Source organism: Argentina silus (assembly GCF_951799395.1).
Source record: "Argentina silus genome assembly, chromosome: 4".
In the NCBI taxonomy this organism is placed as follows: domain Eukaryota; kingdom Metazoa; phylum Chordata; class Actinopteri; order Argentiniformes; family Argentinidae; genus Argentina; species Argentina silus.
The window spans coordinates 4,875,440-4,990,244 of NC_139658.1; the positions used below are offsets into that span (position 1 = coordinate 4,875,440).

The following is a 114,805-nucleotide window of genomic DNA, read 5'->3' on the forward strand; positions in this document are numbered from 1 at the left end:
CTCTCTCTCTCTTTCTCTCTCTCTCTCTCTCTCTCCCTTCCCCGTCTCTCTCTCTCTCTTCCTCTCATCCTCTTTTCAAATTTGTTGACCACAACAAATGTCTGACCACAGACACAATGCCAGTATATGGACTCAGCTTTTGGTCAAATGTACCACAATTTGTATCTACATCTGTGTACTGTACAAGCCAAGTATGTTAGAACTAGACATTATGATATGGAGTAGGTGAATGCAGACTGTGGCTGTGCATGAGCTAAAGACTTGTCTAATAATAGTGTGGGGAAACTAGTCTATTAATCATTTGTAGCATTACTAAATGAATTGTTGTGTGTAATTTAGTATACGTACCACTATAAAATGGAAGGTGATTGAAACATTAGTGGAATGTAATGAAACTTGTAGTGAAAAGTTTCATAATGAAACTTCACACACTGGTGTTTTAAATGGCATGTCTTGACAGCTGAAGACCTCTGACTGTATGGTGACTCATCTTATTATAGAATCCACTAAATGTAGAGAAGAAAAAGGTAGAGGGGCAGTGACCCTGTGATTGTAGGCTATCCATATCAATGGACAGGGACTCATTCAGCAATGCCAACATAACTTCTGAAGACTAACAGAGTGCAACAGCATTGAACAGCCCTGACTGCATGGGAATGGAGCAACACAGATCCAGGCTGCATGACCAAGACAGCCAAAGCTTCTTGAAATCATGTGAGTTTACATGGCTTTACTCACAGGAAGTTGTGCAATTGAAATATAACTACATGTCTTTTCAAGAATGCATAACATTATGAATAGGCTGAGGTGTCAGAATAGCACATTATCGGAGACATATCGAATTTAGTGAGAGGGAATATATATTGTATTTTATTGGTTATGATTACAGTAGCAGAGGTTTATAATAATTTAGGTTTTAATTGATATATATATATATTTTTATCAAATTCAAATACAAGCATGTTGTGCATAGCCCAGCCTAAATATCACATAAACAATTGCTGCACATCAACTTGCCCGAGAGCGCATAGTTATACGGTTGGTTGGTCAGTGCACAACAACGCACGAGCTGCACTGCCTGTGACAATGTCAGAATTCAAGGATAGCCAAGGCGCGTCTGTTTTGAAGTTGATCGGATGAACTTTGCGGAGAGGGACGACCCTTCATTGGAGGCGTTTTGCTACACTAGAACACTGAGGCAAGAATTGTATGATTGTAGATTAAAATTGTCCATGTGCGAAATCTGTGAACAGCAGTGTGTTTATGACATTGCTAGGGTTTATGAGAATACATTTGAAGCTTTTACAATAAACCCATAGTAAAGTAATCTTTCCATGACATTTTAAACATTTGAACATTTATTAGGTTATTACAGCTATCAGCTCTCTTGGTGTCGCCGTTTTAAAGCCGGTTGGCTAGTGGTACGCGGAACTTCGAGCGCAATGAGGTAAAGAACCTCAAGGAATTTGCCAGTCTTGCCAATCTGAACTCGATTTCAGGACCAAGGACAGATCCAAATCTGCCTCACCTGGCAGACACTCGAAGTTACCTGCCTCCGGACAAAATGTCTCAGTAGGCTAGAAGTTCTTTCTCAATTATTTTTTGCCTAAAAACTGTTCTCAACTTTTGGAAAAGGGGACTTTCTGTAATTTTGCTGGGGTTGCGGGCGTAAGAACCTCCAGAATCTTGATAAGACTACGGCAAGGGTTTAAACACGAACAGGTAAGAAATGAACTCACTCATTTAGAGCGCGTTGATCTTTTCACTTACATTTTTTTTAACAATAATTTGTAGCATCAGCTGGCGCATTGTTCACGCGCACATTGATGCTTCTCTTTCTACTGGTCTATCTAATACATACATATATACATACATGCATGCATACATACATACATACATACATACATACATACATACATACATACATATATCTGCTATGAAGATATAGCCTATAATATCTATAATATCGTGCCGAAAAAAAGAGCAGCATCCGTCTTATCATAAGAATAGACTTCATCAATAGCGACGTCAATGCTTTTACACTAGTCCATTTAAATACAGGTGTTGAATTTCCGAGTTGAACTGCATTCAATGTAGCTTAAATACTTTATCAAACCTCCATGATATGAATATAGGTTCACTTGATTGTAAAACAGCCTGGCAGGAGTCTACCTGCCACTCCCACTTTAACTGGGTGAAACGTTCAATCCAAATACGAAGTGCAAGAAATTATGTAGCACAATTTATGAATCGGATGTTCTGGATTTTTTCACCTATGCTTAATTTATTCTTTTGGTAGGCTAATAGTCATGCGACGTGATAAAATTATAATAGAAAGTTTCAAAGAATAATCATGCCTATATGCTATATGATATCCAGGAGTGAGGTTATGATATTTCAAGCGAGAGTGGCCATTTAATTTCTCGAAGAATTGACCATGTTGTGAAGTCAAGCTGTTGTGGGGTTTATCAAATAGCTAGATGCTCATTCTATCATGATTTTATCATGCTGATTCTGTCACGTTTTATGGTTGCAATTTGTAAATAAACAGGTGATTTTTTTTTCATTATTCATATTCTCAATTACACTGTACATAGGCTACTCAGCATGTATTCACACTAAATACAAAGTTCTAGACTATTTTAATAGGACCTTATTTGTCTCTAAATCACAGAGACATGAAGAAAACACTATATTTCACATCCCATAACAAATTTTCTTTAAAATGTTCCTGGTTTGAAATGCCATGCCTGGACTGTATACACCCCATTATCATAAAGCTTTGATGTGGTGAATCAATATGTTGAGCCCTCTAAAAAACATGTTCGCACATCACTATTCCTGACATTTCAGAAATCCCTGCAACATTATTCTTCATTGTCCATCAAAACTGCCGTTAGCAAGGCACGGTGTATGCAGGGTTTAGATGGCAATATGCAGTATTTGTGACAATACTCTCATCTTATTGAATCTTGATTATATTGATTGATTATATATTTTCTCTTGAAAAACTGTATTATGAATTCACACATTTTGTGTTACAATCTATGTCTGTGCTAATTACCGGACAAATAGCCCTATTCATCTCACAAGAGATGAGTTAAAATCCTCTTATCACCCCATCAATTGTGGATCCTTGTTGGATGACCCTATAATGAATTCTATTTGGATTTGGCCCAAAACCCCCTATGTGAATGTTACACTCAATCACCAAGACACAATGGAAGCTTTTGAAACACACTATCTGTTTTAAATATGCTTCCGTTTAGTGAGAGCACCTCTTGATATTTTCACAAAAGAGCATCGGCTGGCCTCTGATTCTCCCCTTGTGGGAACTACTTGCAATTTGAAGTCCCTATAAGAGTTTGATTCAGCTGGAACTCTTTTAGTTCATCTGAAGCCCATTGAGGCATTATCTTACTGTCTGGTGATGAAGAGTCCATAGCAACCCACAAATGAGTGCTGGTAGAAGAGCTTGTGGTAAATGTGTTGGCCTAAGCAAGAAGAGAGGGAATTTACCGGCATTTGTGTGTTTGTGTGTATATGTGTGTGTGTGTGTGTCTGTGTGTGTTTGTGTACAAGGTGGGCAGGTTGATGTGTCTGTATGAGTTTGTGTGTGTCTTTGAGATGGTATATAGATACAGTAGGAGGATGTGTAATAGTAAAACACAAATTCAGATGAAAACAGTTACCGGAAACGCCTTGCATCCCCACCTCAGCTGAGCCACTTGCCTTGAGCTCTAAAATGAGGTTTGCGTGAGTGTGTATGTTCGCGTGTGTGTGTGCATGCATGAGTGCATGAGTGTATGCGTGTGTGTGTGTGCTTGTGGGCGTGCAGCATCAAGAGTGACAGACACAATCAGACCTAGGAATGTGATGAGGTTGTGTTTGGATTCAGTGTTGCTAAATATATAATAAATTGGAGCACTGAATGATACTATTGATTTGGAGTGGTGATGTAGAGGGTCTGTATAAATCATGATTATTACACAGTCATAGATACATTTGACCTTAATTAACTGCCTTGGGGAAGGCAGGTTCTCCCCTCACAAATTAAGTATCATTCCCATTCTTGCCCTCAAGGTAGGTATTGCTACTGTTCCCTCACGGAACTACAGTGAACCTTGTTATGTGTTATATCCACCGTACATTGGCAGGACGCTGTTTGTTTAATTAAATCTCCTCATCAAAATCTTTTGACAAGTTGGAAATCAAAGCCACTATGGATTGAGCATAATCGGTAAACATCTGACATATTCACTCAGCGAAGGCTGTATTTGAGAAGTGCCCAAAGCAGCTGGGCTGTCCGTCTGAGGGTTTAGGTGCCGTCTGGCTCCACCATGCTGTTGTGTAATGGTGCTCAGCTCCATCAAGGACGGGGTCAATCCAGCCACAGATGACTCAGGCACCTCACACCCGGATCAAGGCAGCGTCCAACACAGCATGGGGGCCTCTACACACACTTTCATTATAAAGGTGAAACACTGTACAACAAACTCCAAACTCCCAGTCTAGATCAGATTAACGAAACCACGCAATACACATTCACTGTATACTGTATTTGGAGAGAGAGGCACATTGCATTGAAGGTGGATATGTTATGTTATTTGAGTGTTATGAGACTTTCTCCATGCAAGGCTGGAGTGGGTATGCAATAGCTGAGGGTTCAAAGCGGAGCGAGACACACTGTCTTCTCTTTTTGAACTCCTCCTTCACAGGGAATAATTGTGTGGAGACAGCTGGGGAGGGAGCGGTTCTCTTGGCAGCCGAGCGCGATCGTGACGGTCGATTCCGCCGCGAGACAGATTTAATGATGTGATCAAGGTTTTCTAGAAGATACCTTAGAACTAAAAGAAGGCTGAGCATTGACAGTCATCTGCTGAACATCATGTCAAATGAGCCCCCACGCGCTCCCGTTTCGTCAGTTAAAGGTGCAATCTGCAATTCAAACAACAACAAAGCGGGCTCCCCGCCACTTTTTTGGCTGAGGGACAGCTGAGGGATAAGGCTGGAGAAATGTAACCACTCTCAATTTCATAGACAATGGATGCAAGGACTGACCATTCATGAGATTATCATTATAGTATTAACCATGTTTTGAAGCTATACAGTGTTTGTTTATAATGGCATTGTTTTCAAACAATGGGGTAAAACAAGTTTATATGTTGGATTCTGATGGGGTAAGTGGAACTAAGCTCATGAGGCATTTAAAAAAGTTATACGTTTAAAAGTCCAAAAATGTATGTACCAATCACAGATTGCCCCTTTAAGTAAGATAAGTAGGGTACCTTGGTGGGAGATGTTTTCATAACATCAAAGATATAATTTGATTTCCACCTCCAAACTTCCTGCTTCTATATGTTTTTTTGTCTCTGTACACACCTGGCAACTTGGGAGAGTTTTGTGATAGGTTGTGATAGGTGCTGAGCCAGACCTTAGACCATGTTTTGGCCTAGTTTGTGTTGCCCCGCCTCATTGGCTGGCATTGACTGGTCCATTAACTCACACCGTTACCCAGGCTCTGCAAAAGGAGAGCCCCCCGCTGCGCCCATCTGGTCCAGTAGACAGCAGAGAGGAATGATTACATTATTTACGTCAATTAAACATTTTGAGTCACCTGGTTATCTTGTCTCCTTGGTGGAGAATGCTTTGAGATAGAGAGGCAGGAAGAGGGATCTGGCACATATACACACACCAGGTCACACCATGGCAATCCAAGCTCTGCTAAACACCTGCTGCTCTTCTACTCAAAACAACAGGTCCAGGTCTGATTTGTACATTGACTGGTCTAAGGAGCTTTGAAAGAGATGAATACATCATTTACAAGCTTCTCCATAAGAGCAATGACTGATTAGAAAAACTCAGTTAACTCTCCTACCAATCTGTAGTGATATGGTAGCATATGAGGGTTTTGGCCATTATCAGTGTCCCCGCACTATTTTGATTGGTTGAGTGGATCACTGTCTTTCAAATTGTGAACAGTTTGTCTTGTTTTCCCTTGGAGTGAAAGAAGAGGTTTCAATGCACCATATGGTCTCTGTTTCCCACAGCCTACGGTAATGTCGCAGTAGACTTTCTGTGGAGGCAGATTCAGCAATCACTGCACTTGTTCCTCTTCATTTACTCTCTTGTGTATTCTAAGCCTGCTCCCAGGGTGTCACAGAACCCTTTCCCTGCTCTCACCTGTAATAGCATAGTCACACACACACACACACACACACACACACACACACACACACACACACACACACACACTAGTTGTGCAGAAGGTGGTCTTCGTAATGGATCCCATTATACTATGGAAATGAATTTCTGCTTTTTTGGAGCCTTTGTTCACGATTGCACGATTGGCCACATTTCTTCCTTTGTAGCCTGATGAGGGTATCACTGGTGCTGGTAAATTTCTCAAAACAAAGCGAATTCACAAAAAAATGTGTGTCTGTACCCTTCTACAACATGCCAGTTCAATCGAAAAAGAGATTTGGCTCGAATCCGAACATATCCGAACAACACCTTTTAACTGATGTTTGTGTTTTTTTGACTTGAGTGATATTGTTACTGGTCTGAATGTCTTTGAATTGTTCCCATCTGATCAACTTCTCCAGCTGACTATCTTCTCTATTTCTCCAATAACCACTGGTATTAATTACTGTTAACGCTAACCCTAACACATGAGACGCTGAAAAGGTCATGACAAGAAGGAGGTGCACTGTAGGTCTATCAGAAGACATAGAGGGAGCCACAGGAAGTGAGGAAGTACTTAAAGCATGTTATAGTTTGTGGCTAACTCTACTGGTTTATTGACAACCCAGCCACATCCTTGAATAACAAGTAGCATTTGCTAGTGTGAATTTCCAGTCAGAGATGGGGTGGTATGTGACTTACCCTGCCCCAGATGCTGTATTATGGCCAACTACCCCAACAAGCTCTCAAATAATCGATCATGCTTGATATGGAATGTTGGTTGTGAAAATAATTGGAGAGGGTTTTGTATTTCAGACTACTATGCTATTGACCTCATTCGATTGGCCGTATGTTGGTAGTTTGTTGTCGATACAAATCCTGCAACCTGCTATTGTCTTTCTTTGCTCTCCGCACATCACAAGTGTACCTATACTGAATCATGAGTTAGTCTGTTGAATGTATGTTGTCACATGTCACAATTAGGATATACAGTATTCTGTCCTGTTCCCATTACAGACTTCAGCTGACAAACCTAGATTTCCAATGAAACAGACTCCTAATATGTAAGATACATGACCTCAACTTGGAATTTATGTCACACTGCCCACTACTCTAGCCCCCCATCTACAATATTTTTTTGCCCACCATGTTTCCATGGCAACTCCAGTTAGTGAAGAGAGCCCTACCAAGTATGTGAGGCATCTCTCAGCAAGACGAGCTGATGAGTCTTGGTGTGGTTCACACCTTAAATGTTTGATTTGGTATTTCATTATTTAATCATTTTACATCTATCTTATGAGGTGCAACTGCACTGGCTAGTGAATCTGACAGCAACAACCAGTTTTTATTCATGTAACATTCTTTGGGTCACTTTTTATTCATGAAGTGAGCCCACTATGGTTATTCCACTGCCACACTTTGCAGGTTGTCTTACTAAACTAGTAACTTCCTTAGAGAGATTAACGTTTCTGCTGACAGAAATCTACAACAGTGTCACTATTGAATAATAACAAATAGACGTGAGTTCCCTCTGCAGTGCAGAGGATACATCTGGTTTGTGTGGAGTGGAGAGTGCTCGCTCTGTTGGAACACTTTTTTCTTATGTCGGTGTTTATTATTCATTGTTACTGACTGTAATCTCCCACTGATGTAATTAGTTTTACCAACTCATGCCAAGTGAGTTTTCTGGATGCACTTGACAGAGGCAGGACAGTAGATGTATTGTTCAGTCAAAAGATGTATTGCCACAATGCACTGATGTGTATGTGCTGTGTAGGGAAGTCAGTCCACTGATAAGAGGAATGTTAGAGTATAGATGTATGTGAGTGGATGTGAGGTCTTTGATATGTTGCAATGTGGGCTTGTTTGACGGTTTCGGTGGTGTTTACAGACTGTGAAACCGTCAAAAAAAGTTTTGAATGTGTATGTATTACAAACAAGTGAGTCAATTTGAGTCTAGGAACTGGGGACCACTGCCAAAGGAGCCCTGAATCCAGTGTCAGTAAGCATGTATTCGAATCCACACAGAGTCACTCAGAAAGCTCTGGTTCTTTCCCCAAACCTTTGACAGTCTGGTGTACCGATTCAGCCGCTGAAGGCTCAGTCACAGGGACGTATTCAGTCCCTTTCACAGGGCCTGAGCACTCTCCTCTCTTGACTATCATTGACCACAAAAGAGGCCAAGGAGAAGTGGAACTATAACGTCATACTCTCTCAGTAGGGTGGTTTTATGTTTTCTGGTGCCTGAATGGACTCAACTGAATAGATTACTGTATGTATAATAAAATAACCCTGCATTATCCTTGCTATGTTGTTGAATGTTTCTGTCTCTCAAATAGAGACAGGCTCCATTCAGTGTGTGTGTGTGTGTGTGTGTGTGTGTGTGTGTGTGTGTGTGTGTGTGTGTGTGTGTGTGTGTGTGTGTGTGTGTGTGTGTGTGTGTGTTGATAGCAAGTTGGCTACACATCTGAAGCCAGGCTATCTGCTTCTACTACAGATACACTGAAACAGTCCATATACTTTTTAAAGGGAACACCAAATATCACATTTTATGATATGTGACTGGACTCATTTTGATGAAGAGCATAAAATACATGGAAAAGGTTGAAATAGGAATCAGTAGAATGCTCACTGACAATTATGAAAGACAGGTTTCCAAGATCATTGAGTTTCAATCTTTTAGGCATATGTGGACCACATAAAACAGCAAAACTAGCATGTATCATGATGAGACATTTGGTGAAAAGAGGAAGGGCAGGAGATAATTTCAGACGAAGAGTGAGTATGTGACTTTGTGTCTCTCAGTGAGTGAGAGAGAGTGGTGGGGGGGGTAGAGAATATTTGGACCATATAGAGGATTCCATCGTTTCAGAGCTAGAGGGCAGTAGACTGGACTAACAGGGAATTCAAAATTCAGATGACTAAAAAAGCTGTTCACCTCAACGCGTAATCTAGCCCCTCTCATATTCCATCCATCCTCTCTGTTTCTGGCCTTTCCTTAATCCACTGTACAATCCAGAAGAAGGCCCACTCATTAACTCGGGAGCTGGCAGGCTGATTGTGTGCCACCAGTCTCTGGGGATAAAGTGTTTCTTGAGGAATGTGTTTAGAGTCACGGCTGCCCTCAGCGAGGATAAGATGGAGAGCTCTTACAGAATAGGCAAGAAGCAACCTTTCCCTGTGGCTGAGAGATGGATGGGAAAATGCAGCCATCTATTGCCTTTTGAAAATATATCAGAGCCACTGGGAAAAGTTTGGATGTTAAGCCCCATGAGACGTATTATGAATTTGTATAGGGATTTATTAGTGTTTCATGTACTCTGTTTTGTTTTCAGTTTATAGTACAGCTCCTAGCCTACAGTACAGTATGTGTCAAACTATTGATCTTTTGCCTTTAAAGTCTTAACCAGAGTGAGTCTAATAGTCTGACTAAGGCTCTCAATCTTCGAGACTTAGGGTTAGGGTTAGGGTTTGATTAACTAACCAATAACTCCTCTCCCTCTCCCAGCAGCTGGCTCAAATAATAATAGTAACAGTAGTAAGCTGTAGTAATAATGTATTTTTTTCTGTCTTTTTTTAGTCTTTTTTATCTTGATTTAACATTTTAACATTTTGTGTCTATGGCATTGTGAAAACATAAAAAGTAATTTCAATGTAAATCCCAAATGCTTAACAACAGATGACATCATCTGTCTGGGTAAAAATAACACAGCTGACACTTTAACAAGAATTGTGAAGGTTCATTGTTCCTCCTTCTCTCCACCACTTACAGGAAATGACAAAGATGCCACAACTGTCGAGAGACAACATTACAGTGAGCCACGTGCAGACCCTCTAAAACCCTCTGGTGCAACACTACTCTATCCACCCCTTCCCTGATACCCCTTCCCTGGTACCTGATCAGACCATGCCTCCCACAGGGCTCTGCTGCCCCAGGCTTTGGGCCACTGCTGCCCCTTGGTGGTCTCTCCACCTGTTGCTGTTTGACCTGGTGATCCCAGGGGTCCTGCCCACCCCCAGGATCCCTCCTGTAGCTAAAAGGGAGATCACCATTGAAGGTGACCTGGTGATTGGCGGCCTCTTCCCCGTGCACGAGAAGGGTGAGGGACCCGAGGACTGTGGGAAGATCAACGAGCAGAGAGGTATCCAGAGACTGGAGGCCATGTTGTTAGCCTTGGATGAGATCAACGCTGATGATCGCCTCCTTCCTGGACTCAGACTGGGCGCTCATATCCTGGACACCTGCTCTAAGGACACCTATGCTCTGGAGCAGTCCCTGGAGTTCGTACGGGCTTCCCTCACTAAAGTGCATGAGCCAGGCTTCATCTGCCCTGACGGCTCCAACCCCATCCAGGACGATGTTCCTCTGGCCATCTCTGGTGTCATCGGAGGCTCCTATAGTGACGTGTCCATCCAGGTACCTTCACACCTTCACACCCCTAAGAGTCTATGGTTATCCTCTATGCAATTTAGAAGTATGCAGAACTTGACTGTTAACACTATGCTTGTTTAATTTGAATTCAATTAAATAATGAAATTATTAATTCAATGTTGATACGTTGAAATGTGAAGTGTTGCTACTGCCAGTGACGTACATTGGCTTGCTGATTTATAAGGACTTAGATCATTTTGGGGTTTAAGTTCTTTTCGTGCCCGCCTAACTGTATGGTCAATTTGTATGCTATTTATCAAATTCTGAAACATGTTTTTTCGTATAAACCCATCGATGTTACTAAGAGAAGCCGTGTCTTTGATAAAGTGATGCCAGCATCAGAAGCAGCACAGAGTGATCCAATGGCACTCTGATGAATCCAAGCCCGCTCTCATTAATTGGTCCCAACTGAGTTGTTGTCATGTTCCTGTTTCATCGTTTAATTCCACATAAAGTAATTCCTTCTGCAACTGTGTGTGTGTGTGTGTGTGTGTGTGTGTGTGTGTGTGTATGTGTGTGTGTGTGTGTGTGTGTGTGTGTGTGTGTGTGTGTGTGTGTGTGTGTGTGTGTGTGGGCAGGTTCATGTGTGCATGTCTTTGTGATGGTGTCTAGATAGGAGGATGTGGAAAAAGGGAAAAATAAACCAGACGAAAACAGTTACCGGAAACACTTTGCATCACCACCTCCGCTGAGCCAAAGGAACTTGCCTTGAGCTCCAGCGTGAGGTTTGCTTGGGCTGGTATAATTATCCACCTGGGATACGCTTGTTTGAAGCATCGACGTTCACATGGACCTCTGTCACTTTGTCAGCATGATCATTTCCACCACACGGTGAAAACTGACCTTTTGCACACCTATGAAGAGGAGCCCAAGGCAGCACGGCCAATCATACTTAATTAACGCCTGTTCTCCATTCAGAGAGCATAATTACCATGATGCACTAGATGTAAGGGAGAGGAGGCACACGTGAATAATTAAACGGCAGGGCGTTACAGACAGATAGATAGATAGATAGGTACTTGATCCCCGAGGGGAAATTAAGGCGTTACAGCAGCTCACATCACAAACAACAACAAAATAAAGTGACAATAGAATAATAGAATAAAATAAAATAGACATCAGTGGGAGATGTTGGGTAATGATTATGTTAACGGGAGCTATAGTAGTGATAGTGAGGAAGGAGGAAGTGATGCTGATGAAGTGATCCATAGAATGTGCCCTGGATGGAGTGTTGAAGCATGTGTGTGTCCCTCCATTAGTACCAGTTAAGACATGTGAAACCAGAATATGGTCACACTCTAGATGAGGTATAACTTTATGCAGTGTTTACAAAGCTTTTTTTTGTCAAACACTGACATATCTTCTTGAGTGAATTATAATATATTCACTTCTGTCATGCTTCTTTACAATTTACTGAAATGATAGATGATAATATACTATTATATTATATTGAATGTGTAACTCTAGCCCCAACCTGAACTCCAACCCTAACCCTTACTCTAGCCCTAACCCTAACTCCTGGCCTAACCCTATCTCCAGCCCTAACCCTAGCTCCAGTCCTAAACCTATAGCTCCAACCCTCACCCTTACTCCACTCATACACACACACACACACACACACACACACACACACACACACACACACACACACACACACACACACACACACACACACACACACACACACACACACACAAACGCTAAATAGAGATAGTCTGTAACTCTTTTTGAGAGACTGTAACATCGGACAACACAGTAGGGACAGGCAGGGTTTCTTTTATAATACCATCCAGTTGAATCGATTCAGGCATCAGAAAACATAAGACCACCCTACTGAGAGAGTATGACGTTATAGATCCACTTCTCCTTGGCGTCTTTTGTGGTCAATGATAGTCAGAAGAGGAGAGCACTTAGGCCCTGTGAAAGGGACTGAATACATCCCTGTGACTGAGCCTTCAACGTCTGAATCGCTACACCAGACTGTCAAAGGTTTTCAGGAAAGAACCATACAGTAGCTTTTTTTTACATTCTTACTGACACTGGGCTCAGGGCTCCTTCGGCAGTAGCCCCCAGTTCCTAGACCCTCATTGACTCACTCCTTTGTTAGTTTTAAGGAGCCCATGGTGGTATGTGTCAGAATAGGCTGCAGTTTACGCAGTACCACCATAGCTCAGAGTTTAGTGTTAGAAAGGAAGGGCACTGGGGGCCAATGACGCTCCTGGAGTGCTTCAGAGGAGCTGATTTTCCCATCTGTGGGGTGCAACAGGGGCATGCCAAATCTTGGCAGGGACCTGTCCACTTGACTAGAAGGAAGACGCTGCCCCAGCCTGTCACAGGGGCCATGAGCTGGAATGGGGGGGTTGAGCTGGCCGTCTGGTGGCCATATAGCTCATAGGCATCAAAACCATTCACAGCACAGAAATATACAGGAGACTCAGACAACACATGGCACTGCATATAAAGTTAGTTTCATATTGGATATTCATCAGATATTAGGCTCTTCAAATCCCAACAGCTCTTTAACAGTGCGTTCAACTGACCTATAATTGAGCTTATTATGATAGAAAAAACTTGTACGATATTGTACGACTTTTCTTTTGTTTGTATAAATGTTTACATTTCAAAAGCACTTTAGCCAAAAAATACAGAGATCTAAAACCAACTTCATTCAAACCAGAGACACACTGGTAAGGTAGAACAGCTTTTGCTTTTCCAAAAAAAGGCTTCTATGAATTTAGATAAATTGTTCTTTTCTTTAAAATTCAATAGCATTTAAACTGCATGATAGAAATATCTAAAACAACTTAATTCAAACCAGAGACACTCTGGCAAGGTTGCAAAGCCTTTATTAAAAAAAGGCTTCTATGAATGTACAGTATATTAATTTGTATTTTCTTTAAGATTCAATAGCATTTAAACCACATGATAGAATAATCTAAAACAACTTAATTTAAACCAGAGATACACTGGCAAGGTTGCAAAGCCTTTACTTTTGTAAAAAAAAAAAAGAAAAGTTTTTGTTTTTCATTTATATGTATTTTTCTTTTATTTAAAATTCAGTAGCATTCAAACCGCATGACAGAATAATCTTAAACCAACTTAATTCAAACTAGAGACACACTGGCAAGGTTGCACAGTCTTTATGACATGTTCCCTTCCAGCACTTTTTAAGCAATTTAGGATGATTGTCAACCACGCCAGCCCAGTGAAAGCTACACATGGTAGCAGGGAAAACAGGAGAGCTCCTCTAGCCCTGCTGTCACCAGGGCAGCTCCTCTAGCCATGGTTGTCTGAGATGTGAATAGTCCTCAGCCTCAGGACTCATCAGTTTAGGCCCGCGGCTCCAGCTCAGTGTCTCTGACCCTTCATAGCCATTGGGTCATTTCACTCAGATTCACCACCCTGACTAGAGACTAAGAGAAACCAAGTGGAAGTCAATCAGGCCTACTGCTGTCATCCAGACCACTCACAGACAGACAGAGAGAGACAAGAATAAAAAATATCTACAGAAGCCAATATTGTTTAAAGTAAAGGCTGTGCAACATTGCTAGTGTGTCTCTGGTTTAAATGACGTTGTTTTTAGATATCTGTATTGTATGGCTAAAGTGCTATTGACATTTTTTTCAAAAGAAGAAGAAAAAAGGTTGAGCAACAATTTTAGGCCAATTGAATACACCATTCAAGAGCTATTGAGATTTGAAGAGCTGAATGTCTGACGAATATACACTATGAAACTAACTTTACCATGGTAAGGGACCGAACTCTGTACAGTATCCATCCCATTTATGAGATGTATTTCTCACACATGGAAATGCTTTATCACCATCTGGTATGCTATGGGGGGTGAACCATTACCGATGACTAAATGACTTTTGGTGCCAAATGGTGATGTACAAGTTTTATAATTTATTGAAAATTATGCACTTTATATACTGCAGATTGTGTTGCTTACTATAGCCAGAAGTGGATTCAGACCCCTTCACCTTTTCCACATTTTGTTGTGTTATAGACTCAATTTAAAATGGATTAAATTAAAAGAATTTGCCATCAATCCAAACACAATACCCCAGAATGACAAAGTGAAAACACGTTTTTTGAAATTTCAGTAAATTTATTACAATTGAAATACAGAAATACCTTATGTACATACGTATTTAGACACTTTGCAATTAGCTAAAATGCAAAAATGTCATCAACAAATCACTCAATAAGTTGAATTGAGTCCATCTTAATGCAAGGATAATAGTTCATGTAATTTTGGAATTAATATCTTTGTTTTTATAGGGTCTCTGATTTGCATAGAAATCAATTACACACTGTGTAGATTAGGATGTCACTACCGACTCAGCAAATTTCATAATTTTTTCTTGATCCTGACAAACTCCCCAGTCCCTGCCGGTGACAAACATACCCATAACTTGATGCAGCTACCACTATTCTTCACATGAGAGAACACATTTCCAGCCACTTTCTTTATCACTTGAATGCCATATATCACTTGAATTCATTGTTGCAAACACAATTATGGATATGAGATAGATTATTTTCCATTAAGGGATTCTTTTTGGCCACTTGGTTATAGACCAATTTTGTAGAGTGACTGAGATGATCTTGTCCCATCGACCCTAACCCTAACCCTTTTTCTGGACTCAATTCATCTTATTGAGTGATTTGTTGATGACATTTTTGCATTTTAGCAAATGACTGTCATAGCAAAGGGTATGAATACTTATGTACATGAGGTATTTCTGTATTTCAATTTTAATAAATGTACTGAGAATTCTAAAAACCTGTTTTCGCTTTGTCATTCTGAGGTATTGTGTGTGGATTGATGGCAAATTCTTTTAATTTAATCCATTTTAAATTGAGTCTATAACACAATAAAATGTGGAAAAAGTGAAGGGGTCTGAATACTTTCCGAAGGCACTGTCTGTGTTGTCTGTTGGGGCTATTACAGCATGTGCAGCACATACTCATATCCATACCTGTAACTACATGACTGCCAAATGGACTGAGGGAGTTTGTTTACTGGTTGGAGAATTGTTGCCTGGAATTGTTGCATGACTTGACTTTGTATTCAGAGAACTATTTGTGATCTCCTCTCAAACTCCTCACTCCCAGGGAATATTCCAGCATCTCTCTCTCGGACACCTTCAATTCCCCAGATCCCCATGATCATTTTCAAATCAATCACATACGGTTTCAGTCTGTTTTATCATGGAATGTTCTGACGCTTTTCTGAGGTACTGCCTCATCTCCAGCCCTAAACAATGTCCTCCCAGCCCGACAGTGACACACCAGTTCTCCAACAACACTCACCTATGTAATGCTCTGTCACAGATGGTGTCTTTTAATTAGAGAAAAACTAAACACACTGCAGCATGGCCACTAGGCATCAGGACACATATTGTTCAAGGTTATATGTGTTTGGGTAAGGTCCACTGTGATTTCAGGATTGTGGATCGTTATTTCGTTATTTCGGGGAGGCTTATGCTGGAGGTATATCAGTGTATTTTGTGCAGTAATAGTTTATGATGATATGTGTTGATGAAGACATGTGACACTGAATGGAATGGAAGATGGATGTCTCACTGTGTTAGTGTTGGAGCTTCATGCAGAGTGTGCAGAGTAAGAAAGAAAAGCTTCTCTTTTGGTGTGAACTTCAAAAGGGTCTTGTTTATCATGTGTGGTATCATAGCCAGCACCCCTCCCACCTTCTCCCTCCTGAACCTGTTATTTTTAAACTGGAAGTTTTAGCACATTTGCAACGCAGCGCTGCTCACTAATTAGCACAGCAGAATGTCGTTTAGAACTGAGGCAAAGCAGTGTGAGAAAAGGGAGGTCGGACAGAGTCAGGACCTACACACACACGCAGGAGACGCGTTAATAATGCCAGCCAGTCAATATCCATGTGCACCCCCCTCCCCCCCTCCCCCCTCCCCCCTCCCCCCCCCCTTTCATCTCCTCTTCTCAGAGAACTGTTGTTTTCTTTTTATTTCCTTCCCTCGCAAGGTGACATGGAATAAATTATCATATTTTTGTTCAGAACCTGTGGGTGTGCGCATTGTGAATGTAGTTGTATGCATTAATATGCGTGACAGGATTATATCCTCTGGTCTCAACTATGATGTGAAAATGGTTAGACTCGTTTCAGACTTAGGCCTTCTTTACACATCCATTTCTGGAAAATAGAAAGCAGCTTTACAAAGCTTTCTAAGCAGAGGATGGAGAAGAAGAATTCTAAGTATCGTTGCGTAAATTCTAACACTGAACAAAGATTCCACTAGAGTCAAGAGTATAGTAAAGCAATCTTCTTCTTTATTGAGCACAGAGAAAATGTCTGACCGCCAGAGGAGTTCCAAACTTGACTAGTTTCATTTATACTTTTATACAGTTCCTCAGCAGGAGAATCAGTCATGGGATACAGCAGTCATAAGACACAGCAGTTTTCTGATATGTCAACCCAAGTTCTTTAAAGCATAACAACAACATAATTCGTGACCACAAATGGTGGACATTGTTGGCCATAAAAAGTTTAAGGACGGAAGCACACCGTCCTCATCTCAATGGTCACATGGTTACATTTCTGATGACAAACATTACTCAGTCCTGCAGATCAACACATCACCTACATTCCCGGTTACACTCCCAGTTACACTCCCGGTTACACTCCCAGTTACACTCCCTGCACCTGTCTATGAGTAATTGGAGCCCCTCATTTAATCTCATTCATTTGACATCATCCACACTGGCCCATATTCACAGAAACATATTCATACACGCAATTCACTCTTTTACGATGACGACTCTATTCTATCAAACTAGACAATCTCATTTACTCCTATTAATTAATTAATGTTCACTGCTATTCAACCACTTTCTATGATACTAGAGACCGGCTAAATCTTCCCAGTAATTAACGGTCTCAGAGGTGTGATTGGATTTCAGTTTGCATTTAATGGTGTATGAGTATGAGAGGGTGATGGGAGTTGGAACCTAAACATCAGGATGAGAAAGGCCCCGGTGCTCTTGTCAAGCGCTACATCTTCTCAGCTCAATCATTTCAGGAACAGAAAACTCTTGGGCAAGTCTTTATCCACTGCTGTGCACATGGATTTCTCTTCCTGAGACCACCAGGTCAATATAGCCTCATCGACAGACAGACACCACGCATTCTCAGTCAATACAAACTGCCTGGAGGTCATTAGTCATAGGTGTGTACCTGCACTGGACTGTTTCTGAACACAAACCAGGATAGGTTGAGCATCCTGTTGTTGGACACAGTACAGTATAGTAAATTCCATAGAGATTATCTCATTTTTAGAGAGTACCGATCTTCAAAGTTTATGTAATCTCATTATCAATCAAAGATTGTCATATCTAAGTGACAGCATCCAAATAAATAATAATAATATACAACGACTACCTGCATTTGATATGTAACAGTATTCATATGCTGTTATGGTCCCATGGTAAAAGGATATATTGAGAGGCTGTTCTGTCATATTCTAGATCTTTCGCTGCATGTCATATTCTGGATCTTTGGCTCCATCCTATTTTCATGCTTGGCAGGACCTCTGGGACATACAGATGGGCTTTCCATGTTGAAAAAAACATGACAGACGCATGAATAAGAGCCGGGCCGCCTGTGCTCAGCCTGCCTCATCCTTATCCTCCCCGCCTCTACTTCACAGCGGGAACACTTCACTGGCCTCTCATGTACAAGCTTCTTTTGATGCATCCTTCCCATGCCCTCTGTATCTGGTAAACAAACACTATCTCTACAAATTACCTCATTGTCAATTCTGGATGTATTAACCCATTATAAACCAGTAGGTTGAGCTTAAAATGTGACCTGGTAGTTTGGGAATTATATTTTGAATGTCATCTGCAACACACAGGAACGGATTCCCAGACACAGTTTGAGCCACTTCTTGGACTAAATCACCTTTTCAATGGAGACTCTCCTTTGAAAATGCCTAGGCATAATCTGTGTCTGGGAAACTGTTGAAAGCTGTTCTAGTTACTGCTTCAGGGACTAATGCTCAGCAACAGCAGTAGCAAATACATATACATATTCAAAACATGTGTTTATTAATCATTTATTTAGGCAAGGGAAGTTCTACTGAGACCAAGGTCTCTTTTTCAGAGGTGCCTGCTTACAAACATGAAACAGATCATAAAAGTACATTCAGAATTACAAAAATAATACAAAATCATGAATTACATATCAATTACGAAGTCAATTTACCCCAAAAAACGTGTACATTCCTCAGATGACAAATCCTTTATCATGGTCTTAAACTGATCAAGTGACACAAGTGAATGTAATTTAAGTACGTTTTGAAGGTTGTCAATGACTGGAGGTTACTCGGAGTGTGCTGATGAAATAGGTCTCTGTATTATTGCTCTCTTACAAAAACATTTACTTTTGCATGCATACAATACAGTATGTCTGTCTCCAGCTCTGCTGTCTCCATCATGGAGCCAAGGTCATACTGCATTCTAAACTGTTCCTCATTCAAACAGTCCATCTGAATGATATCATCAGAATAGACTAGTGAGAACATCAACTTAATTAGGTTAATCAGCTAAAGGCTTGATCGAAGTCTTAATGAATTAGGGGAATAAGTATGTGAGTAATGCTGTGGCATTTATCAATATGAGAAATCTATACAATTATAGACAGTGAGCATCTAAACACTGATTTCTTGGCATCCCTTCTGCTTTTGGCTTACCTTTGTTTTTAAGACTGAAATAGTGACAAACATCCATCGATACTGTAACTGAAAATATGTTCATATACATTTTCCTATCATTATTCGTGATAAGCTACTGTAGTATGGCATGTCTCTGGTAGTCTGGAGACAGAGGTGTTTCTATTTGACCCTTGAAGGCATAGAGAGACTGCAGTAAGGGAAACACAGACGCTGCTGTCACACACTCCAGTGGTATCCTGATATGTTTGACAGTCTTTCAGGTTCCTTTTGGTGAGCCAACTAGCAGTTCACCGTATGTCTGAGAGGGCTGGTGGGACCCATGCATGTGTGACTGGCTCAGTGTAAAAGGCTACATGCAGTGGCATTATGTTTTTATGGCATCATACCAACAATGTGCATAAGAAAGTAACAAACGGGGTTGTACACATTTAACAAAACATCACAGTAACATTAATTTTCATGTTAGTTTTTGTTCTTATCCTGCATGCATGTACTGCATGCCCTACTGTATAACACAATCATAAAAGTTGCACTAACTAGTCCTAAATGTATGTTAACATTCTAATAGCACAGTTATTGATATAACAAGTGATACGATATGTGCAAACTTGGACATCAAACAGCAACTGCAACAAATGTACGGTTTCTAATGTGCTGATGGTATAGGTCAATCAGGCCTTACCATTCAGTAGAATGACTAACCAATGCAATGCTCCTAATGGATTTATATTTGATATGTGCAGACCCTTTGCTCAATATTCAGGATGGGAAATGTAATTGAGTAATCCTTTTGTTGAGAGGAGCATTGTGGACGGTTGTCTAAATGCATCATATTTACTCTTCTTCACCTCAAGGGGCAGTAGTGAGCCTGTGCTCTCTACAGGCTTTTGTGTATGGGGCCTTTTAAATTGAGCTGTCGGAGTGAGTTAAGCACATGACTGTTCTGAGATCAGGGTTAATGCCAGTCAGCTCATAGAGAACCTCTGGGGAAACACACACTGCAGTCACCATGCTGACCGGTCCATTTCCTGTCCCTTGTCTCTGATCTCTGGTCTCTCTTCAATGCTTCCAGTTAATTTATGCAGCAGGGTCCTTCGGATAAAATACCCCAGATATTTTGAGGTTAAAATTGCATGTTCAGCTGTGCAGTATCCTCATCTGAAAACAAAAATGTTGTAAGAATGTTGATAATATGGCAGTGAACAGAAAAGTACTTTCATTTAGCATCCAGGCTGTGGCTCAGTTGGTAGAGCTAGCAATGGTGCCAGCAATGCTAAGGCTGTAGGTTTGATTCTTGCTGGGACCATATATACTGTCCATGTGTCCTTATTGATGAAGAGGGCACATGACAATAAATATCACATTACATCATATGCAACCCAGCCACACATGTTTTCTGCAGACTTCATCAGTGTTGTGAAGGACACAAAGCCAGATTCTCTTCAGCTATTACACCTGCCACATAGAGAGTGTCCTGACATTCTCATCTCTGGCCTCGTATAGCTGACTGTCATACAAGAACATCCTTGGGGGACAGCGAACTCAAATCTGCAGTCGGCAGTGTAGAGGGCTTCAGGGGATGAGAAACAGGTCAGGAACAAGGCCAACAGAATCATAGTGGACCCCACACACAACCTTGCTCACTGCTTTGAGCTGGTGCCCTCTGGGAGAAGATACAAGGTCCCACTCTGTAGCAAAAACAGGAGCAGGACCAGCTTTATTCCTACAGCCATCAGGCTGGTGAACAGTGGGTCATAGGGTCATGGGTCAGAAGGGAAAATGGGTTAGATGCATGGCATACTGTATGCCAGGGAATAGTGTGTGTTTACTTTCCTGTGTTGTTGTGTTGTACTGATTTTGTGTGTTGATTTTGTGATTTTTTGTATTTGTATGCTGACTTCACAACATGAATTTCCACGCAAACGGACAATAAAGCTATCGTATCGTATTGTATCATATCGTATCATGAGTTGGGAGGGTTAGGGTGGAGAGAGAATGGGAATCTGAACAGGTTTTAATGTGATAGAGGAAGAATTGAATTAGATCCATGTAAATTCCATTGTTTGGGGAGCCTCCGGGCATTCTGGGATGCCAGAGGGAGAAGGTAGTGTTAGAGCACACATGGGTACACAGTAATCTCTGTCCCACCCATCAGCCCTGGGGCAGGATTGGACAGCAACGTGCTGAATCACAGCTTGTTTTCACTTTCTCAAATATAACTTGGTGCAATGAAGTAAGACAATAACAACAACAACAACAACAGCAACAACAACAACAACAACAACATATTCAGACTTTTAGCCAATTAAACAAACACATATTCAATGATTAGAAGGAATCAGATTTGGAACAGGACTAACCATGTTAACTGCTCATTCAATATAATCCTCTCCAAGTGTTGAATCACAACATAATTATATCCCTCATTAGACTTAACAACATCCGCTTTTACTCCCACAGGAAAATCAATAGATGTTGTCTCAGTTAGATGGGCATAATTACCTTATGGTGGGAAATATTGATTATAGATTCCAACACACACCTCAGAGTGACACCTTAAGCTGTCGAAAACAAGCTTGTATATTTCTTATCAGTATGTTGTTGTTGTTGTTGTTGTTTGAAAGTGGCGTGATGCCCCACAATCTCCAATGCCAGTCTCACCCCCAAGCGTTCCCAAAAACAGCAGCAGTGTGTTTGAGAGGATCCCCTTGAGTTGCACAGAGGTAGAAATAGCCAACTTTGGACTGGGGATGCAGAACATATAGATTAGTGATACCTAAAACCATGTTGTTCTGTTGTTTTGTTAGTTGAATTGTAGTTTATGCGTTACCTGAGTTATTACACAGCCTTTAGCGTAGTACGAGATAGTGGTTCATGGCTGGGACTAACAGATCTTTCTCCCTGCTCACTGTACAGGTGGCCAACCTCCTCCGCCTCTTCCAGATCCCTCAGATCAGCTATGCCTCCACTAGCGCCAAGCTCAGCGACAAGAGTCGCTATGACTACTTTGCCCGCACCGTACCCCCTGACTTCTACCAGGCCAAAGCCATAGCTGAGATCCTACGCTACTTCAACTGGACCTACGTGTCCACGGTGGCATCAGAGGGGGACTACGGAGAGACAGGCATCGACGCCTTCCAGCAGGAGGCCCGTGCCCGCCAGATCTGCATCGCCACCTCAGCCAAGGTGAGCCGTTCCATGAGCCGTGTGAGCTATGACAATGTGATTCGCTCCCTGCAGCAGAAGTCCAACGCCAAGGTGGTCATCCTCTTCACACGCAGCGAGGATGCCCGGGAGCTGCTTGTGGCGGCCGCACGCATGAATGCCACATTCATCTGGGTGGCCAGCGACGGCTGGGGGGCACAGGAGAGTGTGGTGCGGGGCAGCGAGACCGCAGCGGAAGGGGCCTTCACCATCGAGCTGGCCTCCTACCCCATCAGGGAGTTTGCAGACTACTTCACCAAGCTGAACCCATACAGTAACATGCGTAACCCATGGTTTAGGGAGTTCTGGGAGCACCGCTTTGCCTGCAGTCTCACAGAGCCTGGTTGTTATGAACACAGCCTGAGGGACGGCCTGTTTGAGCAGGAGTCCAAGATCATGTTTGTGGTGAATGCTGTTTACGCCATGGCCCATGCCCTGCACAACATGAGGCAAGCTGTCTGCCCCAACTCCACCAAGATCTGTGATGCTATGAAACCAGGCAACGGCAAGAGATTCTACAGGGAGTTCATCCTCAAGACCAAGTTTGAAGGTGAGTGAAGCAGTTCACATCAATCTTTTCAGCTGGATTTGATGTAGAATGGAGCTGTATGTTTTTCACTCAGTGTCATCAGAAAAACTCCCCCAATGAAGTAGTACTTTCTAATTCCTTGTTTAAAATGTAATAACACTGAATATAAGCACATACTGTTAATCAAGCAGCTTAGAATTCTACCGTTTTAAGTCAATACCCTCAGTGTGTCCTAGAATCTAAATATAATTGAGAATTGTATCATACATATTGGTAAATTGGGCTAATTTGAAATAAACACAGATTTCAACTGAGCATGAGATTGGATTTTCAGTTCATGTTATTTCTCATTTGACTTGAAAAAGGTTTTGTGATGATTTAATTTGCAATGATACAACATTAATTAACATCTACAATATCACTTACAAATGTGGACTAAATTAGACCACTGAGAGTTAAGCAGCAATGATTTTGGAAATATCCCTTTTGAATGGATTCTTTCATGAACAAAAATGAAAAGAACAAAACATTTTTTTTTGAAAACATCAGGATTTGGTGAGGGAAACATTTATGACTGGTTTATGACCAGTGAGAAGCAGTGAGAAGAAGATTAATAACATCTCTCTCTTCTTTTAATTAAATGCATTTTGCTACTTTGTATAATCTTTAATGTCTAATCTGATAACTGAATTTCTAATTGAAAGGAAGGGTGTTGTTCAACATTCTAGTATTTCTATTTCCCATCAGCTCCTTTTAGACCTGCAGACACCGAAGACATGGTCCGCTTTGACACTTACGGTGACAGCCTGGGACGCTACAAGATCTTCCACTACCACAAAGAGGATGGCAAGTTCATCTACCAAAAGGTGGGCTACTGGGCCCAGGGCCTGACCCTCAACACCAGCCAGGTGCCCTGGCGCGGCCACGGCCCGCCCACCTCCCAGTGCAGTGACCCCTGCAGGAAGAACGAGGTGAAGAGCATGCAGCCTGGAGACGTGTGCTGCTGGATCTGCATCCCCTGCCAGTCCTTCCAGTACCTGCTGGATGAGTTCACCTGTGCTGAATGCAGCTTCGGCGAGTGGCCCCTGGCCAACCTGACGGGCTGCTATGACCTGCCTGAGGAGTACATCCGCTGGGAGGATGCCTGGGCCATTGGCCCCGTCACCATCTCCTGCCTGGGCATGCTGTGTACCCTCTCTGTGGTGGGTCTGTTCTTCAAGCACAACGACACCCCCGTGGTGAAGGCCAGTGGGCGAGAGCTCTCCTACATCCTCCTCCTGGGCGTGCTGATGTGCTACAGCATAACATTCATCTACATCGCTAAGCCCTCTGTGGCCGTGTGCACTCTGCGTCGACTGGGCCTGGGCACCTCCTTCGCCGTGTGCTACTCAGCTCTCCTCACCAAGACCAACCGCATCGCGCGCATCTTTAGCGGGGTGAAGGACGGAGCCCAGCGGCCGCGTTTCATTAGCCCCGGCTCCCAGGTCGCCATCTGTGGGGCGCTGATCTCCTGCCAGCTGTTGGTGGCTGTGGTGTGGCTCCTGGTGGAGCTGCCGGGCGTGAGGAAGGAAGTGAGCCCTGAGAGGAGAGACATAGTGACCCTCAAGTGCAACAGCAAGGACTCCAGCATGCTGGCTTCCCTGGCTTACAACTGCATCCTCATCATCCTCTGTACCGTCTACGCCTTCAAGACCCGCAAGTGCCCCGAGAACTTCAACGAGGCCAAGTTCATTGGATTCACCATGTACACCACCTGTATCATCTGGCTGGCCTTCCAGCCCATATTCTACGTCACGGCCAGCGACTACAGGGTGAGTGTGATAATATGTACTGGTTGTGGTTGGTGTTTTGTTCCCTAGAGAGAGAAATCATTGTTAAAAAAGGTCCTTGAATGTGTCTTACGCATACCTGCTGAAATAGGTGGCATATGCAAATTCCGTTTGATCACCTTCCTCCACGTCCCATAAAAGGAGTGGATTTCCTTTCATGTGGCTTACAGTTCCTTTAAAGACAAGAACAGAGACACTGGAGAAATATCAAAACCAGGACTGATTATATGGACTTTTAAATGCAGTCTTAATAGGCACACAATTATACAGTAGTCACATAGACTGTGGTGAGTAAAGTATCTCCAAACGAGATACTTTATTTAAAACTTCAATATTACCATTAGAATATCTGATCTTGTGATATAATGATCTTCTGTTGAAATGTCCCTTGAGCATTTAGATTGGAAGCCACATGTTCCCAGCATACTCCTTCAATATGTAAAGGGTTTGATAGTGTAGATCTCAACAAGAGCTCATTATGTACAATTACAGATTGAAGGGAGATATTTTCACAGAAAGCCATCAACCACAGATTTGTTTAGATTTACAGTTTATATCCCCTCCCCACCCAGAAACACACACACACACACACAAACACACACACACACACACACACACACACACACACACACACACACACACACACACACACACACACACAAGCAATGTCACATGTGTTAAACTTTTTTTAGCATTAGTTAATGGTACAGCTGAAGAACAACAAGTAAAAAGAGGCATTGAGGCCCCTGGCAGAATGAGTGCCAGCCTCTTCAGGACTGTCAAAAGAAATTGGTAATTGTAGCTGCACAGTAATCACACAACTATGTTTTCACCCTTAAAAGCTGTCTTGGCATTTGTAGCCTTAGCCTTCACACGAAAGGCTTCATAATGCCATAACATTCTCTCAGTCCTCACTTGAAGAGCCCTACAGTATACAACCCCCTATCCTGGATACAAGAATGACTATGACCTTCAATATCCTTATAAAAACATATGCACGCATAGTATCTATGGAGTCTTTGTTGCCATATATGACAATACGACAATGTGTAAGACAATGTGTAGATAAAACTGACAAAACATTTGAGTCCAGGTTCATGTTTAGTGTCTCTGGGCCTTATGGCCTGATTACCTTGCTCTGTCTCTGGGCTACTGCCACTCCAGTTGGTCTGGTTGTGCAGCTGGGCTGTGGACCTAGAGTTCAACCAGAGGAGGGAGGTCTCACAGTGGCCTTGCAGCATGACCTTCCCCAGGCTATCTCCTCTCATGTCTGTGATAATCAACCTAGCAGCAAACACACGAGGAAAAAGCAGACCAACACTTGAGTGGTAATTAAAGAGGCAAGAGACTGGATAAAAAGATGATCGGTTTTCATATTGGAACGGTGATAGACAGAATAATTAAAGTAGGAAAAGGTTTGGCAGAAACATAAACCTAGATGCTTCCTGCTGTGTTTGTGTGCCATTAATAGTGATAGCAGTGGGCTCAGGTTCCGCATTTTAAATATGGTTTTGATAACAAAAAACTAAATCAGAGAAAAGTTTCTAGCATGAAAGGCAAGCAATGTTGTTCACTGAATCGTGGTGAACCTAGGGTCTCACAGATTGGAGTGAAATATTCCAGGGATTCCAACAAACTTGAAGTAAGATGGATTTTTGTTTTTGTTCTACCTCTATCTCGTGCTTTCTCTTTCTCCCTTGAAGTTGAAGGCTATTGATCTAATAGCCATTGGTTTGTTACATTCTCTGTGTGTAAGTGTAGATAACATATTCCGTGCTCTGCACATACTGTATGTTTATCCTTGCATCCCTGTATGTTAAAATCTGATTCTCTATGAGGTCAGTGATGGGCCACAGCTCTTGGGAGTTCACACTGGGGTCTGTGAAGAAGACCAAACCAGTGTCACACTGATATAGTGTTATCATCAGGGTGAACTGGAGTTCAATGAAAACAAAAAGGTGTTAAGCAAGACAGTAAAAGGTTAATATTAAAGTCTAATGTATGTGGTTATTTACTGCTCAATGCTAAATCATGACAGTAACTCCTACACATTGCAGTTTCTAGCCTTAGCAATGGTTATTTGTTATTGAATTTCAAAACTGCTAAAAGCATTTATGTTTTGTTCATTCTGGTTAAGTATTGTATTTGTGTTTGACACTGATTTCACACCACACAGTAGCAGTGCCAACTTGTGCCTCCAAACAGCCAGTGGGCTGGGAGAGCAGCAGCAGTGGCAGCAGTCAACCCAGATTAATGATTTGGTCATGACAAACTAGACCAAGCTCTTCCAGGACAGCCAGCAGTGCTATAGTCAGACAGACTCCCTGCACTCACAAGCACAAGCACACACACACACACACACACACACACACACACACACACACACACACACACACACACACACACACACACACACACACACACACACACACACACACACACACACACACACACACACACACACACACACACACACACACACACACACACACACACACACACACACAATATCTTTATTGATTGCCATAACAAGGACTATTGGAACACTCTCTCCCAACATGTAATGATTTTTTATTACAATGGTTTAATGTCATTGTGTAAAATCAAAACATGGGGCATCAAAACATGGCCAGACTCCTGTCCATCAACAAATACAACACATTCAGGACATTCATGAACAGTTTAATTAGTATGGCATTCCACAGACGCTGAAGAGAGAATGGTTGGCAGACAAATAAAGACCTCAGCTGTGTCAGTAAAATATGGGTAGCAGCTTTGCCAACCACTCAGTGTGTCTCCTCCTCTTCCTCTCTCCCCTCAGGTGCAAACCACCACAATGTGCATCTCTGTCAGCCTGAGTGGCACCGTGGTGCTGGGCTGCCTTTTCGCTCCCAAGGTCCACATCATCCTATTCCAGCCCCAGAAGAACGTGACTACTCTCCGAATCACGGCCAACCGCTTTGGAGCCACAGTGTCTGCCTCCGCCCCCAGCTCCAGCTACTCAAAAGGTAATCCCCACCTCTAACAGCATAATGTGAAGCGAATTCACTCATTATTAGGTTTAACATCATGTAAAACACGCATCTTTATTCATGGTTTCAGTGGTAAAGGTTTGCGTGGTGTTTGACATAATACAGTTTAATGAACATATGGACACCTATCCGACAAAGGCAGATCCCTTGGTTCAGTCCTTTGGCATGGTTAAAAACAGTAAACATACACTGACAACATAGTACATACATCCTGGCCATAGTGTAACATTGACAGTGCAAAAAAAGTTGAGAACCCAAGAACCCCTTTGCTCACTTTTCTTTCTCTATTCTTCTCTAGCATCAGCCTCTAGCTACGTACCAGCAGTGTGTAATGGCCGCGAGGTGGTGGACTCAACTACATCTTCTTTGTGAGAAAGGTTGATCATCCCTCCTCCAAACAGAAGCCACCGTTCCACAATCAATCCTACAAGGCTGCTTATGACAGAATGCCCATGTCATGGAATGTGATTGAGAGATAACTCTCTACCTGGGTTGAGGGGGGCAAGGGTGCGTTTGTGAGAGCTAAATTGTGTGACTATACATACGTATTGTTCGCCTGTAAAGCATATTTGTATAGATTTTAACATTGCGTGGTTTCTTTGTTTTTCAGATAGACATGTCGTTGAATGCACTGCACCTTGTTGTCAGAGAAGTCTTGTGAATGGGGTGGTTGTGAAGCGATCATCGTGTCATGCTAAAGGGTGTTCTTATCTTGTCCTTACAGTGCTGTAAATACGATATCCAAATGTTTATTTCTCTTTGACTAGAGTATTAATACAAAAACATGTTTTCAATTCAATTTACCCCTTCTTTTTAAACAAAATGCAATGACATGAGATTAACAATCGTGAAAGTGATTAGGCTACTATACAATATAAAGGACAATGTTTTAATGTAGACTTCGGTGAACCAGTTTGTGCTTTCTTGTAATTTATGTAAATAAAAATGTGTTTCTTTTTTAATTATTAAAACATGAAATGTCAGTGTGTACATTGTTCAGTAACTCTTCAGGCAGTTGGTTACAACATAACAGGATGTGTTAAAGCCTGAAGTCATTGCCTGTATGGGCACTATACATGTACATTAGTCTACACATGGCAACATCACTCAGTAGGTTTCAGATGACTAACAGATGCAGCATCAGCCTACACACATCTTCTCAAACAGAGCCCATATTAGATCTTTATCTCTCTCAAATCTGAGTGAAGACGAGGACTGAGAAATAGGCAGTAAACTGCCGGGTGACCAGTTTAGTACATTCCAAGTCTCTCAAGGTGTATGGAAAAACCCAATAGGAGTAGCAGTGGCCACCTCACTGAGCAGTGGTTTGTGCAGGCACATTAATCCCAGGAGACACTGAAGTCTTAAAAGGCACTTTTCACCTCAATGTGCCAGGCCAATCTTTCAAAGGAACCGTGTTTTTTTTCAAAACAATTTGATGCCTTTACGGATTTATAAGCTGTTAAAAGCATTTATTTTTCTATCACCGAATCTCAAGGGAACCCCCTACAGCCCACAAGCTGAGCATCCAACAGCAGAGGCAGACACCAACTGCACACACAGAGTTGAAGTCAGATCACAAATACGACATCAGTTCAGTATTATTAATAGACAGTATACAAAAAGCATTTGTGTAAAGAATTTAATTTACAAAACAATACTAAATTGCATACACAGCCCATATCATCCACCAATCCACTATTCCCCGTTCTTGTCCTCTTCTTCCTCAGGACTTTTTCTTTTAAGAGGAATAATGTAGAGTCCGTTCTTTGCCTCCTTTTGTCTCCACCATCGACCAAGCCTGACAACAAACATGACCGAAACTTTGTCAACAAAATCAAAGGTGTGTACGACACAAAGCATGTGAAACTTAAGACTCCAGTCACTTCGAATAAGAAAACAACAAGAAAACAGGCATTGGGGGTGTTATCCCTATTACAAATCATTAGAAAAGAATGGCCCAGGGAAATGTATGAGTGAAATAACAGTGCCACCTAGTGAGCTCCCTTAATTTCTGCAACTACTTACATACAGAGTGTTACGGTCAACACTGAACAGACATAATTAACTGCGAGTACAGTGCATCTCTGTCTGAGAGAGCAGGTAGTCCTGGTACAATACCTGTGTTCCTGTCCCACTCCTGCCACCAGGAACTGACCAGAGCTGGAGAACTTTAGACTGTTGACAAACCCCGTCTATGGAGACGGATGGATGGATAGATGAATAGAGAGAAGGAGACAAGACCAATGCATTAGTTCACAACACTCACACAACTCTACCCACATCCAATACAGATTCATCCACAGAGGGGCAATAGGGGTCAGACTAAAGACCAGGTAAGTTGGACCCCCGTGGTCACTTTCTACAGATACTGTATAAATGAGCATGAATAAAAGCATCAGTTAATGCTAAGGTAGCATGCCATGGAGTCTACAGACTGGGGCTTACCACAGGGATGCTGAAGAGTGGCTGCAGACCTCTGAACCCCTGACCACACTTCCACAGCTGGACCTTAGAATTGTGGGAACCTATGGAGGCAAACAAAATAGTCTGTTTCGTGCGAGTACAGCTGTACCTCACAGAAGGATTCACTGATTGGTAGTCTTATTGCACAGTGCTTATTATTCACAACAACTCTCACAATAACAATTTAAGGTGTGTGTGTGTGTGTGTGTGTGTGTGTGTGTGGAGGACTCTCACAGCTAGAAGCACCTGAGGCAACAGTGTCTGAGTTCTGCATCGCTGCAACGGCCGCCACCCAGTAAGGCTGCTCCAGCCCTTCGCTGCCATGGCAACCATGGGACTGCTTCACAGTGCTCAGGGGCTTCTTCTTGTTGACGCTCCACAGGGAAACAGAGCTGACAGGGGGGGGGGGGGGGGGAAGATAAAGAGCGAGTGTTAGTACAAGTGCCCTTGCCCTGGTCAAAACTCTACAATAATAATACCTGTCAAAGAACAACTGGTTCTCTCTTACCCATCATCAGCCCCTGTTATCATATGCTCCTCGTTAATGAGCTGGATGCAGTCGATGGAGCCCCTGAAAGAGATGAACAGGACGAACAGTTACAATAAAGGACAGGCTACTGAGAACATGGACACAATGTGCAGGACTAGCTGTGCTCGCTCTCACACAGAGCACAAAAGGCGAAGGACAAAAATTAGCATTGTTGAAAGCCATAATCAAAACGGTCACTGTGACTGAAGGGGGGAACACATATTCTAATCAAATCCTTCATCAGCCAGGTTCGGTTTAGGTTCATCATCACTGCTCTTTGCTCTGGGTACCAATCAGCCGAAAGGCATCAGGCTTTTCAAATAGATAAAAAAATAAAAAAATAAAATAAAAAAAAGAGGTTGCACATTGGGACCGATTCTTAGAGAGACAGAGAGGCATGAAGAGTGAGCAAGAGTGCAAGACTAGTGTTAGAATAAGAGGGGAATAAACCGTGTGAGACTGATGGAAAGAGGGCAGGGGACTCACTCATGGCCGTGGAACACAAGCTGGGACTCCTCTGCTATCTTCCACACCCTCACAGTACGGTCCCTCCCTCCTGCGGTCACACAACGCTCCCGGCTCCCGCCGTCCAGCCCCGTAATCACATCCTGGTGCCCAAACCTGAGGGAGACACACACAAGGTCAATCTCACAAACATCCACACACACACCCCCAACCCCGCACACACACACACCATCTGTCACCCAGCATTACTCACAGTGTTTCCACATAGGCGTTCTCGTCGACATTCCACACCTTGATTGAGCGGTCGTGAGATGCGCTATACAGGTCATGGCTGCCCTTCCTGAAGGACAGACCCTGAGAGGAAGAGATTAGTTCAGTAAGATACGCAAGAGGATCCCTGGCTTAGACCGGAACACGGACCGGAAGGAAAGGGGACGCATGCCAAGAGGGGACGGCGAGAGAGCTTACCGACACAGGGCCTCTGTGTCCTGTGAACTTGTACAGGTGTTTACACGTTGCTGCCTCCCAAATCATGATCAATTTATTCATGTCTCCAGTGGCCTGAAAACCAAAAAAATGATTCAAAACAAAAAGGAACGTGGCATGAAACATGAAAGCATTTGCTCATACCTACAGAACTGGGATGGCTTCCCAACCACACTGTGCTAATCAGTACAGGGAATGCTCACCAGGTACTTCCCGTCTGACGATATGGCCATACACAGGACAGTGGCTGTGTGTCCGACATGGCGATCCTCAGTTCCTTTCCTCCCACCAGCTATCGTATGCAGTTTCTTCCCACTCTCAACATCCCCTGCAGTTACAGGAGAAAATGAGTGAATTCCTGAATTTGACAAAAAGCTAACTTTGACTGTGTGCAGTTCAGTTAGTATGCCGTCTGACAGAGACTGACATTCCTAACAATCTATTTCTGTCATTTGGGAGTAAAGAAATACATTTAGGGAAGACTCACATTTGATGACAGAGCAGTCTTTGGCAGCAGAGAAGATGTGTTTGTCATCAGGAGAGATGACCAGGCAGGTGACTGGCAGTTTGTGTCCTCTTAACAAACGAATCTCAGAGGCATCTGGTGGTAGGAGCTGGGAACCATGACAACAATCATCAGGGACAAATGAGGATGACAGCTCAATATAGCTCAATAAAAACATAAAAATCTTTGGTGAACATACTGGATATGCACTTGGAAGGCATACATGGGAGACAGCAATACATGAAAACTCACATCTTTTGCGATCATTCGTTGGAGCTTTCCTTTCTGTTCAAGCTGAGGAAAAGAAATGTTCATGCTGAAATAAATACAATTTAGTATAACCACTGAATCACATTATGACAACATATATCATTAAATCGACACAATGGCGCTGTCATAGCACACATACCACATCCTCTTCAAGTCTTCCAGCAATCAGGTCTGTCTCAAAGGACTCCTCCTCTGTCTTCTTCTCTTCTGATCGACATGAAGGGAGTACAAGAGGCTTAAGCATCAGATTCTGATCATGCACTGCATGTTATATGTTCACTCTTATGTTGATTTTATAAACATCTTGTTCTGTTCCACTCCAAGATACATCGCTTGGAAGATGAGACATGGGTTTCTTACCCTCATCCCTCAATTGGTCAAGGTAGAGTTTGGCTAATCGCAGCTTCTTCTCCTGTGGAGTCTCATCATACTCTTCTTCAATGTTGGCCCTCCTTCTCTTGTGCACTGTGGAACTAATTGTATGTGAAATAAGGGTTAATGAAATATATTGCTATATGCTATAACTATATCTCTCTACAAAATAGTTGAGCCGAGATACATTGTCAGTACAGCGCATCACCATCACATGACTTAAAACTTTGAGCACCTTTCTGGCTCAGAGTCGCTGGAGATCTCCTCGTTGTTCCTGGACGTGAATTTCTTGGCTCGTCCTTTGTTTCCCGTGTCACCATCATTCTGAACCACCAAACCACATTTAGAATGGGGTCAAAATATTCGCAATGTTAATACAATATGTTATCTGTGATCTCAAAGCTTGCTAGCTCATGGACAGGCTAGATGCTACTTACCTTTCGTTTTGGCACAGCTGAATTCCCATCTTTCTGGGAAAACTTTGGGTTTCCTCTTTTCTTTAGGAAAAAAGACGACATGGCGGAAAACAACGGCGATGGCTGGCCTAAAAAAAACTATTTCAAAGGATCAATAAACAGAATTTTACAGTAGCTTGCTATACATTTCGTCCACGCAAGTCAACATTGAACCCACATGGTTTTTCCTCTTTTCGGTCAACCGAACTATGGGTAAAGGAGGTGTTGATTGGCTAATATCCACGCATCCGTTTGTCCCGCCCATTAGAAAAGTGTTTGTGCCCCGCCTTTTAAGAAAATGCAGGTCTCTCAGTGGGCCATCGAGCTGGTAGGAACTATAATCGAAATGTCATTGGCTGGACAAGTTAAAGTTAAGTTGATCAGGAAACATGTACAGGGGCAAAATCTTTCCCCAGATGTTCTGATCCTAACAACACAGTTCCTTGCTAAATCCTATTCAACCAAAAAGTCATTATAAAGAGGAAATAACATCTTCACATAAAAGTACATTAAGCACACATCAATGCTACAGAAATCTGAGTGTGTGCAGTTTTTAAAGATATGGTTTTATCTCTGACATCTAGGTCACATTTGAAAATGTATCTGACACCAGATTGTACACTGCAGTACTGCAGTACTACTTCCTCTTTAGGTACTAGGTAGTATTTCCATGTACTGTCGATACGCGTGGCTACAGAACGTTTTCAACAGCGATATTGAAGGTGCGTAATGTTCGTGAGCTAACTAATGAGTTTAAATCTACCCATGTAACCAATAATTACTTCAATTAATCAGACCTCGATATTGCCCCATTGCTGCCTCCGTTTTTATCACTGCCAGAAACTGCAGAATGCAGTATCAATGCAATATATATTTGTTGCAATTTAGCTTTCTGTATTGACTCCTGACCTGAAAAGTTGATAGAGGAAGTAAAGTTGTGCACAGTAGTATTATAATATTTAATGTATTATATTCACCTAAATTATGGACCTGAAAGAAAATGAGTTTTATTGTGTGCAGTAAATGATGTCAGTGTGGATGTATTTTTCAGGGAGTGTGCCCATCTCACCTCAGGTACTATGCCAGGAAAGAGGGCAGCAACTGCATCAATACAAGAACAGGTGAAAATGATGAAGATGGGCATAGAGACTGTGGAGGACATTGATCCTGTAGAGGAGAAGTACAGGATATCAGAGGATATGTATCCATCTATTGAGGTGAGGTTTTTGTCTTGATCTGTTCTTATTTCTTAGAATGTATATGACTGCCATATCCTATTTTATGAACTTAACCACTGACTTCCTTATGTCTTTCTCAGAGTGAACCCATTGGCTTTGAGGGAGAAGAGGTTCAAAGTCCTGGAATGAGAACAGACACTATAAGTCTATTAATGAAAATCGACCAACTTCAATCAGAACTAAAATATGAACGCAGATGTAGAATCTTGGCCGAGAGGGAACTGAAACAGATGAAAGGTACATCTTGTACTTTATATAACACTTCTATTATTAAATCAGTTGTCTTTCATATCCTCATAGTATTTGAATACTAATTCAACTGTATGTCAACCCTGATATCCAATAAAATAGATAGTCTTTACTCTATGCTAAAACTAATATGCTAGTAATAATAATTGATGTATATGATACACCACTGTCACTTTTACATTTACTCATTGATCTAACACAGAGATATTTAAATAAGTAGGTTAAGCTAGGTGATTCCTGAAAAGTTATTTGTCTATCTGTAATACTCTGGTAGAGATGAATGACCTGATGACCCAGATGAGACACACAGCCCATGATCTGAGGACTGTTCTGGACCACGCCCGGCAGTCCAGCGGGGATGTCCCTCAGGGCAGTGGAGAGGAGAGCATCCCTTATATCACTGAACCAGTGGATCTGGCAGTGGAGGTGAGGTCATTTCCATCATGCCATTTACATATTTCAGTTCCATAGACATAGTCAATTTAAAATGGATTAAATTCAAATAATTTGCCTTCAATCCACACACAATATCCCAGAATGACAAAGCGAATTTCAGTAAATTTATTAAAATTAAAATACAGAAATACCTCATGTGTATAAGTATTCAGACCCTGTGCTATGACACTCTTAAAATTAACTAAAATGCAAAAATGTCATCAACAAATCACTCAATAAGTTGAATTGAGTCCATCTTAATGCAAGGATAATAGTTCATGTAATTTTGGAATGAATATCTTTGTTTTTATAGGGTCTCTGATTTTCATAGGAATAAATTACACACTGTGTGGATCAGGTTGTCATTCCAAACTGAGCAAATGGAGAGGAACAAAACTGCTCAGGAATGCGACCCTGAGGCCTGGGGAGACTTACAAAAATCTACAAAGTTGAATGGTGGAGAGGAAAAAGCACAGTTGATGGGACAACATCATCTCAGTCACTTGGTCTATAACCAAGTGGCCAGAAAGAATCCCTTAATAGAAAATAATCTCATATCCATAATTGTGTTTGCAACAATGAATTCAAGTGAAACAGCTAAGAAAGTGGCTGGAAATGTCTTTATTTGGTTTTACTACAAAGCATTAAGTTTGCAATGTAGTTTCTGCACCATCTCTCGTGTGAAGAATAGTGTTAGCTGCATCAAGTTATGGGTATGTTTGTCACCGGCAGAGACTGGGGAGTTTGCCAGGATCAAGAGAAAATTATGAAATTTGCTGAGTTGGTAGTGACATCCTCATCTACACAGTGTGTAATTGATTCCTCTGCAAATCAGAGACCCTATAAAAACAAAGATATTAATTCCAAAATTACATTAACTATCCTTGCATTAAGATGGACTCAATTCAACTTCGAGTAATTTGTTGTGATTGGTTTGTTGCATTTTAGCTAATTTTAAGAGTGTCATAGCAAAGGGTCTGAATACTTATGTACATGAGGTATTTCTGTATTTCAATTTTAATAAATTTACAAAAAAAGTGTTTTCGCTTTGTCATTCTGGGGTATTGTGTGTGGATTGATGGCAAATTCTTTTAATTTAATCCATTTTAAATTGAGTCTATAACACAACAAAATTTGGAAAAAGTGAAGGGGTCTGAATATTTTTTCCGAAGGCACTGTAAGTGGCCAAATACTTTCAATAACTTACACTGTAATAACTAACACCTTTTATTTTGATGTTGACTTTCAGGAGGACGATGATACTTATCTGCATCTGCCTGGAGGCCTGAGAGTCCAGAGGATCCTGTATGAGAGGGTCTCAGAGATCACAGACTTCAAGAAGTACATCTCAGCCCTGCTGATGGTGCTTTTTGACAGGGAAACTCTGGCCACCCACACCCTGCAAGGCAGGAGGTGCAACATTAATAAAGAGGATACCCAAAAGCCTCCACTCAACCCTGATGTCTTAAGGAGTGTCCAAGGTACAGTCTCTCATATCTTCCTAGTCTGTATGTAGGCTACAATATTTTGTACAATATATGCTTTCTCAATGTGCACATGTATATCCACTGGAACCAGAAGCACTTATTTTAATTTCAATTTCAAATTGTTGTATGAAGACAAGTAATGTGTTTCAATGGCCCTTTTTTCCAGAACACGTAAAGATAAAGTTTGGAGTGGATTCCAGTGTGATTCGATCTGCCATCAGAACAAAATTGAATAACGAAGACAAACTGTTTAAGAAAAGACTGGGATATCGTTAAAGCTGCAGTCAAAATCAAAGACCTTCTCTCAGATTCTAGGATTGGATCACACAATATAATGCCTAGTCTTGTCCTGTACAGTTGGACACCGTTGTATAATAGCAGATGTAGACATGGTACTTGCTATGTAACTTGACTCATCTGACTTACAGAGTTAATCAACTACAGTATATCATTAAATCAGTCTATTGTCGCCTAATAAGTTTGAGGTTTGTATGAAAGATATTCTATACTATGGTCTCCTGCACATTGTTTGCTTCTCTGGTGCATTCTGTTTCATGTTGTATTCCTTTTGTGCAATATTTTACCAATAAGTGCTGTCTTGAATAATTTTGCAGATGCAAAGTAACTACTTGAGTTCCTTCACTCTACTGTAACATTGGTTCTTATTATTGGGAGTGCTGATTTGTATAGCACATCAATTAAATGACACAAATGACCTCCTCTGTTTTTATTTAATTGTAAAAACAATTATTTGCAGTTGTTTTAATTGTTAAGCATTGCACTGACATAATTAAACATTGCTAGTACTTCCTCATGTGAATGTAACACAACATTGGTTCTTATTATTGGGAGTGCTGATTTGTATAGCACATCAATTAAATGACACAAATGACCTCCTCTGTTTTTATTTAATTGTAAAAACAATTATTTGCAGTTGTTTTAATTGTTAAGCACTGCACTGACATAATTAAACATTGCTAGTACTTCCTCCTGTGAATGTAACACAATTCTTCTTCCAGCAGATGTCAGTGTGACTGTTATGTTCTGTAATTTAGGTGAGACATGCAACCCTTCCATCAACTGTATGAAGCTGGTATTACATTGAGTCAGGAAGCGAATTGTCTTTGTCTCAGTTTGTATGATCTAAAAGTAGATGATTTGTAGATGTGTAGATTTCTAATCGATTTACTCACATAGCAGCCTTAACGGCACACGTGCTAGCCAAATAAATGACTTAACCACACATTTCACTCTACATCTCTCTGAACAGTGAATCATTGAATTGCAGCAATGTTAACATACAAAATGCTTTTTACACAAGAATATGAAAATAAACATGTTGTTTATTTTGTTGAAGATAATCTTAGAGTGTCTGTTCTTTTGAGAGAAGTTTATAGATTCTGCATTTCTTCAGTTTTTAAACTGAACATGAATATAACATGAGTGGCCGGTGAGTGTATATGAAGTCAGTCAGTCCCAGGGGTGGCCTGTAGGGACAGGAGGACAGAGAAGTGTGTGTGTGTGAAGGCAGAGGCAAAGCATACAGTACAATGTGTGACAGTCACAGCCATATACTGAGAGATGAAAGAGAGCAAGGGAGAGTGGGCTGGACATAGGGTGGGTGGGGTTTCACAGAGCATCTTCACCAATGAACCTCTCCTGAGCAATGTGCTACTAACAGTGACCAGTGGCTAACTCCTCCCCCTCATTCAGCCAGCTGTGTCTCTGTGGACCCACTTCACATCACCTATTAATCCTCTGACAGCATCGCCTGTTTACCAGTCCAACCCAGGGGTCCTTCCAAGAGACAGATCTTCAATAGTATGAACAAGGATCTCCACGAACAGGGTACTGTACCCACATAGTCTGAGCTGTCCCTGGGGAACTGAGAGAGATCTTCAGAGGTTCACCTGTTGTTCAGCATCTGCTGGGGCTGACCCAAACAACAGCACCTAACTGCTGGCTTGGACACATAGAACACATAGAAGAGTTCCTCAGAAACTCAGAGGAAAGAGAAGTGGAGGGGGATCTAAGGGCCTTTATGAAGGATTTATGATAAACATCCATGCAAAACTGATGTCAGGTGAGTTATAATTTTATCAGTGTGATTTCCATTGTGTTGGAGAGACAACATTTACAAACTGAATATGGTTCCTATTCTCTGCACTGAATAAAGTATGTACATAATTGGAGTTGTAATGTAGGTTAATGTCTTCTACTGTACATCGTGATTTAGAAGAAGTACAATTCAAGAAACACGTTTTTTTTTCTTGCACCTCTTCTCAAAACCATGTTTGTTGTAAAACGCTTTAGACATTTTTCAAACTTGTTTTGTCCACTGTAGGCCTATGTACATATTTGCCATTACCAGGTAAGCACATCATATGTTCCATCATGGTATAGTATAAAGCCAGGCAAGAGTTCCATTGGTCCTACAACTGTATTTTCTTGTAGGTTCCTCTTAAACAGATCATCTTGACATAATTTGAGTGTATTTAGTTATAAATCATTCATAATTTTGCCCCGTTTTCAACATTTAGTCAAAAAGTCAAAAGGTACACGTAACTACTGAATTGACGTACTGGGAGAGAAGTTACCTTTTGGTGTACATGGTGCACATTTGAGGATGTGATTTGATAATACCTATTATGGAATTTTATTTTTTGGCATGTCATTTTCTAAATATTTAATATGATTAAATAAGTGGCGGTATTATTTTTGCTGGAGCTCAGTGTGTTGTGTTTAGTCAGTCAATAAGAACATTCTGGAGGGGTGTCTGTGGCACATTACTGAGGATGTCTCAGATTGAGAGGTGTTATTCGTAGCAGATGTTTTCATTTTGCTCAAATGATGCTGTCTTACTCATCCAAGAACAGGGGTTTTGGAAGATCCTCTAGCTCTCCCAGATTCCTTGGTAAGGCAGTCAAGAGAATCATTCTTCTTTAATAAATTTAAATAAGACTCAAGCATAATGCTCCTGTATGTGTGATGTAATGATCTGCCTGTTATTCAAATGACCACATGATCAAAAGTCAAAACACACACATACGTTATATTGTGTTCTCTTACTCAACAGGCAAAGTATATAATCCAAAATATTTTTTACTGTGAATTATTCACTTACTTTGTTACTGTGACTGTAATAATATTCAACTGGAGGCTATTGCATGTTTAAACTTAGACGCCTAACTCAGGCCTTTAGGACAGGGCATATGCTAGATGGAACACGATGAAAAGGAGGACATCCTTACATAACACACATGAGAATGTACATGCAGCAGTCCTTCCTAAGAATAAATCTCATTACAAACATGGCATGCCAATCACTGCCTACCAGAGGAGATTACAGAAGGGAAAGCATCAGTAGATCACTGGCAGCAAGCACATGAATTTAGGACACAGCATTCATAGTCATAGATGTTGGGAACCTGATCATGATCTAAGCAGTGATTCAACAGATTTGTGTATGTGAGACAAACAGCACTACATGAAAGATGTTATTTCCTTTGGTTGTCACTCTTATTTCTTATCTTCATAGCTCACAAAGGGGAGAATGTGAGCATGTGTGTGGCAATAAAGTTGCTTTAAAGTCACACACAACTGATATCCCTGTCCCTCTGACATTTAACACACCTTGAAAATATTTAGATGCAGCCACCTCTTAAGTTACATGCAACACACACACACACACACACACACACACACACACACACACACACACACACACACACACACATACACACACACACACACACACACACACACATAAGTAAATGTGAGTGGGTGCCTATGTTGTGTCACAAATGCAGAATATTCATTGTATTGATGTTTTTGACAGTGTCCTGGCAGAGGACGAGTACAGCTTTTGTACAACGCTAGGATCAGGTCTCTCCTGGTAAGAGGTTGTGTCTTTGATGGTGCTATGCAGGGTGACACTGAGCACATACTAATCAATGCTGCCAGTTCCCTGCAGCTGGGCTAAAACAAGCAAGCTCATTATCTTTCATTTCAAAAGGTTAGGGAAGGATGGAGGAGGGAGAGACGGTGTCCTCCATGAATTATTCCTATTGATCAGGTCCCTGTCCTCTTAAGAGAGAGAGAGAGCAAAAGAACATCCTTCTCTGATAAACATTCCCACCAGTGAACACCAACGTTATGGGAAATGTTATAGATTTTTTTCATACCTTTACTGTAGATTGAGGGCATCAGTCATTTGCTTTTGAAAAGCTGAGTGAGTGAAATTAGTCATCATCTGTATCTCTCTTAATGGTTGTGGGCATTACAGGGTTGGTTATGCTTCCACTTGCCATTTCAGAAATATGTATTAAAATGGTTATGTATTCAGATTGGTTAATTGAATTTGCATACAGTATCAATAAGGTGTGATGCCATTAGTCATGTTTGCAGTTGCAGTTGGAGAGATTTCTTCCCAGTCTCCATTTACAAGCAAGCAGTAGGTCATGCTTTTATAAGTATTATAGTATATTTATGTTATTTATTAGTAGTACAGGTTCTTTATGTACATGTGTATGGTAGCAACTCAACATCAGGAAGAGTTTTTGTGCAAAATGAAAAATAAAAGTTTGTAAATGCTAGAAAAACATAATTGCCATAGGCTATTATCAAATATACGAGTAGCTGTTATTATCCTGTGAGAGTGTTAAGTATATTTGTCTCTCCCAGAGGGACATTTCAATCATTAAGATAGGATAGGGCTCACCAGTGCTTATAGTATGTAGATTGAATCTGACTTTAAGATGCCGTTGCCCCTTTTAATAGTGAACGATGGTGCATATAATTATATATATGTGCATATATATTTTCTCTTGTTTTTGCTGTGTATTTAAAGATAAAATACAAACATACTCTAGATTATCTCTTAAATACATAACTGTCCCAAAAGCACTTTATGTAGTTTTTCTTTTTTTCAACAGGGACAAGGAGTATAACGTGACTCTTGAGCAGCAGGATTCCTCTGGCTCATCAGTGAAGGATGGGGGAGTCTGGAATGCCGATGTTTACTCCGAAACTTTCATTGTGAATTATGGAGGAGTCTGGTTCACCTCTGACCCCTGAGGCCAATGACACCATCACCCTGTGGGCGCCCAACCCCTCCGCTCCCAGCAGGCAGCTGGGCATCCTCCCTAATGCCCAGTCCCGCTTTAAGGACCTGTCAGGGATCTTCTTCATGGTGACTCTGAATGTGGTGGCTCTCCTGGCCAACACAGCTGTGCTGATAGTGGTTGTCAAGGCCCCTCACCTCAGGAAGTTTGCCTTTGTGTGCCACCTGTGTGCAGTGGACCTGCTGTGTGCTGTGCTGCTCATGCCTCTGGGCATTGTGTCCAGCTCGCCATACTTCGGTGGCGTGGTGTTCACTGTGCTGGAGTGCCAGGTCTACGTCTTCCTCAATGTGTTCCTCATCGCCGCCTCCATCTTCACCATCACCGCCATCAGTGTGGAGCGTTACTACTACATCGTCCACCCCATGCGCTACGAGGTGAAGATGACCCTGAAGCTGGCAGCTGGAGTCATGGTGCTGGTGTGGGTGGCCTCTGCTCTTCTGGGATTGGCTACTGTGTTTGGATGGCCGGCCTACGCTAGCCTGAGCTCTATCAGCGCCGCCCACTGCTCCCTACACTGGAGCCACAGTGGCCACAGACGGGTCTTCTCCATCCTCTTCAGTGTGGCCTGTTTCTGCCTGCCCGCCACCGTCATCTTTGCTGTCTACTGTAACGTGTACAAGGTGGCCCGTGTAGCCGCCCGCCAGCATGGCCCACTGCCCTCATGGACCGCCAGCCACCCCAAACACCGCTCAGACTCCATAAACAGTCAGACCACCATCATCACCACCCGCAACGTCCCCCGCAGGATGGCCCGGGACAGAGCCTTCGGAGGGAGCAAGGCTGCCCTCACTCTGATGGTCATCGTGGGCCAGTTCCTGCTCTGCTGGCTGCCTTACTTCGCTTTCCACCTCCACCTGACCCTGGACGCCACGCCCAAGGTCCCACCTGATTTAGAGGAGGCTGTCACCTGGCTAGCCTACTCCTCCTTTGCTGTCAACCCTTTCTTCTACGGGCTGCTGAACAGGCAAATCAGAGAGGAATTGTGTAAACTGCGGCGCTGTTATTCCGCCCGGCCTGTGGAGCTAGCTGTGTCCAGCCACGAGGGCTCAGCCCACGAGAACTTCCTGCAGTTCCTGCAACGGACCAGCTGCACGGTGGAGACCCGTGCCAGCTTTGCCACGTCCACCAGTCCCAGGAACACTCTGGACCAGACAGCGCAGACAGGCTTCAGGATACCAGGGCAGATCCCAGAGGAGTTCAGTTAGATGATCCTGTCATCCACCAGCCCTGCTACAGTATGACTTTAACTATGACTAGCCAAGATCTGAGTGTATTTTTCCTGCTATTTGTCATTCATCAAGAGATAGTCAAAAAAATGATTTCATTATGACTTGCTCTGTCCAGACAATTAGTTACAGTATCATCATATTGATTATAAATACATGGTTGATGCTTGCTCCACTACTGCTACAACTAAAACTAATACAGTGACTAATGCTACTACTACCATGACTACTACTGCAGTATTCCCACCACCTCTATTACTACTGTACGTACTGTATTTACCAGCTACTACCACTACTACTCCAATACTTTCTACTATCAGTTCTATGTTTGAGTTTAGAGACAACAAAGATTAATCATTTATTAGTCTTAATGCTACTGTACCACACTATTTAACAACTTAGATTGTTTCCCCTGCCATCAACAACAGCAGTTGTTCATGCTGTGAGGGTGACAGGAGTGATTTATATTTAACTACTGTATATCCCAAAGTGATAATTGGACTGTTTGGTTCTCATTACGAGGTATAATTGTATTATGCTTTGCTAAATATGTTTGTACAAACAATTCTTCACCATTACACAATACAAAGTTATAATAATCTATTTATGTTAGGCCAAATTGCATACAATATATTTTACATATGATGTCAGAGACTTTGGACCCTAAAATGGTGAATGTGTCTGTGAATTCACTGTAGACGGTTTGCAAGACATTATTATACTGTTATGTAAATCAGAAAAAGATAGCTGGGTAATCAGATACAACAAATTTGTCTTACAATTTAATCAGATCAGATAAAAGTTAATTATTTTTTAAATAAAATGAAAGTGTGTCATGTGTATTCAATGTTCAGTCTTGTGTCTGGACTGAAACAGAGCTGCATTGTTGTATTATTTGATTGAAAAAAAGAAAGGAAAAAAGAAAGGTCTAATATTGGCAGTGAGACAAAAGGTCTGTTTTGTTATTCCCAATATTACTCAGTATTACACTCAACGTATTGTGTTGAGATATGAAAGCATTGTGTTATTATTCTACATAGCCCAATGTCTTATTTCATGACCAGGACGAATATAAAATGCGATACTGAAAATGCGATGCAGGGCGATTTGTGCCAGTGTTCTACTTAGTTTTAGGATGATTGAGGTTATTTGTGAATTTATAAATATAAATATGTCCTTATTTCTCTGCGTCTACGACTCTACAACGCTCTCGCATCAGAGAAAAATAGACTCGAAGCAAAACTACGCTGCTTCAAGCGAGCCTCGCTTCGCAGACGTGCTGCTTTCGCATGCTGTCTAGCACGTATCAGAGATCACTGTGAGTTGTTAAACTGCGCTTGACGTTACGGAGACGTTACGGTGCCGTGTAGCTGTGCCTGGTGGTGTAGCTGTGACCTAAGGCTGAGCTCAGTTAACATATGGTTATGTAAGACTCATAACAGGTCAAAGTGGTCATCTCTAATACCCATTTAATTTGCACACAACACTGACAGATTAAAAACTAACTATTTATATTGTAGTATAACAAAATACATCATATTAATGGACATGTAGTGCAGCAGACTACTTAATACTACGTAATATCGGATATAGACATTGGTTGCGGTCACATAAAAAATAACATGCTGTGTTTTTTTTATCCTGTATCCTGTATCGCACTGCCTAGATTTAAATGAAAATGTGAATCCGAAAACAAATAAATATAAACATTTCTTGAGGCTGCATTATAAAATCATAAAAGCGCGATAATAAAGTGCCATTTATGATTCTTAGATGTTGGTGTGCAAATACATTGAAATTACTATCACCTCCACACTAACATTTACAGAGATGAAGTACGGTATCTAAGTAAATAATGACAGCCGTATTCAGGAAGCTCACCACTGGAGCACACTTAGCCTCTGTCTGGCTCCTCTGAAGCAGCTAGACAACCTCGCTCATTGATGATGACGCTATTTAAGAAACAGTGACACCTCGATGCATTGGAGATTGGCACACACACACACACACACACACACACACACACACACACACACACACACACACACACACACACACACACACACACACACACACACACACATAGGAATTAATGCTACATTTCAGGATTACAGTGTGCTGGCATAAAATGAGACACAACTTTTATAAATCTGGATTAGAGGTCCCTTTGCACACACACACACACACACACACACACACACACACACACACACACACACACACACACACACACACACACACACACACACACACACACACATGCTTTGAAATCTCCGACTGTATGATCCCTGTCCATCTGGAATTTACATTAGCTGAAAATAATTCAAAATACTTGAATAGATGTCATATTATGCACTATGGAGAGAATATTTAAATCCAGATTTCTCTTGCAACTAAGCTTACTGTTATATCTTCTGATATGGTTTCAGAACTTTTAATGCATTATCTAATGTACCAAAATGTACTTTGTTGACCCCATGTTCCTGCAGAATGGATTCATCAGGACTGAAATCATAACTGCAACTGAACAGTATCCCCCTCCTTTCTTCCTATTGCCTTCAAATTGCTGGAAATTGAAAATGGAAAATTATGGACTGGACACAATACCATTTTTTAAAAGAGGCAGTGAAGGAGAGTCAGTGAAGGAGAGGCAGTGAAGGAGATGAACATACAGTTCAAAGACCTAAGTTGAGTCCTACACTGGGGCCTTAATGAATATATATGAGCAATCTTCACAATGAAACGCTAATTAAAGTGAACAGGCTCACAATCTGAGGCCTTACATCACACAACGGAACCAACCTGCTTTTTCAAAGCCAGACAATCACATCAATGATCCATCTCTTTCTCAGGGGATTCACAGTAGATCAAACAAGAGAACACTCCTGTGGGAACAAGGTCATAGGTCATGCAGGTCATGATATAAAGGTCTCCTTCAGCCTCTGTTGTGCTGGATAGGTCTGGTGTGTGCGTGTCTGCATTGAATGCTTTGAAAACAGGGACAAATTCTATTTCTCCTTCTGCTGTCTGTCTTTAACCTGATGATAAGATGTACAGTAACAGCCTCAAAGCAATAATGAGAGAAACAGACCAGAGGAATCAAAGAGAGAAGAGAGGAGCTCATGGTGTGATTAACGAGTCTGTCTGAGAGAGCACGCAGGCAGGAAGACAGGCACGCTTAAACGCACACACACACACACGCACACGCACACGCACACGCACACGCACACGCACACGCACACACACACACACACACACACACACACACACACACACACACACACACACATACACATACTTGTAAACTGAGTAGATGTCCAGTACTGCAGACCAGTGAAAATGGAAGTCATGTTAGGGTTGTTGGAAGTCACAGGTTAAACAAGGTAAAGGGCAAAAGTCAAGGATGCTCTAACAGATATGTTACAGGTGCAGCAATGAAATGTCAGACGTCGGACACCCAGTTGGACATTATGACATGAGATTAGAAACATTGAATACAGAGCCTGACCTGGTGTGCTGAAACCATGGAAACAGATGGACTAACAGGTGCGGAATAGGAACACAATGACATCACTCATATCCCACTTAAGCTGCTGTGATGACTAGCGTAGAGACGGAGCGAAGCCACACCACAAACAGTCACGGCTCAGGCAGTGTGTAAAACACAGCTACGATATGAGCCCTTCTCATCTTCTCCCCCTATCTCCCTCACATGAATATGACTGGTGATGTTCCAGGTCATGCCTATTCACCCCTGGAAATAAACCAACAGGTGGAGAGTCAGGTGTGTGTGAGAGCCAGAGGGCTGGAGGGAGAGTTGGTGTAGCAGAGGATCTGACAGATACTATGTCTTCTGTTTGATTTTGAGTTGACACACACACACACACACCACACACACACACACACACACACACACACACACACACACACACACACACACACACACACACACACACACACACACAACCCCCCCCCTCCACCCACCCACCCCTTGATCTGTGGACACGGACACAAACAAACGTCCACCATCTGGTGAGGTGTGCAGTCCATTAGCATAGCTCTGTCTCCAGCCTGCACAGACACACAGGAAACTTTCAGTCATCATCACACCATGTTCTCTCTCTCTGTCCTCATCTGCCGGGTAGAAATCATCATTCACTCAGGACACCACTCAGCATATACCGGTAGCTCTCATGTACTTATGCTTGACACTGTATAGTTGATGATGTTAGAAATACGTCCCAAGCAAACATGAGCAAATGTTCAGGTTATGGAGCGGTGACATTGTCTTAAAACATCAAACAAGATCTTTTTGTACAGTATATCTGTGCATGTCAATGGCAGCAGTGGCAACAGTCATTTCTCATTAAGAGACTGGTGATGAGTGTGAGATTAGACCAGACAAAAAGCAAACATCTACAGTATGAACACATTGCATTGGTTGGAAAGGTAATTGAGAGGACACATTTTCACAGCCTAAGTCTGCTGACAGTCATTGCTCCCCTGGCCTGTTAATAGCAGTGTAAGGATGATTTGTTAATGGGTCCAAAGGTTAAAAGAGAAGAAAGGATTTTCCTAAAAGCATGTTGTGAAATCCAACGCAATCTGAGGGAGTAGAGTCAGAGACCACTTTCCACATTATCCTGCCCCAGAGGAGCTCGGCGTGACGACATCCATCTTCCCCATGCTTCCGGCCACTGACGGCTACTATTGATGACACGGCCAGGACCAGGGCACCGTTCCAGACCCTGCTGCCTTACAGCTGACTGATGGACAACTTCCTGGCACATTAACTGTACACATTAGTTTTTCTCTTCGTGGTTGAGTTCGTGGTTGAGCTTTCCTTAAACTTGAGAGATGCTTACTTCAGATGCTTAGCAACAGAAAAGGTTTAGGACCATGTTGTCTTATCTTCATCACGGATCATTAGATCCTTACATAACTTCCACGGCATGTATAGCAACCATGGGCATGTGGACAAGCACTGGCATGTTTCGAGCACTTACTGCTGTCCATACAGCACACCTTGAACATGTTGTAAAGTGCAATGAGCGTGTCGGACAAGACATGTACTATAACACACGCTACTTCACAACATATTTCACACACATAGTCTATGTCAGTGGGAGGTCTGAGGCTTCAATGAGTAAGAAGCTGTGTCCAGCGGTGGTTACTAGGCCAATGTTTACAGCAGGAGTGAGTAGGGTATTAACAGGCAGGGCAGATTATGTTTCAGCTGTGGTGAGGAGAGGAAAGTAGAGGAGAGCTGCTTCTATAAAGATAGATCATGTTCCCAGGAGACCAGAAGGGGGTACTCGCTGGCTGTGGTCTACAGGATCAACAGTTGTCCTCTTTATCTGCTTACATTTGGACACACTGCACTTCCTTCCTGTGGGATCCGGGCCAGTAAAATGATGACTCCCAGAATGCACTGCAGTCTCGCCACCACCTGGCTCAGGACAACACAATGTGGATTTGTGCATGTACTGTATTTGCAGAAGTCATATGAATCAATATGACACCAATAACATACCTTTTTGTACACACTTTTGTGTTGTACATATACTGTATTTCTTCTTCCTCCTTTTTCTTTTCAAAGGAGGAATGTAACCTTTTTACACTTTTGGTCGGAAATGATATGTCATCTAATTTTCAATCTGTGTTGTCATGGTCCTCCAGTCGTCTCCAATGGATCAGTTGAGCTGATCTGTCCATGCTCCCAGCAGGGTGTGTGTGTCCAGTGAGAGTCCTCTCTCTGATATTTATATCTTGGGGAGGGAAGTGTCTCTCCCTGGGCATAGGGAAGTGATCCACACACCAAAGCAAGCTGGTTGGACATTCCAGCCAGGGCACTCTGCCACTCTCACTTTCCCAATATAACCCACTGCAGCGCCTGGCTGAGGGGCCTGATTGGTCACCCTTCGTCTCAGAGTATGACAGCATGACTGTGTGTGTGTGTGTGTGTGCGTTGGGTAGGGTGAGTGGGACTCTGAGTTTGCTACTCTCCCTTTGTTTGAATGGACACCATGATGAAAGGGGTAGATCCTGAGGAAACTGAGATTAACCTAGATGATTCTGAGTACTCTGAGGACCTTGATGATGTTGAGATCCCAGTGCCCCTTTGGAAAGCTCCCCTGGGGGAAGAGGAGGAAGAGGAGGACGCTACAGCCACATTAGTGGATGTTAGTGACACTAAGCCCCTGCTGAACGAGAGAGACCCCAGAGGAGTCAACAACAGCTTGCAGGTATATCACACAAAGCATCAACTCAGGAGATAACTGCTGAACTGACTGTTTACATTGTCTGAGGAAGTTGTACCTTACTGAATTACTGTGTTCTCTGAGTTGACAACAGAAACAAGTATGTTGGGTGCTGTGGGGTCAAATATGAGATATAATGATGCAATCTATCTATTAATTTCATCAAGCAAATCAAACAGATAAAAAGGGAAATATGTTTTACTGTAATAACCTGCTGTTTTGTGTTGTTGTACTGCCCTCCTGTGGGAATATTGTTGACTGCAGTTTATTCATGTCAACATGTGAGGTCAACAACTTGTCTAATACCAGAAAACAAACAAACCAACAAACAAACAAACAAAACTGCTGCTGGTTAAAAGTAGTTGGACACGTACTGTAAGGGATGTCACATGTGTGAGTTGACCCTGAGACAATGACCAGTCAGAGTGTCTCTATGACTGCAGGTGACCTTTGAGGATGTGATAGCTGAGCCAGTGTCATTACGCAGCGGAGACAGGATATGGATCTGGAGCCACGCCCTGTTTGAAGTCACCAGGGTGTGGATCTATAGAATAGTCACTGTCTTGCTGGCTGTCCCTGTGTCTATCATCTCAGGAGTCCTCTTTGCTATCTTCAGCTTCCTCCACATCTGGTATGTATCAAAATCAGACTACAGTGGTCCTGATCAGTGGAGGCTGGTAGAAGTAGAAATCTAAAGACTTTGGTAATGCATGGAACGAAATAATAAATGGTATATCATTCCTTATTCCATTCCATGAATTACAATGAGCCCATCCTCCAATTTCCAATTTTCTTCCCTTTGTCCTTATACTAGGTTCTGTTCTATTTTTAAATATGTATAATGTGATGTTTTAGCAAATTTCCATCCTAAAATGGACAATGAAGTCCTATTCCGTTCTATTCTATTCCATTGCATTCTATTCTATTTTGTTTCTTCACTTACATGTATTCTATCTCTCCATCACAGGATGGTTAGCCCATGTATCCGCTATGCACTGATCGGTACAGGTTGGCTGCAGACCCTGTGGACCATCGTTCTGGACATTGCTGTGCGTCCATTTGCCACTAGTGCTGGAAGGTGCTGCGGAGGCATGAGTGTTCGTCTGGAAGAGAACCGAGACGAACCTCTCACACATGCGACAAACTAGGATTGGGATTATCCAGACCCCAGGGAATACCCTCAGATATTAGGGGAGGGAGGAAGCCTTTGTGAGATGCTTTCGCAGCAAAGAGAAGACCAGGGGTCATCAGCCTTCTGGTGGATCACAGGAGCTTACAACTGAACTGAGATCAGTGCATTTAAAAAAAAGAATGCAATAACCTTCTATATAACCTCCAACAGGGTGAATGGTTTCTTATCTGAGAAGTGCAGTTATGAAATTAGTAATGATATGAGTAATGAAATGGCCTTAAATGGAGTAATGGCCTGAGTAAAGGCCAAACTCTAATTATCTAGCATACTGGAACTGTGCTTCAAAGTGCACTTTTCTTGTTGGTTGATAGTGTCTGGTGGCTCTCATACAATACAGTTTATGACGAACACATCCAGTATTATTTCACATTTTCAGTGAATTAAAAAAAAAGAATTACATTTCCTTTCCTTATTTTCACTTACTTCTACAGATCTTTGACCGTAGATCGTTAATAAGCTTCAAGTGGGTTAAAGGGCTCTTGCTGTTCAGAGGTGGTATTATCCAAATGTTTGATTTACTCATTCTCATCGCACCCTGCAGTACATGTAATTGTATGGTGACCTGATTAGGTAACAGTACACTCAGCTTTTCTCATGCAAACATGAAAGAACCCCTTACCTCATAGACACTGTTTGGAGTGGTCTCAGAGAGCACTGACAACCCATTGTGTGTGTGAAATATAGTTATATCTTATGGTTTCACATTAATAAGAAGAGAACATCATCCTAAAAACCACAGAGAGTTGAGGTGTACTCGATTCATCATGTCCCTAATCCATATGTTTGCATGAGAAAAGCTGTTTATTCCTTGGAATGAATAAATCATATTACTTTCATCATTTTGTTGTGTTTTTTTGTTTGTTGTAACCCAATGGCCAATAAAACAGTGGAAACTGCAGTAATTGAGTTGTTATTTTGTTGTAATCAAATGGCATTATATAGATATAGATTGGGGGGAGGGGGTTCTATCTACTATATAAACACACAGGCTGAACTCTATAATGCATTTTGTTTGTTTGTTGTTTATCACCACAGCACATTCACTAATTTAGGCGTGAGAGCAATTTTGGATTAAATCATACTCAGATCTCAGTTTTCCATCAGAAAAATAGACTGCTCATGCACTGTCAAACTTGGCAGTGCAAGTCTCTTACAGTAAAGCCAAGAATCACCTATACAAGTGTCTATACATCATCTGTCCATATCGGAGTATTGCTCTAAGTGTGAGCACAGTATAGTAATGGGGGAAGTGGAGTGGCTTCACAAACAGTACCGTAAAGTAATTAGTGCAGAGTGACCTGTCAGGACTATGTGAAATGCAACACAAGTATGCTCCACTCTTCATGAAATGCTTAGGATCCCAGTGTGAGTTAGGGCATGAGGGTGGAGAATCGGACTGGAAGAGGTGTGTGTGTATGTGTGTGTGTGTGTGTGTGTGTGTGTCTGTGTGTGTGTGTGTGTGTGTGTGTGTGTGTGTGTGTGTATGTGTGTGTGTGTGTGTGTGTGTGTGTGTGCGTGTGTGTGTATGTGGCTGTGTGTGTGTGTGTGTGTGTGTGTGTATGTGTATGTGTATGTGTGCGTGTGTGTGCGTGTACATTTGATAGGACAACTCAGAGCTATCAGCGCTGGGAGATGCCTGCTGGGATTCTAGGGCTGACGTCACTATGAGTCAGGACACAGGCACTCCCTGTTCCACTCCTCATTGCATCTCTGACCACAGCAGCTCCAGGCCAGCTCACACTGTACCTGTCGTTGACTTCCCTCTCTCCCCTTCCAGCACCCCAACCCTGCTCCATAGCTCTCCCCCCTCTCCTCCAGCCCCTGACCAGGACCATGGCTGAGACCAACAACAGCATGGAGCAGAACATCCAGTGGGACAGCCACACCAAGGAGATAGACCTCATCAACAGGGACCCTAAGCAGATCAATGAGGATGTGGTGAAGGTATAGTTGGGCTTTAAAATAAGTTAGTGAACTTCAGCATAGTAACAGAGCAGCTAGGGATGGTTTATCTGACACAGTATCCTTTGTGTTGTTGTGATTGTGTTCCTTAAAAAATGTTCCCTTAAATAGCTATAGCTTACTCTAAGGTTATTGGCCTCACTGATGAAGAACAGAATGGACATTGTATGTTTTGTATATCTTATGTTATGTACTGTATATACTGAAAATGAATTAAAAATAAATAAAAGAAGAAAATACATCTTAAAAAATGATTCCCTGAAGTAGCCACCCTGTACCACTGCACTAGCTCAGCTAAAGATACTAAGTCTATTTCTGGGATGGGAAAAGGGTGTGACATAGAGTAGGATTTGATTTGGCACTTATGTTCATCTGTATCCATGACTGTAGTCTACTCATGATATCAAATGGACCATGCATTTCCTCAATATAATCAGAGAATAACATACTGGCTATAATGATGAGAATGCCTGTTGGTTCATATCAGGAGAGTTTTAGACCAGTCTCGTAAAAGAGTAATTTATACACACAATTTCAAACATTTGCTTGTGACAGGCAGAGGTTCACATAACATGTTCAGGCTATACAAACGTCAGATAGTTTTGCTCAAAGACAATACAGATGTTGAAGGCCTCTTTGTTTCCCCCTACAGGTAGACTTTGAGGACATCATCGCTGAGCCTGAGGGCACACACAGTTTGGACGGGGTGTGGAAGCTCAGCTATACCACCTTTACCGTGTCCAAGTACTGGTGCTACCGAATCCTGTCAGCCATCTTGGGTATCCCCGTGGCACTGATCTGGGGCTTCCTGTTTGCCTGCCTATCCTTCTGCCACATCTGGGCCGTCATGCCCTGTGTCAAGAGCTGTCTGATCGAGTCCCAGTGTCTCAGCCGTATCTACACACTGGCCGTGCACACCTTCTGTGACCCGTTTTTCGAGGCTGTGGGGAAGATATTCAGCAGTGTGCGAGTGGTTCTACACAAGGAGGTGTAGGGGTAAATGTCGTGGAAATCTAGGGTTTACCACTTTAGTAATTGATGAGATTTTAGAGATTGGTGAGTCTTTGCATAGCATGGCACTCTGTCTTTAACCAACAAAGAGCCCCGAGACAGAGTTTCAGACAGTCTTTATACCTTCAAAACCTCCTTCTCCCCAGGGCGGGTTTTTCACATGTTATTATCTATACTGTGGCCTTGTGGCCCAAGGGATGATCTCAGACAATAGGGTCTTGTGGCAAAATTCCTATATTGTAACTATTAGGAACAGTTAGAGCTTGGTACGGTCTGTATGTAATGTTGCAGCTCATTAGTAGCTTCCAGAGACATGTCGTAAATATTAGTAGCTATTAATGCATATGATCTAAGACAGGTTGTAAATATATACTTCACTTTTGTCAGTTAGGGTCATAAATATACTTCTACTTTTATTAGGTTTATTATTTCTACTCATACCATAGGCAGTGATGAGGAAAGAAAAGGGGTAACTCACAGGAAACTAGTCAGGTTACAAGTAAAATAGACAAACATCCCTTATCTGCTGAATGTTTGAACAGACAAGCATTCACTATATAATTAAAATCCTTACATCACCCGTCGCTTAAAGGATTAATACTCTTAACAACATTATTAGCACATACTGGTATTACAGATATAGTGTTACTAGTATTACAGATATATTGATTACATTGATTTTACCATTACAGTAAAGCATGGAATGTGTGGTCTACCCTACCCTACCTGGTCAAGGACTCTGGGTCTGGCCCTACGGAATCTGAATCCATTAACACCTACTTTTACAAACAGAGTTTGTGAAGGAGATGCTCATTACTGGGCTGAACTACTGTAAGTACTACTAGTAAAGTACACTCCAGTGGAGGCTGGTGGAGGTAGAAATCGGAGGACGGGCTCATTGTAATGCATGGAATGGAATGAGGAATGGTATCAAACACATGTTTGATACCATTCTTTGTTCCATTCCATGCATTACAATGAGCCCGTTCTCCGATTTCTACCTCCACCAGCCACCGCTGGTACACTCACCTACTGCACCATAGGTTAGTTCCTCCATGGTCTATGGACTGATAGAAACAGCACTAATCTGTGAGACCGCCATGGAGGGCTCATGATTGATCAATTTGTTTTCATACATAGAATGTTATTTTTGAATAGTTCACTTTCTTCTTGCCTTAGTTTATTACTTTTTTGAGTTGAAAATTATCTTTTTAATCACCTTTTCACACTGTCTTGGTAATTGACGCTTGAATAAATGACTTAGTTATTGTTCTGCCTCGCTCTAATGTCCTTGGTTCTCATCTTGATTTATCCACATGGGCAGAATCTGCCTGCCTATGTGAAAGATATGGAAAATGTACTATAAGAATTCACAGTATTTACAGCTAGACCGATCTACACAAACACATCACAGTGGTGCCAGACATATCTCTATGTGTCTGTGTGAGTGATATGGAAGTTTAATCTTTAGGAATTCACTCAGAGAACCTGATGACCAATAGCGAGAAGAAGCCAAGTACGTAAGATTCAACCCACTTAACATATCAACAAAGGATAAGGAATACTCTGATCCATATAGAAACACAAATGTCATCCATATGTCCTCCATACAGTATGCTAATGATAAACAAGGTGTCATCACTTCAACCATGGATCTAGTGTATATATAGCAAGGTTATTCTAGAGCAGAAAAGATATCAGATTCAAACATTAACATTAACATACAAACATTATTGACCACTAGGGGGGGACTATATGGTAATTTTGCTGTGCTGGGTTTGAACCTGTTGTTTATGGTTTCACGGTGGGTAACTCCACCTTAAATTGTGTTCCGTTGTCAGATAGTTTTGATGGCTTACTTACATGTTACCATTGCATTCCAAGTGTTTTCATGCATTTTTAAGAATATTTGAACATTAATTATTTAATTCGGAACATTAATTGATGTTATCGCACAAAAAAACAACACAAAAATGAATCAAAATGTTTGACTTGAAGGATATGATATTACAGATGCAATCAATAATATGTCATCTGCAAGCAACAGCAACGTCTTACAGATGAATAAATGAAAAATAAAACATATGCATATTTTGAATACATAATTAGATTCATACAGTGCGTGGGAATATCAAAAAATCTGTTATAATATTTACAAAAATGTGATGAACAAGGGTATAACATGATTGACAATCATTACTAAAGAAGTAATTCATCATAATTGCAAAAGCTGAGTAATAAAACATGTTCATGGTATCATCAATAACCGTATTTAGCCATCGTGAAACTGCTTTGGAGGTCCAAGTGTCGTAAGGGGAAGCCACGTGACACTGGCACCCAGTGTACTTGAGACATAGAAAACCTATAGCTTATGTTACTACTGGCACCTTATTAATTTCTAAACTTGCTTACACGATTTGGTTTGGACAAGGTTCCACTATTTACATACAAAAACAGACAGAAGTCAATTGAGTCGTCACAAATTGTTTATTTGTTTACTTTGAACACTTATTGATACATTCATTCTATTAATATTCATAGAAATAACTGATATAGTAGAGAAAGCTACAATTTGTCCCCAATGGACTACATACTGCACTGTTTAGCGAAGGAATCTTAATGGAATTGTTTTCTGAATATATCATAAAGACTGTATGGTTTAAATCAGAACTGTCATTCTGAAGGGTTGGTTCACTCAAAATACAAACGTATTAGATGTTACACCTACTAAATAATACCAAAAATGCTATTCAAATGTTCGGGTCAACAAACAACAACCCAGATAAGTGAAAGATCAAGAACCTTTTTTATTTAAGGTAAACCATCCCTTATAATCCGCACATACACACAATAACATGTGTTGATCACCCAAATGATGCTAAATAGATAGATTCATTAGTGTTGGAGCATACCTGATAGCTTATGTGCACATCTTTACAAAACTATGACAAAGATAAGTTACACTTAAAGCGTTTTTTAAAAGCCTGTCATTGGTTTGAAGGTCATTGGTGATCTCAGAATAAATCAATGACAATGCAATATCCTTGCCTGAGCAGCTAGATCACAGAGAGACCAGGCTTCACATGTAACATTATTCTGTTTTTCATTCTGCCGTAATCGTGAAAGGTCAAGCTGGTATGAACCAGCTCTGTGGCTACTGCGAAAGCAATATGAGGTGGTTACAAGGGAAGAGGAAAGAAGAGAAAAAATTGCAGCAAAATATCAAATACTCACAGACATAAAACTTCACAAAAAAGGCATACACCATCAAATGTTTGATTGTTATGCTGTGACTGACAGCCTGGTGATCAAAAGCATAATCCTGAAAATGAAATGAAACAGGGACAAAATCCTCCCCTAGAAGATTGATATTTCAGAGTGATCTCAATATAGTGAGTAATAAAGTGCAAGGTAGTCTTGTGTGACTCTTTAAGATCTCCTTTTGGGGAACTACTCAAGAGGAATAGAAATGTGAGATACAGGATAGGGTGACAAATACTAGTTTATGTCATATAGAGAGGTCTCTGTGGGGGTGGAAATGGTATAAGGTATCACAGTTCCAGGATCTGAAATACTAAGAAATATGTGTGGTGTGGGGAATGATGGTGGAGGTCTGCATGAGGGGTTGAGGCAGTGTCTTAGCCATTGCTTGTCCTCATATAATGTAGAGGCCTCTTTTAGAGATAGACGGTATTTTGGCGACCCAAACTCCTGGTCTCTTTTAGGGGTAGATGCTATCTGGGCCTTCCACCCAGTCCACACCCTCATGTTCTGAAGGTCTCTTTCATGGGTAGATGGTATCATGGCCACCCCAGGCCTTTCCCTCAAGTGCCTGAGGTCTCTTTCAGTAGAATCATGACCACCCCCACTCCTGGCCACTTAATCCGAGGGTCTCAGGAACTCAGGTGCTTTTAGTGAAAAGGGTATCTATCTTCCCCAGTCCACACCCTTCTGTGTTGAAGGTCTCTTTTAGGGGTAGATGGTGTTATGGCCCCCACCAGTCCACAACATTATGTACTTGTTCACTGGAGAAGGGAATATGGCCTACCCCAGTCCTGTCCCTCATAGGCTGAAGCTCACTTTTCGTGGAGGGCTATCTAACCTCTCCTGGTCCTGGCCCTCACGTGCTGAAAGTCTCTTTTTCGTGGATGAGGTATACTGTATCTGGCCTCCCTCACATGCTTACGGTCTCTTTTAGGGGTAGATGGTATCATGGCCTCCCCCAGGTGAGGGTGGGGGTCGTATGGCCTCCAAGAGTCCTAACCCTCATGTGCTGGAGGTCTGAGTGACGCTCCTCTGGCTGCTGGTATTCTTAATGACATAGGTGTTGCGGCTGGGCTGGCGCTCACAGCCACACAGGGAGGCTTTCAGATACTGGTTAGAACAGCATGAGAAGCACTGCATCAGGTCATGGAACAGGTGCCCCGCAAACAACATGTAGATCCACGGATTACAGCAGCTGTTCAGGCTGGCTAGCAACATGGCAATGATGAAGGCCATGTCTGAAATAAATAAGAGGAGAGTAGACATTACTGGAATGGGAATACTTACAACTTACACAGCTATTAATAAAACAACAGCAACAAGACAAAAAAACAGAGTCGAAAATGTTTTGCCTTCCCATGTCAACCTTTCCAAATGGATACTGTGCCAGTTGTAGATTCTTTGAATTGTTTGATGTTTGAATGAGTAAGGCAATTTTTCATCAAAGTGCTACACTTTGGCAGGCAATCATGCACCATCCTGCTATTCAAAAAAAGGAAACAGTTAGAGGAAATTCTCAGAACAATCTTCTGCCATTCTTCTCTGTGCAGCTGGGGCTTTATTCAATCAAACCTGAATCAGGTTTTCTGGTTAGTGAAAAACATCATTCTTCACTGCAATAATACAATTTTGATTTGATGTACTCAACAAAAGTGTTTACAGAGTGAGACAAAAGAGACTCAACAGCACACACTAATTTAAAAGTGGTATGTCCTGGAATGTTATATTTGGCCATCCCAGAAGAGTTGTAAGAGAATAAGTCACTCATTTCAGTGGATTCAGAGTTCAGTGGATTCATTCCAATATATTTTTCAAGACAACATATCAAAGATTGACACACTTGCTCAGCATGAGGTGCAAGATGAAACATTTGTGCGAGTCTAGTGTTGCATAAAATAAAGAAAAACGTAGTAAACAGAAAAATAAATCAAGGCAAGTGACTGCTGGTTCCTTTTTTTATCGTAGCTCCATTTGTAGCCCCAAGTAGTTGTTCATAGTTTGTTTTTACTCCATTGCTACAATATATAGTACAGGCAGTGGCACAGAGACAGAGACAGAGACAGAGACAGAGACAGAGACAGAGACAGAGAGAGAGAGAGAGAGAGAGACAGAGAAAGAGACAGAGACAGAGACAGAGACAGAGAGAGAGACAGAGAAAGAGACAGAGACAGAGACAGAGACAGAGAGAGAGAGAGAGACAGAGAAAGAGACAGAGACAGAGACAGAGAGAGAGACAGAGAAAGAGACAGAGACAGAGACAGAGACAGAGAGAGAGACAGAGAAAGAGACAGAGACAGAGACAGAGAGAGAGACAGAGAAAGAGACAGAGACAGAGACAGAGACAGAGAGAGAGAGAGAGAGACAGAGAAAGAGACAGAGACAGAGACAGAGACAGAGACAGAGAGACAGAGACAGAGATAGAGACAGAGACAGAGAGACAGAGACAGAGAGAGAGACAGAGAAAGAGACAGAGACAGAGATAGAGAGACAGAGAGACAGAGACAGAGACAGAGACAGAGAGACAGAGACAGAGACAGAGACAGAGAGAAAAGAAGAGAGACATACAATTACAGCTTTCCATCTCACTGTTCATTTTGCAATAACAGAAGGCAAGTTAAGTGTAATGTCTCGTTAAGTCAATGTCTTGACTTTTTCATGTTATTCTTTTATTGTTTCCTGTTTATTTGTGTGTTCCTCACCTTGTCTCTCGTTTAAGACACTTCACCACCTGCCCTTGTGTGTTTCCCACCTGTGTGATTGTCTACCCTGCCCTGATTGACTTCACCTGCTCCTCATCATCCATCTCTGTGTATTTAGTCTGTGTGTTCCCTGTCTCTGTGCCAGTTTGTCTTTGTACCTTCGTGTCATATGTCCCAGCATTTCCTTGTGATAAGTATTCCTGGTTTTTGATCTCTAAGTGTGTTTCTGACTTTGCCTTTTTGCCTACCCCTTTTCAGATTATCTGTCTGCCTTTTTGAACTGCCTACCTGTGTACCAAACCCTGCTTTGCCTACCCCCTTCCTGGATTATCTGCCTACCCATTGACTGCCTACCTGTGTACCGAACCTTTTTGAAAGTAAAGACTATTCTATTGGATTTAAGTTTTTGTCTTCGAGTCGTGCATTTGAGACCTCTGCCAAAGTACAACAGTCATTACATTAAGTACATTTCTGTATGGTTTGGGAGGAGGGTGTGCAACCTTTAAACTACATTACATTAATCCCTACCAGCGATCGGACATTTTACTAAATTAGTTTCAAATTAACCAAATTGACATTGGTTTGAGATTTAACCTCCTCCATCTCTCTTTCCTCCGTATGCAACTGCCCGTCTCAAAGGTGGCTGGTCTGCTTTATAAACAAACCAATCACAGGTAGTCGTATGGCATGAGACGTCTTATATAACCAGGGGATGAAGGAAACCCCCACCACCGCTTCAGAGCAGAGATGGATCAAAAAGGGTTGAGGATCAAAAAGGAAAATATGTTTGGAATCGCAGTCTTAGCATCAAACTATCTACTTTAAAGCTATTGCATGCAGTAATGTTTAAATAAAAACATCCTTAAGTATTAGGTATTGAGCCTACAGACATAGTGAGTGTTAGTTCAGCAAGTAAGTTTAGTAAGTAATATGTATTTTTTAATTAAAATGTTAATGTTGGAAGAAGTTCAGGTGAATATCTTGGAGGCACTCATATTTTCAGCCGCAATATTTGGTCCAAAAAATTAATAAAGTTAATTTACATTAATCATCACCAGAGCACTCTCAAACCTTTTAGTTTGTACTCTGAAGCATGAATGGTGAGGTCTACACGTGTAGATAGAATAATTGTTTCCATCTCAGAGAGAGAGAGAGAGAGATGTGCTCTCAACAGTCTGATAAGTGCTTAAGTGCTTATTAGCAGCCTGATTAAGTTGGTTACACAACTAATCATGTGCTAATTATGCATACCCATCTTTAAGACCGTTGGTACTGTATGTGCACTGAATATTGTGTTCTCTGCTAATATGAAACATGTTGGACCTCTACTTGACTGGAGATAATGGACCACTGTGCATATGAGAGTTCCTGGTTAGCTGGTGATGGATTTTAGATAATGAACACTGCTTTGATCCAAGGTGCACATATTACTCTGCATGGGAGGCCATTATTATACCAAACTTAGATTAGCTCATTGTGTTGTCTTTCTGTTACGGTCAGAGCTAAGGAACCCAAGCGCAGAACACAGAGTCAGGACACGTATATAAAATAATCAGGTTTTAACAGGGGAATAGTGGGGAACGGAGTAGCTGGGTGGAATGGCAAGCAGGGTAGGGTAGCAGGGGAGGCAGGGCAGACAGGTACAGGCAGGCAGGTAGGTAGACATGGCAGACTGGGCAGGTAGACAGGGCAGGCAGGACGGGTAGACAGGCAGACAGGCCATGTAGGCAGAGCAGGCAGGACAAGTAGACAGGCAGAAAGGGCATGTAAGGCAGACAGGCAGGCAGGCTGGCAGGTAGATAGGCAGGCAGGCAGAAACTGGGAAGTGGTCTAGTAGCATAGAGAGAACATGGTAAGACAAAATACTTAAGACACAAAGAATATAGATGGAACTAATTGCTGCTAAGCGGCCGAGAGCAAGACTGACTTGTAATGACAAACAACAATCTGGCGATGAGTGGATGGGAAGCCGGGGTTTAAATACTGTGAGTAGATGAGGTGATGAACCACAGGTGTGAAGGCCAAACAGGTGGAGAAGATGACGAGACTGATTGCTGGAGCCTGGGCCACATAGACACACAGACACACAGACAGACAGAGACAGACAAGAAAGAGAGAGGTACTGGCACCGGCTAGGTGGAGGGCGTAACACTTACAGTTTAGCAAATACATCACACATGAAATGACAGGATAATATTAAGAGTTCTTCTCCACATAAGTAAACCTGACAGCCGTTAAGAGCTAGGCTGACAAATTGTTTTGATTGTGACAGCTTAGGCAGACACTGGTTGAATTTATGACAGCATGACTCATATGGTCTCAACACATAACCATAACCTCAAGAAAAGTGGAAAATAACCGCTTAGGAGATGGTGGTAAAGCACATAGAGATCCTTTGTTGGCTGAGGGGGTGACTTCAAACATCTACTAGATACTACAATCCCTTTCAGAATAATATTTCATGGTCAACATGTTGTTTGGCATCTTGTTTCATTCAGAGCTAATTCAAAACTGGAGTTGCTCCCACACATCTGTGAGTTAGAAGTCTCAAACTTCATATGCCTTTGACTTATCCTTTCAGTCTATTCAACTGCATTTAATACATTGCTCAATGGCTCGCTAGCAACAGGAGACAGTGGTTGAAAGGTCGTTTAGAGCAGATAGACTCCCCAGAGCTCCCATTTAACGGAGAGCTCTAAAGATACAGTAAGAGGAACAAATCTCTCCACAAACAATGTTATTACACAGGAATGACACACATAAGCCTGAAGCCCTTTGAGACCTCATAAAGAGAAGGGAACACTTTGATGTCATAGCAGGCTACATTTACTCTTTCTGAGTCTCCAATGAGCTATGGCTTTGAAATGTTTTACTGCAACTTCACTGCAACCTGGTCACCCTCCCTCCTCCTGACAAAAGGATTTAAACATGACCATTTATCAGCTTCAAGCTTGAATGGTTTGTTTAAACCATTCCACAGATATGTTTGTATGGAAGCATGAATGACACCTGCATGATAAACAGACTATATTTGGGCATTATGTACACATAAAGCTAGACAGACTAGCTGAATATATGTGAGTGTCAAATGCACTAAACAATGTACATTCTAAAAAACAAGATTGAGAACTCAAAGAAATAAACAACCTTTTTCAAGAAGATGGTAACCCATTGACAACACACAAAACATTTTCCTAATATTTTTGTTTTCCTTCTAAAAACATGGTAACACTTTACATTATGTGGCTCTACCCGCCATTGAACTCAGGTAACAACAAAAAAGCTCAACTTCATTACTATGAAATTACAAAGCATCTTGTTAACTACATTGTGAATGTGAATGTGAATATTTATATTTCTGGAGTAATTGATACATTCAAGATATGCTAAAGAAGCTTGCTTGAGTTTTGAGTGTATGGTTATTATATGATCAGTCCATTTCTTGAGTTATTGAACAACAAACCTTAGATTTAGTCTTACAACCTTTGGTAAAATAACCTTATAGGCATTGGGACCCCTTTGGGACCCCTTTGGGACCCCTTATGGCTCAAGAGCACATCAAAATCCTCCATAATGTAACTTTAATATAAAGGAATAAGAGCAAATTCATCAGGCATATGAAAAAATGCAGCAGGTAAGACATAATGGGAGGGTATGAAGATGAGTGACGACTCCACAGGTCACTCTCTCCCTTATTGGCTCCCAGACTGATGGCGCATTCGTGACCAACTCGGAAACTCAGAATTCCCACCTGTGATATTGGACCTCTGAGTTCGGAGCACTCAAGTGATTTGAGGTCGAAAACTCCCAACAACATGAACGCCATGGGATTGCTGGCGTTGGCAAGTTATAATCGCTTTAACTTTAAATTCTGTAAGTTTGCAACTCTCCAAAAATGGATCTCATGCACAAAAACAAACTACAGTGTGTATTCAACAGCTGAAAAAAATGTTGTTATATTTCCATCTCACTTAGAGTAAGCTTCTGTGAATCCTGCCATGCTTGTGGTTACTTTCTTGTTGACATGACGTCAGAGAACTATAAGTCGGAAACTCAGAGGATGATGAATTAGTTTCCCACTTGTAATTACGAGTTTCAAATCAAATTGATTTTTCCCACTCAGAGCTCGCATTTGCGAGTTTCCGACTTGTCTTGCATGCATTCTAATAACGCATATACATGATAAGCCATATGTGCTGGGTTCAACACTAGATACAGGTTGCGCCCAGTGTTTAACACATTTGAACTGTCGGTGCAGCTTGGGCTACCTCAAACCTCTGTGGCCTGTAATGCCACTCAGGAAACACCATTGAAAAACAATGTGCAATGCCGTTCTTGCGCTTATCATGGGAATGCTGCTTAAGGCCTCCTTTAGCAGAGGTGCACAGGAGGGGACACTGCTTCTTTTTTTAATTAGCCTACTCAAAAATAATTTCACAGCATTTACTCTGTGTCAATATTTTCTAAATGTTTTGAATTTGACTTCTGAAGTCTGCCAGTTCGCGGGCGAACAGAGAGAATTGCAGCACCTCCTACATCCGAAGGCAAATGCGTACTCCTTGTATTGAGTGACCGGCTCTCCAGACTTGCCGTGAAGGGCAAATGGGTGGGTATTATGCACATACCTAACACACCTAACATCTGATGGGCCAACCAGGGAGGGAGAAACGGACTTCCAAAATCAAGTGGGCAAATCCAAATAAACCATTTCACTAAGAAACAAGCTGTTTTTTCTACTGATCACACGCCCATGAGGACTCTGGCAATATGAACATCATGCATGTGCAACATTTAGTAATACAGCAAAATGGAAATAAAAAATGGAAATGTTTCTATTGATCACACTTGACATTTTGCCATAATCTGCTTTATTGCTTTTATGAAAAAAAATCCCCTAACTGTCCTGAAAAAAAAGGATTACACTTGATAGCTCATGTTTATTGTTTATTTATGAAATATATATTTATGACACTAGGGGAAATAGGGGGAAATCGGATTAGATTTGACAGCGTTAAATCTAATTAGATTAAATCTAGTATAGGTAAAAGCTAGTATACATAGTACTATTTAAACATAGTATAGGCCTATAGGCAGTCGACTAGTGAGTAAGGTGACAAACCTTAATCTACAATTGAACTCAATCCAATCCCTTTCCGCATCATACGAGTAGAGCGCAATTAGCCTACCTGCATCAACCACTTGGAGTAGCCTATTTAAGCTTTTTTTTGTCTTTCTCAAGAGCGACACCTTGACTTCACCCTGTATTGTACCTCGTCCATCGACACAAATGCATGCGTAAAAGCAATGAGCAACACGTAGGCAGGCGTATGGTTTTACCTTCTCTGGGCGCAGCAGGATCCCATGCCGACCACATCTGCACGAAGAAAAAGGGAGTCCAGCAAACAACATATGCCAGGACTATTACAAAAGTCATTTTGACAGTTCGTATCTTGGCTTTTGATATAAGCCTCACACTGCTCACTCGAGAGAGCGCCGCACCTTTGGATGCCCTCGGCGTAAGCGACATGCACTGATCTCTCCTGGTTTTTAATTTAAAGTTCTGCCATATTTTAAAACTGATCAGACCATAGCAAACACTTAGGATGGCCACTGGGATGATGTAGATAGTTAGACTCATCCATGTAATGTATGCCTTGTCGCCCCAGGGTTGCACAAAGTCCCCCCAACAGTCATAAACCCCGTTGCCCACCTCCTTTAAGGAAAATATATACACTTGAGGGGTACTGAATATTAGACTTAGCATCCAAGATGCAATCACATAGAAGCGGTCTTTCCTCTTGTACAAAGAGCGAAGTGGCTGGCATATCGCTAAACATCTATCTATAGACATTAAAACGAGCATGTAGGTAGACGCAAACATGCCGACGACCTGGAGGTATTTCACCAGCCTACACAGCAAGTCCGGTCCGTAAAAGCGGAACGTGATGTCCCATATGAGCTGCGGGAGGACCTGAAAGATTGCCACCACCAGGTCCGCGATGCTGAGGTGCCTCATGAAGTAATACATCCGAGACTTGCCGTGTTTGCTCGTATGGATAGCCAAGAGGACGCAGAGGTTGCCGGCCAGTGCGAGCAGTAGGATCAGGACAAGAACGGCCACTTCCACTTTGGCCACTTCCTCGTTTCTCTTCAAGGGGTTCACAGTCTGGTTCCTTGGAACGGTATTGTTTCCACTACTAGAGTTGCTCCACGTTTCATTCATCGCCCAAAAGTCGTGGTCTCTGAAAAGGTCCTCCATCATGCGTAAACGCGCCACTAAGTTTAGAAAGAGCCTTCAAAGACTGCTGTTATCTACCATAAGATATTGGTGAGTTGACTGATTCGCTGTCTTGGCTCCTTGTTTATTTGCTGATCATTTTAAATTTTTCCAAAGTTTAAAATTTGGCAAGGCAGTTTTGCGTTTACATGTTTGGTTGAGGCAAAAGGTAACGTTTTTATTCCAGAAGTAAGGAGGCGTCCAACCAGGCGTATTAATGAAATCTGAAAAAGAAACACTACTACCAGTTAGTCAAGGTAGGCTACAGTATATCAGTAACATATGACAGTGTGCCATTATTATTAACATCCCACTATAGCCTATGAAACACAACCTTTAATTTATGTCAGCCATCCATGATGATAATCATGATAACCATAGATATTATAATCATAATACTGATTAGTTGTGATATCTTAATCAAAACTATAATATTAGGAAGAAGAACAAATAATGACATACCTTTTCATCATGAAGAAATACTTATTTGCGCAACTGACCATTCCAGGGTATATGACTACCGCATCCCTCAGTACCTATAGCGTAAGTGAAGAGTGGTGCAGTGCTTCAAGCAATGTATACCAAGTTGAGTAAACTGTTTCAGGAGGAGCGGCTGAGATACTCGGGTCTGTCGCTAGAAGGCAGGCCACTAACATATCTTCAATTATACTGATTATTTCGCAAGATAATTTTTTTTTTTACCAAGACAAGCTTTATTAAACAAAGCTTTATCAAGTTGTAGTATGCCTACCAAGGCTGTAGTCTATTGCTATTGCATTTTGCATTTTACACGCGAAAGCTATTTCCTGAACGGCCTTTTGCCTTTTACACGCGAAAGCTGTCAATGACAGTAGATACACTCAACCTGCAAGTTAAAAGACACTCATTAAGCTCAATGGAGAAACATGTCTCATGTCTTTTAGTATAATTCATTAAAACAGCAACTATGCATGACGTGCACAGGCCCACCCAAAACCCCAAAACAAATCAGTTCTATTTTGACCATCGTTGTTGACTGAACGTTTACGTCACTGACCCTCTTGACTCTACGTAAGAAAAAGCCAGAGTGGTATATTAGGAATCCTGGAAAAAGCACCTGCGATAAGGCAGACATGGGCAGCATCAACCACAATTATCCATGTATTGATTACATGCGCTCGACAATGATCCTTCTTTCTGGCTTTCCTATATTTCTTTTTACGTTAAATATTGTCCACTATTGCCGGGGACCCTAAGCAGGCCTACATTTCTAATAACCATGCAGTCCTGACGGCGTTTACAGAGAAACCAAAATGAAATACATGAAGGCATCTAAAGTAATTCTAAACCAAAGTGACAGTTAAAAATGGTTATGACTGGAGGTCATAACCCCCCCCCCACACACACACTTTTCTGTAGGTGCATGCTTGTAGCGTGGAACCGAAACGTGCCATGAATGTGCCATGAACACCATATCTAAGGTGTCAAATTTAGCACATCGTCCATCTCTTTTCTCATTATCATCATTGCACATACCACCGAAGGCCTCTCTAATGTGGGTGTAATTTCTCCACAGTGCCTTGGTTGACTCTGCCGGAGCACTTCACGGAGTACTGGGCAGTGATTTTAATGTCAGTCTGACATCTGTCTTCCGAAAGACTTTCCCCCATCTGTGTGTGGATGAAGAGCAAAATGTGTACAGTGACTGCAACATGTTAAAAAACTTGTCAGCCTCTGGGCTACTGCCGTCTAAGGTGTTAACACCAACTCAGTTTAGTGAATGCACTGCACAAGGCACATACTTTATCAGAGGGTTTGTTTGTTTCAGGTGGGCCTGTAGACCATTGTATTTTCCTGACATGTTGCTTGCATTGTCATATGACTGACCTCTACAGTTTGAGAGGTCCAACCCAAGGCCCTCCATCATCAAAGTCACACAGTCTGCTAAACCTTTACCAGTGTGGCTCTCAATTGGCTCAAAGTGCAGGAATTGCTCCACCACAGTCCCGCTGCTGTCATCTGCTATTTTTTGGTGAGTTTTATTTACTAACCCATTAGCTCAATGAGTTCCTCACATATTGTCGATTCAGTTTAGTTAGGAAGCTGCTGTGTAAAAACTCCCATGTCAGTGTTCATTGTTCAGCCAGGAACATAACCAAACTTGACATCAGGTGCTAAATTTAGCATAGTGTGCAGGCCTGGGACAAGATGTGGGTTGATTATCTGGAGAGCCTAGAGGAAAACCAGATTGGTGGTCTCATTGTGAACCCTGTCATATTCCACCCAAACAGTAGCACTAAATCATCATCTCTTATTGGGTATTAATTACAATTAGTAAGTGGATTGATTATGAATGAGGTTGATTACCTGTTGGGCTTCGATGTCAGACAAGTGCAGTCCTTAACAAACTGTCCTCTTAAATTAGAATCCTCAATTTGACTTACATTTTTACAGTTCCTATTTACTATTTACAGTTCCAAAGCATACATTAGGCTTGACACTTTGACACCACATTTGTCAGTTATATATACATGTAACAGTTGTAGCATCCTAAGATTAGACTCACCCTAAGATAAGATTTTTTTTTTTTTATTTTTTTTTTTTATATAAATGTTTTTATTGTAGACGGTTCACATTACAACGTAGTAGCAACTGAGACAGTGTACAAAATAGAAATTTAAAAAAAAGAAAGATAGTGCTATAGCCAATAAATTTTCGTTTTTCTTTTAGGTAGATAGAAGGTTGGATGGTGTTCCTTTGTTTTCCAATAGAAAGAGTGTGTCAGCAAAGTACATTACATCAGCCTCTGCCAACAGGTAAAAGAGTACACAGCGCTTAACATCTACATTCAACATACTATATTTTCTTTTATAGTAAGAGCCACAGCCAATTTTGCACAGCCAATTTTCAACTCTCAGCCAGAGCTAGCGCCCCACAATTGAACTAGGTCTGCCCCATATAATACTTACTGTTTCCGGAACTCAGCCAGTGATTTGCTACAAGATTATACCAATCACCTCATTATCCTACACTGTGCTCTGCCGGAGCCAGGCATCTAAAATGAGTTTGTGTGTCTGCGTTAATGCTGTCACTTCTTCTACCTTTTGTTAGCCTTACTGTACAGTTAATTTGAAGAGGAAGTAATTCCCTGAATTGCTCAATTATCTATAATAATGGAAGAAATCTTTAAAATAACTGACCCCATGTCGCTTAACAATTGTTAGGAGAACTTCAGATTTCACATTTGTGCCAATTTTAATTTGTTTTGGTCTCGCAAAATCTGTTATGGAGTTATCTGAATAGAGTATGGAGGGGAGAGAGGGCCATAGGGAGGAATGTCAGAGGCAGACCGACCGCTTGAGGGCTGTATGTGTATCACATGCTCCTTGAACGCATTGCCTCGTTTTGAAGCTTTTTCTTTCTTTTTTTTGCTTCAGATGAAACAACTTTGAAATATTCAAAGTGTCATCATTTATCTCCATTCTGCAGGCCACTGCTCGTTTATGAAAACACTCATAATTCATAATTTGTTATATTCTGTCAGTCAGAAGGAAACACAACATGACCGTTAATGTGGTCTGTTACTAGTTACTATGGTACAGTATGTCTGAACCTCTCTGGCACCACAGTAAGACAGCAGATCCCCTGAAGCTTCAGAAGCATCTGTTTTCACACCTCCTATATACCTGAGCTCATTAGAAAGGAATAGCCATTCCATTCTTGTGATGCCATCTCTCTGGTGCCATCTCATGGGTGGAAAATAGAGATTAATGTCAAGCTGCTCCCACACCTGCAGACAGCTTGTAATTAACGTATGCTGGCTTCATGCATGGTATATTTTAGGTCATACATACAGTAGGTTAGGAGCTTACATGAGGGCTTCATCACCATCTTGATGTTCATATAGCTTCATATTTTAATGAAACCTAAAATAGAACAAATTAATTTGATTTATTGTTAGTGTTAACCAAAGCAAGCATAGAGGCCCTCATTCCCAGAGTGTTCACAGAGCTTACAGGGAAAGGACAAACTGTAGCTGAGTGAGACATGTTATAAATTAATTTATTAGATATTCAACACTCTATGAGGATGTTTAAAAACCGGGGTCACTTTTGTATCCATTCTGTATCTCCAGCCAAACTAAGCCTTGCTGTCCATCCCAGGGTGATTCTAGTCCAAAATGATAGTTTGTTCAATTGTAGATGAGGAATGTTGCTGTTACATTCTAAAACTACAGACATGGCTCAATTCTTTGTTTAAATTAAAAAATATATATATATATATTTTAGCCCTGCAGATGTTTTACCTTACCTTTAAAACTACTTATTCACAGTGCCTGTGCTGTGGTAGACTAACAAATAAAATGATTACCCAACAAAATGATAATGTTATTGATTTTTCTACAATTATGTCTCAAGTCCCCCTACATAACTGTAGAGAGATCCACATAAAACAATTGACTACCATTTTTCATCCATTCTTCATCCATTCTTGAAGCTGTGTCCAGAATCCAGCCTTGAGTTATTTCCCTTTTTAAACAATGCTGATCTTCTTAGTCTGTGAAGTCTAGCAATCTGGTACTTAAAATATTTTTATAGAGTGATGAGGAGATGAAGAGGTACTTTGTACTTGAGACTTGACAGGGATATTCGTGTTTTGAATTTGAGGAATGTGTAATGCCAGGAGTACTCAGGTAAAGGATTCAAACGCACGACTCGGAGATAAAAACTTCCAATCCAATAGAATAGTCTTTACTTTCAGAAAGGTTCAGTACACAGGTAGGCAGTCAACGTCCAGGAAGGGGGTAGGCAAATCAGGGTTTGGTACACAGGTAGGAAGTTAAAAAAGGCAGGCAAATAATCCGAAAAGGGGTAGGCAAAAAGGCAAAGTCAAAAACTCGGCGATCAAAAACCAGGAATACTTATCACTAGGAAATGCTGGGACGTATGACATGAAGGTACAAAGACAAACTGGCACAGAGACAGGGAACACACAGACTAAATACACAGAGATGGATGATGAGGAACAGGTGAAGCCAATCAGGGCGGGGTAGACAATCACACAGGTGGGAAACACACAAGGTCAGGTGGTGAAGTGTCTGAAACGAGAGACAAGGTGAGTAACACAAAAATAAACAGGAAACAAAAATGAACATCAAAGACAAACATAAACTAAATCTGGAGGCGAGGCCTTTACATACCATTTGTCGTTTTGTTTCAATTGAGGATGACTTATACTCTATGTTGGCCCTGGTCCATGTCAATAACACTTGGTCACTGTGTGTGTGTGTGTGTGTGTGTGTGCGTGTGCGTGTGCGTGTGCGTGTGCGTGTGCGTGTGCGTGTGCGTGTGCGTGTGCGTGTGTGTGTGTGCGTGTGTGTGTGTACTTGTGGATCTATGAAAACAACAAAACAGAAACAGTTCTGAAACTCAGAGCCAATGGATCAAACAGGCTGGAGACTTATCACTGAAGGTTCAACACTGCTATTGGGCTTGTAACCTGAGGACGTTCAACTTTAATATAGAGAGACCTTTGGTAACCTAGACTTTATTGACAATATGATGTTTATGAATGCCTTAAGCATCAGCCAAAATGATCTGCCTGTACATTTTGGTGACAAAAACCCCCAGATACACTAGTACCATGAACAGTTTTAAACTTCACAACTCTTCTAAACAGCAAAGGAACCACCAGTCAACACATTCATGTAACTACGATTTCAATTTAACTTTTTCAAAGCAATCCACTTCATAAAACCCACATTATTTGGCCAGAGACAGTATGTCAGATGATCACCTAAACTCTTTTGTTCAGACAGTGTAGCTCATTTTCCCACAACTGAATAGACTTTTAAATCCATGGAGCATGGACTAATATGAAGTTCCCACACAATCTCTGCATATCCATGGAGACGTAATTAATAATATCCTGTATTCAATTTCGGTCTAATGATTTCCCCAAAACATATTTTAGTCCAAATGGTCATGACATTTCCTCTTCAGCTCATTAACATAGCGTCCCTCCTTTCCTCCACCATCCAACACCAAACCCACCATCCAAAAACAGTCAAACATCTATTAAGGAGGGTGGAAAACCCCTTCAGACCCCCAGGTTAAGACACACCACTTCTGAGTTCAGTCTCTGATGTCTTTAGCTCATGGCTTTTCTTAGCATGACTTTTTTGAGAGGCATAGAAGATGGATTACTGAGGCACAGAAAAGCCCTGGATTGACTAGATAATCATAACAGTGCTGCACTGTCAGTGAGCTTTGAAGTTCCAAACAAAGGCATCTTTTAAATATTGTATCAAAGTCTCATTTAGATTTTTTTCTCCAAATATTTCCTCATACTGTCTCCTACAGTATGTCATTTCCACAGCATAACAAAATGTTAACCTGATATTATTATGAACGTACAAGCTATATTCTTATGTCTACTTGAATATTGCTATAAATTCCTTGATAATGTTATTGTTACAGTTATTGTTAATGTATGCAAGCCTTTACATTTCCCCCAGGGTGAAGCTATTTGTTACCCTGGCAACAAGCCTGAAAATTTGTCATGGAGGGAAAGTGGCACACCTTGAAATAGAAGATCATTAGAGTTTGTACGATGTAAGCATAATGTCTGAATGGCATCTGGCCAACCATTTCTTCCTCCTGGACTTTGGTCTTGTAAAGAGCCAGCAGCCTGCATCCATTCTTTGGCTTTATTCTACAGTCAAGCAGGGATGGGCCTCGTCAGTGCTTGGAAATCAGGTTGCTGTTGGACTTTGTGCTCGTATTATAAAAGTAGGGGTGTCGACGGTCACCCCACAAAATGATTATTTTGTCCCATATGACCGTACATATCCTAACTTTCCAGATGATCAAACTCCAAGAGACTAAATATACTAGTACTACAGTACTACTGTACTAACTAATGAAAAATGGAATCCAGTTGATAAAACTAAGATTCTTAGAAGAAAAAAGTTTGCCTTTTACGAAATAAGGAGTCCAAAACCCTGAGTGAAGTTCCAATTGTTTAATCCCAAGATGCACCAGCTGAAAACATAAAGAATGAGAATCGCAGCTCATTCTTAGTGAGTTCCCATGAAATCGCTTGGGCGGGGTGGTGTTAAGACCCTTGAAGGAAAGGAACAATATAGTGAACAGAACACAGTCACTTTGTCTGAGAGTGCAAAGTTAGATGCCAGTGTCTATCAGTATAGCTGTTATCTGGTGGGAGAGTGTGCCGCAGAACCTTGAGAAAACCTGAGCTGCAATAGCACATCATACTTGAAACTAGGTTAATGGCCATTCAATACATGTTACACAGTTCACATACAGTTTCTATGCATTTTATCACTGCCAACAACTCTACAAAGCTGCCCCATACAGCACAGCACTGGAGATGATCAGTGAGCGTGGCACGGGTGTCACAGAGGGGTCAACTCAGGAACCTCTGATCTGATCACAGTTGACGGATACCCCAACCATGGGAACAAGCCCCACTGAAATTCCTTTCAACCTGTTCCAGCATCTTCCATGTCCTACCAGAGTAAAGCCCAATCCCATCTCATCCTTGACTAGCACAGAAAATCTGTCTACTAATATAAATAGTTCATTTAATACTGGTACTGCCTATGCTTGGTTCAAAATTACATTTTTATGATCACACTTTAATAGTAAAAGTGTGTGTTTATTTTCAGGTTTATTTGCAAGGTCACCAACCCTAGAAATCTGTTTCTTGTTTGTTGAGGTGAGTCCTCTCATCACAATTAATAACCTATAAATGATAACCAAAGTTTAAAAAGGTAGAATGCAATCAACACCCACATTAAACAAATGATTAATTGAATTTGACAGCAAAGAAAGAGCAGGTAAAAGAGTGATTGGTGATTTAGCAGCAACATATTGTTTCGTTTCCATTCAGAGGGAAGGGAACACTGAGAGGTTTTGAGGAGGAATAATTACCTGCCTTTACCAGTGCTGGGCTGCTCTCTTTTCAAATCAAATTACCTTCTCGCCTGTGGTGATAGAATAAAAGCAAAAGATAGTGCCACACATTTCATTAGGGCTCAAATAGCACCCTGATTCTTAACAGAAAAACTGGCGCAGTGTATGGTTTGGCCTGGAGTCATTTCTGATCTTTGCAGTGTGAGAGCAGTTTGATGGGTTTCACGTGGTACACAAATGAAGCGATGTCTAATACCCAAGTCAGGCATGTGCCTGACATGTGTTTTTTTATATATATATAACTCTCTTTACCTCTCAAATAAGTTTTATACACACAAGGTCAGGTGGTGAAGTGTCTGAAACGAGAGACAAGGTGAGTAACACAAAAATAAACAGGAAACAAAAATGAACATCATGAAACAAAGACAAACATAAACTAAGAAACAGAACGAGACGTTACAGAATGATCTTTTGTGTTAATGTTACTAAATTGTTTGCAACTGCAATCTAAGTTGTTTCCATCCTAACACATTACACTGCCTAAGCTTGGTCAGACCCTCATGTCTAGCTTGGCATTCCAAAACCTCTATCTTCTGTCTTCTCTTGGTCCCTCTATTCCTCTTCCTCGTTTATTTGTTCTGTCTCCTTTTACGATGCTCTGAAACTTCGTTAGAGCTGATGTTTTGTCATTCTTTTCTGTTGTCCTTGGTCATTCCTCTCATATTTTGTAAAAAGAAGGATCTGTTGATTTGTTCTCCAATGATGTTTATACAGTGGCGGGCCTTGTATTTTACATCTAGGCCTTCAGTGCTATCCTCCCGCAATTAAACCGCCTTCGAATAACCTCACCATGACACTAGGGCTATAGACTATTGTCATTCGACGTAACCACCCTATATTCACAGTGACAGTAACCTTTATCGAGTGGAATAAAGTGATTTAACATTTAACATGAGGCTCAACACCTGAGTCACATGTTTCCATTCCTTGTGGAATCAATGCGACAAAGAATTGAGGCTGTTTTGAGAGCAAAGGGAAGCCCTACCCAGTATTAGTATAGTGTTCCTAATAAAGTGTTTGGTGAGTGTATACAGTTAGGTCCATATATATTTGGACTTTGACAACATTTTTGTTATTTTAGCTGTTTACCAAAACATAATCAAGTTACAGTTATATAATATGGGCTTAAAGTGCAGACTCTCAAGCTTTAATTTGAGGGTATTCGCATCCAAATTAGAGGATGGGTTTAGGAATTACAGCTCTTTAATATGTAGCCCCCTCTTTTTCAAGGGACCAAAAGTAATTGGACAATTGACTCAAAAGCAGTTTCATGGACAGGTTATTTCTTTATCAATTAAGCAGGTAAAAGGTCTGATTTGATTCCAAGTGTGGCATTTGCATTTGGAAGCTGTTGCTGTGAACGCACAACATGCGGTCAAAGGAGCTCTCCATGCAAGTGAAACAGGCTATCCTTACGCTGCCAAAATAAACAAAATCCATCAGAGAGATAGCGGCAACATTAGGAGTGGCCAATTCAACTGTTTGATACATTCTGAGAGAAAAAGAATGCGCTGGTGAGCTCGGCAACACAAAAAGGCCTGAATGTCCACGGAAGACAACAGTGGTGGATGATCGCAGGATCCTTCACATGGTAAAGAAAAACCCCTTCACAATATCTAGCCAAGTGAAGAACACACTCCAGGAGGTAGGCATATCATTATCCAAGTCTACCATAAAGAGAAGACTTCACGAGAGCAAATACAGAGGGTTCACCACAAGGTGCAAACCATTCATAAGCCTCAAGAATAGAAAGGCCAGATTAGACTTTGCCAAAAAACATCTAAAAAAGCCAGCCCAGTTCTGGAACAGCATTCTTTGGACAGATGAAACTAAGATCAACCTGTATCAGCATGATGGGAAGAAAAATGTATGGAGAAGGTTTGGAACGGCTCATGGTCCGAAGCATACCACATCATCTATAAAACACAGTGGAGGCAGTGTGATGGCATGGGCATGCATGGCTTCCAATGGCACTGGGTCACTAGTGTTTATTTATGATGTGACAGAAGACAAAAGCAGCTGGATGAATTCTGAAGTGTTTAGGGATATACTGTCTGCTCAGATTCAGCCAAATTCAGCAAAGTTAATTGCACAGAGCTTCACAGTACAGATGGACAATGACCCAAAACATACTGCGAAAGCAACCCAGGAGTTTTTTTTAAGGCAAAGAAGTGGAATATTCTGCAATGGCGGAAGTCAATCACCTCATCTCAACCTGATCGAGCATGCATTTCACTTGCTGAAGACAAAACTAAACACAGAAAGACCCACGAACAAACAACAACTGAAGACAGCTGCAGTAAAGGCCTGGCAAAGCATCACAAAGGAGAAAACCCAGCATTTGGTGATGTCCATGGGTTCCAGACTTCAGGCAGTCATTGCCTGCAAAGGATTCTCCACAAAGTATTAAAAATGAACATTTTATTTGTGATTATGTTAATTTGTCCAATTACATTTGAGCCCCTGAAAATAGGGGACTGTGTATAAAAATGGTTGCAATTCCTACGTTTCATATGATATTTTTGTTCAACCCCTTGAATTAAAGCTGAAAGTCTGCACTTCAATTCCATCTCGATTGTTTCATTTCAAATCCATTGTGGTGGCATACAGAGCCAAAATTATGAAAATTGTGTCACTGTCCAAATATTTCTGGACCGAACTGTATATATTGTATAATGATAGTCAGTGCAGGATAGGCCCATCACATCGACCCCCCCCCCCATCTCTGGCCCTGTCTGTTGTGCCCTTTTTTGGGAAACAGCACCTGCCCTTCCATAAGTCTGTTCACGGCCCTGACCCAAATCATTAGCACAATCAGGTTCTTAATATGTTATTTACTGACTTTGATACACACACACTTCCAGTACAATATCTCTGTGTTTAAATGCTTTCTGATTTTCCTCCACTGGTGTTCTGTACTGTTTACAGACAATAAGAGGCACATTCTCTGAATATGGAGTCGCCTGGATCAGATGATAACAAAAGTCATCTTAATGCTGGGGCAAGGTATTGAAAGGTCTTGCGGTAGACATTTCCAGTTTCATTGATAAATCCCTGTGTGTCCCTCTGCATATCCACTTGGCGAGTGCCCTGTGCTCTGTCGATGGGAACATATTAGCTGGGAGAGGGATACCAATAGTCATTTTGGATAGGAAGAATAAAAAAAGATAAAACATCTGCTTGAATTCTGGCAGTTCCTTTGCAACTACATGTGTATGTTATTTCAAATTATTTCTGGGCCTTAAACAGAAACAGTGGATTACAAACGAGGATTCAGAGCTTCTCATGACTGACAAAAACAAGAAACAATGACCAGAACTACAATGTGGTGACAACTAACCCCAGACACTGATTGGAAGGGATGGGAATTCTGATGAGATGTTGCAGTCAATTGGACACAGATTTCTCCAGCTCAAGATTTAAAATAACATTATCATTATTCTAGAATTTGGGATTCTACACAACAACATTGGCAGAGTGGCTCAATGTGATAGGAATTATTATTACATAATGATGCAATAAAGCAAAAACAAGGTTATGACGGAAAAAAACCAAAACAAAGGTTATGACGGAAAAATAAGGAAAATGTATTTAAAGCTCATTTTAGCTCTATGAGGGAGAAGACAGTTGAAACTTCCTGGTGGTGTTCAGCTTTTGACAGTGCTCACTTTGATGAGAGAAGATAATACTGGGCAGTGATTGGCTGCTACCTAATAAACATTCTTCATTCCAATTCATTTCTGCTAATGAGTCCATTGGTCAGAATGTGGGGAGTTGGTCCTTTCCCACGATCATGCGATGAATTAAGATCTTAATGACTCATGTCGGTTAATTGGATGTGAAGTGTATTATTTGACAATTACTACATTTCCACAATGCTCGCTGACAAAGACAGTAAATAACTGAATAATGCTTTTTTTTGCAGTTAGAGATATGATTTTTAAAAAGAAAATGACATTGATTCAAATATGAATGACAAACAGCTGTTTTAAAGGCCACAAACATCACAGCAAAAATAATAGGTTCGAGAAAATGTTTTGTAAGTAAAGCAATCTTTTAACCCCTTTAGAGAGATGATTAATGATCCTTCTCTACACCTACCATAGGAGGGAAAGCTTTTCACCACCGTACAGTGGTATCAGTGGTGGAGGAGAGAATGATTGCATGCCCCTTCACTGTTTGAATGAGGTGTGATTCATGGTCCTTTGGCAGACGTGCACCTCTCATGCTGAAGTGATGACCTCCTACTCATTAGCACCAGCAGCCTGGGCTGACAGCTCAAAAACACAAGGGGATTGCCAATAATAACTTGTCTCTCCAAATCCTTCTATGCCTGGATTCCTGCAGGAGCTTTCTCTTAAAATTCCTGGATTGGATCCATGGAGGCAACTTCCCTCTGCCAGAGCAAATAGAAAGAGCAGGAGGGATGGACAGCATATCTAATCGGTTTATTTCAGTCTACTGTAAATGAGAAGGAAATTAACTTCAATTCCAATCAGAAAGTCTTCGGTAATACTGAAGCCCAAGTAAAATGGCCATCTAGTTATATCTAGCTACACAATAATTGTCTGAAAAGATCCATATGCTTTTATGAGTAGTCACTAACATCCCAAAATGCTCTGTCTCTGTCAATATCAAATGAACCACCTTCCACTTAGCAGAACATTTCTATTTATCCAAACAGGACAGGACTGATTATACAGTATCTACATATACTGTAGAAAGGAAGACTATTTGGAATGCAGAGATACTGTATGCAAAGTCAGGTGGATAATGTTTAAATTTGGTTTAAATCTGGTTTCTGTGATGACGTTGATCCTCCCAGCCCTTGGTTCTTGCCCTCAATGCTTGGATAAATATGGCTCAACCTGCCTGTGTCAGACCAAGCATACGTCATCTGGAATACAAAACCAGTGTTGTCAAAAGTGCTAAACCAGTTAATGCATCATCACTGTGGCTATGGAAAAACTCCACTCTGATTGAGTGCACCAGACCAAACCAGTCTCTGAGCCATTACCCAAATCCTTTTTTATTTTTTTTTATTTTTTTTATTGTTTATTATTCCTCCCGCCAGCCAAGCACACAATATTTGAGTCATAGTAAACAACTTGGGGATTAGTGAAAAAAGCACCTCCGCATAAAAAACAAATCACCCATCTGTGAGACTCATTAAAGGAGGACATGCATGGATGGTGGACTCTGGCTTGTTTTGAAACAAGGAGCAGATCAAAAGTATTTAGATTAATGCAGAAATTTGAGATCCACTTTAACTCTCAAATAAAGTTAGAGTGGTTACGACATACAATCTCAAACACTTTTAGCATCTGGAAAAATGCTATGTAATACAAATATTATTATTATTATTCCTATGCAAATCAGAGACCCGATAAAAACAAAGGTATTAATTCCAAAATTACATGAACTATTATCCTTGCATTAATCCTTGCAATTCAACTTACTGAGTGATTTGTTGATGACAGTTTTGCATTTTAGCTCATTTTAGTAGTGTCATAGCAAAGGGTCTCAATACTTATGTACATGAGGTATTTCTGTATTTCAATTTTAATACATTTACTGAAATTTCTAAAAACATGTCTTCGCTTTGTCATTCTGGGGTATTGTGTGTGGATTGATGGCAAATTCTTTTAATTTAATCCATTTTAAATTGAGTATACAACACAACAAAATATGGAAAAAGTGATGGGGTCTGAATACTTTCCGAAGGCACTGTATGTCTGTGTGCATGCTTGCGTCAGTGCATGTGTGTGTGTGTGTGTGTGTGTGTGTGTGTGTGTGTGTGTGTGTAAGAGAGAGAGAGAGAGCGAGAGAGAGAGAGGGGGGGGGGGAGAAAGAGAGACTTAAGTTATTAAATAACTTTGTATAGGAGGAACTGCTTTCTTTGTCAGTGTTTTTTGTTATTTTACCCATCTACTCATGCAGTCTTTCCCACACTATCATTCAAGTGCTTTCCCAATGTAAAAGCTGTAAACATCATATATTTAAGTTTTCAGAGGAAAGCCACTTTGGTTATTATAACCAGGTGTTGCGACAAACCACTCCGAGGGGTTGTACACAGCTTCCCTTCCTATCATACTTTGTGTAGTTTGGCCTTTGCTCTGTCACTGAGACTGAGAGCATGACAGAAGGGCTCAGGGATGTCTTAGCATATTAGGTAATCAGATAGGGTCCTGTACTATTCACACGTTGTCCTGGGTTGGACTGTATGTCACATCCACTTGACAGCAGTAGTCCAAAATAGCTTTAGAGAGTTTGGGTCTGGGTTATCAAAAGTTACCTTGAAGTCCTTTTTAGTGCTGGGTGGTCTATCATGCAACGTTTAGATTTGCTCTTCACTGTAACATGATTTAACCAGGACAACACACTATAAGTTGAAACACTCTTAGTGAGCAACGTGTAAACCTTTGGAAGTGTTTTCCCCTTTTGACATTGAAGCTTCCGAGTTTCCATAGCAGAAAGGATTGTTTTTGCCTGGTGCTCTCAGTGCTCCACTATCTCCATGTTTGTACATGGTTAAGGCATCTCATGTCATGTAATTGCTCACACATTTAGACAGGCTGGTCCTTCCACAGGCTGCAGCCTTGCAGGCTAACCTCCTCTGCCCCACATGTATTAGATGCACATTTTTGCGTATTCTTTTAATTGAGCTCAGCTGCTGATACTATCTTCAAAGATATTTTATTTCCAAACAACAAGATGTCAGTATTTCATAGAGGCTGTACTCCTGTGCATGCTCCATCATGGGTTTCAAGAATGGAGCATCGAATCACATAAAATATTTTCAAAGTCGATGATTAATGATTCATTTGACAGCTGTACAATATCAAGGAAAGGAACATAAGATTAAGAGCCTCCATTTCCAGTTTCCTGGGAGACCAACTTGATGTCAGTTCCAGTGTTTCGGACATAGATCAGCTCTGTTCCACTTGAGTGCAATAACTTTGCACACAATAACTCTGGTCCCCACAGGGCTCATGTCCTATTACTGGTTCTCACAACCCTCGCTGGCAGATCTGCTACACAGATATCATGCTCACCAAGGGCTGAGCGTATGGGGAACCCAACCATGCTCATGAAGGGCTGTGCAAAGGGAATCCTACAAGGTTTCCTCAAGCAATCACACAACCACAGCATCCACCTCTCCCCAACCTCTATACTTCAAATAGATTTACAAGAGGAGAGGGAAGGGTTGTGTTTAGCCATCTTTTTCGTTATGTAATTTAACTTCACACGCATTCAATGGAATTGTGCCTTTGTTTTCAATTATAGAGTTATAGAATCATTGCCTACGGTTTTGTTATGTATTACTGTATGTCTGAATCTTTCTCTTGGTTGTGTTCATATGTTGCTTTAAAGGGCTGTTAGCATTACAACCCTTTAACATAGATCTTGCTCTCTCATCTATGTATTGTATTTCTATCTCACATCACTCACTGTATCTACTCAGAAGATACTCATATGATACTCTTAACATTTCTATGACAGTAGAATTAACACAACATTTTAACCTTATGACTTCAGCTAGAGAGGCAAAATCAAACGCACCAGACCATTTGATTGCCTAATTCCTAATTCAGTGTTGGGTGTTTCTAAAGTGATTTCTAAAGAGTAAATAGATAGATAAATAAATAAAGAATGATGTTGACTGACGGTGCTCCAAATGAAAACCCAACATCCTCCATTTTCAGACTTGATTGATTACCCAATGAGCTCTTGATTCCTGATTAGCCCTAATGATACATCATGTCTGTTTCACACTCCATTTAAAATTCCAAGAGCATATTTTCTAAGCTTGAATGTGACAATAACTGCAGATGAGGCACATCTTCGAAGCGTGTAACGCGTAGGCCTCATCAGAGATTCATTGTGATTACTCACAGACTTGAAAAACAACACTTGCTTGATGAAGGGTCTCTGTGAGAGGCTTTCCAAACGCCTCAGACGTCAATGATACAGTACTTAACATTTAAAACTCCTTGAAGTTTCAGGCACAATGAAGCAAACAGGAAATTAAGGTTAGGTTGGAACATCCTGTTTACCCAGTTATGATAATCCCGTGTTACTTCATTAATACAGGTGCTGGGGTAACAGTTATAAGAAGCAGTGAAGTAGGTACTGTACTAACAACAAGGTGAGAAAAGGAGAGGGAAAATATGAGTTCTTTTACTTGCATGACCTCATTATTGAAAGTACACATTTAAAGACATGCCAGTGAAGGAGGAGATGGAAAGGAAAGCGAGAACTGAGGAGAGACGTTACATAGTCAATGTCTCTGACGGGGATTGTTTTAATGGGCAATGTTCACACAAACCCTGCAGTAGACACATAAGCTTGATCAAATACTGCCTGTGACCCTACTGCCACACATATGCTTCAGGTTGAAACCAGAGAGTGAGTGCTTATTTATACTGATGTGTACTGGGAACCAACTGGGCAGCTGTACTAGCACACAGGGCTTTGTTTTCCTTATATCGCTGTGACCCTTCGGTGCACACATCCTCATGACGTGTTGCTGGCTGTGAAGAATGTTTTACGCACTTACGTCACTGAGCATAAAGACAGTCACAACAAGTTAATTTCCTTTTCAAATAATTTAACTGGCTAGGTTACCAGGAACTTAAGGTTCTTAGATGTGAAGTGTGTGAAGAATGATTACAAAGAAGAAATAAAAGATCAGTAGGCTAATCATATATTTAAAAAAGTAAAACCTTGAGAATGGTAGAGATGTGCTCCTCATTCTACTGAATATGATTTTGTCAATTTCACATGATGGCTGTTCGATACGTAGGCTTTTTATGAGGATGTGTGTGAAAACACCTAATTTTCTCAAGGTTCACACTATTCATCAAGACTCATGGATGCAGTGACTCCCCATCACAATTGTTTAGTGAAATAGCCAAGGGTATTGGACAAACTGACTCAAAAACAAGAGAGCAAGTCCATACCAGATGTTTTCTATTTCGGTTCTGTCAGTGACTGACGTAGTGTAGGACGAAATAGCTTTAGAGATTAATACGGCAGGTTCTCAGGCATTAGATATTCCTCCTTAAAGTTGTGAAGTGAACTTTGTATGGCATAAACTGACTCTAAATCCTAAGGATGCATCACCTTTCCAAGTAAAATATCTAGCAGGTCCATCATGTAAAGCAACATCATAATTCCAATACAAATGTCAAAACTCGCTGTCTTCACATGCCAAAACCACGTGCATATGACTATGATTGAAGTCTTGCTACAGAGAGATGAAATGCTGAACACCATGCATCATCTCTCCCTCTCTGCTGTCTCCTAACTCAAACAGAGAACTGCAGAGACTAAAGATGATGAAAGACGCTAAAAGATGAATGGGAACTTTGTCCATGTCACCTAGAGCCTTGTGGGCTTTCTGACAAGGTTGAGCAATGATCTCAGCTGTAATTAAATGCTTGGTCTGATATCAGTGATCTCACTCAAATGGAGATGATCCTGCCAGTGTCACCTCATTGCAGTGTGGAACTTACTATCTGTCATATATAAGAGACATTTTTTTTTTTGTCTTATTGGCCTTGTCTGTTTTTGGCATGGATAGTTATTTGGCGATGGGACTTGAAATCTGTATTGTTACAGTTGCATACAGCTGAATGTAGTGACATTCATCTCCTGGAATTTACCTAGTGATCAACTATCATAGCCGAATGAATATTGTATTATTAATGGATATTTAAAAAATATTTCATGAATTTCGTTTCACAGTTTTTGCTCCTCTTATGTAGTGCAGGTATTATTAAAGTAGGTGGATAACAGCCAACACCCAGCATGGCAGACCTCCTCCTCTCTGAACAGGTGTGGTGGCATACGTGGTGCCACACAGAGTCAAGACCACAGGAAGGTGTGGTGGCGTATGTGGTGCCACACAGAGTCAAGACCACAGGAAGGTGACTCTTGTCAGAGGCACCGAGTGGGGTCCAACTGTCTGTATTCAGAATAACCCTACATATTTTCCATCTAGCTCAGCAACCACAAAGATCCTATGGATCTAAGTCCAGGTGTTCTAACCAGACACCAGGCAGGACAGAGGGATAGGGAGAGGGAAACAGACAAAGTGGGATGGAAATGTATAATTCCCCAAGCATTTCAAACTAAAATGTTGTCAGTCTTTTGACACAGAGAAACAGGACCTACAAGTAAAACTGTTACTTTGATGTTGAGAGTAGAAACAACTGTGTGAAAAAGAGGAAGTGAATTCAAAATCCAGTAAGCCTACCTTCAACTAAAAAGTGACACATGCATGAGTTTTAGACACTATAGATAAGAATGTTTCTGAGAGTCTTTCAAGGATAATGATGATAACAGTTCTGTCTGAGTGCTTTCTTAGGAGTGGGAGGTATAAGGACTCATGACATCCACAGCAGCCCATCTGTGAGATGCTGTGTCCCCAAATGGCACCTGATATGAAAAATCTCTGGTGATTTCCATTACTTTTCTCAAACTCAAAGTACATCACGTTGTAGTAACTCTCTCTCTATACCACCTACAGTATGTTAGTGTGTGTTCACACAAGAATGTTTCCTTTTCTATCAACATGCTGGAGTGTGTGTAGTCTATGTGAAGATTAACTGTTCCCTCAGTCCTGCTACAGGATTGTGGATATTTAAATAGCTAGCTAGAAAGCTCCTCACTTAAAGCGATGTCTTAGATATCTTCTCAATAAGGGTGATGTCTTAAACTATCAACCCTATTTGGACTTGGAGCAGTCTTGCAGACTGACAGGCTGAATAGCAGGCAAAGCACGTCATGTGCCTCTTTCCACATGTTTATAGATGGGCACCTTGCTGAAACCCACACGCATTTCGATGTTAGTGTAATGTTAAGAGTTGTGATTATTTGTATTAACTGTTCCACTGAGCATTCACGAAAGGCTCCACTATAACTCCACTATAAATAATGTAAAGTGTAATGTGTTAGTTTAGAAAATGTAGGTACTCCCGCACAGTGTGTCTGCTTGCAAATGAACATTTGATAAATGCAACGTTTCAGTCAAAGACCTTCATTTGGCAAACCTACAGTATTATATGATATTATATGATACTGATATTGTTATTCAGGTGGAGTCTGTCGGATGTGCATCCAAAATAGCAATGAAATTGAAATGAATGGCCTCTAATGACCAAACAGAAATATTGGCTTGGGCTGTTGGTTGTAGTATTATCACTCTTCCGCTGGCTATGTCCACCAAGTCAGCCTCACTCATCCACTGGCTATGTCCACCAAGTCAGCCTCACTCATCCGCTGGCTATGTCCACCAAGTCAGCCTCACTCATCCGCTGGCTATGTCCACCAAGTCAGCCTCACTCATCCGCTGGCTATGTCCACCAAGTCAGCCTCACTCATCCGCTGGCTATGTCCACCAAGTCAGCCTCACTCATTCAACAAACCCCTCACATGAGATGGTTGATCAGCAAAAGATTAAAACACTGAAAATTACTAGCAATAATTATTACTTTTGTATTTATTATGTATTACTTTTATTATTATGCCCTACTATGGAATCATTAAGCAAATACTAATTTACTATGTAAAAACATGCTAATACAGTGTTGTTACAGAAGTTTTTACAGTGTTACTACAAATAGATAAGAGTACTATACGGGTAAAATATTCCAGTTTTCGTACACTGACTGAAATAGTTCTCTTCTGTTGACACACTGACTTGATTAGCATTCTCCAACACAGGCCTACTTTTTAAAATTCTAAAAAGGATGGAAGTGAGTCATTCTCAGGGGCTAAAAACCACTGACCTGTGTTGAAGCTTTGTTTTGTGCCAACAACGTCCATGGAGTGAATACTGAGAATAGCATAATTTGATAAGCAAACAGAAATACTATTCCCCAGTTGAATGACCAGGAAAGACTTCAGGATGTTCTGCAACTGTCAATAAACTTAGTAAACTTAGTATGGTTTTAGGAGTTTGAGATGTGCATACAGTATATCATTATTAGACTTTTCATGAACTTAGACCTGTCCCATAATTAGCACCTAAAAAGCAATCAAACTTGTCATAAACGTTGGTGTGTCCAACCAGGTTACAATGTCCTGGCTGCAGGCACTCTCCTTGAGTCTTAATAATCCAATTGAGACAATCATTCCACCTATTGATAAGTATGACCATGACCTTTCAGCATTGTTCTATAAAAAGCTGCACTGTCTACCACCCGCTATGCTTGATTAATGCTCTTTGGAACTAATCAATGTGTGAGAAATGGGTGTGGACTGAACCTGGTTTGACATAAACTAAGAACTGCTGTTGCCTACTGTATAGCACTGGGATAGCCTTAGACATAACCTTGCCAGAAGCTTTGAATATCTTTATACTATTGTACACTTCATTTCTGTGAACAACAACAATGTGCATTGAATGTAATCAGTTTGGAGGAATAGACAGAAATACATGGGCAGAAATCCAAGGTAATAAATTGCCAAGTTCATTTATGACCACATTCAGACGTACGCATGCAATATATTTCAATGCATCACTGGAATTACGTGCAGATAAACAATGTAACATCCCATTCCACTGTGTAGTGAGCATTAAGATGGGTTGCTAATCAATGATACAGCTCATAATTCTGAACATCATTTGACTAAGATGCTCGTCAGAGCACTGGCAGACTCTCACAGCTGTTTGTGACTGCTAAAGATTAGCCCAGGGTACCTTGCCAGAGACAGAACCCATCTCTGGCAGTCCTGAATGGATGCTGAAAAGGTGTTCATTTCAGATCTGCTTACACATGCTGAAATGATTAATGTTTGCCTTTGACAGAGTCACAATTAAGAACCATTATTCTTTGTTTTGTTGCTAGAGGGAACAGTCCCGAAAATGAAGACATTCATCTTCCGTTCACCCTACAGTTGTAATTAAAACCGAGAGTTGAAAATGGTGCTATTTATTTATCATCACATTCTTACAGAAGTCAATTTGCACTTTTTGGGTGCAAATAATTATGCAGGGACATTGACATAATGTAATAACGTAATAATGTACGAAAGGAATCGCTGGCAGACCACTCAATGACTCCTGGATGGGGAGTGACATCAAGTGAGTACATCATGACTGGCAAATACTGTTTTTTATGCCCCTGAGTCAGTTTGGGCACTATATAGCATATATATATACTATATAACTGTTCCCAATAGCAGCTGTTGTTGCCTTCCTGAAGACAAACATGCCAGTCAGCTTTTACCCTCTGGTCTCACTTGATAGGGAACTTGTAATTTCAATCAATGTGAAAGGCTATTGACAAAATATAAAGAGTCGGTTTCCTGGGCACAGATGAAGGCATTAAGACTAGAAGGACACAAGACTAGAAGGACACAAGACTAGAAGGCATTTTCAATTAAATGGTCCTTAGTCCAGGATTAGGTTTAACATGGGTCTGGGAAATTAAGGGCCGGTTTCACAGACAAGGCTTAAGCCTAGGCCCTAAGAGTTCCAAAATATAGACCTCATTTTACCTATTTGATTGCGCAATAAAAGCTACAGTAACTAGAAAGTATTGGTATAAAATCACACTGAATAGACATAATGATATGTTCCACCTAATCACTTACGGTATACAGTACTATCTAGGCCACTATACATACACAAAACATACATGTACATATAAATACTCTCAACATTGCAAAAACACTCTCTACAGATTATGGGAATACATAAAATACTGGGCAGGAAGGACTTCATGTTGACACAGTATGACACACTGTACTGTTAAAAACTGCTCTGTTGGATGCATAGACACTTCCTAAATCAGCAGTGAGAGTTGTGAGAGTATTGTTTTGAACGTTTTTTAAATGTTGAAATGCAAACTCTGCAGCTCTGTAGCTTTTGTTGTTTTTTCTAAAATGCTCATCGGGTAGTCTCTTGGACACACTGGGAGAAGAGCCGGTCAGATGCTTATCGCTCAAAAAAACAACACAAAAACTATGACCGCCTCTTATACTGTACTATCTTGTTCAAATTACAGCATGCCTTGTGGGAGTGGTAATCTGACAATCTCAAGGCTTGTTTTCATATGGTACACATTATAACTTCTATTTTCCATTCTTTTTGCTGTCAATTTTTATATAGTGGTAAAAGCTGACTGAAGCTTACTGTATATCTTTCACCCTGTTTTCGCCATATTTTTAAAGATCTTTACTATATATGGCACTGAACTTCATGAAATCTTGCTTTTGCAATGAACAAAACAATTACACGTGAGGACTGAAGGTAGGACTGATTCAACAGAAAATGTATGAAAAATGGGTCATTTATGCTTGATGTGTATTATTGGTACCTGCCAATGGCATGGATCTATTACATGAGGAGAGCAGATAGGGTGAGTTTACAGGGGTATCTGCAAAGGCACTTGAGAATTATAACAAGTTATGATCAAATTGAGACAAGATACAGAGGAATGAAAGGAAGAATGCATTTTGTTTGTTTTAATAAGAAACATTACCATGAGAAACAGTCCAGCACAAAAATAATATAATTTAAATATATACAATTTCAACCACAATCACAACAAATGAGATTAGGAGATCATCTGTGTTACTCAGATCTTGCTTTTGGCTGGCTGTCTCAGTAATTCAATCTGGCGGTAAGTCCCTCTGCAACAAAGCAAGAGGTCCCATTTGCATCAACAAAAAAATAAATAATTTCCAGGCCTGATTTTGGACTGTCAGAGTCAGGCCTTACATTGCACTCTAAATTCTAGCGCTCTCTCTCGGTGACACTTTTATGGTGTGTCCAAAGTCACCACACAGATCTGAAGCACAATAAGCTTTTAGCATACAGTAGTTAATAGCTTTCATCAAAGGTATAGAGCCCAGAAGAGCCTTCACGGAGAGACATTGTCTAGCTTCTAATTCTCTGACTAACTCACCCAGCCACTTATTTTCACTCACAGGATAATGGGGATTGAGATGGTGTGATTTTTGAGCACATGTTCTCAAACTCTTCTCACCCTCTCTGTTCAGCTATGGTTTTATCACAGTGTCCCTACTACTGCTATTCCAAATTGAAACATTTCAAAAACACCACTGGGATTCTACTCTACTCTTGGGATTGTTTTATGTAACTCAAAGTTACATAAAACTTTGTTTCTATCTATCTATCTATCTAAGTAATCTATCAGTATGTTTTTAGTCATTCTTAATAATTAGTATTTATTTAGTCATGCATTATCTACAGTAAACTTCCCTCAACACCCAGGGGAGGTAGCTGGCTATGATGAAGTTACATAAAGCTGACTAAAACAAAGTTGGAAATGTAAAACTTCTTACTTGCCTTGTCTGTTTTTGTAAGTTCGGAATTTGTTTTCATGTCGATGTTTTACTTGTTAAATAATAATTTAGACTTTGCTGAGCAATATAATAGAACAATACAGGTATTAGTTTGTAACATAATGTTAACAGTCAATTTAAGTTAACAGTCAAGTCTTTTCATGTCAAAACCAGAATTGTCACCTTGTTAATATACGAATATACCACCTTGTAAATTATTGGTACTAGTTTAAAGTTATTCTTATAGTATGAGTGTCTCCTGATTGTAACCACAAACTCCTAAAATTCTTACCTCAAGTTGAACCCCAGTGAGTCCAAAGACCATCAAATCCATGTAGTCCATGTAAGATAAATATATCAACACTTCATTGTGGCATTTGAACTTGTGGACATGTGGGATGTAACCCACTCACAGTGGAGAGTGGGATGCATATGTACTGTACAGTATAAGACTTGTGGCTCATTTGGGCCATTTGCTGAAGTAATCTGATGTCTTGTTTGACAATGTTAGAAAATCATCACTGTGTTTGTTTCCCATGTTAAAACATCTGCTGAATGTAGACGGATTTGGTGGCACAAGCCATGTGATTTCGATGTCTTTCAATGTGGCTGAGACAAAGACAGCGTGAATAGTGATCAAAAGCCCAGAACACCTATTTACAGTTGAATGAGCATGCCTGGTGGACGTCCTGAAGATATCACACCTCGGCTGTTGTTAATTATTTTGCTATTGTAATGTATATAGTATGGGCCAACTGGCCCCTCCCACCTATGTTCTGTTGTTTGGATGATATTTAAGGAAGATACAGACCATTCATTCTTTGAGTTTTGGGTTAGGCCTGTGATGGGCACCATTCTCCTGCGTGTCCTTGACATGCATAGAATAAGACTAATGGTTAAACTTCCATTTGTTTACTACAGTTTGTTTATTTTATGTTTCAGTATACAGTAGTGTGTCCTTTATATACACTTCCCTTCAACAAGAGACACGACATGACATCCACAGCACGTTGTTGCGTGCCAGAGAGTAGTGCTGTAACTAGATAGAACTGTTTCTCATTCTTTTCCTTATTAAACTTTCCTTGTTAAACTTTTTGACATTGTCTTGATTGACAAGACACAGTGAGTTGCCTATGTGTTCCAAATGCTACTTAGTGTGAAAAGTAAGATATGGAAATGCACTTGTTTTGTTTGTTCATTTATGGATGAATCTGTATTCAGGACATTCTACATAAATCAAGACAAACTTGCATACTCTTTTGAGACCTGTGCAGAGCAACGCAATGCAGCTGTTTCAAATGAGCAAGAGTGGAATACAGACTACTTTACAGACCACGAAAACAACAACTTTTTTTCTGTTTCAATACAACCTTGAAATCAAATCAAAATTGGTCCAAGAGAGCCTGGAGCACGTACTAAATCCATGCAACATGTCTCAAGGTGCCTGTATAATGAAATGTGTCCATGGCTGTTGAGTGCCCATCCACACTCATGACATTTTCACTGCAGGATATGAAACAAGGGAGACAGCAGAAAAGACAAAGTCTCAAGCTCATCAACATAACATCAAAACAGACTTAGTACCTGCAAGGACAGCTATTGCAGCTTGATAACAATATGTACAGAGATCATGACCACTGCAGCTGCATATCTCTACTGAGATATTAATAGCATTCATAAAATATATTAAAAGGTTTTTACTGGGTCTACAATTTGTGAAATGATGATAGCTGGCTGATAACAGCCGTGCACCCACATCTGGTTAGACAAGAACTTGTCGGATACTGTGTTTATTACACCAAATAGTCCGCTGCACTATGAGTCCATAATGATCTCCTTTGAAATGCTGGCACCCCTGACATTGTTAGAGCTATCAAATCCAGAATGCTAACATTTTCACAAGAAGTTCACTTGGGAGGTGAACCAAAGTCATCCTGATTAATCATAGTCATACTCAACTGTAGTTGCACCACAACATCAGCACACTCTGAACAGCAGACTCCCTCTGAAGTCTATAACAGATAGGTAGGCTGCCAGCTTTACTTGAATTGAACAATACATCTTGGGACAGGGACGAAGTGGGACAAAAAACGACCAGGGGCGGGGGGGGGGGGGGGGGGGGGCTTCGCTCACCGGCCCTGCAGCCCACAGATGGACCGGCCTATACACCAGCCCCACAGACCACAGATCGTGTCGCTCACCGGCCCTGCAGCCCACAGATGGACCGGCCCATCCATTGGCCCACGGTCCATAGATCGATCAGCCCACCGGGAATTCTCTCAGTGCTCCAGACGGCCAGTCTGCTACTGTCTTGGGAGCATATTGATTTGGCTCCTCCGGGTTGTTCCCACCATCGCACAGATGACAGGAAAATAAGTAAAGCTAAACTGTTGACCACCGTTGCATGACCATATCTTAGTTTGATATGGTCATATCAAACTATAACATATCTTAGTTTGACACTCTAATGCATCACTGTCAGAGTCATTTACAAACCAAAACCTGCCGTCAGCCCTTCACTCACCAAAATATGGAATGGCCATTAATCATCAACTATAGTGATGAGAGGTGTCATGCTTATGGTTGACACAGTTAGTGTACTTAAACAGCTTTGCCAAATAATTCTATAAACCATAACAATAATAATCTGTCAAGGATTTCTTATCATGGTTTGAAATGGATGTCTGAAGTCAATGACGAGTGTAATAACATTTTATGACTCTCATGAACCACAATATGCCATCTACTCAAGGCAATGTGTCAATATTGTCATCCCTATTCATTTAATGTAAGTGTTGAACCAACTAAAATAATGAAAAAATTCTTTCAATCTTGCCATTTCCTATCTCAACAGATACCTAGGTCCTCATTTGTCACCTACACTACTGTCAACTGTAGAATTTGAATGTAAGCATTCAATGGTCAGACTACACTACACTATCTCCAGTTTGAGAATTGTCGTGCAAATGTAGTATTGCAAAGAGTATTATTTAAAAGGCTTGTTTTGGTAAGACTTGGCATTAGTAATGTCTGTGTCTTTTTCTGTGCCAAAACCTGCAGGTCTCCATATTACAATATTTTTCTCAAAATCCAAAACACTAATGGCAATATCCTCAGACTTAGATAGTACATTTTAGCATTACATATTTCTAAAGCCACCTGGATATAATCCCTTTCTTACACACAACAGATGTAGCATTCTTTGAAGGATAAATTGTTTTAATCGACCATATACCAGACTGGATCAGCTCTGTATTGCAGTGTGCTTGCCATGATGCCTGTGGTACAGTATGTGCGTCCATTCTCGCAGAGGTCTGTAATTGATGGAGATAAAGCTAACAGGAGCTGGCCAGAAGTATGTCTGAGAAAATTAAATAATAACTCACATTTTTCACCTCATCCAGATGGTGACCGCTGAAATGGTCTATGCATGAAATGCCACGCTTCACGACTTTACATCACATACTGTACGTACGCAAGAAGTGTCAACACACATTTTCCACCTGAGTGTGTCCACAACCCAGACAACTTCTTCCCTCACAAGTGTTACTAATGAGCTTAATCTGCTGTACTGTACCATGCCATTCTGCTAATTCTCAACAACGACCTATGTAAGCATTTCTGGAATTTTTGAATTCACTTTACGTTAGCTGTTAGTTATGTTGAAGGCATGAAATGTACCGTAGAATGTTTTTGAAAGGTTGTTTTTGAAACCTGGGAATTATCAGATACATTAATTAATCGAAAAAATTTATTAGTTTCCAGAAGAAGTACAGCATCAGCTGTAAATTGTCACTCTGCTGTATCTGCTGTTGAGTGTTGTTTCCCATTCAACATCATAGTTCTCTTTACCCCCTCCTGTTAAACTAAACTAAAGTATGTGAGAGATAAGAGGCAAGATAGTATGTTTCTTAGAAGGATTCATGTCTAATCCATTTCCTGGCGGGTGGGAGGTTTCTTAGAAAATACGAAATATATTTATCTCTTTAATGAGTTCCAATGTTTTGACCAAAGAGAGCCAAATACAGGGACTGCAGGGCTTATTGATTGTTTATTATTCTGGTCTCATTTCAAATCAGGGATACTTAACATGTTAATTCCAAGATAATCTGATGTTGTTTTCTCTGAGAGAGACAGATAAATCGTAATCAGGATGAGTTGACCATCCCTTCACAAGACTTCAGGAGCATGTGGGTTAGCCTACCTTCCGGAGCAAATATAGTCTGTTGAGCTTGGCAGCGTGTTCTGTAGTACCCTCCTGTGGAATCAAAACCTCCAGGCCCTCAGGCCCTTCCCTCTCCATACAGGTAGACCTACTCTCTGTCTGGAACCAGAACAATGGAGGCCTTGAGGAGGGTTGGGTTTGGCAGAGCTCAGGGCTGACTCCTGGACATGGTCTGGTTCACAACATGGCCCTGGGTATAATTCATCTTGCACATCAGCTGAGAGCACCACTGTTCTGGGACTGTAGCCTCAGCAATCTGGACAGTGTTAAGGCATTGCCGTTTCCGCTAAAAAAGTTTACAATTTGAGAGAAAGAGACTGTGAGATGGCCATGGGAAGGTTTTGTGTCTGAAAAGTCTTGGCCTAAGTTCATTTCTACTTCTTAACTGTCAATTATATTTTTTCAAAAGAGTGCTTGAATCCACTGACCCATCCATTGTTGGTTTATAAGGATCATTATACTGACCTTTACATTATACAGACCCGAGCTGTGTTATCCCGTGCCGGACCTCATTGAGTATGGCTTGGTATTGAGCAGCCTGCTTTAATTACCACAACGGCATGGTTGGACAACTTCATAACTGCTCACCCTCAACACGGGCGGGTTTAGACATGGTCATGATTGCCTTGGGATGTAAATTACTGAACACACAATCGAGCAGCAATTAAATTGAGCACTACCATGCAGAGATGCTACAATGGCTTAAGTGGCTCTGTGGAATGTAACGTTATGGTGGAGGTCTGATCTTGGATTATCTATGGTTCTGGAATGGATCCAATTGGGTGCCTGGATGCGAGTGATGTAAGGGTCACAGTTCAGGTCATATGATGAGCCCTATCAGGAGACATTCTGCACACTCGTACGTAACCACCTATTATATGATGGATGGGCTGTTTGTCTTAACCCCTTCACCTTGTTTCATTGGTTTCATCTTTGAGAGAGGTGTGTGCATTACTATTTCACGACCCCACCTGGCAATCAAATGTCAAACTGCACATACCATACCAGACACAAGCAGCTGTTTTCAGTTACTTTAATGCTCAAAGATAGGCTTCTAGTAAGTAAAAGGACTGATGGACTGTCATAGAATGGATCTTGATTCTAGTGTTCTGCTGTTATAAACACACAAACTCAGTGGTTAAATTTAGTGTAGAGGTCATGTGAAAACCACAAAGCGTTGTAACTCACTGAGATAGCAGTGGAAGCACGTTGAAGTCAGTTCATGTAATAATATCATATAAATCATCATTGAATAACATCTCTTGTGAAATACTGTATGAATGGGTGAGATATTCCAAATGGTTACTGCATGTCAGTGTCTTCTGCCTAAAAACAAAATTCTTTGAGAAAAACAAATATATCCCTATGTGTTTGTTGTTGCAGGAGCCTGGAAAGAGTAATGAGACTCATGTGTAAACACTCTGATCCCTCATACCCTCCTCTCCTCACCTCTTCCCTCCTCTCCTCTCCTCTCCTCTCATCTCTCCCATCAGTGAAACTGGACCCCTGATACCACACAGGCCACTGACTGTCTACCCCTGGAGAGGAAGAGACTCTGGACAGCAAACAAACAAGCCCGAGATGTTTCATAAGCCACGTAGAATTCTCAATCAAATGTGGGAAAAGAATCTTACATCTGCATCTGATAAAAAAAATGCAGGGACAGACGATACCCATGAAATTGATGCGGGGGACACTCTCATTGCTATGACGTGGTGACTTGGGCTTTGAGCCCCTCACAGGATATGTGAAACTCTATCCGTATCAAATCATGGCCTCTTAACGTAAGTATAAGCTCTCACAGGATGCCACTTATACTGTAGTATACAGAACTTGCCAATTAGCCAATGGATGGAGGAGAGCTGGGGGAGTTACAATGTAGGTGGGTGAATGACTTGTCAACCAACAAGATCATTATAGGATATTGGCCTATAGATAACTTTAGAAAAGCAGATGGGAGTGATGTACTCCACTGTACTGTATGTGACATTTGGGCAAAGGTGCATGTACTGTAGATCCATGCTGACTGTATCCCTCCTCCCCCCTCTGACCCAGTACTGACCCTTGTGTATTCTTCTGCATGAGATGGAGAGGAAGTGTTCCATTACCTCCTTTAAACAATACCTGACCCCAGTTTCACACTGTGGAGCATCCTTGAATACATCCATCACTCACAAATCACCACTCACCTTCTGCCCTCTACAAGATTACCGTGTTCATTTAGCAACGTGCTATGTTGACCACGCTCCCATTAGGAATGTTAATTAAATGTGCTCAAGGAAGGGGTCATGTTGTAGACGCCCACATAAGGTAAAGACAAATGAATAAGGTAAAGACAAGTGCATACAGGTGTGTACCTTGTAGCTGGTGTGCACATTCAGCAGCGGCTCGTCCTGCAATAATAGGATGGTTGGGTTATATTCTAGACAGAGGCTTTGAGAAAAATGGAAAACCGGTAATGGTCCATGTCTATTCATCAACCCCTCCCTCCAGATAAACCTCTTTGGCCCAATCTACCACAGAGTGTCCTAGGTGGGATATTTAGTGTCAACAATAGTGATATTCTTGTGCAGCTCTAGGGACATCCTTGAGAACCACTGAGTGAGAAATGAATCCCAGTCATCCGCTTGAGGCTGGAAAAGCTGTAGTGCTGCTGAGTTGTTTGGCATTTTGACATCCTCCTCCGGTCATCATTCACAGTGGAATGTGTTCTCTCTCTCTCCTCCCGGGCAAAATTCCACTATCCTGTAGGAGATCGAGCTCCTCGGACTCTCTTTCCTTTCTGATATTTGACCCAGGGAATGGGATCGGGTGGGAGGGTCCTGGTCATCCCATTGGGTTTCACTGTACAGAAACAGAACTCAAGGCCCTGGGTGTTTTGCTTCTTACAATACAGGGGTACTGGGGTAGGAGCCATTCAATTTATGGATCATCGCATGTTTTGTGGATGGAAAACTTGTGAGAGTTGTTCCAAAGACATTTATATTGAACTTGCAATGTTTTCTATGTGATTGCATTGAAATGTAGTAGGACAGCATATCTTGTGATGGAAAAGAGTACAGGATATTTCAGACGCTGGTTACATCCTTGGTGCCTTCAAATATTTAGCCTCACCGCAGACACAGCCTTGTCAGATAAGCAAGGCCTGTAATATGTAGCCTTATATTCTATATCTGGTCTATCTCTCGTCTTTTGAAGCCTCTGAACCCTCGACCCTCTGTCTCTATTCAGTCCTTCCTTGGCTGACTGACAAGGAGAGGGAGCGGGAGAGGGAGAGGGAGGGGGAGAGGGAGAGGGAGAGGGAGAGGGAGAGGGAGAGGGAGAGGGAGAGGGAGAGGGCACAGGGTTCATATACAGCTCCAGCCATGATAGGACCTCTCAGATGCCCCCTTTGATGTGAGGTTATAGACCACTCCCAGTACTGCTTTAGATAAAATTACATTTGCAGAATGATTGGACATTCCCATTTCTCATCATCTCCCTCTGGCCTCACACTGCCCTCTCCCATTCATTTTAAACAAGTGAGACAAGCCGTTGGCAAGCAACGTATTCAGCCAGTCCTGTGCATGTCCCCCAAGCCACCGTTTAAATGTTCAGATGCTGATGACTCTTTTCCTTTCCTTTAAATAGTCTGAATGGTGGGTGCTCTGTCGTTCTCACAAAATGTCCTTTGCGGCCGTAAAGGTTAAGTAAATGGACCACTTATTTTTAGTTACATAACCACGGAAATGCACCTTATGTTCTTTCTATTAGTGTTCAGGAGTGGCACCGCATCATTACACAATCCCCATGTTATTCACATGCTGACTGATGCCATTGATTTCCTTGAGCTTGGCAGTAAAACAAATGAGGTAGAAGTAATGCTTAAAGTCTTTGTAATGGACATGGCGTGTTTGGCGTGAAAGACACACTACCTTCGGCACACTGCAGGAAACCCTATCTTTATGGTGAATTACCTCTGTGCAAAACAGTACCGCAGTCAGTCTGCCTCTTAATCAAAGCAGTAACAGTCACGTCAGACAAATCACAATTTAAAGACAGTGTACCTACTGTAACCCAAAACACCTGCTTTCTTCTTTCATTGTGATGTATTTATGAAGTATCTTAATAAATACAGGGCAATGAATACCGTACATTTCCAGAGTTTCCCTGTGCCACTGGCAGACTGGGAAGGATTCTGAATGATTAGAAATGTGAGAATTGGAAGGCTTACTGTAGATGATGATAGTTAGAACTGTAGAAGCTGAAAATGTGCTATTCATATATATATCACATATTAATTAATTAAATTAACTACAAATCTATCTCACAATAAAGACCACACAATGCCTATACTTTGCCAGTTTAACCCAGTGTTCAGTTGTTTCATTGGTTTCTAATCCCTGAAGTAGTGAGAACACATAACAGCCTCCACATAACATGGGGTTTATGAGCCTGCAGCTCCCTGTCACTAATTGTGTGTGTGTGTGTGTGTGTGTGTGTGTGTGTGTGTGTGTGTGTGTGTATGTGTGTGTGTGTGTGTGTGTGTGTGTGTGTGTGTGTGTGTGTGTGTGTGTGTGTGTGTGTGTGTGTGTGTGTGTGTGTGGTTCTGTTTTTAACAGTACAAATTCAGGCTGGTCTCATGGTTCAATATCTACACAGAGATTTCTCTCAGATCTAGAGGATTATCAATCAAACAAGCTGGCTGTGACTATGTGCTTTGTTCAGCATCCTCATGCAGGGAAATAGTGTAATAAACTGCCCTTATTGATCTGGGGGAACACAGGTACAGAGATGAGAAGGAGGAGGAAGAGTAATAACTCATATCACAGAGCAACACATCCTGGTGCCAAAAGCCTGATACACACAGACACCCACACACACACACACACACGCACGCATGTACACATGCACACACACACACGCACACATCTCTGCACATCAGTGTAGTAGGTGGGACAGACACAGACTTTATCAAGCTGTAAAAAGGATAGATTTGTTGAATGTGTGAAAAGTACCACAGCTCTACAAGGGGAAGAAAAAGCATGAAGGGATGTTGTGTATTTGTGTTCTTAATCTCTATCCCAGCTTACCTCTGAAAAAGGAAAACCTAGAAGTGGTACGACTGTGTGCCAGTGTGTGCCACTTCAAGTTACATTTTTCCCCACTGATCTCATCATTCACTTTGTAGCTAAATTAATGGGATACTGTAGGTGGGAACTTGGTATGGCAGGTTGCCATTCTATTGGGTAAACAATACAACATGATTCACCACAGTGGTATGGCAATAATACAATTAGAGAGACATCAGAGGTTTGCTTTCCACTAAAGCAGCCTGTGAATATTGAGCATCCTTGGAGGAGCAATTCTTGGAATTCTGATTCACTTACAGGGGCGCTCCAGCCAGTTTCGTTTCCTGGCTTTTCTTGAAAAAAATACTCCAACAGAAGTACCGAGTGGTGATGTTAGTAATTCACAGCGGTATTTGGGAAAGTAACACCAGATATAGTGAGGAGCAATTTTCAATAAAATGTGTCGAAATGTTGTATGACTCTGATAGAGAGGGTTTGGGGGGTTATATTTGACTTTGTGCGCAACCTCCCCCCCCCCCCCCCCCTAAAAAAAAAATCAAAAACAGGCTTGAATCATTGTGCAATAACATTGTGCAGCACCAAGCTATCATATATCAGCAAGAAAAAATCTTTAAAATGACTAATGTGGGCCTTTAAAGTATGAATATGATTGTTGATGAATGATTGTTCCATTACTGGCAGTTATTCTACAAGGTTACAGTATGTCTACTATGTATTGTAGAGAAGGGGTTGTCAGATAGAGATCAACACCCCCTGGAACTGTTTAATACAGTATCTATTAACATAATTGAATGTCTCCTCTATCATTCAAAGGAGCAGGAGCATACAGCCACAGCATACTTGTGTTATCTTAATGGAACCCTTGTGGTGGAGTGTTGTAAACTTAACACTTTATCATACTTCATACCACCATACATTTTCCATGAAACTGTATTTCCATACAAAATAAGAGGTACAAAAATAAGATATAAATATCTATAGAAATAATGATAGCATTCTAAGCTTTTTCTCTCTGCTAAAAGGAGGCATTCAAAAAAGCAGACATTACAACACAGACAATGACTTGGCCTCCTGAGACGATTAATAATCATTATCACTGAGGACTCTTGTCGCTGATAACAACCTTTAAAGTGTGGCTCCTTAATAATCCGTCTCCCTTTCCACTCCATAGTGACGACAAGTATCGATGAGTCTTCCTCTGGCTTGACTGGTGACAATCTGTTAATGACTGCATGCAGAGGGAGACGTGTGTTCTGATGCTGAGCCTCTGTTTGTGTGTGTTTGGTCAAATGGCTAGAGTAGCTACGGACCGTCATCTCCTCCTAGAATGCTTTATATTTAATTAAGGAACATAGATTTGATTCCAGTTTATGATGGACTTACACTCATCAAATACTGTGGGCTTTGACGGATTTGGCAAAATGCTGCAACCCTATTATGTTGTCTGTTTCCAACCAACAGCTGTTCATAGTTTGCATTGTGTCTCTCTTTTCGTAGACTGTATATGTTGTGTCTCTCATTAATGCACACGTTTGACAATATCCTCTTATGCAACCATAATATCATTGACAACTTTTTTTCATCCAAGAACTTGATGTAGTACTGTATGGAGAGAATGCATGTAAAACTGGTATCTTATCCTGGCTATCATCCCTTCCCTTCACCCTAACATTTCTATCTCACTTTATAGTTTGAGAGTGTTTGAGTGTCTGTGTTGTGGATGGGGTTGGTCACAGCTGAACTCTTTGGGTTCACCCTAGCAGACTGTGTTGTGCCTATTATGCTTACCTCACCCCTCCTCACCCCACCTTATGTGTCTCTCCCACAACCCTTATGATGCCTTGAATCATTCCAGGCACCTCACCCATCCTCACCCCACCTGTTCCAATTCTAAGAGCATGTACATTTACATTTGCATTAATGGCATTTAGCAGATGCCATTATCCAAAGCGACTTACAACAAATACATTTGTTTAAGTAAGTGAATCATCTATCCATCAGTCATCATAAGATAAAGTAATCAATGCTCGGATCGGGGGCCATAGGCAGTCACAATGCTAGAAGAAGGAAATATAACTTTTTTTTCTTCTTTTTTTTTTAACAGGAGAGAAACTTGTATAGTGGGGTAGTGGGGGTGAAGAGGTCTTTAGGAGGGACCGTTAAGATGTAGCCTGAAGAGATGGGTCTTCAATCTACGGCGGAAGATAGGTAGTGACTCTGCAGTCATGACAGCAGTGGGAAGCTCGTTCCACCAGCGGGGTGCCAGGACAGTGAAAAGCCGTGACCAAGTAGTGCGGCTGCTGCATCCACATAGAAGCGGCGGTGCCAGGCGGCCGGCCGAGGTGGAAGAGCGGAGTGATCGGGGGGGGGCTTTGGGGGCTGACCATTGCTTGCAAGTAGGGAGGGGCTGTTCCCTTTGCCGCCCGGTAGGCAAGCACCAGGGTCTTGAATCTGATGCGAGCTGCTACTGGGAGCCAGTGAAGGGTGCGGAGGAGGGGAGTGACATGGGAGAATTTGGGGAGATTGAACACCAGACAGGCGCCAGTGTTCTGGATGAACTGCAGAGGCCTGATGGTGGAGGCCGGGAGACCGGCCAAGAGTGCGTTGCAGTAGTATACAAGCACCCTTCTTGGTAATGATCTCTAGAGATCCTGAAGGTATTTGAGGAGAGTACTGTAGATAGGGACCATGCCATTGATAGACATGGGCCATGCATATGTTGAGAATGCCTGTGGTGACCCGCGAGGTAAAGAACTGTGGAATTGGAACTGGTACTTGTCTCTAACTGGTGAACTAACACATTACAGAATATCACACACTGTCTCACAATAAGAGAAGTGTATGTCCTAGTGTTATTGTATGTCATGAGCTTTACAACACCAATGGTGACATAATACAGTGTCCTGGATCACACCATCTGCACGAACATGCAGCAAGATTTAAAACATTTAACATTGCACTTGCCATTTCGATTGAGCCCCCAGCGATGATGTCAGCTTGTTAATTAGAGCATCATTTGAACCGGCAAGCCATGGCGAGAGAGAGAGCCTGGTATTAGTCCCCGGGTGGCCCTCGTCTCCTGGCTGTCACACAGGCCTCTGGCAGCAACATAATCTGGTTGTGTTCTCACTTTCATCTCCATGAACACACGTAAACTGATTACACCTGACTCATTTGAGTGGGGCGCCACAGCACGAACAACGAGACAGCTGTATCAGAGTGGAGGACAGCTAGTATCATTTTGATCAGGCGAAATGCCTCGGATGGCTGTTTGTTATGGGAAACGAGCGAAGGGGCATATTATTTCAGATTGTCTAGAGATCCGTCTCTCTTTTTTCTATTTTAAATTAAGCCCTTTGTATTAAGCTCTCTGTCAAAGCCTTATGGTAGATGAAGAGCAATTTTCTCAGTACTATTTTTCAGGGCACTGACCTTCGAGCAAGTCTTATCCACTTAACTATGCCTGCTTTGATCATTTCAAGGAGCATTTTTCAGGAATAAATCAAGTATAGAGGATATGATCTCACTTAAGCTTAGATAAACATGCTTGAGAATCACATGACATACAGTATGCAATGATATTCTATATAATTGACTATTACTGACTGATCATAATTCGACAAGTTGCTTCCCAGCAGGATGCTTCGGTCACTCAGGTGTATAATTTGTTCAGATGACAGACATACTGATGATAATCCAGCTGGTTTCAGGGAAGGAATGCGTGTCAAAATCTTCATGTAACACAGACACCACCTTGTGACTGAATATGGGACATTTTAAATACCTTCATTTTGAGTAGCTCGTAATTCAAGTTTATCAGTCCCTCATGCTGAATTGACGCAGACCACTGTTAGAAAACCAGAGCGATGGAATGACATCACTACAGTGACTGCAACGGAGGGATTATGCAGTTTACTCACACTAGATAAACAGTGAGGAGTCTCCTAGATAACTATGAGAATAGGGACCAGAATATCTGCAAACTTACAGTAGGTCTCTTGGTAACTGAGCGTCACAATACACAATACTAACTGGTTTGTCAGATGTAGAACAATACCACAAGAATACCAAAATATACAGTTACAGGATCAGCTATATACACTGTCCAGCACACTAAAGGATGAATTTGGAAGTACAGTTCATATCTTGGCCACTAAACGGTACTACAAAACCACTCACTCATGTCTATGCTCTACTGAGAAGCCTGATGGTGGATGCATGGACATGCACCTTACCACCACAAGGTGTCAGTGTAATGGATGGAAGAAAAGGACATTGCCGCAGACAGAAACCAGTTGACTGTCTGTAGAAGGTTGTCATATGTGTAGCTGTCTGTTAATACAAAGTAGTCACAAGCTGGTTGGTTGAAGTGAGACTACATTAGTCTTATTTCTTACTTTCCTTTGCTAAAATCTTAAAACTGATATCAATAGATTTATAAAAAAGACAAATCTAGGAAAGAACAAAAGAGTCAGTACAGTATCAAGAGGACCTTGTATACACTGTAAGGATTCCCCATATTTATTCTCTTGTTCTGTTAATGCCTGTGCAAGGTTAAGGGTTACAAAATCTACACACTTATGAATGACAATATATCCTGTCTCTACCATACCATGTTATTCATACAGAGTTTTTAAACTTTATGCATATTTTCAATCCAAATGTACCTATTACACTTTAAATATGTGTTTGCTGATAATCCCTTATAAGACACGGAACACCACCTTAAGCAAGCAAGCCCATCTATATACTGTACAACTCTCACAAACAATGAGCCGGAATTTAGTGTGCAAACTAGTTTCTCAAGTAAACTCCACAGATGCTCTTCATATACTCTGATTCTATCAGAGATGCAGGACCTACCGGTACAGGTTCATACAGTAACCCATACATAATGACCTAATCAGTGCAACATTCTCTCAGACTGGGTCAAGAGAAGGTGTTTGCTGTTTTTCTTGAGGTAACAAGGCTAATCTCAAGATAGAGAGAGAGGATTATATTATGTCTCACACATCTGCCAGACAGCCCAAGATCCCAGTTGCTTCATACGGCAAAAAGCTTTCATTTGAGATGGTGCGTTATTCAGAGAAACTAGTACATCAGTAAAGGAAGGAAGAATTATCCAGTGTATCCTTTTGACCAGGTCCTGTGACAGCCTACCACAAAGAGTAGAGGGGTAGAAACATTCTGTAAAATGATTATCATAGAGTCACGTTTCTGAATGATACTGTTTGAGTCTATCATGAGCTCCGATGACAATAGACAAGTCAATATGGGTAGACGTGCAGCTGTCAGAAAACCAGCAATCATCATATAGATTGGCAAAACAATGTTCTATTAGTGGTCGATATTCACTCAGATGAGGTTTCAGTGTATCACAGGGGGGGGATAAGGGTGATGATGATGATGATGATGATGGTGATCAGTCAGCACCAGTCCTTAGCTGATCAGGCTACATGTTTCCCTGTTTGTCTGAGGAGGAAGAGGAGGTGGATGGAGACGGGGAGGGGGCCTTAGGGAACCCCCTGTCTGTGGGGGTAAAGCCTGGACTGCCCAGCCCTGATGAGCTGGAGCTGCTGGTCCGGTGCTGACCCTGTCCCTGGCCATGGTGCTGGCCCGGTCCCGGGCCTTGACTATGGTGCTGGCTCTGAAGAGGGGCGGGCCGAACGGGCCTGACTGGTGGTGGCCTCAGGGGGGCGCTGGGGCGCCGTGTTGACATTGCTGGTTTGAAGGTGCTCATCATGGTCTCGGAGGAGGAGCTGCTGCTGCTGCGGCGCAGGGCGGCGTCTGGGTCACGGATCACCATGGTGTGGAGGGGGCTGCCTGGGGGCTCGGGGGCTCCTGCCGGGTGTTTCAGGGGCTCAAGGGTGTCCAGTACCACGTCAGGGGCGTGCTTGGCCACGTTCTGACGCTCCAGCTCACGCAGCTCATGTAGAGCTGTGTTCATGGTCTTCTCTATATCCTGCCACACACAGAGAGTCACACAACACTGACATTAGGAAGCATTCCTTAGGCCTACGTATTCATTAGACACCCTCTCTAAGAAACTATGCCTGAATTAAAGAAAGAGAGAAAGCTCGGCAAAAATTGCCTATTCAGACTCATTCTGCTCTGACCTGTTCAGAACTCTGAAACCCCAATTGCTCAATACAGAATCCAAATAGTGTATTATTAAAAGTAGGGGTTAGAAAATGGATGCAACACTTAACAAAGGCCTTTTCTCTCTAATTAAGCACTCAGAGGGAGTGACATTATGGAGCTAACGGCTAACAGACTGTGAGGAGTAATTAGAGCTGTCCCCCACTGCTTCTGCCTGGATCCACCAGTCCTGGCTGGGCTGCATATTACTGTGCCACAGGGAGGAGAGGGTCCTCATTAGCTCTATTAGTGCATAACTCCTAGATTGGCCACACTGTCAGAAACATTGTTAGCTACTAAGTCATGCAAAACAAAGACTATATTTGGTCACGGCTGACGATGATGAATCAATTGTGTTTACTTTTGTATTTTGATCAATTTCCAGGAAAAATAAAGAGCTGATTGTAATGATTAGGCTCACCTCAGCCAGAGCCTCAGCCTCCAGTGATTTGTGGTCTCCTAGGCTACCATGGCGAGTGGAGCCAGGTGACGGTCTTGGGGATTGGCCATCGGCGAAAGTCTTTCTGTCCGGGTGGTTGATACTGCCGGCACTACCAAACGTGGTGAGGCAGCGCTTCTCTGGACTGTCCATATGGCTCCTGCTGACAGCCATCTTGTGAGGGCTGCAAGGGCGGGGCATGACCGCTGGGGGGGTGTCCCTACCCCTGGGGGGGCTGTGGGTGTCTGCAGTACTCCTACGGCGGGGCATAGCAGCCCCATCTGATCGCACCCTCACCCTGTAGGCCCAAACACAGCCGGCCAACACAATCAGTAGCGCATTCAGTAGAAAGCTAATCAAATATAGATAACTACTCTAACTGTACTGTAACATACCCCCCTATAGCTACTGTAACCATAACATACCCCCCTATAGCTACTGTAACCATAACATACCCCCCTATAGCTACTGTAACCATAACATACCCCCCTATAGCTACTGTAACCATAACATACCCCCTATAGCTACTGTAACCATAACATACCCCGCTCATAGAGTCACTAATCGAACCCCCACACATGTACAAGTCTTTGATGACCTGTGTAGCCTGCTGTACCTTCCCAGCGCAGCTCCGAAGCGGTGCTCAGGTGTGTGTTCACAGGGTGAGTGACGGTCGTTCCTGGAGGAGGCTCTGTCCTCCTGATGAGGTCCACTGCTGGCCTCACTGTCAGCCTTCTGACTCAGACTGTCTGAGAACGCATCGTCCCTGAGGACAGACACAGGAGAGGGCCATCGGCTATTAGCCAACACGATAACTTGAATAAGAATGAATTAAATTAGTGCACATTTATAAGTAGGCCTACATTTTTCATGCAGTAAAACTGGCGACACTGGCTATTGAGCATTATTGAAAACTATTATATGAACACATTTGAATAATCCCTCGTAATCAATATGAAAATCATTATGACATGCCAATGTCAACTGCAGGTAGGAAACATTACGATGTTTAACCTCTTCGAGGCACTATTAAACAAACCATTTAACCATCCCCTGAGCTCCCTTCTGATGTGAATCAATAGGTCGAGGATTAGCTGAAGATGAGTGTGCATTCTACCTAATTAGGGTTTAATTATGCCTTTTTCCCCCGGTGACGGATGGTGACTGGCTATTGGGCGGGGATCCAGAGAATGAATGAACAGAGATAAAGACTGACTTTCATGTTGGTCCAGGAGAAGCTCTTATTCTAATTGCTAATTAGGATTTATTTGCCTTGTTGCGCTCGGCGCCCATGCCAACTGCACCATCAAACAGTTTACACCAATGCACTTTGGGCATGGTTAATCCAAGAGGGGGACAAGGACGTTGGGTAAGACCGTCCTTTCATTGACAAAGCTAGTGAGCAGAATGTGGGCCACTGTGTCAGACCGGTGCCGTGTCAGACCGGACGACTACCTCTTTCAGAATGGCAATCTTACAGACGGCCCTTTTCCAGTAAATTGGTAACATTTGAGCAGTTCTCAGACAAGCCACTGCGAGGGAGGAACTCATACTCACATATCCTGGACCACAATGTACTGATGTGGGATCAGTCCGTCCACGCCATTATGACGACCCTCCCACCAGTCTTCAGAGGCCCGCAGGTAGAGTAGCAGGGACGCCCCCTTCTTAAAGGACAGCTCCCTGGGGGTACGCCCCATGTAGTCAAACTTAGCGATGGCCTCGATCTGCTCCAGCTCTGTAACGGCAGGAGAGGGAATAAGACATACTCATCTGAATGCAGTCACTGTCGCTCTACTATCATCCAATCTGGATGGCCCCTTCTTAAAGGACAGCTCCCTGGGGGCTACACCCTGCGTCGTCAAACTCATCAGAATGCAGCCATTGTCACCCCTTACTGTTATAAAAAGCTTGAACAAAACCAGCCATGGCTAGTCTATCTCTGCACTTGAGGCATTGACAGTGTGACAGATATTTCATCTAGCATGTCTAGCCGTCTCTAGGAGGTATTGCCTGGGCTCATTCTGAACGACTTCTACGCTTTAGAGACTCACCGTCGTCACTCGTGGGTGGTCCTGTGCCGTTGTCCACCTCGTCAATGGCACCTGGCTCACTATGGGGACTTTCACTGAAAGGAAAAAGAAGGAAAAAAGGGGGAGGGAGGAGAGAGAGAGAGAGAGAGAGAGAGGGAGGGAGAGAGAGAGAGAGTGACAGAGAGAGTGACAGAGAGAGAGAGAGAGAGAGAGAGAGCGAGAGACAGATTCAGACAGTGATTATGAATGGCAGTGGAATGAATCAGGGGCCGAAACAGACCAATAAGAGAGAGAAGACAGGGAGTTACCCACCAGTACTCCTCCCCCCCAGACATGCACTTCTCATACACCGGTCCATCCAGCTCACGTAGGCTGGGGAAGATGACCTCGTTGTGGATGATAATGGTCTTGATGAGCTCATTAACGTGCGCCTGACAGCTCACAGGATCGTGGTCATCTGGTATAGGCATTAGTGTGGGCCCAAAGCAGATAGCCAGGTTGTAGGGGTCCATCATATTCTCATCACTGTACTGGGATACACTGGAAGAAACATTGTCCAAAGTTCAAATAAACAATTAAGTCAGTAAACGTGTTTTGTATATGAACCAGAGCAACAATTTGTACAGTGTGTACAACAGCAAGACTTACTGGTTGAGAAATGCAAACAGGTATCTCATGACAATGATGACGGGCCTCTGGAGAGTCACAACAATTTGCTGAAGATGATGAGCTCTCTCTGCACCTGACTCAAGCTCTAGGAGAGAGAGAGAGAGAGAGAGAGAGAGAGAGAGAAGTAAAGATATATACAGTACGACCCCTACAGAATATACAAATGAATCCTGCAGGCAACCCTAGTCCAGTACTCACTGATGGTGGACATGAGGTCTAGGAATCGTTCCTTGGGGAAGATCGGGTTCTCCAGTCCCCTGAAGTAGAGCTTGAGGACCCCAGCCACGGAGTTGATGTCATGATCACTCTGATCATCCACCAGTGGGTCTTCACCTAGGGGCAGAGCATGGCCCAGATTTACCCAACCTGCCAATCATCCAGTCACACTGGTAGCATGTACTGAAGCAACACAGACAGGCCTCATGTAAACAAAACACCTACTACACTGCTGTGTAGGAAAAGTGTGCCGTCGCTTTTTCTACAGATAGATAATCAACGTAAAACTTCTGATCAGAACAAAATATAAAGAGATACAGTATATAAACAGATATATATATTTAGAGAGATATATATAAGAGATTTTTGTAAGGTTGTCGATTGCCGTGAGAATGTGGTACTGTACATCTTAAATAGGCTTCATGTCCATTATAATGTCATACATGACAGATGGGCTCTTTATGTATCTGCACTTTAGAGGCCTGTGGGACAGGCTGTGGCATTCTGAGGCCGACCAAACACAATTTAAAAACAATCAGGCAGGAGATAGGCTGCCGTGCTGGGACCGACCTCTTTCAAATGAATTTTTAATGTCGTTCACTTCGACCTGGGATCCTGGAACTCGGAATATGCCTTCCTGCTGTAGGCCTGCAAGCAGGAAAAAAACCAAGTCAGCGTAAAAATGGAAAGATATCTGACAAAACACTTGCGCACTCTGGGAATACGCCAAAAGGTTATTTTGTCAGAGAGCTCCATGTTACGACGAAGCTCATGCGTTATAAGTCACTGGAGTATCCACTGCCCAAACAATCAAGCCAAAATAATCACTATCCTCTACATGAGTATTAATAATCATTATCCTCTACATGTCCTCTATCAGTATCATACTGAATATGTTTCTATGTTCTAAATTCCAAGATAACAGGCACATCATGATACATCATAGAGATCTACAATGGAGGTTAGGCCTAGCCTTGTCTATGGATGAATACATGCAGTACTGTATCTATTAATCCACCATTGTGTTCCTTCCTCTTACCGTACAGGTTGATGTACCGTACGCAGCTCTCCACCACCACTGGTATGGCCTGCCCTGAATCCTGCCACACAGAGAGGGTGAGAGATAAGGCAACTCTCAACTGATTAGGAGCTACTGTAAATGAATGAAGCTTGAATTAATTGCTCGACACTGCAAACTGAATATTAATGACTATGCCAGCTGAGAATATCAACTGAACAGAAATAGTGCATAGTGCCCATTTCCTGAAATAAACACTTCATGGGTGTACAAGCTTGTAGCATGAACCCAAAATACACTTAATAATCTGAACATTCATGTTAGGTCCACAGAGGGCAGAAGAGACATTCAAGTGCATATAGCGTTATCACATAGAGACAAGACAGAGGGGCAGATAGGAAGACGTTGGTTAGTACACACATTCCTCGATCCCTTCCCTCCCTTTAGGACATAATACCTGGATCCGGGTGCGGACATTCCTTCTTCCCCTGGGACAGAAAGCATTGCAGCAGGTGGACAGAGAGAGAGAGGAAGACAGGCAAGAACCACAACAGGTTAGAGAAGGAAGGGGAGACAGAGCTGAGAGAGAGAGGGGGGGGGGGTCCAGTCTGACAGGAGAGCCCAAGCCTGGGAGACCTGGGTGGGGTGAGAGAGGGGACACTGGCTGGGGGAGGCTAGGGAAGGCTGGAGGAGACTGGGACACTGGTAGAGGCTCCCCACTCCCTGAGTGGGGAGTCTTGGGAGGCTAGACTGACTGAAAAAAACTGATGGACTGAGAGCCGTATTCACTGAAAACCTGGCTCAGGTACTGTATCAACAATCCACTTGTGTGAAAAAAACCAATGCTCACTCAATACTAACAATACATGAAAAACGTATTTTGCTATAGACTTATGTCAGAGACCAACTCAGTGCAATTGATTGAATATGACCCTGAGGACATGGGGGTGTAAGGACCTTGGGAGGTATTAGGTATATGACAGATTGACACTAAGGAAAGGAGAGCTCTAACGGCCGGAGCGCCTGGCCTCCTCTGCTGTGTACACACTCTGTCTGTGTGTCCCTGTTTGATCCTGACATGCAGGGAGGACATATGGCCATGTGTGTTTATTTTCAGTGCCTGTCATGGTTGGTGTTAGTCCAACTGGCATGTGGCCAGGATTTGTTTAACGTCTGGAGGTTGTAGTTCAAGTGGTCTACATGAGGAAGAATGTCAAAAGCAAACCCCACAAACCCTCCAAACCTTGCTTCTAAAGAATTTATCTTCTCTTGAAAGACAAACACTACATTTCCCAGCTGTCAGGCTAATCCACTGTACAGCCAGGGCCATGAAGGAAGGGGAAAGTCAGTGCATGAGCTGAAGTTTGGGTAAGAGAGCAGTCACAGACAGAGAGCACCTCCAAAGCTGCTAGCAAGCCAGCGTACCAACACACATATGGAGAGACCACAGAAGGGCCAGTACCTTGATGAAAGTCTCCATATTGCCATTAAACAGCTTACGGTTAAAAGTGGAGCGAGGTCTAGGCTTCCACATTCTCTGGGGTTTAGGGGGAAGAGTAGGGGGCCTGGGGGTGGGGGTGGGGGTGGGGGGTAGATACACGTTAACTAGGATGAAACAGAAAGGACTGAAACATCTATTTCATATAGTCAATGGATGAAATCATTAAACATGCTTTTTCAGTTCAACAGTGTACAGTAGATGTGCATATCCTTCATTTTCTCCTTCCACTCACAGTAGAGACCCATAACATTATTCTAGCACACAAGGCCACTCACATAGGAAGTATGCTTAGACTATTATTACAGCTGTCACATAATGACTGGGGAATTTAAATCAGTTCAGTTCATAAAAACATACAAATATAAAAACATAATGACAGCCAATGGGTATGATGGATGATACAGTGAGTGCAGCCATAAATATGTGCTTAGAACAATACTAGTCTTACGTCCCTCTTCTACTGTGCTACTGATGATTTTTTGGAGCTCACTGATTTGTGGCAAAAAAGCAACAATCTGTGATGTGTACTGTGATGTGTACTGTGATGTGTACTGTGATGTGTACTGTGATGTGTACTGTGCAACAGGGCAGTGCTTCTGGTCACTGGGGTGACTGATTGGTCTCTCTCTTCGAGCCAATCATGCTCCACACTTTCACAAATCCAGTTCCCTCAGAAGTCCTGTTGATTAATCAACTGACGAGCTACATGAGTTGCCTCGCTCTAATTTGGAATTCAAACCCCTTGCTTGGCAGAGAGGAGAGCTCCACACTAAACTGCTATTCACTTCTCCGTGACGTCATCTCTTCATCCCTTCCAGGAACACAGGAAGGATTTTACACACCGCTGCCTACTTTCTTCTCTCTCGCGCTTTTTCAATGAACATCTTACCTTGTTGTTCCATAGGCAGCCCTTTCCCCTAAAAGAAAGAAAGAAAGAAAAGGGGAGAGAGAAAATGAGGGGTGTGTGTGTGTGAGAGAGAGAGAGAGAGAGAGAGAGAGAGAGAGAGAGAGAGAGAAGAAAACAACTGTTAGTGGCACGGTTGAGTGCAGGCAGAGCCAAACCTGGGCCTACAGAGCTGGCAGATGGGAGGAGGAGCGGGGCGCTATGAGAAAAGCGGACTCCTATTCAAACAGGCTCAATGGTGCGAGCGCCATAGACCGCCCCTGACTCACCGCCAAGCAGCGGTCATTCAGCGGTCGCCCTAGAAACTGTGTGAGAGACCTGGAGGGGGCGGACTGACTGGGCGCTCTCAGCGGAGTAAAAAACGTATCCAGGGACAACAAGGGCAGGGGGGGTTGTTGGCGGGGGGGGGGGGGACAGGGGGGGGGGACAGGGGGTGGGGGTTGTTTGTACAGTAGAAAGATTACATGATATCTTCTTCACATAGTTGATCTCACATGTTGTCCCTAGCTCACTTAGCTCAAACAAATGACTACTGTGTCACACTTTGATCAGTGACTCATACACATATCAAGGATCATGTCATGTGTAAAGCAGCTTGCAGCACAATCCCTCTATCTGTCCAAGCACAACTAATCCCCGGAAAAAGGCAGCAGCTTGGATGCTTTTTGAGAATTGCATGGGTTCCTTAGAAAACTGAGTTAATAAGCATTTTGCCTATTTCCATATTTGGCTCTCTGAACGAAATACTGCAAAAATATATGATACACACATGAAATATCATACATATTCTTCATGATGTATTACAGTTTACTGTGTTGAAGAGGAATACAACTATGCAGAAGCAGAATCATGTTTTAAGTCAACAGAGGTGAGAGGTTACTTCCTCATTGATGACATTGTGATCGATGTGATCCCAAATGATAGATCAACCATGTTAGTCCTCACCTTCTCCTAATGTCTGCTTCAGGAGGTCATGCTTGGCCTGGAGTTTGACTATGAGGTTGCTGCCATTCAGGTACTCTTTGAATTTCTGTTGATGACAATGAAACACAGAGAGAGAGAGAGAGAGAGAAGAGAGAGAGAGAGAGAGAGAGAGAGAGAGAGAGAGAGAGAGAGAGAGAGAGAGAGAGAGAGAGAGTGCTGAGCCATAGTGCCTAACACTTAACCCAAGCAGCCTCAGTATTCCGTACATCCATAAAACCAGATGGAATATTTCAAATGCAACTACCAGGTCCTGTTCCCAGTATGTCACAGCACTCACTGTGAAGTAGAAGCCCTCGGTCTCCTGCTGGTTGGCCCGTCTCTTAGCCACGCTGACCTTGCTCATGTACGAGTCAGAGGAGGCCGACTTGACAGACTCTGTTGATTGGCTGTGCTGGAAGGCGTCAGATACGTCAAAGTCCTCCACTGTCAGCATGTCCTGCAATGTCTGCATCGTGGCGTCCAGAGTTTTCCTCACCTAAGACCCAGAGCAGGGTGAGAAAACATTTGTGTCACTTACCTGGCCATTTACCTTTCCCAAATGACACATTTCCCACATTACAATCTTTCATAACTGCACAATTAGACGGTGAGGGTACAATACCCTGTAAAAGGCAACCATGATACTTTGTATGACAGTACGCACAAACGGGACACCAACTGATTCTTTACTTATTGTCGAAGTGAAAATGTCACACCTACATACATACAGACACTTTGTGGGCCACAGAGTTAGTGTTACATACAACTGGAAAGTGCAGCCCAGTGGGGGGTTATTTCCTAGGTGATGGTGTGTAGGCGTGATAATGTGGTGGAGATGAACTGCGTTCCGTGTGAGATGGAGAGGAAGTGAGTGAGCACCTCTGTATTACTAACAGACATAACATGACAGGCACACATGAATGTGACCTTTATGTGTGAGTCACTCCAGCCCCTCCAGCTCCAGGCCGGTGAGCCTGGGTGCAGTGATGGGGTCCTGCCTTGGCAGAAGATGGGATGAGAGATGAGAGGGGGTCAAACCTCTGCAGACTAAAACATGAACATGAATGATGGCCAATAGTCCTGAAGGCTATCTGCATGTGTGTGTGTGTGTGTGTGTGTGTGTGTGTGTGTGTGTGTGTGTTGTGTGTTGTGTGTGTGTGTGTGTGTGTGTGTGTGTGTCTGTGTGTCTGTGTGTTTGTGACAGGGAATGTGTGTGTGTGTGAGTGTGTGTGTGTGTGTGTGTGTGTGTGTGTGTGTGTGTGTGTGTGTGTGTGTGTGTGTGTGTGTGTGTGTGTGTGTGTGTGTGTGTGAATAATTGAGATGGAAATGGAGAGTCCAGGCTCCTTTAAGCATGCTTGTGGGAGATGGTGTGGGTCATGTGTTCCCAGCCAGTAATGACATAGACAGCCCTGAGTGAACATGAGCTTGTCATCATTAGAGCGTCCAAGGCCAGGCCCATGTGACATCGCCTGTTTGTGTATGCTTGTGACTGTTGCAGTTCATTCATGATGTGACTGAACAGGAGTCACATTGGTTGCCTAATGGCTTTCTGTCGAGATAGATTTCTGAGAAGACAGGGAGGGGAACTCTGACAACCAACCATTCTGTATTTTCACATTCTGTGTTTTTTCTCCTAAAAGGGTAGAGGGATATAGACATGATACATCTAAAAGCAAGTCATTACAGGTTCACACAGGTCTTGCCCCAGCTTTGCCCAAGATAGTGGGCACCATATCTCACCTCTTCATTTTCAATCTTGAGGGTGGCCAAACGGGACTGCAGCTGGTGATGGCGCATCAGGAGCTCTGTCTGGACGGGCTGCTGGGCACTAACCTGGCACACCTAGCATACAGAGGTAGAGAGAGATACAGACAGACACCGACAGATTGAAACATAGGCAGGAAGAGAGGCATAGACATCTCTCTCTCTCTCTCTCTCCCCCTCCTTCCCTCCATCCCTAATGCATGCACACACACACACACACACACACACACACACACACCCACCCACCCACTCTCACCTCGTCCCCCATGTGTGGCTGGTACTCAAAGCGTGCAGGTGGGCAGAAGATTTGGCTGTACATGTCCATGACCCTGTGCTTGTCTCCTCGGACGTCCATGGCATCCACGGTGCCCTCTAGCAGGTCCAGGCCCTCGTGGCGAGATGTTTCCAGGCTGTACTCTGCAGACAGGTACGTCCTGAGGGTCCGCGCCAGGCTAGCATGGTAGCCCATGTCACAGCACTAGGAGTAACAGGGGCAACACAAGGTCATTCATACCAACCTTATGCTAACTCCAAGTAACAGGAGGACAGATACTGCACATTGTACTGTATTAAATCAAATCAAATTCAATTTTATTTGTCACGTACATCGCATACAGCCGTAACTGACATAATGAAATGCTTTGGGATCTTGCTTCTCGTTCAACA

At 41.9% G+C, this 114,805-nt stretch overlaps 8 protein-coding genes across 10 annotated transcripts in view; 5 read left to right on the forward strand and 3 right to left on the reverse strand.

Annotated features, from left to right (window-relative positions):
• Positions 1-10,090: 10,090 nt before the first annotated feature.
• On the forward strand, positions 10,091-28,386 carry LOC310803871 (metabotropic glutamate receptor 2-like; the record flags this gene model as incomplete). 2 transcript variants are annotated; one of them, XM_083668820.1, is made up of 5 exons in its annotated part: positions 10,091-10,600; positions 22,252-23,089; positions 23,816-24,879; positions 27,719-27,905; positions 28,228-28,386. In XM_083668820.1, 5 exons carry the CDS (start codon positions 10,091-10,093, stop codon positions 28,299-28,301), a joined length of 2,673 nt encoding a protein of 890 aa, XP_083524946.1. In that variant the 3' UTR covers positions 28,302-28,386. The 2 variants fall into 2 exon arrangements, with proteins under 2 accessions (XP_083524946.1, XP_083524947.1); XM_083668821.1 differs by having other exon boundaries at positions 28,234-28,386.
• A 1,020-nt stretch (positions 28,387-29,406) lies between these two features.
• Positions 29,407-33,657, reverse strand: rrp9 (ribosomal RNA processing 9, U3 small nucleolar RNA binding protein). Of its 2 annotated transcripts, none has more exons than XM_083668822.1 (15): positions 33,460-33,657; positions 33,258-33,346; positions 33,011-33,123; positions 32,790-32,857; positions 32,633-32,674; positions 32,363-32,489; positions 32,079-32,203; positions 31,858-31,950; positions 31,643-31,743; positions 31,411-31,545; positions 30,904-30,966; positions 30,630-30,787; positions 30,378-30,457; positions 30,051-30,124; positions 29,407-29,730 (listed from the first exon to the last, which is right to left on the reverse strand). In XM_083668822.1, exons 1-15 carry the CDS (start codon positions 33,538-33,540, stop codon positions 29,628-29,630), a joined length of 1,452 nt encoding a protein of 483 aa, XP_083524948.1. In that variant the 5' UTR covers positions 33,541-33,657; the 3' UTR covers positions 29,407-29,627. The 2 variants fall into 2 exon arrangements, with proteins under 2 accessions (XP_083524948.1, XP_083524949.1); XM_083668823.1 differs by having other exon boundaries at positions 29,410-29,730; positions 30,642-30,787.
• A 500-nt stretch (positions 33,658-34,157) lies between these two features.
• On the forward strand, positions 34,158-38,143 carry LOC310803876 (uncharacterized protein). Its single transcript, XM_083668827.1, has 6 exons — positions 34,158-34,199; positions 34,552-34,694; positions 34,796-34,952; positions 35,239-35,390; positions 36,649-36,880; positions 37,053-38,143. The coding sequence occupies exons 2-6, from the start codon at positions 34,557-34,559 to the stop codon at positions 37,160-37,162; spliced, it is 789 nt and encodes a 262-aa protein (XP_083524953.1). The 5' UTR covers positions 34,158-34,199; positions 34,552-34,556; the 3' UTR covers positions 37,163-38,143.
• A 3,787-nt stretch (positions 38,144-41,930) lies between these two features.
• LOC310803873 (putative G-protein coupled receptor) lies at positions 41,931-43,214 on the forward strand (the record flags this gene model as incomplete). The annotated part of the gene is made up of 1 exon (XM_083668824.1): positions 41,931-43,214. The coding sequence occupies one exon, from the start codon at positions 41,931-41,933 to the stop codon at positions 43,212-43,214; it is 1,284 nt and encodes a 427-aa protein (XP_083524950.1).
• A 6,047-nt stretch (positions 43,215-49,261) lies between these two features.
• On the forward strand, positions 49,262-50,658 carry cav4a (caveolin 4a; the record flags this gene model as incomplete). Its single annotated transcript, XM_083668828.1, has 3 exons — positions 49,262-49,480; positions 49,939-50,126; positions 50,463-50,658. The coding sequence occupies 3 exons, from the start codon at positions 49,262-49,264 to the stop codon at positions 50,641-50,643; spliced, it is 588 nt and encodes a 195-aa protein (XP_083524954.1). The 3' UTR covers positions 50,644-50,658.
• Positions 50,659-52,520: 1,862 nt separating this feature from the next.
• LOC310802993 (caveolin-3-like) lies at positions 52,521-53,643 on the forward strand (the record flags this gene model as incomplete). The annotated part of the gene is made up of 2 exons (XM_083667629.1): positions 52,521-52,631; positions 53,302-53,643. 2 exons carry the CDS (start codon positions 52,521-52,523, stop codon positions 53,641-53,643), a joined length of 453 nt encoding a protein of 150 aa, XP_083523755.1.
• A 4,283-nt stretch (positions 53,644-57,926) lies between these two features.
• oxtrb (oxytocin receptor b) lies at positions 57,927-65,885 on the reverse strand (the record flags this gene model as incomplete). The annotated part of the gene is made up of 2 exons (XM_083668825.1): positions 57,927-58,162; positions 64,961-65,885. 2 exons carry the CDS (start codon positions 65,883-65,885, stop codon positions 57,927-57,929), a joined length of 1,161 nt encoding a protein of 386 aa, XP_083524951.1.
• Positions 65,886-102,977: 37,092 nt separating this feature from the next.
• LOC310803870 (SLIT-ROBO Rho GTPase-activating protein 3-like) overlaps positions 102,978-114,805 on the reverse strand; it is a 31,734-nt gene continuing 19,906 nt past the window's right edge. Inside the window, exons 8-23 of the mRNA XM_083668819.1 lie at positions 114,396-114,617; positions 114,116-114,217; positions 112,674-112,871; positions 112,358-112,442; positions 111,398-111,425; positions 110,470-110,572; positions 109,029-109,089; positions 108,560-108,637; positions 107,972-108,106; positions 107,753-107,858; positions 107,417-107,644; positions 107,126-107,199; positions 106,629-106,809; positions 105,688-105,837; positions 105,054-105,369; positions 102,978-104,456 (exon numbers count right to left, since the gene is read on the reverse strand). Of these exons, the coding sequence (XP_083524945.1) occupies positions 103,947-104,456; positions 105,054-105,369; positions 105,688-105,837; positions 106,629-106,809; positions 107,126-107,199; positions 107,417-107,644; positions 107,753-107,858; positions 107,972-108,106; positions 108,560-108,637; positions 109,029-109,089; positions 110,470-110,572; positions 111,398-111,425; positions 112,358-112,442; positions 112,674-112,871; positions 114,116-114,217; positions 114,396-114,617 (2,577 nt within the window). The 3' untranslated portion in view covers positions 102,978-103,946. The remainder of the gene's footprint in view (positions 104,457-105,053; positions 105,370-105,687; positions 105,838-106,628; positions 106,810-107,125; positions 107,200-107,416; positions 107,645-107,752; positions 107,859-107,971; positions 108,107-108,559; positions 108,638-109,028; positions 109,090-110,469; positions 110,573-111,397; positions 111,426-112,357; positions 112,443-112,673; positions 112,872-114,115; positions 114,218-114,395; positions 114,618-114,805) is intronic.

What these genes read in the sequence shown, in the direction of transcription:
- rrp9 (XM_083668822.1), bottom strand. Translation starts at nt 33,540, where the DNA reads ATGTCGTCTTTTTTCCTAAAGAAAAGAGGAAACCCAAAGTTTTCCCAG. An exon ending in GAAGACTTGAAGAGGATGTG is followed by an intron (nt 32,675 to 32,789) that starts GTATGTGTGCTA and finishes TCTTTTCCTCAG; the next exon opens with CTTGAACAGAAAGGAAAGCT. An exon ending in CGTCAGACGGGAAGTACCTG is followed by an intron (nt 31,951 to 32,078) that starts GTGAGCATTCCC and finishes TTTGGTTTTCAG; the next exon opens with GCCACTGGAGACATGAATAA.
- LOC310803876 (XM_083668827.1), top strand. Translation starts at nt 34,557, where the DNA reads ATGCCAGGAAAGAGGGCAGCAACTGCATCAATACAAGAACAGGTGAAA. An exon ending in GGAACTGAAACAGATGAAAG is followed by an intron (nt 34,953 to 35,238) that starts GTACATCTTGTA and finishes ATACTCTGGTAG; the next exon opens with AGATGAATGACCTGATGACC. An exon ending in CAGTGGATCTGGCAGTGGAG is followed by an intron (nt 35,391 to 36,648) that starts GTGAGGTCATTT and finishes GTTGACTTTCAG; the next exon opens with GAGGACGATGATACTTATCT.